Consider the following 144,179-nt stretch of genomic DNA (forward strand, 5'->3'; position numbering starts at 1 on the left):
CGAAGCGCAGGCGAAACACCAGCGAAGAGCCGCCGACCCCGAGTTTAGGGCAAACGAAGTGGAACGTCTGCGACAGCGTCGTCTTGCCACAAGCTTCGCTTACTCCCATTTCCTCGACAAGGGAAGGGCTGGTGATTTTTCGTGCGAACGCGTTAGCTAGACCGTGCTCTCCCGGCTGTTGTCGCGGCCAGGTGGGCCTCGAAGAAGTGAAAAGCGTGAAACGAGCGCATACAACGCTGTACACCACGTACCGCGCCGCGGACGATCTGGGGGTATTTTTGCCCTCTTCGGTGGATTCATGCTAACGTGCCATCACAGACTAAAAACGCTATGCTTCACAATTTGTACACGATAAACGGCTTGCAGGTCAGTGACAGTTGAGCAGCATTCCTGCTTTCGACAGCGGACGATGCATTTGTGGCACGCAAAACAGCCGTGCGGAAGGATCGGAAAGAAGCGGCTAATAACAATAAACGGACCGAACCATGCTTACCGCAGACATCTTATCTATGCGCCCGAGGGGTGCAGGGAAGCGAACAAAGCTTGAGTGAACGTTGGCGGATGCGGTGCAAGAATGAGCAAGGCGCGACAGAAGAACGTTACGCCTGCGCGCACATCCAACGGCTGATGGTCGGACATAATGGACGCGGTCAAAGAGCTAGCCGCACGCATACACGCGTGCATTGCTCAGCACCGCGCAGCGGATACCACAGTTTCCGTGAAATTTCACTCATCGTGATAAAAATCAGGGCGCAGTCAGGTATCTACACGTGTTCTCTTCTGTTGGCCGCCACGTCGGCGTGCTGTGGCTCGTCACATCTCTACGCGGTGCGCGGTCGCCCAAAACTTGTTCAGTAACGCAAAGCGATGCTTAAAGCCACGACTGGCATACGTGTTCGTTTTCGTAAACTGCAGATGCGCTAGCGATAGCCGATAGCTCGGTGTGGCGCGACGTACGTAAAGTGTGATGCCGGTCATTGCCTGCATTCTTGCAGTACAGTGAGAATGCGCAAATTTCACAATAGCCAGCAATAGTAGCGGGGACCAGCCACGTGGTCTAATTCGCGCAGTTCGCTATGAACTTCTTTCAACGCTATAAACCACAACAGTCGGACGACATGACTTTGGCAACGGTATCGCGATGGTACACCGCAATTGTATCCGTGAGTCGGATCGCTACGGCGCGTGCGCGCAGCTCGGCGGGATTGCACGTGGTTGTAGGCCGGAGGCGAGAAATGTAAACAAGAGAGGATAATCTGCATGCCCCGACAACTTCCGGAATCACGGAATCTTCACAAAGAGTGACGTCAGGGCCTCTCCTCAGCTTTTTCCTTCCTCCATGTTTGCAGCATTGCCGAAGGTACGAGATGTACACAGGTAACATCCTTGCGCAGCGTAATATAGTTCCGGGCGCAACTTTTTGAGTACTGGCGGGATTGGAGCGTTTTATTTTTGCTTGGTACATGGTACGTTACAGCGCGATACGTGACATATGTTAGGACCTTTGAGCATGCACGTCGTAAACCACGAATTCCGCTTCCGCTGAGCACACGACGTGGCGCGCATGCCCACATTACAGTGCACTAGAAAATATTAATACTTCTAGTTCACTGTACCCACATCGGAAGCCGCAGGGCATTTGGCTTTCCAATTGGCTAAGGAGTCTTGCAGCTTTCACAGTGCTGCAAACGACTTGTGAGATGGAGCTTATCACCACGGCGGGTGATAAGGAAATTAACTAATCACGAGCAGACACCGCCAAAATCGATGACGTCACGGCGAACTGCGACACGTCTTTCGCTTTTGCATGTTCTCCGGATTGCAAGGCGTGCTCTCTAGTTAAGATGAGTGGTTATTTCGGTATTGTAGAAGAGTAATTTTATTATTGCTACTGAAATATTTTTGATCTTTAGTGTGCCTTTAAATTAATTAATTATTTTATTTCGACCAAAAGTTGTTGATAAGCTACGGTCCCAAACCTGACTCCGAATAAATTTTTTCCCCTCTCCATCTCAGTGTGGCTGCATACCGGAACGGAAGCGGACTCTATTCGCGTTCGACACCTTTCGGCTCGGAGGGACTCGGTGGGCGTTCGGCTGCCATCGGCCCGCTTCGGCGTCGAAAACCCCGACCGGCACCCGTGTCGGAGCATGGGACAGAAACGCTGCACTTGGATCATGCCCTGGATCCGTGCTTCGAGAAGCCGCGACTATGCTGAGCGCCGGCCACCGAACAGCAAGCCGAGCTCCGCAAACGACACGTCTACGGACGACGGTTGGCTAACCCTGCCTACGGGACCTCCTTACTTGCACGTGCGATAGATAGCCACACAAGTGGCTATCGCAGACATATGGACGGCGCTGGTGACTCCTTGGTGAGGAAACACAATAAACTTTTCAGGAAGGCGAGGTGGTAAGATGAGATAGCGGTAGCGATAGCAAAGCCGGTGTCAACGAATTGAACGAAATGTATAGGCTGAAACTCATGCGCATTCCCGTGGACATCAGCTTTTGTCCTTTTCAAAACTTATCGAAAAGTAATATCCAGAGGGGAAAAAAAATCAGGTCTATATAACTCGAATATAACGTGCACAGTGCGGCGGCAGCAGACAAACGACAGAAAGGCTTGTCCCCATCGTGCCTTTCCGTCCTTTGTCTGCTGTTGCGCTGTGCTCGTCATGGATTAGCAACTAGCCCGGTCTCACACCTTGCTTCACTATAACTTGAAGCCAGACGCTTGCGGCACCATATATAAATGATTCAATTATCGTTACCATCAGTGTCTTTAAGAAAATGGGTAAGACTGTGTAAAAACCGTGAGTCGATCATCACCGACGACGAATACCATGGGGGAAGGGGGGGGGGGGGGTGAGGGCGCTGGTGATCAGGATGGAGAGTCGGTAAAACGAACACCAATGCGGTTAGCATTATCTCATGTGTTTAGGTAAACAAGAAAGTTTCTCACCCGAATAAAGTTGAAAAATGGTCATTTGTCCACGTCGCTACGCTTTTCTTAGGTATAAAGATATTAAAGGACACAATAGAACAGGCAAAGCCTCGATGCAATACGCAAAGCTAGAAAACACGTCACCGACTTGCATTACGGTTACGACCGCGCGCCACATTTATGCGCGCATGCGTTACTAAGCCAATAAAAATTGCGCAGAAACGTACAATCGATGATTATTATCAATGTAAGCGAATAGCAGACTGCCTCAGAGGACTATTCCCTTCATTAAATAAATGACGCGCTTGGTATTCGTTACAGTGAGAATATGTAGGTGGCGCTTGTTTCATTGCGTACTCCCGCAGCGGACATAGTCGTTAACCGGCACAAGGAAGAAGCAGCATGTGTTTTCTGCGGTCAAGCTAGGGAAACGGTGGCGCATGCTCTATTATAATGTGAAGATATCTGCCCAGCGGTCGATTTAGGCACCCCAGGCCTCCTTTAAGAACCCTTGGGTTCAGCGAGAGCAGGGGGTTAAAGTAAACATGTCCGCAATAGAGATTAGTAAGAAGCGACTGGAAGATTGGTGGAAGCAGGGAAACGACAAACAATGGAGGCGTACAAAAACAAAGTTCCCAAAGGGGGTTCAGAAAGTTTGGTGAGAGAAATTCTTCGTTTTCGCTTTTTTTAAAATATAGGTAGGACATTAGGCAATATAATAACAAGAACATATGGTGGCGCAACCCACCGCCCCGTTCCAAACTGGATGGTCCTAGCATCCATCCATCTATCCATCCATGGAGTGGAGGAAGAACTTCGAGTCGAGGATGATTGCAGAATACGGTGGTTAGACAGCACAAAGCGGCTGACGCGCGACAGCACGTGCGTCTCAAAGAGCTAGAGTTGATTAATTGGGCGACGAACGCCGCCGTTTGCATCGGCTGGCGGTTCGATCGAGTCCGACCACCAACCACGAAAACGGGCGAAAGAGGCAAAGCTATGCGCTTAAATATACCCTAGCTCCTGCAAAAATCTATGGGCTGTTATCACTTATTCGATCAGCTTTACTACGCATTCGCATCTGCACAAGCTTCATCATTTTACAAGTCAGCTTACCCGCAAAGGCCAGAAATGCGGGCAGAGGAAACATGCTGCGCTTAGCATGCGAATGACGGGAAGCAAATTTTTAAGAGCCCCTAAAAAGTAACACTAAATCAGGTTGAGAAAACGAAAGTCAAAGTTTTTTTTTTTTTAATTCCGCGGCGAGACCCCAGCGACGGTACGTTACTGCAACACCACAGATTTTAACGTATTTTCTTGCATTTTCATTGTCACGGCAAGCTAAAGGTTCTTGGAACTTGCTAAATTTAATTAGTCTTCGACTTTTAGTACACAATGCAGTCAATCTCTGCCGATGAAAAGTTAATTAGACCCGAGCTAGGAACCTCATCCAAATCCATGACGTCATCTCGAGCTGGTGCGAGAACCTCAAGGCGGCGTCGCCAGCAGCCAAGTCTTTCGTTTAACGTCTCTTCTGGCTCACTGAGCCTCCTCTCACGGTAAGAGTGCCGTCATAGAATAAAGAACCAACTTTTGCGAACCTCTCCGGGTATCCGTCACCGTGGGTGCTGTGGCGTAGCTGTTCTTTTGCCGAATAGACTAACCAATCACAGCGCAGTACGCGCGCGACGTCACCGCCGCTGGGTTACTTGCACTACCACCAGATGGATCTCGCCTCCCCGCATCCACGGTGGCGGCCGTGCGGGAAAAAAAAAAAGAACCAGAAAAACGCCAGGACGCCCCGCGATCTATTATTGCACGTTGTGTTTCGTTGACAAGACATTGCATTAGCCTCTCTACAATGCTTGAATAAAGACTTCCGTGTCACTTTGTGCGGACATTCAATAAGCACAAACTCGTGTGTTTCGACTCTTCATGCACTCACACGAAGCTTCCCTGTATGTGGATTCCAACTCGATCATTGGATCTGCTGTTTTTATTTTAGAAAGGGCAATTTACCAATTCAGCTGAGCTTATTTTTCACTTTAGTGCCCCTTTAGGATATGCCCATATCTTACAGGTATTCCGTTAACGAAGCAGGCTGGTAGCATTAAGGGGTCACAAGCAAACATTGCCTCGAGCAATAACATTGACTATTGCTCAACGATGTCCAATTCACCACCTTTGCCAAAAGCAAAATTTGCGTATACGTAAGCGAGGAACTTCGTGAAAACGTACGTACGATATAGTAATTAGTACCATGCTTTCCTAAAGTAAAATTCCGCTTATAGTTAATATTAACTGCAATTATTCACTCCGTTTACTGCGCTGGTCCGCATGAAAGACAGGTTGACAATTGCGCAGTTGTAAACAGAATGCTCTCTTATTAATACCGACTGGCCCCCAGTTGAATAATTATTGATTGTAATTATGGTCACTGAACATAAAGAACAGTCGACTATGTTGCACATAAAACTGAAAGAAAGTGTAGTGTTGAGAGTTTGATCAGATTTTTCTTGTAAAGCTCGCCCGCCTACGGTCGACGTTATTTGCGCGAGTATGGCGCTCTCTCTATGCAAACCGACTCAAAGCAGTTCACATTGACCGCAGAGATCACCGGCGTCACGCGTAGTCACACGTCAACCTTTGTCGCGATTTTCTTAGCAACTGTTATCGCTTAGCATAATACAAATGCTGCGAGGTTTCCAAAAGAGCGATCTATGCTTTAGCTATAGATTCAACGCTTGCCTGTAATTGTCCGCCATCCCTCACCTTTCTCTGACCACTAGCGTCGCCGCTGAGCGCCGGCCTTGAATATGTGCGTGGAATCAGGGCGCCGTTCTTTATTCTATGCATGGGGCCTCTGCAATGGTTATTAAAACGAGTTACGCAACACCACTCATCGAAGAAGTCGTTCAAGCGTGTAAGCGATTACCCCTACCTCCTTCTATCAAATCTGGCGATGGTGCCGGCCAGTTGGATTCCTGATCTAGCCTGAACATGCTCATTGAGAAACTCGCGCATGAATTTCCTTTGTAGCTTTGTGCAAGTTTCACGAAGATTCCATACTTCCTGTTTTGAGACATCAGTGGGAAACGGAGATAGAGAAATGATGTAAAGCAACATCTTCCAGGAAAGACATGTCTGGAAGCTCGGAACCGTGACGTCCACGGTACAGCCAGCCAATATTTCACAGCTATGTGCGCGCCGAACTTACGAGGCGCTCGAGGAAAGTGTACTTGCGCGTGTACGTATCGTGCAGAAACAATCGACAATTATTGTCCATGTAAGCGAAGAACACTACCTTTGCAATACCGGCTCTCCCTGGTGGTGGCTGCACGACACGGCACCGCATGACGAAGACAGGGAGGAGACTACTATGCTGCATAAAAAAAAAAAAAAAGATGCGATAGGGACCATCTTAGGATAACTGATTGCAGCGACACACAGTGCTGCCACCACCGAAACACGTCACGTATGACTCAAATAACGCGGTCGTAACGCCGCTCAGACCACTGACGAAGCGCAACAAGGAATGGTGTTGGAACCGAATGGCAACATTATCCCCAGATGCTATTCTCCATGGGTCATTGTCGAAATCACAATCTTCTCCGCTCCAATTGGCCCAGAGGGCAGCCACAGCCTCTTCGACTTGGAATGCCAACATTACACAATTGAACACTATGGCTGAATTTGACGTCTAGGATAGCACAGCCAGCCCTGGTTTAATTTTGGTGCACCGAGTTCAGAGAAGGAAGTCTCATCCGCGGTACGGATGCTCAGCAAGCCATATCGTAACTTGTTTCAGAGATTTCTTGCTGGTATTGTCTTGGTGTACTGATACGGAACAAATGTTTGGACAACCGGTGAGTACGTGAATGTTTGCCTGCTCCTTACTGGATAAGGTAAAGCTTTATCCTGTCAAATAACGTATTATGGAATACTGGTATATCGAAAACAGATGGCGCCATCTCGTGACTTGGGCCACTAGGGCGCCAGAACAACTGTAATGGCAACGACTATGTGCTACCAATCTGGTGGTGCAAAGGCGTTGGCAGCAACATTGTCTCCAAGGTATTGTGGGTGATGAAATAGCATAATTGCTCTACCTGCACTGTTGCCGTCTCCGGTGCTCCCGTATTCTGTAACATGCAATATGTTTACAGAAATGATAAAGCTGTCTAATGCATACGAGTGCATGAATTCCCTGACAAGGTTTGCTACACTGAGTTTTCGAACCACTTTTAAAAACAAGCAACAATGGGAAGCTGTTGACAGCTTCACCTTGTGTTTACATAGTGAACTGGGCACAAAGACCTGCAGATAACTCTTTCCCTACCATGGGGAAAATATGTTTTTTGTATGTTATGGCAGATGGTTTTTTTTTCTGAAGGAACTACTGCACTCAATAATTAATGTAATACATAAACAGAAAGCAAAATGAATACACTTTTCATGCATAAATGTTTTATTAACGAGATATATGTCATAAAAAAGATATAAATTGTTAAAATCAAGATTGTGCGATAAAATTGAATAAAGCTTGTAAAGACACGCTTGTATCTACTAGGAAAAAACGTTACGAAAATTATGAGATATACAAAATGTATTGCCGTCTGTTAGGCACTATCTCCGAAAAATTTTTCATTGAACAGGTATTTCGCTACAAAAATGTAACTGCAAGCACTAGTTGGGCGTGCCGGGCTGCGGCCGCCGATGTTCCGGGCTGGTTTGCGTCGTCGTCGCTTTCAGACTCAAAGTCCGATGAAAAGTCCGCATCCTCCGACTCGCTGCTATTCGATGTATTGACAAGATATATCAGCTGCAGAGGCAGCGGAATCGCGATATCTGCGATCTCCCGAAGCGTGCGCGCTGTTTCCGGAGCCGGACATTTTTGCGTTCTGCTTTGACGATCGCGAAACTTCGGAGCGCGTTTAAAAATCACCGCTTGGCGGGAAAAAGGCGAACTGCTTAGAAAACTGAAAATATAGTTCTCCTCCTTTACGTTCGATGGCGCAGTATGTACGTGGGCGGTGCGGAGGGTCTGTGAGCAGCGCGGAAGGTCTTGAAATCGGCGTTTCAAACCATCGATAGCTGGCGGCCATCTTTTCATTCTCCTATGACGATCGCGAAACTTCGGAGTGCGTTTAAAGATCGCCTCGCCGGAAATAAGCGAACTGCTTAGAAAACTAAAATATAGTTCTCCTCCTTCACGTTCGATAGCGCAGTATGTACGTGGGCGGCGCGGAGGGTCTCGAAAGCGGTGTTGTAAAGCATCGATAGAGGGCTAACGATGCCCAATGGGCGCGGTATGGAGAGAGTTAATGAAAGTTGTGCAGGTTTCTCCAATCTTTCTAAATCATCAAAAGTCGCTCTTGCATGTGTACGTGCATGTAACAAGAAAGACAGGGAGTAGGTGTAGAAAAAGGAAATGACACAACAACAGTCCTTGGACATGTTTATTGGATACACTACGACAGACACGAGCCAATCTTGTGGCACAAGGAGGAACACGCAGTTATTCGGAGCAGCTCGTATCATTGTGCCTCTCTGGGCTTTTTTTAACACAGTGAGTTCTTCCCGAAAACTGGGATTTCTTATTTTCTCGAAGTTCCTGAATGGGTGCAGTGTCATTTGTGCGATATTCTCCTCTCTTTGGTGACTGTTACGACCGCTAGTCACAACATATTCTTCTAGCTTTCATTCAATTCATAAAAGTTAAAGAAAAGGAAGAAAGTGGCACAGTGTACACCAATGACAATGATCCCGCATGCCGCCTTTAGGGCATGCCGGATGTTTGTAAAGATCCTAACAATCAACATTCCAGAATGAAATAAGAAATTGGCAAAATAAATAACTTCTAGGTGACCAAAAAGGATTCATTTGATCAAACAGCAAAAGGCTAAAACTTAGAAAGTCATTAACCCTAAGGGCAAAAATAAATGAATTTGTAGAGAAAGCATGTAGAAACAATCCACAATTTGTTCTACGAGCAGCAGAAAAAGCGCCACTACTACTATGTGTGAGTTACAATAATGGCAATAATAACGATAACATTTTTAAATAGTATGCACAATGGAAGATACTTCTAAAGAGCACTAAAATGCAAGAACATATAAAGAAGGACACAAAAGGAACTCTCTCAGATTGCTGGCCACCGATTGGTAGTGCGACGACATAACCACATGCCAACGAACTTGGCAATCACTGCACGTCTTGCACTGTGTTAAGCTGCACAAACACCCAGTGGCACTGAATTCCCGTACAACACGCATCCACAAGGCGTGCGAGTTTATATAGGGCACCACAGATCTCTCCCAACGACTTTTCACCATACACTTTTGACGAGCACACAGTAAAACGAAGAGCCTATTCATTTCTCGGCGTAACACGCTTATGTCACAACCTCGTTTTCTTTAAGTATGTCAGTGCGTAAGGGTCGAGGAGGCTATGGGTCGGCCGTTGTACGGAGCCGGCGAAAGAGAAAACCACTACGTGATGATATGTCCCTAAGAAGAAGCTCTCGAAGGCCGTGACATGCAACCCATGATTATGTGTTGGCTCACCGGCGAGTGTCTCCAACAGACCATGGAGAAGCCCGATTCCTCCACGGTCGAAGTCGAGGAGGGGGAGTTGTTGGAGGGGGAGAGATGCAACCTCGAGAGAAGACTTCGTCGTGGTCAGCTGCCACACGCAGCAGCACCCAAACACTACAGCTCTAAGTCACGTGCACAGTTTATGTACAAAAGTGCGCAGGCCAGCTCGTTAGAAAGCAGCTCCTTTTTTCTACTTCTTCTTCCTTGATAATCGAAACGAGCGGGTGCAGAAACGCAAAGTAAGCGGGGAGCACACGCAAGTCGGTAAAGCTGTCAAGGTGTCTCCACTCGCTCTCGACGTGACGCAAACTAACGCCGCTGCTTCTGGTAAAAATAGCTACCTGGTTGCAACTTACAAAGGGCTTCTCTGTTAATGTAACAGAATTGCGCACACGTACAAACCAGCTTCGGACACAAAAGTACAAACACAGCTTCTCTCTTTCTCCCCCGCACACCACAGGCATGCTTCGTAAAGAAAAAAGCGGGGCTTATACCGCAGTTTCGCGCGTATAACCCACCCCCTGCATGCAGCGCCACAAACACTTCAATTTCTTCAACTCTTAAAAAAACAGATTGGGGGATGGGGAATGCTTATATACTTGTGCAAATAACTTCATACAATGATTGGATCTTAGTCAAAAACAACCATCAACAAATAATGGAAGAAAGCAGTGCTCCAGAAACAATATACCTTTATAATGCTATGTCATCACGACATTGCTGGTGCTCTGCACTGAAGCATGAACCAGTTATACAATGCTCTAACGCCACACAACAAGGATAAATTCACATACTACTACTCGCACCACCACTTTGTACTTAAGCTTCTTGAATTTCTGGTGTGGGTAATACGCGCGAAAATGTGGCATGCTGTGCTAAACAGAAAAAAAAAAAAAAAAAAAGCTGGGCTGAACAACCCATACACTTGTACGTTCACAAGGCAGATGCTAAAAAAAAGCTGCAACAGAAATAGCAGATAGGTAAAAAGAAGTGTTCTACCACATCTACAGTACACAGAAAAAAATGCACATTCACACAGATCTGCAGGCCATAAAAGTTCATTCTCATAGAAGACTGCTGTAAAAGGCAACACAAGAGAGAAAAAGTGGTAAAAGTGTATAAATAACAAGAGAAACAAAGCATTTGTAAGAAGGCTTTAGCCTCACAGTAAGAAAAAAATTTGCTCGTCACAACTATTTTCTCCACGCACACACAGTTACAGCAAGCAGGCTGCCTAAATTGAAATAGTGACCTAAGTAAAAAAAACGAGAGTGCACAATTCATTACAAACAAGACTGATGCAAAAGTGCACGCCGCTGCCATATCTACATGTGACGTGGCGCCATCTGTTGACATTCAGCAAAACAATGCTGTCATGCTTGCAGCACCACATGATGGAACTTGGTCAGAGCGACAACTTCAAGCTAGTCTTTAAGAGATGAAGTTCACAGCCCCTGGTTGTTTTGGCCAAATACAATGGCTCGTGAGGCATGTCATCGTGAAATGCAGCAGCTCAGAGCCTTTTGTTAATCATACTTTCAACAGACGGGGCCACATCTACTATTAGACACTGCAGCGGTGTGCCCTGTTCAATATCGTTCAGAACTGCTTGACAATCCAGGCCTTTGTTTACCGATTTTTCTGTTCACCCTCAATGTTTCACGGAAGTCAACCTGCACTGCAAAGCGATCCAGGGTTTGCAGAAAGCGAGTCAACTCGTGACCATTCTCGTTTCAACCACGAAAAAAATCGCAATGTCCTTTCCACGGCATCAGTTCTCCTTGACCATGCATGACCCGGGTGCACATGACTATGTACAGAAAATCGTACTGAGAGACACTCCCACGCTCCAAACACAATATAAACATATACCAGTGTGTGATGCTGTGATGCAGTATGATACAATGAAAGATGACGACGTTAAAGAAAAAGCCTATTGAACATTATATTAGCTTGGCGCCTTGCCGCACGGATGCGATTTGTGCTGTGCAGGCCCCGCGCAGAAGAATGCGCTTAAGCGTGTGCTGGGAAAAACAAAGGCGTTAATTGTGGACGCTGAAGGAACACCACGGAAAGAACTAGACGCAGGGGGGCGAAGAAGAATGGTCAAACTCGAACCGAAGTGTGAAACTCTTATTTTCTGCGCCTTAGCTGACGGGGTTGCCGACGAAATCTCGCTGCTATTGCCTTGACGAATATCTGAGCAACAAGGGAGGGAGGGGGGGGGAGAACAAGAAAAAAAAAAAAAAAAGGCGCTGGCTTGCAGAGGATGCAAAATAATGTGGCGTTGCCTTGAGGTAGGGCCATCAGGAGGGGGCTCGTGCTTTTTTTCATAACACACCAGCAGATTTTAACTGTGCCCCCCTCCCACCATTTTGCTCCGACCATCTTGAGCGCTGTGCATCTGTAAAACATTCATAGAGAGGCATTGAAGAGAGTAAGACGAGTCTTACTGGAGGGCAGACCTCTCTCGGTTTCTTCCAGCCGACTCCTTTTCCCTTGAAATGCAGAAAGTGGTTAACCTGAGTGACTAGGAAGCCAGACGACACCGCTCGTCTTCTATTCCTCATTGATTGCCGCCTTCTCTGACCATTTAGGATACATTTTCTTGCCCCCTTTTGCTTTTGCCTGTGACACAGCAGCACACCCGAAGGTGCTGGGGCACTCTTTCCCATGACGCTGCTTTTGCTAGTGAACACAGTGGTGTTGCTAATATCCAATGTTGCGAGCTAAGCGATTTCGTTACTGCCCTTTGGGTGCGGGCACAGGTGCAACTGACAGTGAGAAAGGCTTTAAAAAAATGAGATCGTACTGGTGGGTGCTCCAAGAACGGCAGGCGTTGAAATACTATCGAATTCAGGAATGACACAAGTGCTCCCTAGGCACAAGACCGAAACGGACGCTTAAAAAAAAAAAAAAAAAAAAAAAAAAAAAAAAAAAAAGAGCTGCAACACGTTTCACCTCGCTTCGGGACAGATCCAAATACAAGCTTGTCAACATAACCCCAGTGAAACATTTTGTACGCTTCCCAACAATCTGTATGTTTTCCATACTCTTCTTACGGAAATGATTCGGAAGCGATACGGAATCCACAATTGACGAGGAAATTTGTGTGCAACGTGAACGGAGAAGGAAACTAAACATAAAACTAGAATCTCACAAAGGTGCAAGTGTTCATTCAGTCTGTGTGCAGTGTGAGGAGGGATGCCTCCTGAACTGCACCAGCACTTTTCCAACACATCCAGCGCGCACTTTTTGTCCACACAGCAGTACATGCCCGGACTGCACAGGAAAGCTTGGGGAGGATCACTTCCGCAAGGAGCTCAGCTTGTTTGCGGGGCTCTCCGGTTCAATTTGCATAGTGGTCAAAGCTGCTCATGTACTCTAATGCAGCTCTGTAGCAGAACTGGTACTGATCCTGCAAAAAGAAAAGAAACACCCTGTTCAGTCAGGTGATCCTATTTACGATGAGTCAAGAGCTACAGAGCATATGTGAGATTTCTGTTCAGACAAACATAATAAAGCTCAAATTGTAATTGATGATCTTAGCTGTGTTGTAAGTCAATTCAATTCAGCTTTATTCAATTCTGTCAGATGATAGGATGACGATCCTGTCTGATTCCCTCATAAGTGCCTTATCAGTCAGTGCAGCTGACTATAAGTACAGTAATCTATTGAGAAACAAGGAGAGGTGCACGAGCATGTAGTCCTTAGGTTCCTGACTGCCTGATCAATCTGTCTCATCAGTCAGTCCACCTAACCAGAAAAGCGGTCATATTCAGAAACAAAGCAAAGGTGCTCAAAATATGTAACTCTTATCTGTGACTCCCCGATAAATTTGTTTGTCTTATCGGTCAGTTCAGCTGCCCAGAAGTGTATCGAATCTATTGAGAAATTAATCAAAGCTCTCAATAACGCAGCCTATCTCAACAAGATTCATCTTAAAAAAAAAAAAAAGTTTACAGCGTATACAGAAGAAGGACCCACAGTCAAGAGACTGTGAGGGAAGCTCCCATTGCAAATGATAAGAGGCAAGTGCCAATTTGCAAATAGAAAGCGCTTAATGATGCATTATCAATACACTGCATAATAAAGACAACTACAGTCATCGACTGATAATTCGAACTCGACAGCGACTGCCAAAACATCCGAATAATCGAGAGTCCGAAATAGCGGATTCGCCCAAATATAGGGTACCTTATTTTACAACTGACCAAAAAAAGGTGCGCCATATTCTTGGATCACCACTTTCAGAGACACCTTCATTTGGGCGTGGCTACAATGCAAGGTGCATCGGCGTCTAGGAGCAACGTCACTCTAAGCACAGTGCCAAGCAGACTACTGTGTGGGAACGTTGCCGCTCATCAACGCATCGGGTGCTAGTCAAGCAGTCGTGCAGTCGAAGTCCGAATTATAGCACGATGCGTTGTAAGGTGTCAAATTTCAGTCATCCTTATGCTAATATTAAGTCTACGGGGCCAGTGGGGGTGTGGTGGGGCTCTTCGAACAATAAAACATGTCCAAATAATCGGTTGTTGACTGTAAATACAAAAAAAAAAAAAAAAAAAGAATGTTGAAAGCGCTCAATGCCAGAAGTGAATGCACTGAACAAAATCTAGGTCTAAGCTAGAAAGTAGAAAAACACATTTTAGGCAAAGTACCATATTTATTCGTTTATAAGGTGGCCACGATTATTAGGTGAAAGGTGCGGGCCCCACCTAGTTGGGGGAACCAAGAAAAGAAAACACTTCAGTATGCAAACCAATGTCACATGACAGATTATTCGGATTCGGCGGGGATTGCCTGAAACATTGAATTACTAACCAAGCTAAAACACAAAATAGTGCCCATGAAATAGAGACAGGAGTTTCAACATGTGGAGTGCGGGTGAAATGCGAATTTTTGCCTTTTGATGTGGCTTTTGGCGCCCGCTGCTGTAAGACCACACTATGAGGCATAATCCATGCTGCCATGAAGTCAAAGGCAAAATTCGCGTATAAGGTGGGGGGGGGGGGGGGGGCGGCGACTTTGAGGTCAAGGATTCTGGGGAAAAATCTCGCCGCCTTATATTCGAATAAGTACACTGACCTCTCCAAAAAAAAAAAAAAAAAAGATTTAGTAATGTAAAAAATGTATCACAGAAAAAAAGTTTTTTCTGCCTTTTCTTTACGTGTTGAAATATACGACACACAAGTGGTTTCTTTCAGACACGATTACATGAACCAGTGCCAACACATAAGTATAACATGGTATCACAAGTAAAAAAAATGTAATGAGCATTGTATATAGATAAGCAGAACCGAAAACAAATAGAAGGAAAAGCAAGGTTAAAAGGTATATCGTTGTCATACTAGGAAAGCACGAAGTCATAAAAAGCAAATGTGATACTAAAAGTCTGCACAATGCACAAATGTGGTGACACAAGTGCAAGTAGTGAGCAGCGATAACAAGTTTGGGTCACTGACCTCACTCTGGACCATGCCCGGGCGCTGGGTGCGAAGTGTGCGCACCGTCTGGAATATGTCTAGGACACCCTCGCTTTGCAGGCGCTCAAGCACAATGCTCAGCGTGATGAACACGCCTGTCCGGCCAACACCAGCACTGGAACGACAAAGTTGAAAAAATGAATGTAGGAAGATGGGAATGAATGCTTTCGGAGCTCTTCCAGTCAACCAATGTTAAAAAAAAGGAAAGAAAAGAACAACAGCTTTAAAAAAAGAAACTGCTGAAGAAAGGAAAATGCCTTTTTGCCCTCCATCACTGGCTGGCATGATGTCAAGCCTTTGTTAATGCCAAGTACCAGCCCCACTCTGTAATGAGTGATAGGAAATGAATAGAATTTAAGGAAAATCATATATCTAGCTCCAGGAGCACTTGCTTTGGAGTACCATACTTCTGTATATGAAAGCTTGTACAGTCAAATCTTGGTACAGTAGACTTTCGTTAATTCAATCCTGGCCAAAGGTTCTGGCCGGAGCTCACGTATTTCTATAAGCTTAAACTTTCATTGCTTTGATCCAGCCTTCGCTTTCATTGTAACTTTCATTGTAATAATCTGGCCTTCACCAGATTATTCAAACTTCACCAGTCAGCAGGCTGACCCCTACGGTGACCCCAATAGCGACCCATTTACTGGCAACGTCTGTCTCGGCAGAGCTTTGAGAACAGTGAATGTGCTGAACACACGTCAAAATCTCCCATTCAAAACACCTATATTTGGCCTGCCTAGGAAGATTTTCAAGCAATAACAGTAGCTCACAATGTTCTATTACGGAATTTGCCCCATTCTAATGTCCAGCTTTCTTTATTTCCAAGAAAGTTAGACTGAAAACCGCTTAAGCAGCGTTCACATGCTTTGCCTCATAACACAGCTGCATTGTGGCAAAACTGACTTTAAAAAGCTTGCCACCACTGAGCAACACATTAGACCCATGCCCATTTTTCTTGCTAAAAAAATTGGGTGTGCGCTAGATTTCTGGTTTGTTTAGGAGCTTTAATGTTATTTCTACATTAGTTTTCCACTTTAGACTCATAGAAAATGGTCACAAGTTTGATTTGGGGGCTTGCTAAAATTGGGCAAATACTGCCAAATAAATCAGTAGTGTGTTTTGCAGTTTTTTTTCCCCCTCTTAATTCGATTAACCAGATAATTCAATAAAGTTTGTTGGTCCTGTCAGAGTCAAATTAATGGAAGTAAACTGTATAACAAACATGGATATATTGAATTATCAGATATATGAAAGGAAGCTAAAACATTTCTTGACAATATTAGCATGTAATGAATGCATGCTTCTAATGACTATTGGACATAATGAAGGTATTTTCATGTTGGATCTGACTTCATTCAACTGTAATGACAAGCCAAGTAAAGGAACGCGGAACCGATCACAATGCACAAATGCCCACCTGCAATGGACCGTGATCGGTCCCTCCTGTCCAAATTGCTCCTTGGTCTTGTGCACCTGGCCGAGGAACTCGAGGTACCCTTCGGATGTCTTCGGGACACCCTGCTCGGGCCAGTCGGTGAAGTGGAACTGCCGGATGGTCCGCGATTGGCCGTCCTGCATCGAAAGGCCGCAATGAGACTAGCAAGAAGCAGGCACTGTACAGACCTGCCAATTTAAAACTTGAAAAATACTAAAGACTGTTTCATTACTTGGGATGGTGACTGTTAATTAAAAATTTTGCAGACCGTTCTGTAGGGATGCTGTGAACAGGTTCTTTGCTCTATATTCGCAGTGAGAAGCATCAGCGCCACTTACAGAATTGTTCATAAAATATATTCACGAAATATTCATGTACAGTGGAATCTCTTTGATATGATCTTCATGGGAACTGGAAAATAAAGCGTATCACTCGAAAATCGTATCGTCCAACGTATTATCCAACTAAATTGTATTATCGGGAAAATTAAAAAAAAAGTATCATCCCGAAAAACATATTACGCAGGATCGTATCAACGAGGTTTCACTGTACTGGCAATCGAAATTGTCGTTGCCATTATACCTTGGTTCTACACATTGGTGTTGCTGCTGCACAGGTTATGTCTGTATAATTGATGGACCAGAAAAATCAGACTATAAAGAACTGGCAGGTCACTGTGTTTGTATTTTTGGGGGAATAAGTGATACCCTAAAACAGATGCAAATGAAGTACTTTTAAGTTATTTGGTGCAAATACGACAATCACAAACAAGACCTAAAAATCAGGCATTTTACAAAAGAATTGTAAATGTTGGCAGGTATGACTCCAGTATTGGCATCCTATGCAATCCCTCTGCTGCCAAAGATGCTGAAGCATTCAGAAGTTGTCACAGTATTTGCACATACAGTTAAACCTGCTTATAATGAACCTCCATATAACGAATTCCTGGATGTAACAAAGTTTTTCTATTCCCCGCCATTACTCCATAGAGGCACATGTATTTGAGACCTCTACGTAACGAAGTGGCAGTGGCAGACCCCCTCGAAATAACGAATTTTTCCCGCCGACAACCTAGAGATTTCGCCCCAAATTTTGTCATTTTTGCGCGAGCAGCAACCGGAAGCACCTTCTCCGCCACGACGGAATGTGAAGCGGCGGCATCACGCTCGAATTCACGGCGACTGCGAGGCGAGAGCGAGCACACGTGTGCGTGCGTGCGTGCGGCCTGCATCCCTCGACCCGGCAATCTTGCCTCTGCGGGCATGACCTTTCCCCCTCTTTTCATTCAAACCTGATCCCGCCGCTTGCTGCAGCTGGCCTAGCCCGCCAAGCCGGCACTCTCCGGAGCAGCATTGTGCTCACTGATGTACGAACGATCAGTGCTGCCGTCCATCATGAACAAACAACAAAGCAAAATCACGCAGTTTTTTGCCGCGAAATAAATGTTTTGGGTGAGCTCTGCCGTCTGTTACCCTTTTGCTTACTTATAAGCGTTTCTTTTTTCGAATTTTCGTGCCGAATCTATATATAACGAAATCCTCTTTATAACAACAAAGTTTTTCTGGAATTTGTCAATTTCGTTATATCCAGGTTTAACTGTAGTACCACTGTCACCTTCTCAACTTTCACTTCTGCTTTGAATACCAACATATGAATAACTTTGGGACACAGTATGATTCATGCTTAGAAAGAATCGATAATTAGTATTCATGTCACTTCTTCAAATGGAACTTCACAAAACTCATACATACACCAATAGTAACTTCACTGCACACTATGATTCCCTCTTAAAAGGAAGCAAGAATTTTTTTTTCAACTTCACGGATATAAATGGATATGATGCGTTTAGTAGACACAATGATAAAATATATTTCACCAGGCCCTCATGCAAAATCTGATCTGCAACAGGGCTGAAATATCGGACGATCAACGTTTCTGACTCCCTAGAGAATGGGAAAACATTCGAAAAATAGGATAGTCCGGCAAAAACGAATGCATGCCTTTCACTGTGCTTAAAGACTCAAATCGCCACAGCCACATCCAAATTAGTCTGAAGGCCTGCCAGTACACTTATTATGCTCTCCCAAAGCTCATTGTCCTTTTTGTTGTCTTACTGTTTGAGATTCCCGTCACATTGTAGCTTTTGACGACAGCCTCAAACGAAACTGCACACCCCGTATTCAAAATCCGTGCACACGTTTCTTGCAGCGATGCCCACTCAATGCGGGCATAAGCACGATGCAGCTAAACCTGCTAAAAAATGCGCCTCAGGACAACCGATACCATCGTTGACAGGAGAGTAACTAGAGCTACCTAGCAGTGGTTCACACAAATGAACCAAACATATGGGCATGGCCTCCCGAGATTACAGGAGAAATCTCGTAAGCCGCACACGTAGGTATGCCCGTGATGCTTATTGTAACATTTTTCCCAAATATTCACACTTCAAAGTGGGGGTGCGGGTCTTACACAAGTAAATAAGGTACAAATCCAGTGCTTCCTGTATGAGAGGATAATAGTGTACATAAAAGTTTCTCCTGGGACCTGCACAGGCGATGTTCTTTGCTCTCTGCCCCTGACAAACGCAAGTGCAGCAGCTAGAAGAGCCAGAGTGAAGGCTACGTTGAATTTCAGTGAAATAAGACAACCAAAAGCTATACAGACTGGCTCAAACTACTTCTCTTACTAGACATACTTCTCTTACTGGTGGCATTTGTGACCAGAAAACAATGCGTTACATGTGACCAAAGGATAAAGGCATGCAATTCGACATAACCATCACATCTCATTCTTTTTTTCAGCATCGCAAATATGAACCGATTTACCAGCAAACGAGTGAAGTGACATGTTTCAGGTACAGCAGATACAGTGCACCGCTTGCGCTTGTGACCAAAACATAGTACGTCGTGCACTGGATGCACAAGGGTACCCAGACGATACAGTGGACTTCTGTTAATTCGAGTCTGGTTAATTCCATCCCAACCGAAAGTCCCATCCCGGCTGACCCCCATGCATTTGAATGGGCGCAAACATTGATTATTTTAATCCTAAAATTGGCCTTCGCCGGATAATTCGAACTTGCCCAGTGAGCACGCTTCCGCCTGACGCCTACCGCGACTTCAATAGCAACCCCCGAGTAGCGACCCCTTTAGTGGCCCTATGTCTTGGCTGAGCTTTGGAGGACAGTGAATATGTTGAACGCACAGCATTTCCCATCGAAAACGGCTACTTGTGGCCTGCATTAGGAAGATTTTCAAGCAATAATGGTAGCTCACAATGTCTGATTACGATATTTACCCAATGCTAAAGCGCGCTTTTTGTTTTAAACGAATTTTGAACCAATATCTGCCTTTACGACATAAGTGTGGTTTAACGCATAACACGCTGTATTGCGTTGAAGCCGATGTAAAAAAAACGTGCAGTGAAGCTGACTTTAGAAAATCAACTGTAGCTGTAAAACACGTATTAGAGCCTAGCCCAATTTTCTTGCTAAAAAAATGGGCTGCGCTAGTTTTCTACTTGTTTAGCAGCTTTAATCTTACCTCTACATTAGTTTTACACTTTTGACGCACAGAAAGCGAGCATGAGTTTGATTTGGAGGCGTGTTGGAATTGGGCAAATACTGCTAAGTGAATCAGCGGTGTGTTTGACATTTTTTTCTGCATCGTGTTTCATTTGAACTGACAGATTACCGTATTTACTCGATTCTAACGCGCCCTCGATTGTAACGCGCACCCCGTTTTCCGTGACCAAAAGAGAGGAAAAAAAATCCTTTACAGTACCGCGCACCTCATGCTTTCACACAGAAATACAACTATCGCTCAAGATTTACTCCCAAGAGACTAAAGTTGCGATGAACAAAAAAGTCCCAGTTTCGCCCGAGAGGCGAAGCATCGATTGCGACAGCAAATTAGCAGACAGCTATACGAAGTAAGGATAGTAGTTTTATCGGCCGTATAAACTAGTAAACATTCGCTGTTTAACTAGATTGGTAGACTAATGCCTAAGCACACGTACTACAGCACATGGTCGAAGCTACGGGAGCTAGGCTCGAAGTGCGTAGGAGGCGGCCATATTGAAATGCCGATGGCGATATCGTAGCGCAAATTTAGGATCGTACTCGATTCTAACGCGCAGGCAAATTTTGGACCCGTTTTATCAGAAAAGAAGTGAGCGTTAGATTCGAGTAAATACGGTAATAATTAGATCAATTCCGCCAGTCCCGTCAGGGCCAAATTAACCATAAGTCGACTGTACACAACTTCAGGCAACCTTACTTCCAAATGTCGTTGTATACAAAGTTGCTGCTCCATAGAAAGTGCTGCAGATAAAAAACAACTACACAGCGGAAGGGGCTGAGTGAGACTTGTATGACAGCACTACATGCGTAGCTTCCACAGTGATGTCTGCTAAGTATGAAATAGAGCATAGCATGTTTCTAGACTTATTAGCAGCTTATTTCCAGGCGAGCAGAATGCAGGGGAATCACCTTGGCGTCGGTGACTTTGAACTCCCTCAGGATGTACTGAGGCATGTTGTACTCTGTTATTGGGTCGACCACGTAATAGAGATACCGTTGAGAGTGCTCCGATGGCCAGTACTGGTGGCATTTTTCCTGGAGGCAAAAAAAAAAAGAAGAAAATAAAGTCAAGTACAGTCAATCAAGAAAAGAAGCAACCAAATTAATCCCACAAAGCTTAAACATCATTGTGCATCAAGGAAAAAAAAAAATTATGCAGAACCCACGCATGCGGGATTCGGTGCACGCAAAGCTTTCACAAGCCAGAAAGGCAAAATGGTGCATCAGGACAAGGGACGCGTTGTAGGTTTCAGTGACAAACTCACATATCTTTTATCTTCATCGTCAGCTAGAAGATGCACATGCTCTTTTTTTATAATTAAATTGTTGCTATGCGATGCAGCTGATGTGCCAAGCTTGCACAAGGGAAATTCGTAAAGGTGTCTTATTCTGCCTTTTTAGACATGCATCTGTGACCTAATGGTTAGAGCATTGGGCAATGGTTGGTTTTGAAACCAACCATTGGAAATGTAGTTTATGTATATATCTAGCCATGTGTCAAGGTCACCCTGAAGGTTACATAAAGGGCCAGGCAGCCAATTACAAACTGCAAAGTGGGGGGAAGGCCTAAAGAAAGACATAGATTTGATTGGAACAAGTTCACCTTTATTTTTGGCCATGGAAGTACATTTCAACACAAAAAGTTATATAATGTTAATCGAGTTAAACATAATCAGTACAGTAATTAATCAATTAGTAAAATGCTATATGGACTTTGCATTAAGTATCCTGGGCTTAAATCAGCATTTTGATGTAACAAACAGCATACCAGAAAAATTTGGAAAACGCTTAAGCTTCGCCTTTAAGAGTAGAATGCGATAGCATTCAAAGATCCCTGACTGCTTCTCACGCTTCCCGGCAAGCGCAGCTTATGTAACCGTAATGTTTACTGGGAAACAATGGCGGTGAACGCTATGCACAAAGGCGCGCTTTCTGGTAGAAATGCGGTGTTATGATCGGCAAGGAATTCGACAGCTCAACTGTGTGGGATACATCGCTGCGCGCTTTCCCATGACGGGAAGCGGTTATCATCTTCCTCGAAACTCAGGTCCCTCAAGTGTGGGAAACCTCGATGCGCGCTATCGTCTTCCTGGAAACTCGGCTCCCTCAAATGTGGAAAACATCGCCGCGCGCTTTTCCCATGACTAGATAATCCCCTTCATCCCCGAGAAAGCGTCACCCCTTTTACGCTTTGAGCAGACGCAAAGGCGAGCGAACACCCAAGGGAGAAGGTATGAAGGGGAAGAAGTCGTCGACTTGACAAGCTGACAAAGGCACTGATTCCACAAGTTCCCTTCCACTAGTGGGACATCGGCTACTACACGACCGCGAGTGGTAACGTAAGGCCGTCCTGGCCCCCGTGTTTGGCAGAACCGCTCCAGACTCGGATAGAGTCAAAACCATGTACCAATGAAGTGAATACAGTCTTTTCTATTTTCATCATCCCGATGCCCGCCTTCACCGCCGTCTCCTGATTCTTGCGGTGACGACCCACCTCACCCGGTCGAGATTGTATCAGTGGCCTCTTGTGTGGGCCGATCTTCTGTAATTAATTCGCACTCAGTCTGAGAAGATTTAACATAAAAGGCATGTGCTGTTGGTGTTTTGTTTCCTGACATTTGTTTGTGGGCTGTCATTCTCCAAATTCCGAGGTATAACTTTGTAAAGAATGTAAGACAAAGTGTGAGCAACATTAGTGGTAAAAGAAGCATTTAGTGTCTATGAAGGGCCTGCATGGTGTGGTTCAAATAGTATTTCGCCAAACGACGACCGGTGCCGACACTAGATTCTTCGCGACACGGGGCCCACAACGCTGTCGCGTTAAAATATGTTGCGCTCTGCAGGGTAAAAGTAAGGTTTCTTTTAACAATGCTCAACAGATTTCACTACCAGACTATAAATTTCTGAATGCATAGTTGGTGTATGAACAAGTGGCTTGCAATAAGCTGGCAGCCGTCACACTAAGCTGCAGGGTGCCGGCTTAGTGTGACAGCTGGAGGATGCGTGCAATGAGCTCGTGACATTCGTGTGAAACGTGTACAGAACCAGGCCACTATCACTTTGTGCACACGATTTTCAGGGGCTACAAGTACTGTTGAGTACCTGGCGGCGAGAAAGAGAAACCAGAAATTGGAAATAAGTTTGAAGCTGGGCATTCACCAGTGTGAATTTAGGAATCCTGGTTTTGCCCCATGATTAGCTACACAAGAATGCCCAAATTCCATTTTTGAGGAGAAGCGATTGCATTATTTTCGAAACACATGCACACACTAAGACATGCACGCACACAGGTTTGTATGGAAGCTGAAACTTCAAAACCAGTACAGTCAAACCTCGATATAACGAAGTTTTATTTACAGCGAGAAACTTTGTTACATCGAGAATTTCGTTGTATTGAGGTTTTGTTAATTGAATAGAACTAAGATGGGGAAATAAAAATAGTTTGTTACATCGCAAATTTCGTTAAATCGAGGTTAGTTTAGCGAGGTTTGACTGTACTCCTTTCATGTTGATTATTTAAAAATTGAGAGAGACACTAAAGAGAAATGCTAGGTCTGTTTAGACTGACCACACATATGACCTAACATTTGTAATGCTAGGTCAGTCTAAACATTTCGCATTTGGCCAGCTGTCATGCAGTAAAAACTTTCAAAACTTCGTCTTTGGCTTCTTGACACTACAATGTTATCCATCATTACAGACAAAAATATTAACTAGACCCTGTCGAGTAGATGCCATTATAACCCATAACATCATGCGAGCTAGTACGGGAAGATCAAGGAAGTGTTGCCACCCGTCTTTTGCTTTTACGTCTTTTGTGGCTTATGAAGCCTCATCACGCGGTAAGGCTGGCATTCTTTGTATTGCCCCCAGTAGAGTAATTTACTAATACAGCTCAACCTTTAGTGCTTTAGGTTAATTTGGTCTTGTAGCTAGCATTGAGGATGTGCTACAATTGACTTACCCGGCCCATCTCCTTGAGCTTGGTAAGCATGACAATGATGTTGGAGTTGTGTTCCCAGACCATCCGCCAGAAGTCCTCTGCGGTCTCTGCCATCGGTCCCTGCGTTGCTATGTATGCATTGCGGTACCGGTAGCCCTGAAAGCATAATGAAGACAGTTGAAGGGCAAAAAGTTGTTGAAAGCAAGAGAGCCAAGCCAAGCTACACAAAGAGAGATTTACACTTCAAACAGCACTTCACTTCAACACATTTGTACGTGGATGGAGCTGCGACAGGCGAGGTAGGGGTTGCCTAGCTTTGCAATTAAATAGCTGCAGCATGAGACTTTAGCTGAAACAATATCACCATAACATGAGTGAGATACTTTTAATGCAGAGGTGTGTGATGCAACATTATTCTTTGATACCAGAATTCTCACTCCCAAGAATCAAAACCCTTAAAAAAAACAGCACAACATGGACACATTGCGAAACTAAGACTGACACATTCTGTTTTCATGCTAAGGACTCCTGGAATAAGATAAAAGAAACAAGCTAGACCTGAATAAACTTATAAGCTAAAAAAAGGGAATAAACAAACTAATACCGTCGACTTTAGTTAATTTGACCCTGACAGGACCGACGCGAAATTGATAGAATTATCTGGCCGGTCAAATTAAACAAGATTAAAAAAAAAAAGTCACAACACATTGCTGATTCACTTGGCAGTATTTGCTCGATTCTAACACGCCCCCGAATCAAATGTGTGCCTGCTTTCAATGTGTAAAAAGTAGAAAACCAACACAGAGATAACATTAAAGCTCCTAAACAAAGTAGAAGTCTAGTGTGCCCGATTTTTTAGCAAGAAAAACGGGCAAGGATCAATCTAAGACGTACTAATCACAGTGGTGACCGATTTTCTAAATTCACCTTCACTGCACGGTTTTTCAAAGCCAGCTTCGCCGCCATACAGCCATGTTATGCGGCAATGCACACAAACGCCGCGAATGTGGTTTTTGGCTTATTTTCATGGGATGAGAAGAAAAAAAAAAAAAAAAAAGACCCACGTTAGAAACGGACATACCGTAATCAGATGTTGTGAGCTATCGTTATTGGTTGAAAAGTTTCCTAGGGAAGGTTGAAAATAGGTGTTTTCGACGGGCAATGACGTGTGTTCTATGAATTCACTTGTCCCCAAAACTCTGCAAAGACAGACACTGCCAGTAAAGGGGTCGCTATTGAAGTCCCCATACGAGTCAGGCTTGCAATGCTGGCTGGACAAGTTCAAATTATTCAGCGAAGACCAATTTTAGGATCGAAATAACTAAAGTTTGGGCTCATAGCAATGCATGGGCACCGGCTGCGACCTTTGGTCGGGATTGAATTGGCCTAAAAAAATCGAATTAACCAGAGTCGAATTAACGGAAGTTTACCGTACTTGAAGGAAAGGTAATCACAGAAGGGATTCAAAGGTCACGGCCGTCAACAAGTTGGACATGCTTCAACTTACATCAATGAAACTTGCATTGATGTAATCTGACCCGTCCACACCTCTTATAGGCTGTAGACAGACTCGGGTTGATTCATCTGCAACATAGATGGAAAAAAGATCAATTGTAAGAACTGCCACTCAGGCAAGGTTCTTGATTTACTAGTTTACAGTAAAGAATTCCTAGTTTACAGTCGTTGACAAAAGGATTGGAGCATACAGTACAGTCCACTAAACTAAGGAACATCTAGCTGGTAACAAAAGCCAATATAACTGAAACACTTCTATTTCATTAAAAGAGAGAAAAAAGGCTAATAGATGCGTTAGGCTGACATCTATGTATTAAAAATAATAATCTACATTGCTTCTGTCATAAAAAGGTGTAATTGGTTACAAAATAATAATTAGGAGTTCCCTTATCCACTGGGCCATACTGTACAGTACAATGCTTAAAGCATGGTGCAATCAAGAAGGTTAGCACAGTCCTTCAGTTGTCATGGTTTTTGAAGATGGCCAGATATGAAGTTTAATGAAAACATGAGAGCACAGTCACAACGTCCATGCAATTTTTAGGCTGTTGAGGTGACAAGTGTGGCTGACATTGAATTTTTGATGAAATTTTGATGTCTAATCACAAAATCGAGTAGTGATGCGTATGCACAGTACTGCAAACATCACCGATCACGTTACATTTCTGGTTAGAGTACCAGATTTTTTAACCACTGCATGTGAAATAGAAGCTAGCATATCAAAGACATGTTTTTTTTTTTTTTTTTTGTTATCAACCATCCATTATACAAAGCACCTTAGCCATTTTAGGTTCACAAGTCAAAAGTCGAATCACAGGAACTTACAAGGCAGAATGTTCATCAGCCGGTTCTTGAATTTGTTCACGGGGAGGTTTGCACTGACAAACTTGTTGGCTTGCGTTTTCATGTTGGCCAACTTCTGTAATGATAAAACATAAAACACAGTGAGAGAGACATGGAAGAAATGCAGCACAAAATGAATGAAGAAGGCAGCAGAACAGCGCACTACAGACAAGTAACAGTCTCCTATAGGTAACCTCATCAGGTTTGATCAATGCAAACAGGCAATCGTGGTGCATGAATCATGCAGTGACAATCCGTGTCTCACCACGATTGTCGCAACCAGTGTACAGCCCCAAAACAGCTGATAATTATAACAAAAGCCCACAGATTCCTTTCATCGAAGGAGCCAATTTGGCGGTGAGTGAGATTAGGTCATGTGCAGTGGTGCAGGAATGTCACTTGCGAGCACTGGTCAAGGTGACTTGGGAGATAGGCTCCTCGAGGGGAGTGTAGCGTGCCATTCCACACCACTACTGTACGACATTTCCTTACTCATATGTCGGCTACTACTAAACCCTTTTCAAAATTATTCTAATAGAACGCTACACACGCGGCCCGCTAGCATAACTCCTCTGACATATAACCAAGGTCTCCAACCGTGACAGGTGAAGAATGTTCATTGTCTCCTAACGCAGTTTTATCACACGTGAGGCTTATAGCGCATGAAAACACAAGGACGAATGAAGAGGTGACACACCTTCATTCGTCCTTGTCTTTTCATGCGCTATAAGCCTCACGATGTCATACCAACAAGCCCAAATCACTGCATTTATCACACGGTTCTTGTCAATGGCATATCTCCAGGGCAGTCCCCACGGCTATTGCTGAAAGCTGAGCCAGTTGGTTGCTGGGATTATGAAACTACAGCTACAGTGCTAAGAAACACAAACCACAAGCAAGAAATTCACGAAACAGGTGTCTATTGAGGGCATTTCCTGCTTGTGTTCAGTCTTCCTTGTTTTAGTATGTATCTATGTTTCATAATGGAAGCCCCCAAGGACTGAATAGAGCAACGCAAATGGTAGAAGAGGACAGACAAGGCAAGACGCGCTGTAAACAGCAGCAATTTGCATTGCCTTGTGCTTCACCACGTTCTGTTTGCACTGTTCTATTCAGTATAGATTACCCGCAAGCCCAGTTGCATATACAGTCGACTTCCATTAGTCTGACGCTGATGGTACTGATGAAATCGATTTAATTATCCTGTGGGTTGAATTAAAGAAAAAGTATAAAAAATGCCAAAACGCATTGCTGATTCATTTGGCAGCATTTTCCCAATTCTAACATGCCCCCAAATTAAACACACGCCCACTTTCTATGTGTTCAAAGTAGTGAACTAACATAGAAATAGCATTCTCCTAAACAAAATATAAATCTAATGCGCACACAATTTTTGAGCAAAAAAAATTGTTGCACAATGGCGGCCGGTTTTCTAAAATCAACTTTGCCACAAGATGTTTTTTTTAGAAAGTCAGCTTCGACGCAATACATCCGTGTTAAGCAGCAAAGCATGAGAATGTGGCAAAGGTGGTTTTGGTTTGATGTGGCAGGCAATCTTCAATCCAATAAAAAAAAAAAAGGATGTGCATCAGTGCATCAGAATCAGGTAAATACTGTAATCAAACATTGGGAGCTACGGTTATTGCTTGAAAATCTTCCTAGCGTGGGCCAAAAATAAGCGTTTTCGACGAGAGATGGCGTGGGTTCCATGCATTCACTGTCCCCTAAGTTCTCCACCGAGACAGATGCTGCCACTAAATGGGCGCTATCGGGGTCACCATGAGGGGTCAGGCGCCTGCTAACTGCTGAAATTCGAATGAACCAGCGAAGGCTAATTTTAAGACTGAAATAACGAAAGTTTTGGCCCATAGAAATGCATGGGCGCCGGCCGGGATCGAATTAACCGGAGTCGAATTAATGGAAGTCTACTGTATTCTATTCTCCCCATTAACTCAGAGTAGACCTGGTCTCTGGTGGACCAGGCTGCACACCTTAAACTCGAGCTCCATGCCCGTGCAGGCCTCTCCGGGCACCAACTGCAGCAGGGACTGGAGGTGGGCAGCCAGGGCACGGGCGGGAACCTCCGTGTTGCCCGCCAGCACGGCCTCCAGCAGCGCATCGTGGATGAACAGGTACTGGTCCTCCGTCTGGACCATGTAGTTGCGCTGCGCCCGCAAGCACGTCACGTGTCCGTAGATGTCCACCGTGCCCTCGTGCCGCATGCGCTCCAGCATCGAGTCGATCACCACGAAGCAGCCCGTCCGGCCCACACCGGCACTGTTGTAAGCATGGAGAAAGCAAGAATTGAACCGCTGCCTATCTGGTGCACTCCTTGTCGTCATTATTATCAATGGCTGATTTATTGACAGATGCAGTTTGACCACTCAAAGCAACACCAGAGCTAATGAGGGATACTGTTAAAGGAATCTGCAACCTCATGGCCAGTTGCATCATTAATGATGCAGCTAAATGCAACGAAGGACAAAGGCGTCTCCTTCTGCTTGTCTATTTGGTGTCACATATAATCAAAATATGCCTGCAAATAGCTTTAGGTACCTCACATGTTCTCAATTTGCCACCATGTAAGTAGGCTGGAACACTTTTTTTCTCAACTCTCATTATTCAGCTGTGTCGGACCATCGTGCAGAAAAACCCACAAAACATTATCGCTGCACGAAGCTGCTACGAGCACAAGTTGGAGAAGTGCATGTAGTGTCGCCACATTACCTGCAATGAACGATGAGGGGACCAGCCTCTGGCGGGTTCATCGCCCTCACGCGCCTCAGGAACATGAGGAACGGTGTCGGGTGGTCAGGAACGCCGTGGTCGGGCCACGCTGTAAACTGGAACTGCCGCACTTCGCGGCGCTCCAGGTAACCATGCTAGTGAGATTGAGATGAGAACGACCAGTGAGCAAAGTAGCCGGTGAGTAATGCCGGGTGAAAGCAAGAAAAGGCTTTGAAATGCACAGTAGTACACAATTAAAAGCTCTAGACTGGTCTGTGTCTCTCATAGTCAAGCTTGTCGCACTGAAAGCCGAGGAAGGTATCGATCATTTCTTACTGCTGTTGAGCATGTGAATGTTTTCAGTGACACAGTTAACACACCAAATGTATGGGTGTTAATGACAATGCTAACTTCCCAAAACAACACCTGGCCCACCCACAAACTTCATTACATGCCATACTAATGGAAACTGCCTGCAGCGTTACGCTGTGCTATCCACTTGATGTCCACCACTGTCCACAGCCGACAATAGCATGGAACAATTGTTTTACTCATGATATCATTAGGTAAATTATACACACTCATTAAGTGACCAACTCCTTAAGTGATCAGGCCTGCGCGGGCCTGATCACCAAAACGATCTGCGATGTTGACGAAATGTGCCTAGTGCCGGTAGCTTCGTATGCCCTGTGCTTGCGACGTTTAGTTTGCGGTGAAGCGAGAGACAGCACAAAGGTCAATTCGCTCGCTGCTGCTGCCGCACTTCCTTACTCAAGCGTTTTGACAGGGAGTTTCCGTGGTCATCGTGTGATATGTGTTCGTGTTTACCTGTCTGTGCGCGCATGACACCGTGCTTGTTAATTTAGTTAGTAACCGAACATTTACAAGTTTATATGGCCGATAGAACTAATATCCTTAGTTTGTACAGTTGTCTACTAATTTGCTATCCCAATCGTTGCTACACCTTTCAGGCTAAACTGCGACTTTTTTTTTTCCCGTAGTTCCTTGAAAAACGTATCAAAGGGGTTCTACTATCCGTATACGTTTTCTTCTTGCCCAAATCATCAACGATTGCCTTATCAAAGGCTTAAAAGTGTGCGCACGTGATCTCACAAATGTTTTCACACTCCAATGAACGCCTCAGCACCGTCGAGTGCAGGGAGCATTTCGGCTGTTGGGGCTGATGCCGCGGTCGTCGTTGCTGCAGCGGTCCTCGTCTACTTTCATGCTAGTCAAAGCATCAGCTAGGCTGTGATGTGGTACAGTCCGCTCGACGTAGGGACCAATGAGAGATTGTGCAGCCACGTGACGTAGCCGGTTGCTTGGCGACCATGGACCCCGCCCAGATCTCGCTGTGCCGGCTTGTCTGTGCAGTTCGCTCCGCTGGATCGGCCGCCGCTTATGTTGCTCATGCATTCGTATGATTCGCAGCGGCGCAGCAAAGTGTTCAGAACAGCTGATTTTTTAAAGAATTGTGAGCAATGCATTTCGGCTGGGGAATGTTACGAATTCATATCACACCGAAATTCGTACCAGCCATGATCGTATCACCGGGGTTTATGCTGTATTCTATCGATTAGATTCGAAATGTACTATTCGGTATTCACACACCCCTACTTATCACAACCAGTAATCATGCAGGAGAATGGGGGGGAAAAAAAAAGAAAAAAATTAGAAAATAAAGAAACTCACTCTTTTTAGGCTGAATGTCCGAATACAGTATGTTGCCAGCTCCTGAACATCCTCTAAGGTCACTTCCATGAGGCCATAGGTTTCAGAGCCTCTGGATGGCCAGTACTGGTCACACTGCAATGAAATGTTTTGTGATGCAAAGACATGTACAGAAAAAAAAAAAAAAAAACACTTTACATGCAATGCAAATGAATTTGGAAATTCCTGTCATCCTGATTGCTCCCGAATGGTGCAGACACAAATGTTAATTAAGTATCTTTATCTGCCCTTGTTTCCTCAGCTCGCACACTTTCACGGCTAAGAAACCAGATGAATCCGCACTGTTATTATGACTACGGTTGCACAGGTGAAGTGGGATGACATGTTAACTGCCATTCAGTATAGAAGAATGTGTGAAGTACCATGAAGTGACCTTCATGGCACAAGAAAAAGGACAGGAAAGGCTGCTCAAGCAATCAATGCATTAGCACAAACTTCCTACCTTTCTACAGATTTTTTTTTTTTTTTTGTAAGCTTCTCTAGTCCTCGACAAGCTTACCAAAGAAAGTTTACTGCCAAGAAATTTTTGTCAAGGTCTAGCAATGGGTCCAGACATCATGTCTTATGGCTTTAGGAAAGCAGAATGGTTTACAAAAATGTACCTGCCAACCTCTAAACATTAAAATTTGCAGAAATCCCATGAACTTGCACAAAATAAAGAGGTAGAGGGGGACATACCACACCTCCCCCCTCCTGATCACACACCTACTGTAGGATATATAAGCACTTTACAGGGGTGGGACTGCCTAAAGTCATTTTGGAGCAATTTTTGGAGCAAGTAAAGTTGCATTTTGGAGCACCTTGGAGCAGACAAAATTGCATTTCGGAGCAGCTTGGAGCAGAGTAAATTTCATTTTGGAGCAACTTGGAGCAGGCCAATCTGAATTTTGGTGGAATAATGAAATATCGGCAGCACACTTTAAAACCACGATGAAACAGAGAATAACCCAACACAAAGCGCGTAGAAGCACCCTTTATAGCTATAGCGTGCTAGAATATGGAAGAGTGGGTCGAGCTCTTTATCTGTCTGTATTGCGATAGCAGTTATATGGACACTCCGGGCGCATTTCTGCCGTCGTTGCAGCTGTGATGTTTTGTATAAAGTCCAGGGGCGATAATATCGTCACCGCGCGCCGTATTGCTCCATGTGCGAGTGAAAGCGTGCGAGGGTGAGCCGACGATGGCAACTCAATCTCGCGCGCCCAAAGGAGGAGGAAGGCAGAGAGGAAGCACGCCGTTTTCGGTCGCGCACAAGGTACCGTGGGGGCAGGAAAGGAGAGGGGGGGGGGGGGGGGGGCTGCGGCTCTATCTTGAAACCGACCTGCGATGGGGACAGAGTGCGAGTGCTCATAGTTTCGTGAACGCTGTGTTTTTGCCGCTTAGTTTGCGTTGAAGCGAGAGGCGGCACAAAGGTGGGAGGGGGGGGGGCAGAGCGGTGCTGTACTCTGGCAGCAACTGCGGATTGCGCGGCCGCCCGTGGTCGCGCGGGGCCTATCTTGAAAGCAATCTACGTTAGGGGCAGTGTCTAGGTGCGCGGACGGCTCATACCTTTTATAGGGACCGAGGTTAGGTCCACTATAACAATGAGTGAGCCGGCGAGCTAAAGAACAAGGAACCATTCAGGCTGATGGCAGGAGCAGAAGAAACTATCTTTTTTCCTTCTATTTTTCTAACCTCGCAGCATGCAGCACGAGGAATAAGGCACATGCGCATGCACATGCACCCGAGCGCGCCATAAATAAAATGCGGTCGATGAAGATGGACGATGGCCGCTAGACCTCTGATGTGCTGGGTTCTCGGCACTCAGTTTGCGTTCAAGCAATAGACAGCATGAAGGTCACTTCGCTCCCTGCTGCTGCCACGCTTTCTCACTCCAGCATTTAGACAGCGAGTTTCCGCGGTCATCGAGTGTGATGTGTTCATGTTTGCTAGTGCGCGTGACACCATGCTTGTTAATTTAGTTAGTAAGCGAACGTTCACTAATTTATACGGGCGATAAAACAACTATCCTTACTTCGCATAGCTGTATACTAATTTGCTATCGCAATCGATGCTTCACCTTTCGGCCGACACTGCGACTTTTTATTGCAAATCCGCCAATATGCCTTCGCGATAGGTCAAAATGGCTCAGGCCTCGCCCATATGGGCATAAAAACAGATTGAAATATTTTTACGGTATGCTGGCCCCTGGGGACAGAGACACCCGCCGGTTGAACCCGCTGCAGCGAGCGCCTCCCTAATATCTAGTTTGCTCGCAGTGCCCTAAGCCTACTTTTCGTTGTTTTGAGCCTCAGCTATAGAGCGCCACGCCGCTCAGCCCACTCTACCGTATTCTAGTACTCTAAATACAGCTGCCCTGGCCGTTCCGACAGCAGTGACAACAGTCGGGAGTGGCCGCGCGTGCGCGCCGGCCACTTGCCGGAAGCGCCGAAAAGCAGTGTTATAAGCGCGAAAATGACGAGAAACTGTGAGGGAGGCGTCGTCGCGCGGTCTGCGGAACGTGAATGGCCGCACTCTTTTTCTGAGAACAAATCCGCTCGCTGTTCGCGGTCACTGCCGGAGTACACATGGCGAAGCAGTTCTGGCACAGCGTGGCGCAATTTCGGTCGATTTTCTGTGTTTGGCGCAGTTTGGTGCAGGAATCTGCGTCTGTATCAAAATGGTGCAATTGGCGTAGGAGTCCCACCCCTGACTTTATTAAAAATTATTTACCTCTAGACACAGCACACAAGCACCCGCAAACTTGGAGCGGCAGTAACTCACAAGCAACACTGTGACTTTTTCAATGACTGCACTGTCACCAATTTGCCTGCTTCAGGAACTTGTCAAAATAAACTAGCCCGTAGCAAGTGCCCCTCTGTATCTTCTGCAGCCACAAGAGGGCAGTGCCGTTACCATCACAATATGTTTCTTGCATGCATTTGCACCGTCCCATCTTTCCATACACCATTAAAGCTTTTTGAGAACAGCAATTACGTTTCGTAAAACTTGACCCAACATTCGTAAAATCGTGAAATGAGTCGAACTTCATAAACTTTACGAAAATTTTGGGAGAGTTGGTGTGTCTGTGAAAACTTTGCTTCAATTGGAACTTGAACGACCCGTGCCTTGGCGTTCAAGAATGGTAAAACTCTGCTTACCTTGACCCTCGTTCGTTCCTCCAGCTTAGTCATCATGACTATGGTGACACTGTGCTGCTCCCAGACCATGCGCCAGAAGTCGCTGCAGGTCTCGGGCAGCGGGCCCTGGGTGGCAATGTAGGCGTTGCGGCGGCGGTAGCCGTCGCAGTAGTTTGCGTTGATGTAGTCCGAGCCGGGGATGCCCTCGATGGGCTGCAGCACCACGCGGCTATGGTCGTAGGCGACCACGTTGGCATACCGGTTCTTTGGCTTGTTTGACTCCAGGTTTGAGTGCTCCCAAGTGAACTGCTGGCCCGGGTCGATAGACTGTGCATGTGCAAGAATGAAATGTGAGCAAGAACAAGGGACTCTAGTGTGTCAGTGAATAATATTCTTAAGGTCTGGTGTCAGCGCATCCTTACTTTAATTTTGTTCTTTTATTATTTAATGTGTGACCTACAAACATGGAACAGCTGAACTACACTAAGCCGAGGCACGCATAGCTGAGGCACACAATACCCCCCCCATATTAGCAATTGCACTACAACTTGACACTGCTCCTGGACTATAGTGTATTGATGACACTGCTGCCTCTAGAATGAAGTGATCGCTGTTTCTCAATAACACTCTACATGGGTTACCTGGGAACTGCACAGAAAAAGAAGAAAGGTAGAGAATAAGGATATGATCGGACACCGCTTGTGCAGAGTTACGCTCCTCATCTATTTGTGGAATGACGAGCTGCTTAAAAGTTATCTCCAAGTTGGAAATTTTTAATGGGTGCCAGAAGTGCCTTATTATTTCTTGCTCAGGAATGACTAAGCAGCGTTACTGAAGTAGTGACAAGCTTCATTAAACAGCCACTGCTGCCCTCCATTTAGCGAAGCTCAGCAGTTGCGCTGCACTGACGTACATTTACAGATACAGCCGACAAACTCAACAAATATGTCATCACTTTTTCCTTTCTGTTGCTAAACACGTAGCGAGAGTGCCACAAAAGGAGCAATTCACAACTGTGGCTTAATTTTAACGTCTTTGGCGTCCCTTAGAAACAAAGAGCATTCCCACACCTCGTACTCCTGGGAGAAGCGCAGGTTGTCGTTTGCCTTCAGTGTCTCGATGTGTCCGGCCAGCTGGCTCACAGGAATCGGCGGGTGGCCGACCATTGCGGGCGTCTGGTAGTTCAGGCGCCGCAGCTCCACAGGGTCCGTACCTGCTCCACCGACTCCGCCAGGGTGGGAGGATGCCAGGTCCCCCGAGTTCATCAGCAGCTTCATGGTCGTCTCCCCCGCAGGCGCCTTGGCCTGCTGCCGTCTCCTGCACAGCGGTCAGTGGATTGATTGATTGATTCGTGGGGTTTAACATATTTAACATAATGTAGTGGAGGGCTCTGGATTTTGATCACCTGTTTCTTTACTGCGCACCGCAAGCATTTCTGCGGTTTTTCTCCCTAACTGAAATGCAAGTGCAGCAGAGGGAATCAAACCTACAACCTCTAGCTTAGCAAAAGAATGCTGCAGCCACTGAGCTACTGCAGTGGGTGAGAGCCTGGAGTTCTGTGCCAAGCCTTACAACAAGTTTATCAAGTGGACTTTTATAATGGCACCAATGGCACATGCAATCATGCGATTTGTCTCTATAAGGGCTCCATCGAAAATTTTGGTTCTGCCCCGGAAGTTGTAGTAAATGGCTGTCTAGGGAGCGGTTTACTGCAAGAAGTTTTCAAACTGGCTTAAGGTCTGATTCTGATTACTCAATTTTAATTTTGCCTCCAATTGCTTCCAGCAGGCAAGCTCCACTGCCAATATAAACACTCCCTCCCTTTACATGGACCAGCGTCCGGAAGTGAGCTCAGCCGAGGGAGTGTGTGAAGTTTACGTCACGTTCTATTTCTTCTCTTACGTTTTTTGCTGCATGGTGCACTTCCAGCGGCAGTGTTATACATTCTGCATTGGATGATTTAAAAGTCACACGCCACAATCGTTGACGTTGCAGGCAGTGCAGTGCTTCTGAAGTATAGGCGTTTATGCATGTGAACTCGGTTCTGACCTTTTCATGAGGATGAAAAAGAGCGTGAGGAAGAGGGCCATGAAGACAATGAGCAGCACCGGGCCGACGATCCAGCCCACATCGGTGCGGGCACGCTCGATGTGTGAGACATTGGGCACGTCATCGGCCGAGGGAAGCCGAACCTGCGGCAGCATCTCCAGGCTCAGCTCGTCCGAAAATGGGCTTGTTGTGAATAGGTTCTGGAAAAGCCCGAGAGAATGTTCATACAATCATGTTTGATACAGTGTTGCTCCTCTGATGCAGACAATCAGTTCTGAACGGTTCAAATTACAGTGCACTCACGTTTATTCAAACTTGCAAGGATGGCAGAACTTCATTTGAATTATCAGAAGAATGAATTATTTGACATTGGATAAGACACACTCTTAAATAAAATGATTTGTTAAATGCGTAGTTATCACACTCATTCACATTTTACGACCTACAGTTAAACCTGGATATAACGAAATTGACAAATTCCCGAAAAAATTTGTTATAAAGAGGATTTCGGTATATGCAGGTTCGGCACGAAAATTCGAAAAATAAACGTTTATCGTATTTACTCGATTTTAACGCGCCCTCAATTGTAACGCGCACCCGTTTTCCGTTTTCGTCGAAGCACTCATCCTCGGAATGTCACACCAGGTACCGGATGCGTGGACGCGTGTCGTTTCGCACAAGCGCGAGGCATCGGAAACGAAGAGCGAGCGTCACGATGGCGTCGTCGCGTCGTATAGTGTTACAGTAGAACCTCGCTGTTACGTTCCCGGGGGCTGCGTTTTCCCGTCTGTTACGTCGTTTTCGACCGGTCCTGGACAGCTCCCATAGAACTCAATGCGTCATGCAGCGAGCGGCAAGTTGCCGCGCGTCAGCGCCTTGCCGCGAGGCCACCGTGGCACGCGCGCGTCTCGCCGCGCGGCAGCGCGATAAGATCTCCGGCGCTCTCCGAACCGGCGAGCAACACCGCGAGCGCTCGTGGTTTCATGCGAGAGACGACGATCGTCAATTGAAAACCCGGCGCGGCCCGGCGGCGTTCCTGTTGTGATGGCTCCGTGACGTCACCCTCGTCGCTCTTGATTGGTTCTTCATCTCGCGGCACGCGGCATTTGCCGCAGAAACCATTTCGCGCGGTACGCCGCAAGACCCCCGATTCCTGCCGCTTTTGCCGCGCGTTTCTGACGCGTGTTTTTGCTGCACGTTTTTGCTGCGTGTTTTTGCTGCGTGTTTTTGCCGCTAGCGTGGCCGTACCCTAAGACCAAGGGCGGTAACGCAGTCGCCGCGCGCCGTATGCTGTATGTGCGAGTGAAAACGTGGGAGGGAAGCCGACGACCGCGTCTAAATCTCGCGCGCGCAAGAAAAGGAGGGAGGAAGCGCGCCTTCTTCCGTTGTGCTCGAGGCAGCGGCGAGGGAGCGAGGGGGAGGGATAGCGGGGCGGCGCGCGGTCGCGCAGGCCGTATCTTGAAAGCGATCTGCGTTGGGGCAGAGTCTAGCAGTGTAGGTGCGTCGGCGGCTCGTAGCTTTCTGCGTGCTGTGTGTTCTCGGCGCTCCGTTTGTGTTGAAGCGATAGACAACAGCACGAAGGTCACTTCGGTCGCTTCTCCAGCGGCGCTTCCACACGCCGCCAGCGTTTGACAGGGCGTGTCCGCGCTCATCGAGTCTGATGTGCCACAGCGTGTACCAGCGTGTCGGCAACATCAGCTGGAAAAGGAGAGAGTGCCGGCTTGGCGGGCTAGGCCAGCTGCAGCAAGCGGCAGGATCAGATTTGAATGAAGGGAGGGGGAAAGGTCATGCCCGCGGCGGCAAGATCGCGGGGTCGAGGGATGCAGGGCCGCCTCGCACACGCACGCGCACACGTGCGCTCGCTTCACATTCCATCGCGGCGGAGAAGGTGCTTCCGGTTGCTGCTCGCGCAAAAATGACAAAATTTGGGGCGAAATCTCTAGGTGGTCGGAGGGGAAAATTCATTATATCGAGGGGGTCTCCCACTGCCACTTCGTTACGTAGAGGTCTCAAATACATGTGCTTCTATGGAGTAACGGCGGGGAATCGAAAAACTTCGTTATATCCAGGAATTCGTTATATGGAGGTTCGTTATAAGCAGGTTTAACTGTATATAGATAGAACAACTGTTCAACAAGGTGCATGACCCAGTCACTGGTGGCCGACCAGGTCAGTCGTGGCCACAGACTACACTGATGACCCAGTCCATGACCAAAGACTCAGTCACTGACCAGTGATCGGGTCGTCCATCAGTGGCCATCAATTAGACCCACTCAATGACCAAAGACTCAGTCATTGACCAGTGACTGGGTCCATCAGTGGCCATCAATTACCTGGTCAGTGCAGTCATCTAGTAGCACACGACAACATACATACATACAAGGAAACCTGAATGTTAACATGTTCTAGCTATTTATGCTCATGAATGTTTACTCACGGCCTGTTCTTGGCTAAGTTGTTCTGCCTTAAATGTTGCCCTAAATTATAAATTAACCTAAGTAATTGTTCGAATTAGTCATTTTAATAATGCCTTAGAAACATAGAGAGCTAAAAGACTTTGATGCTTGTTTTAATTAACTAGAGCTAAACTTGCAAGGTTTAACGCCCCAAAATGGCAGAGATGTCGTAATAGGGAACTGCGGATGAATTTCGGCCACTTGGGAGTTTTTTGACACACACCTAGAGTACGTGAGCGCTCTTGCATTTTGCCCTCATTGAAATCTGACTGCATATGCCAAAAATCGAACCTGTGGCCTTGTGCTCACAGCAGAATGACATAACCACTGCGCTACCACAGCACTTTGCTTTTAAGAATACAAGACGATGATGAATGCAATCTGGGGGTTAATTTCCTGGGCCTGGAAGAGGAGAATTCTGTGTTACAACAGTCCATAGGTGACTGTCGGATATAGCCCCCATGGCCAAGGTGTGAATGTTCTGCAGATACTAGCAAAGAGAAAGTTAACAGACATTCTAAAGTCAAATGTTTTACAGAAAGGCATGCTTCAGTCAACTTCTCACCACAATCTCACCTTTTGCAGAGTGTCCACAACAGCTCGTACGAAAATTCGGTACCGCCGGTACGGTTGTAGCTTGCGGTTTCGGAAACCACCGTTCACTTTCAAGTCCCCCAGAACAAACCGTTCAGGCATGTTCTGGCGTACAAATGCTGCCGCTATGTAGGGACCATCTTCATCCAAAGGTGTAGACATCAACTGCAAGACAAGGCCTCAAAATTAAATCGAAATCAAATTAAGGGGTTTAACGTCCCTAAGCAAAGCACACAAGGGTGAGTCTCACACGAGTAAGAATGGTAGTTAGTGCACTGTACCGGTGCTTCATCTAATAAATTAAATTAATAGTTGGGGTGTACGAATACCGAATAGTAGATTTCGAACCGAATATCACGAAAAGAAAGCCAACCGAATATCAGAAAATTGAACAGAAACCTTTGTGATTCCAAATATAGTGCAAAAACACAAGACGGCACATGCTAAAGGGAACACTAAATTCGTATGCCAGCACTGATAACAACTCAGTTCGTATACGAAGGTTCGTAAAATGTTATTTATCGATAAAATGTCTGTCAAATAGAATTAAGTGCTTTTCCCCCTCTGAAGCTGAGGATTCTACTGCTTAGAAAGTACTACTTTCCAGTTTTCTTCCAAGAAACAGGAGGGTTTTTCCATCTTTGTGGCAGGTGGTTTCTGTGGGTTATTGTAAGCTTGTTAAGGCCAATCTGCACGATGGACGAAAGTGGGAAATGCGCATCATGTCACCTGGCATCGCTCCGCGCGGTCATCGGTGCCGACAGCACAGACTTTTCAAATCGACAGGCCCCCGGCAAGTTCGAGCGATGTTGAATAATCGAATTATTTGAGCACTCGGACACCCCTAATTAATAGTGAAAGCATGCCAGTAACCAAACTTTTCTAAAACTCATAGCTCTATATCCCAGGGTTACAGCCTAAATAACATTCCAACGACTGACAATGTGTTAAGCCCCAGCCGCACTGCAGCAAAAACGCACGCGGAGCTCAGCCAGCAGTAAAACGATGCTGCGGCTCTGCGCCGCTACTCAGTTAAGTGAGGGAATGGCGTTTTTTTTTTTTTTTCCGCTTCCAGAAGAGCATTTTACAGACATGGGTGAAAGTTCAGCAAGAACTGACGAGCCATTTCAACGTTGCTGAATAAAAGTGTGTTCATTGCGGTTCGTGTGGCGTTGAATGATGGCGCTCTGCATAATGTGTTATGCGGAGCAGTATCACTCAACGAAACACGAACTTTTGCTATTGTATTTGTCACCGTGTACGCCTATTTTCAAACTTATCGGAACTTGATTTGTGTGATATGACTTTCGGATGTTTTCGTGAAGATCATATCAACGAGATTCCACTGTACAGCAGTTATACCTAATCAGCTAGAACTTATATTCTTGTGGTCATTATCATCTACTGTTTTATCTATTCTTGCTTACACTCGATTACTTGCGCTACGTATGAGGTGCTACCCAAAAGTTCAGAGAATTCAGCCGTTAAAAATATGTGTTGATCATAGCGTTTAATTAGCACTGTCTCCTTCAAAGTAGTCCCCTTGAGCATGTATACAACCATCCCAGCATTTCTGCCCCGATTCCATGCATTCGTGGAACTCTCCATGCGACAGTGTGTTGAGGACTGCCTACGATTCTGACTGGATCTCTTCAACAGTGTGAAACCGACGTCCTTTCAGCCTCAACTTCACCTTTGGGAACAAAAAAATTCACAAGGGGCGAGGTCAGGTGAATATGATGGGTGCAGAAGTACTGTGACTTGTTTGGAAGTCAGGAAATGTCGAAAAACGAGTGATGTGAGAGCGGGCGCCTAGTCGTGAATGAAGAAGCCAGTTGTTCTTGCACTTCTCCGGACGTTTGCGATGAATGCTCTCTCTTAAGCGCCTCAAAACGTCCCACTAAAGCTCGCTATTCATGGTTTGTCCAGGAGGTACGAATTCCTTGTGGACAATGCCATGTAGGTAAAAAAAGAAAAAAGCCACAATGAGCATGGACTTCACATTGCCACGAAGTTGACGTGCCTTTTTCGGCCGCAGGGAATTTGGCGACTTCCACTGCGACGACTGCTGCTTGATTGCAGGATCGTAGCCATCATCCCCGATTATTACACTGGATAGGAATGGGGGATTGTATCTGACTTGTTGCTTCACTTTCGTACAGAGAGAAACACGGTGCAGCTTCTGTTCGCCACTGAGCAGTCTTGGCATGAATTTTGCAGAAATGCGCCTCATGTTCAAAACATCTGATAACATTCACTGAACTGTGCCGTACGATTGTCTTACAATGTCGCCGACATCATGTATAGTTAGCCTGCGATTTCCAACGATAGCCTTACGAACTTCTGCTGTCGTTTCCGGGGTTGTGCTCGTTGACAGGCGTCCAGAACGTTCATCGACATCAATACACATTCCACTCTCTTCGAAGCGTTTATGCAATAAAAACGCCCTACTTCGGCTCATGGCGCCGACTCCAAAAGCGTCCTCTAGCATACAATGAGTTTCTGCTGCAGTTTTGCCAAGTTTAAAACAAAACTTCATGCAAATCCTTTGCTCCTTGAAGTCTGCCATATTGGTTGCTAAGAAATGCGCCAAATCAGTGAAACATTGCGTTGCAAAACAACCCTCCGAAAAACAATACTTCTCAGATGCAATTCGTTCAGCACACTGATCCGCAAGGCATACTGCCAGCTACATCTAGAGGCAGAAATGTGTACCACACTCAGTTTGCGCATGCTTTTCAAATTACCAGAACTTTTGGGTAGCACATTGTATTCATGCGCTGTTGCACTGCCAGACAATGGCCCATGGCACAAGTCCACCAGCACAACATTAGCGCCACAAGCTTCATTTTTCAAGCTACAAAGTTCAGGCTTCATAACACAAATCCTGTGTTTGCTCCACAAGAACAGTTTGGTACAGTGAACATAGTAGTGCCATTTGCTCATATTAGGGCTTTCAATACATGGCAATGGATGATGGTGGACAAACGAAATGTGAATGCTAAACATATAAGACATTTTTCAAGTAATAACTTGAAACTGCAATTTCGCATTCCTACATATGCAGTTGAGCACAATTGCGCAGGACGAAAATTAAGCCTGTGAGTCAAGGACACACCCACATCAAATAAGGAGGTGAGAGCGGAAATAAGAGAACAAATTCTAGTTAGTCCTAGCGTGTGAATATTACAGATTAGTGCATATTATAGATTTCCATCAAAATAATTGTGACATGCCAATTTTGTTTTGATTGTATGCATTCTATCCTATATGCTGTAATAGACCATAACCTATAGCTAAAGAGTTACTCCTTTACTTTGACATGGATGATGGCTTTCTGTATGTTAGAATGCTACTGTGGCATTCCCCCTGTGTTACATGCTTCGATGCACTTACTTAGCACTTCACCTACTGCCTGATTGGTCTACAGGCACACTGTACTTAGACCAATCAAATGGATGTTGTTTGTAAGTCATTTTTTGCAATAAAATTAACAGAATGATTAGTTACACTTCACTTTTTTCAAGATAGTAAAGTACTTTCAAGAAGCGTCACATTTATGTAGTAGCCATCATTTTGTTGAAGTGAGGCCTTCCTCCATATTAGAGGACCTTCTTCACAGGAAGCTTACCTGGCCGTTCTGAACTACAAGACCTCTTCCTCAATTACTATACTGCTTAAGTAATAATAAACTTCAAACTGCCCTGTAAAAGACATCCGCAAACCCACACACACCTCTTCTATCTTGTAATCGTCCGGCTCCTTGGTGGCAAACTCTGAAGGGACAACGACAAGGTAGTACTGTTTGATGGGACCATACTCTTCTGAGGCTTTGGGCAGGATGACGGTGATCTCGTCCCCGTTGCTGATTGGCCACAGAGCATCCGGTTTCACCATTGGCTTCGGAGCTACACAAAAGACAGCCCAAACGTCAGTTCATCCTCACTTGAATAGTTCACTCTTCACATCCTCTGCTGTGAAGTCCTTAAAAGCTTTTTGAAGATTTCTTACATTTTTACTTTTTTTGGTGTGAGATAGAAAGATTAAAGTGAAGAAATTTGCTAGCATTGATGCAGCTATCTGTGTATTTTTTGTAGCATCTAAACGTAGCTGTTCTGCACTACTTAAAGCAAAACACTTCAGGTAGTCTATGAAAAATTTTAAGTATAGATTCTCAGTTTTTACGTGTCAGAACCATAATTTCATTATGAGGCACGCCGTAGAGGGGGAGACTCCGGATTAATTTTTGCACTTCGGGTTTTTTAACATGCACCGAATGCACGGTACATGCATTTTTGCATTCTGCCCCCATCAAAAAGCAGCTGCCACGGCCGGGATTCAACGCGCGACCTCGAGCTAAGCGGCGCAATGACATAGCCACTGAGCTGCGCGGCGTATGGTGTATTCAAAGATACACTGCGCACCGCCGTAGATAGCGTTTAAGTATTACTTGACATTTGTTGTTAACCTCTTATCGCCTGAATTTTTAGCCTGAAGAAAAAACCATTTCGTCTGCAGATAAAAAGTATACTATGTGAGGTTAGAACATCCCAAAATTATTTTCACATCATTTGGTGAGTAAAATTAGGCACGTTAAGAAAAACTGAAACGGGCTTTTAGCATGAAAGGACGCAGTAATAGCCGCAGGTTATCGCTGTGTACATACTCCGAGGTTGAACCAACTCGCATGTTATGGCAGCCTGTGAAACAGTCAGTATTGCAGATACGACGACTACAATATGTGCACCTGGATGGATGAATGCGCATGACTTCCTTGGGGTGTTCATCATCGTTGCAAGTACCATGTGCAGGACATTGTTTTCTGCGCACAGACATTGCTTTTGGGAAAACGGGGGGGAGGGAGGCAGCAAAACTTTTTTCGGAAAAAAAAAAAGGATGATAGTATTCTGTTTACAACTTGATGCTTTTACATGAACAGCAGCGTTTATGACCAAAAAGTGTCGCAATGTGGGCTTGTTGGTTCCCGAACAGTGCTGTGTCTGTGTTCACGTGCCCTCTATCGTCCTCATATGTATGTGCTACACTAGTAGTAGAACGAAGTATTGTTCCCATTCAACAGATTCAACTTTGCCACCCTAAGTGCCGCTACTCTGCGAGGGTTCGGCAGTTGAGCGGGAACACTATATTACCTCTTGTTGGCTAGGTTGTGGGGTGTCCAAGAACCACAAAGACAAAAGTATGGAGGAATTATAGGACAACCATTGTGCTCACGATGCCTTCCGGGGGGGGGGGGGGGGGGGGGGGGGGGGGAATGCGGTCTGTGGAGGAGTATTGTTGGTTAGCAAACAGCTGTGCAAGGCAGCCAGTTTAGAATGTTTTGCAGATTCTTTATAAAAACCCGCTGCCCACTCGTCTTTGTGAATGGAAAGAAATGGTGCTTTTTTCAGTCATTACTTGATGCAGAAATACAAGTGGGGGAAAAGGAAATATCTGCCAATCTTATGCACATGTGATAACCAGTGTTGCAAAAATTATGGTGCGCAAATGGTAAAGTAAATGTTATACAAACGTAACGCTAATTACTGAAATGCTTGCAGAAAATGACGTAAATGAAGTGTTATTTTATGCAAGTAGAATTTTAACGATGCAAAGGCAATCGAATATTTAACCAAACATAATGCAGTCAGGCAAGTTTAATGTAATGATGCAAATGTTTAGATGCAGGTGCCGGCGGGCGACACAAATGCACATCAAAAGCACACACTCACTGCGCGGATGGCTTATGTTGCCAACTACTTGTGTACCCTTCTGTTGTTGCAGACTTCTTTACTTCTTGCCTCTCATAATGGATAGTGGGCATCGATTGTAGTGGGAATGTGGAATGGCAACACTATAATGACGACGGAGTGATTACGATGGAACCACGATGGCCTGATAACCGCAGCATGATGACTACAGAGTAACCACAACTGCATGATTACAAAGGCGTCACGATGGCATGTGAAGAAGGAGTACCAACAAAGAAGTAACAACAACAGAATTAATGACAATTTAATGGTGATGACTGAGTGACGACGACAGATTTAAAACGGTGACGAAGGAATCACGATGGAGTGATAAGGACAGAGGGACGCCGGCAGAATGATGACTATGTAACCACGAAGGCCTGAGGTCCATGGCATGACCACGACAGAATAACAACGATGGAAGGATGATGACTGAGTGATGACGACAGGGTGAGTAACGACAACATATTGATGACAGCGGAACGATGACGATATAACCACGAAGGCTTGAGGACCACGGCATGACGACAGCAGCATGACGTTGACAGCGTGCCGATGACTCCACGATTATGACGAGGTGCTGACTGTATGACGACGTGAAGACGTCAGAATGATAATGGCATAATGATAACAAAGTGAAGAAGACACGTGACGAACGAAGCGTGACAAAAAAATGACGATGATGGAATAATGATGACGGAGTGATGACAGACTATAACCGGTATCTGGTCTGCACTATACCTGGATGACGAAGGAATGACGACAACAGCGTGACAATGAAAGTGTGTTTGTGTTGCTGTACGCTGATGCTTGCGTACATTATCTGCCGCTTGGGCCGCCTCATTTTTCACTATATCCAATGCTGGCTTGCACTATACCAGGGACGTCAATCGTGCAAGACGGTAGCCATCAGGCAGCAGCCAGAAGCCAGCACCCGACACATGGCCAATGACACATAACCAGTGACCCAAGTTATTGTATAACTGGCAAGGCAGTAGCAACCAGCGCTAAAAAAATTGGAGGGAAAAAGCTTCGCTTTAGAAGGTGCTCGAAAACAAGGTAAAGTGCAAAACGAAACCTGCTGCAGTCAAGGGTAGCAACAGCAGAGATAAGTGTTAATTGTTTTCCAACGGGATCTTTTAGTAAGTGGTTTGGCCACTGCATGGAAGACAGCGCACACAATTTTGCAAGTCATTTATTGCTCAGTCGTGCTTCCTGCTTTGTGCACATGCACATGCTAGATTTAAAAAACACTGTTGAAGCATTGGGCCAGAACTTCGATAGGATCATATGATGCAAGTTTCACTCACTTTCGGTGACCTGCTGCCCGACTTGGCCTCCTTCTTCGCTCAAGAGACGTTTGGATGGAACTCGAAATCGTGGCTTTGTTGTCGGTTAATACTTTTTTGTAGTCTCCATCACGTGACACATATCATTATTTGATCACACACGAGAATTGAAGAAGCAGATTGTCCGAAGTAGGGCTACTCTCTGCGTTACAAGAAGCTTCTGCCAAGATTATGACATCGAACGTTTTCATCATGCTCGCCTTCGTAGTTCGCAGAAGAATAAAGCCTAGCAGCTCCGAGAGATTTAAAAGCGTTGTTTCTCGACACCCACTCCTGGCCGACGTCGTATGACTTCTGAAGACTGCAGACATGTTTTGTTAGAATAGGCTCTTCAGCAGCAAGCAGCCCGTGCTGCATTGAGAATGCAGCTAGGAGACAGGCCATGGCTGTCTGGTGTTGAGGGACTGGGCAGGGGCGATTCTGCTTAGCAAAACTCAAGTTTATTTACATAATGAAACAGGGGAGAGGCGGGGCATGCTTTTTGCATTCTCTAGACGGGCAAATCCTAAGGTTTGTTGGACTACTTTATCATCCATGGTACGGTACTATAAATTCAAAGCTCGTCGTGCCACAGGTAGCGATGACAGTTTGGTGGGGAGCAACAATGCCCTAAGTTATTCATTTAACAGAGCTTCATCAATGCACAGTCTCGTGATGGGACGCATGGCTAAACACATTAGACGCTTTTGCTCATCTCTTCTTCTGTGTGTGCATCTTTTTTAGCGCTAATCCTCCTTGATAGTTACGGTTAAGTGCAATGCGGAATGCGGGAAAGGTGCTTCTTGGTTGCAACCACAACGTTGTGTTGCTATAGGCAGGGCACTTTCTTGTTTTCTTGGAACGCCAGCGCGACAAACGCACTTAGCATAGCGTTGATCAATACCCTTCCATCGCCACAGGCATTGCTGATGCATCGTGCTGGGAGAAATAGTAGGCTAAGCTGTGCTGGAAAACACAAACTTCATCCAGGAGAGGGCGATGAGGGAGGAGACCTTGCTGGGCGCAAAGTTGCCCCACCGGTCTCTATCACTGGCCTCATGAGCAATTCTGTCAGCCCAAACTGCAGCCCACTTCACACACTTTTTGCCGACTTTTTTTCTATGAAAGCAGCACGTCCCTTTTGCCTATTTGGTAACATGAGACAAGCGAAAACATTTTGGAGGGGAGGGGGATCGCTCCCCCTCCCCCCTGAGACTGCCACTGTGACATGCTCACATATTATTGTTGGATGACGAAATGACGTCATGATGGATGATGAAACATGACGTAAAAACTCATATTCGGTATGTCGCAAAATTGCGACATAGGAAAGGTTGAGGGGAAAGAGGAACCCAACAGCTGCTACTTCCGAATACACTAAAATAAAAACCTATCTTAAATGTAATATTTTGGCATTATCTTGACACAAACAGGACCCAAGTTTAGGCAGAAGAACTTGAGTTTTTAAGCAAAGCTTGAGTTGTAAATTGCTGTTGCTAGACCATTTGCCGAGTCACGGTAAGAGGCTTACAGTCTGAATGCGACTATGATAGGCATGCTTTAAAATTACCTCTCACATAAACTGAACACTTCTTGGACCTTTTCTAGCTTGTCATATTAATAAATGTTCTATTAGCCCTTTAAGGACGAGACATATAAACACTCGAGAAACATGTTTATTTTCCATCTAAATATGCAAGACACACCAAGAATAAGCATAATAAATGAAAAGAAACATTTTGTGGAAACTTTTTCAGCAATAGGGGGGCAACACCAGGCAGAAAACTGGAAGTGGGCTTCATTCGAAGCTCTATGGCTTTGTTTAGAACTTGTACAGACAGCGCTCATCATATGCAAACCATAGGTGTACATTACATTTGCTTTACACTACGTGTGATACTACTGTAGCCGAAGATCTTGCATTGACCTATCTCCTCTGACCGTGCTTTCAGAAGAGAGTTGCGTGCCAAACTTCTCTTTCTCGTCCTGCGTCCTTGCTCTAAACTCAAAAATGGCACTTGCTGCTTAGTTAACCAGAAATTCTATTCACAATACAGAAACTCGGCAATGAAACAAATTTTTTTCTGGAGTGTTGCCTGTAGGTAACACGTGCCGATTTCTGAAGCTTCGGTAAGAACACATTTTTACTAAGAATGGTAGCTGTTGGAATTAGGGCCCATTCATGCTGACTACCGACAGTGATTGTGAGACCAAGTTGGTCGTCATGCTCGAAAAGCGACCATTTAGGGACAGTCGCTTGCTGCTCAATCTTTCAGTCGCGCAACTGCAGTCGCAAAACTGCTGAACCAATCAGATGAGCAGCAGCAGGGCGTCTGTATATGCTGACGCTTGTATTACGTGGCAATGGCATTGCGAGCAGACGTGAATCACATATCGCGAGACATTCCAATGAGGTGACTGGCCGCTCGCACTTGCCGGTGTGAACATTGGTCGCCTTGAGTCGCTTTTAGGTCACCAGTCGCAATCGGTTGCGCGACCTCCTCAAGTCGCCGGTGTGAATGAGCCCGAATTCATTTCAACTCCAGAAGCCCACTACTCAGTGCCCCCACCTGATGCACCTAGAAACTGTTCATGTTAGTCCTAAACTTACTACATTTTTGCCGCTGTGTTCCTCAAAATGTGCTAAGTTAGTTGGGCTTTTGCAAGCTATAAGTTAAAGCCTTATGTCACTCCAGCTCACCAGTAGTCAATGCCGTACCAAAGAAGAAACCATGTAATTAAGAATATCGAGAAAGGACCAGTCACCGGCCATGGCAGTGGTGACCATGATCTTGGCAGGTGGCCGGTACGACCCATCCCGTGGCACAGCCGTCAGGTTGACCTTGTAGCTTGTGAAAGGGATCAGGTTCTCGATGGTGTAGTTTGTCGTGCCAACGTCCAACAGGACGCTCTGTGGTGGGATCGGAAGCTCCTGAGGGCTGCCTCGGCTGTCATAGAACTCCTTGTGTGCACTGTACGAGATCTGTGGGCCAAGACATGGGCAAAGCAGGAATCAGCCCTTTGAAAGGTAGTCGCGGTGACTAAGCAAGTGTTGTATTTACTCGACTTTAATCAGTACTTTTTTTTTTGCAGGAAAATGAAGTAAGCACTAGAATCTAGTGCGAAAACGAAAACTGCAATCGTGACAACCGATCATCACTGGCTTTAAAGAATTGCTGTTATTCAATCCACATGTTGCTGCAGGAGCTGCAGCTTGTGTGCACCTAATGAGTTTGTTCAGCTGCCATTGTCTATTAGGTGTTTTAGGCAATTCGGTACCTCAAATGCTGTGAACGGCATTGGCGATGAGATCCTCTGGGCTGTTGATGGTAATGAAATGTTCTGTGACAGTGACGATGAGTGGGTGCCACAGTCCTCTGTGGCTCAGATGCAATAAATTTACATTTCCAAGTGAGAACAAATTGCCATATTATTCTTTCGTTTGTGTTGTCTGGTTCTCTTCTCTTGTGTCCGTGTCTGCGCACTTTACCATCTTTCACAATGGGACTCTTCAATTATCCGTCCCCGACAGTCCCAGACTGTCCGAGGCGGTGTTTTCAGCCAATGAGTGTTGCGTATGCAGCATCTCAGACAGTCTGCGACTGTCAGGGATGGATAATCGAAGAGGCCCAATGAATCCCTACCAACTAGCTCAAGTTCCTGTAGTTCTTATTATTTCTCTTACAATAAAATTTTGGTTGTCAGGTTTATTAGGCCTAACTCTCGCTTCCCGCACCTTATAACTCTCACTCCACCTTGTGCGTCCACTCGCACACTCTGCACACACTGGAGGGATGTCATCACAGCCCGTGTCTTCTGCCACCGCGCTCAGGGGCGCCACATACTCCAACCCCCCTCACCCCTACGGATGGATGTCCACGGCTGCCACCACGCCCAGGGCGCACCACATACTCCCCTCCCTATGGATGGGTGTCCTCACATGGTGAATGAACTATCAAAAGCATTGCACTTGTCATTTCTGGCTGTGAAAATCTAGTGCGTATTGCAATAGAGGGCATGTTGGAATTAAGCAAATGTGGTATGTCCAAGACCTGAACACCTTTGATACATACATTCATGTGAACTTAAATTGGAGGTAAATAGAAGTGAATACAAAATCGGAGATTACTGCATATTCTATTGTGGTTGATTGCCGTTTACTTCGTGCATTTTCTAGACACGATTGCTGGACTAATTTTAGTATTATGGTTTAATGCGATAGCATTACGGGCCCCGTGTCGCATAAAATCCGATGTCGGCGTAAGCGCTGGCGTCTGTGGTGGAGAAAATCATCCCAAACCACTCCTACCACGCAGGCCCCAAGTGTGGTGCAGAGGCGTTAGTGAACAAAATTGAATTTCTCAAAGTAAAATCGTCATAAAAATCGTAAAGTACGACTTAACTACAACCTACAGACATGATAGCGTTGGATTGTAATTTGAATGTACGAGAAAACATAATTCTGTTACGAGGAAATTTAAACCGGCATTCCTACCACATCAACAACGGCACGTCCCGGTAGGTTACTCGCGAAAACCTTATCCAGATGGCGCTCGCCTCCTTGGAAGCATAAAACGGTAGCAGCGCGCAGAGGTGAAGGTGGAGAAAAAAGAAAGCTGCAGTTGCCGGGAAGCCTGAAAAGCACTCAGGGATCTTTGAATGATATCGCTCTAAAAGACTAAGCTTAAGCGTCCTCCAAATTTTTGTTTTTGACATTTGTACAATAACTTAATCTAATTAATGTAATTGGTGTTGCCACACCCCAATCACCATGATGTCAAAGCTAATTAGCATAATTCATGACATCAAAACCTAATTACCATGAAGTACCCAACCTAACCTGTTGAATTATACAATACTTTGATCTTCGCCAAACAGAGTGGACACTGGGAAATTATGCCATTACTGACACAAATGCCCAAACGTTTTCCTAAATGCACATTTAACACTAAATGCTCTTTAAAAGGTACCTATTTCAGAGGAAAACCGAAACAAACTGTGAAGATGTGACGGACTTGCACATCCTGCACCCCATAATAAAACCAGGTTGAACAGCAAGGACTTACGTTAAACTTTATATAGTCTAGACGTGTAGGAGGTCGCCAAGACAAAATCATGCCGTGGGTGGTCACACCGTAGGCTCGCAGCTGTGTTGGAACATCTGGAAGTTATACAAGACAGTGTTGTGAGACACATTGCAAAACTACAACGCAGTCCGCAAAGCTAACGTAATGGTCTCATCCCAGTAACCATCACACAATGACGGAAAATGTAAGAACAAAACTGAGAAGGATTGTGTTAAGAATGCTACCTGCACATAAACACAGTTATAATGGCTCAACTATATTTTCTTTCTCGAAGCCCTCCTCACGTAATAACAATTCTGTACACCCAGGGCTTCAATTTAATCTGGACCAGCGCAGAATTCTTTAGTATACATTAGAGCCTCAAGTTGGGCTGGTAATCTAATGCGAAGAGCGGAAGAGCGGCACTGGTGGTCTATTAGTATAGTGGCATAGGTGCCAAGGAAGGAAAATGAAGTCAACAGCGGCAGAAGATTAGACAGAGCAATGAGATTAAGAAATTTGCAAGCTTAGGATTGGCTCAACACACGCAACGGAGGAATAGCAGGTGAATTGCTGGGAGAGATCCTCATTCTGCACTAGGTTTTAACTGGCTGGTGACTCAAGCCTTAATACAAAGGTGCACTTGGCTCCAATTAAAATGAAGCAACTTCAACAGATAATCAAACCCATAAACCCATGCTATGTATCAGGTCACAAAAACAGCCATGCCACTTCAGTGGAACTTAGCTTTAAAAGCCCCAGCATTAGCAGCTTGTTTCTCAACTATATTTCCTTTCCCAACAGGTCCCTTAAATGTGCACTTATAAAGAGCATAGGATCTATCATGACTGTAGTTTCTAATGACTTGTAGCAAGTGCACATCACAACCGCTTTCTTGAAATACCAATGTAACAGTGATTCTCTGCATAACTTGCCTGTCACAAATAAAAGATTACTCGGATGGCAGGAGTGCTTTTGAATTATTTCTCGTCACATACAACTCGTCTATTACAGCAATCTGATGGTCTCGCTGACGACTGCAGGAATACACAAGAATGTGTAACTGTGCTACTGACGCAACGATGAGGAAGCCTGATGCATGTGCAAAGCTTGACCAACCTGTGGGTGTTACTTTGACGGTCACCAGGTCAGAAAGCTTGCCCAGGGATTCCCGCGTGTATGCGGCCACTCTTATGGCGTAAACTGTGTGGCTTTCGAGGCTCGTCAGCTCGGCTGACCAGGTGAGTGGCACTTTCTTTACCGCCCACTGATCCAGGTCTTCCACGGCCGTCTGAGCGTACAGCACCTGCAAAAAAAAAAAAAAAAAACCCCATTGCCGTGAGTCAGGCCACTGAATAAAACTTACAAGCAGCTACAAGAGAGTGGTATTCAGTTCGAAACACTTTGAAACGAGGACATGAAGCAGATACATAGGCGCCTGGTCTCAAGGTTCTCGCGCTAGCAAGTTTATCTGTCGTAGGCCATAACTCAATTCAGTAAAAACTCCGTATAACTTCGTTACATCCATTACTGCATGTACTCCATTATGAATCTTTCAGAGGATTTCAAGAGGAATTTCACTCACTTCGTTATAATCATTATTTAATTATATCCAGTTCCTTTATAATGACATTTGGGATCATTTGACTGTATTTGCTCAGCTACAACAGAGTTTGAAGATGGATTAATCGGTTTGTGTTCAACAAGGTGAACCGTGTACTTAGATTTAGGCGCACATTAAAGAACCCCAGGTGGTCGAAATTTTCCGGAGTCCACCACAACGGCGTACGTCATAACGAAATCGTGGTTTTGGCACGTAAAACCCCATAATTTAATTTTTTACGTTGAGACCCACCTGCTGTAAATATGGGAAAGGTTTCTGTTTTTTGGAGATAAACTAGAAAACAACACTTTCTATGCAATAAAAGACTGCCATAAAACATAGGTCCACTATTAAACTGAGAACCTCATTGGTAATCAGCTCAACATATTGTCACTAAATTTTTAGCTTCAGAGGGAGAAAAGCCCTTTGATTTTATTCAACAGACATTCTATTGATAAAAAAAAATAATTAGAGACCTTCATATACTAGAACTGAAGTGTAATCAGTGCTGGAATAGTAATTTGGAATTCCCTTTAGTAAGAGTAGACTGTACTGTATATCTTGATTTCTATGTACCTAAGTTACTCCTAGCTTGCTACATGTTTGCTTTGCTCCCGAGCATGTGTAGCACTGTGTTTTCTTGCCAAAAATTTGCAAGCATTAAACTTTGTCATAAATTTTCTAATAGTTGATATTTGATTCGGTATTTGTTTTTTTTTTTTTTTTTTCCCCTGATTTGATTCCATATTCGACTCGAAACCTACTATTAGATATTTGCACACCTCTGCTTTTGGGACATATGAACACGGTTTAGATAAAAGCAGTACTGAATGATAAAATATTGAATAATTACAGAGGTCTACTGCACATACTAATTTTATTTATCTTGTGTCATAAGATGACACTAAATAAGATGAAGTGCCATGATGAGGCATCAGAGTTATGCAAGGACAGTTGCAAAATCATGTAAACACACGAGACCCCACCTGGTAGCCAAGGATATCTCTGAAGTAGGGCATCTCGTCCCACCAGACCTCGACCGACTGGTCAGAAGTTGCCACAGCTTGTACGTTGGTCGGAGCTGATGGAATGTCACCCGGAGTGCTAGCCGTCAGGTTTTCACTCCAGGGACCACAGCCTTTGGCTGTGCAGGCACGCACACGCATGATGTAGTCCGTCTTCTCATCGAGGGAGCTGCAGCCATTGAACGTTGTGAACTATTACTGCAAACTAGTAGTATAACTAAATCTCCCTCAGCCCTGGCATCAAGTCTACCATTTCCATGTCGACTGTGAATGCATTATGTATGACATGGGTTCTCAAAGTGGGTTCCGCGGAACCTACGGGTTCCGCAGGCCCCTGCTCGGGGTTCCGCGAGCCACTGATAAATTTTCCCTGGTCCCGCTCCCGACAAGTGTCTAAAACGGCGAACACGAGGTGCGCTTGATCTAAAGAACCTCCATTACCCATGCCCGAGAGTCAAAAAGCACATCACAGTGCGTAACAGCAACGCGCGAACTGCGCAATAAATACGCAAGCAGCTTGTAGCCACCCAACCTCTGAGAACGGGCAGCGCGCCTAATCTTTCGCACTTGAATCTCGGAGGCCGTAACTTACCACCATGCGCCTTTCTCCTATTTGTAGATAGGGTAGGTGCCGATAGCGTGCGCACTGACCTATACGTTGATCGGGAAAAAAAAAACAAAAAAACCGCGGAGCACCGCAAATGCGCGCCGCAGAAGAGCAAGAACGGCGTAGCGTCCAACCGAAACTGAAGCGGCGCAGTCCGCATCGCCGTGGTCCTCAGCGGCAATCGTACGCGGCACGTGACTGACAGCAACGCCGAAGCGCTTCGTGCCTAATTGTGCCTTTAAAGCCTTTATTCTTGCGTTTATCGCCGCGCGTAACACCGCGTTGACGGCTAGCCACGTGCCTCCGTAAGTGCGTATTCGCTATCTCTGATCGCGTCGATAACCACTGCAGTTTCGTCCGCAGCGGTTGCGGCAAATAGTAGTTTCGTTTTCACTCGATGCGCGCGTCGGCTGCGTGCCTTCACCACTGCGTAGTCGCCTCCCATGGTAGCGTCGATAGCGACCGCGGTTTCGTCCGCACTTCTTGCAGCGAAAGGTAGTTTCGTTTTGACTTGGTGCGTGCGTCAGCCGCCTGCCTTCTGAACCGCAAGATCGCCGTCCATGATCGCGTCGATAGCGGCCGCGGTTTCGTCGACAGCGGTTGCGGCAAGCAGTAGTTTCGCTTTTACTCAGTGCAAAGCTGTCAAAGATAAAAAGCACCGGCTACATCGCGATGGACGGACAATTTGTTGGCGAGCAGCTGAGTGGCGAAAAAATAATCGGGATGTGCGCCCGTTGGTGCAAAGCGCGTCTCAGATGAAAACGCGCGCCGCGAAGGATGTCGCGAGGCCTTCGCCGCTGCTAGCGCTAATCAGTCATGAGATGAAGAGAATTTCAGCTTCCGCACTGGTCTTGTGCTAAATAGAAACAAGATTTGACGATTCATTGAGTAAATAAAAGCGTGTTGATGTAGTGCAGCATTTGTTTGTTTTCTTGATACCCTCGATAATTCGGTTAAATCGGGTTGGGGGGGGGGGGGGGGGTTCCTTGGCACTTTATGGAGCTTAGCAGGGTTCCCTGGGATGAACGTACCTGAGAACCCCTGATGTATGATAAATGCCCACCTATTGTAGCTGCAAGGCTAACCACGAGCGCTGTATCATGCCCAAGGCCACTCTCTTTGAAGGTCTACCGTTGCTGCTGTAAAAAGGTCCCTCTATTCATAGAGCCATATGTAATGCGTGCCATTGCTATTACTGCCTTCCACCCTACCTCCGGTTAAAAATGTTCATGCCAAGTACACAATAACATTGAATTAGGATAGCGATTTGGATGAGTTGGCGAAAGTTCATTACATGAAAGCAGCGCAAAGTACCTAAGTACGAGGAGATAAGTGTGTGGTTAGTGGAAAGGGGTACAAACAAAGGCGCTGACTACCAGCCGAGTTTTATTGATTAAGGAATGTATATATAAAGGAACATAGTAGAAGGTGAAAGGGTTATCAGGCACAGTATTGCAGACACATGACAACATAGTAAACTTTTTTAACTGCACTAACCCACACGGACAAAGACGAGGCAGACAAGAGGTGCGCAGACTCGCAACTGAGTGTTTAATGGGTGAAAATGACATATACAGAGGAACATGGATAAGTTGACGTCACAAAGTAACATCTAAAAACCCTATCTCGCAATCAGCTAGTGACACTGAAGGTTCGGAGGGGGAAGGAAGGGAGGCGACGTTTAGCTGCGGCACCAAGTGCCTATTTATATCAGAGGCTCCGGCAACAGTCACAAACGCCGCACGCATTTTGAGCGAACGCGGGCAAAACGCCGACGGCGTCGACAACAGTTCTGCGTGTTGCCGGTGCTGCTGCATGTCCAAGTTTATACAGCTGATAAAGCTAATATCATTACTCCGTATAGCTCTCTACAAATTTGCTATCGCAATTGATGCTTCGCCTTTCAGGTGAAACTGCGGCAACTTTTTTTCTAAACACCGAGTTTTGACTTGCACAACTGTCACCATATTTTTTTGCTATGAAAAGCCTCAGAGATTTCACATGTGATTATAATGCCAACCTGACTGCATATACAGGAACCATCTATGTTTCTATACATAGGTTCCTTGACCAATGAATTTCGGTTGGTAGTCAGCGCCTGTGTTTGTACCTCTTTCCACTAACCACACACCAATCCTCGTGCACTTTGGTGCTTCGCACTGCGTTCCCGCCATGAACACAATGACAGCAAAAAAACGGTGTTGGCTGAAAAGGAGGTGCGCCTGTGGCCTCACCTGAACACAACCCGAGTGTGGGAAGTGTTGCGATCATCCGCGCTGAAATCTGATGACCGTCGTCGAAACTGGACGCTGTAGTGGGTGATGTGGCCGTTGCGATGCAGGGGGCTAGGGGGCTCCCAGGTGAACACTACAGTGGTGGGGCTTTGCAGTCGGAAGGTCACATTTTGCGGGGGCGACGTGGGCTCTAAAAGAAAGGTAGGCAGCATATTCACTCCAGCTATTGAGTTCCATCACGGGCCAAATGTGCTAGAAATCATGAGGGAAATGTGCTAATAAAATCTGTACATTTCACTGAATAATACAAGTTTGGTGGTTGCCAAAGAAGTTGTTTAAAAAAAAAAAAAAGAAAGCAGGCAAGAGATCTAGGGCACAATTATTGAAAAATAAAAACTTTGCAGATCCTACACACCTGAGAATCTATGTGAAGCGATAGCATTTGCAATTGGGACGCACTTGTGAAATTTCCATTGTTATTAATGTCATTGGCATGCCATCATCGTTCGCAACCTTGGCATGCCTTCGGTGATGTCAACATCATCATGCTGCTGTTGTAATGATGTCACAGTCATTATCTCTCCATCGTCATTGTTCATGCTTCCTTGCTCATGGAGTCATGCTTCATGACTCCTCGATGGGGTTTAAGATGTCAGAAAAGCACCAGTCTACAAGATACACTCTAGCCTAGCGGAAGACTCTGGATTAATTTTGAACCCCTAGGTTTCTTTAGCACCCACTGAAAGCTTGGAAGATGGTATCCTTTCAGTAATGTTATTGGCCAATTGTAGTTAAAAGGCTCCTAAATGACTGTGAGCTTGAAGGCGAGGGAGTAGTTTCACTCATGCATTCACAATGCTCACCCACAAGCACCGTATACTTCGCCGTGTAATTCATTAGAAGACACATGGATACTATGTCAGTACCAAATGTCCCATCGGCGCGGTGCTACTTTCTTGTTTGAAAACACCATCAACTTCCAATTATCAGGACTCTGTACTTTTTGGCTACACAATATGAAGTAAGTCGATTGCGCACAACAGGCAAGCGAAACGACAAGGAAGAGCAGGCATGCAAATGCATGGCAAAAGTGTGCTAGCAGGTAAGTCGGAACCTATGTTTCTCATGTATGGACCAGTCGACAGCTTTTACCCAGTGACGTCAAGTAGATAACCCTGGTGGCATCAGCATGCAAGAAGAAAATAATGGAAAAGCCGGGAGAGGCGCATGCTATTGTTTATTTAATTATCAAAGGTGGTTTAGGGGCCCTTTAAGATATCATTTTTTAAGACCATCCATGCATCTTAAAGAAGAAAAAAAGAGAGAGAGAGAAACGTAAGACATAACATGTTTGGGCAAAGTTGTCTGCATACCTCCTTCTGGTGTGCTGACAAATGTGATGGCTTCCTGCCCCCATCCGAGCAAGTTCCTGCCCGAAAGGCGAAACTCGTACCTTGCCCCTCGTGCTGGAATGACAAAAAGATACATAACATTCCTTTAAAGGAGTACTGATAATATTGTTGAAGTTGTAGAAACTCTACCACAAGCTTCTTATGCATAGTGAATGACATTTAGCCAGTAACAACATTAGGGAACACTTACACTTTAATTTGATAATAAATTTGGTTTTGAAATGCTGGGCCTCACACCACTGACATTATCATGCCATCACGACGAAGAGCAAAATTTGCTGATGTCGTGCACAGATAAAGCAAGGTGTTGCAACACTTTTAATTTAAAAAAAATTGACAAGAGAGCTGCGAACATTTCTTCTGGCTGCATTCTCTGAAAGAATGTCGCTACCTTTGCTAACACCACAATAACAAAGTGTTCTTTGCAAGCTCCTCGTACCAAGGTTCTCCACGGTGATGTGCTGGTCCATAGGCTCGATCTCACGTTCTTCCAGAGCGCCCCCGTCCATGCGACCATAGCGCAGCCTATACTGAAGCAGCTCTCCGTAGGTGTGGTTCGGCCGAGACCAGTGGAGCTCAACACGAAGGCGTTGGTCCTCCGTGTGGATTCGGGCTGTAAGCTCCGGGCGAGTAGGGACTGCAGTTGGAATCAGAGATTGGAAGTCGTTAGGAGCTCATGCCACTTGCATACCTGACAACCTCTGAATTTAAAAAAGAGCAAAAATTCCATTGACACGAACTGAGAGGGAGAGGGAGCAGACACTGCACACATGTTCCTCTCTCCCCCCCCCCCCCCCACCCCTAGAGCTTGCTTTGGGTATTTGCCTTCTTCCTCCCCCCCCCCCCCCCCCCACCCCTAGAGCTTGCTTTGGGTATTTGCCTTTTCAGAGATACACACTTTATTAAAGACCAACTTTTGCAGTAACTTTGGCATTGCTGATTTTGCTTGAGGAATCTGCCTACATGAACTTGCTCGAAGCAAGTACTATGTCTAGTATCCTTTATCCATCAGAAGGCTTTTAACGGAAGTTTCGAAGACTGACAAGCGAAATTTTTTCGTGAACAGGATTTCGCAAAGAGAACATATGCACTTCATCACGCCTCATGAATAATTAAGAAGGCACTTTGGAGAGATTCTGCCATTTCCCTATTCACAGAAGGGAGCCACTACAGCTATCGCTACAATTAGTGTGTTAGTGTAGTTGTAGCATATCACTGCACAAAAAACATCACAGCGTGTCAGTGATCTAGCTTACGTGAGTTATCCACGTGTACTAACAGACAAACTGCTTAAGCAATGACCAACTGCCAATGTTCGAGGTAACGGAAATGGATCAAATACCACTACTGTCACATATGCTGAGTAAAAGTGGCATTTACAACATGCATTGCCTAAGGAAGGCTCTCTGGAAAAATAATGAGTGGGATGCCAATGCATTTTGCAGCAAGTTTACAGAAACTTGGATACTGACTACATGGACATTACTTGAGCACTAACATGCTTCAACTATGGAACTGTACGACTGATAAAGAAATTATTAATAAATTAGTGAATTGTTTTTACTTGAACAGTTCATCAGTGATTATCGCACAATTTCTGATATCTACAGGTGTGTGGAGAAATGCACTAGAAGGTTTTGCATATTGTCCATTGTGGCATAGCACTGAATGGTGGCACTGGCTCACTCTCACCTCCACCATGAGTACGGGCCATTTTGGGACGGCTGCGTGAGCCGTCACCCTTCCGTGTGACGGCAGCCACTTGGACAGAGTACTCGGTGTCAGGCTGCAGGCCAGTCACGTTGTACTCCTCGGCAGTCTCGTCAGCGACATCGTACCGCAGGGGCTCATTGATGAGGTCCCCGTGACGGTTCATCTCCTGTGTGGGAACGGCGAAGGTTTGCATGGGGAACAGGTAACTCAAAAGAAGACTTGGAGCCCTGCTCAACGTGTCACAGAATTTTGGCTGTGCAAAATTTTGTGCAGAGAATTACAGGAAGCATAATTCGACATTGCTGTGTTTACAAGCATTGCATGAGTCTAGACTGGTGTCACAATTTTTACACTGAGGTCATTGGCTCACTGACGCTCATACTGCGCACTAATTGCATTTGCTAAATTGTAAAAGTTGAAGCCATTTATGTTCTTAAAACTTGAAAAGAAAGTTGAAAAGAAACTAACGTTCATGAAATACAAGTACTAAATGATTTGAGAATAAAGTTTTAGCATAACTCTAGTGTTACAGCTCTTGTCTCCACCACTAGCCGGTTTCATCTTAGCAACGTTGACAGACTGCCCCGCCAGGCATTGGTGCGGCTTAGCTATGTCACATGCAAAGCTGGCAGGTGGCCAGGATGTTAACTGGAGAGTGGTGGCGGAATGCTAAAACTCTCAAGTTTTTTTGAATGCTTAATCACAGCTAATGTATGGTTCATAACTACAGCCAGCCAGGAAATGTGCTAAACTATCACTTTTTGCTCATTGCTGCCCAATTGAACACACTTCCAGGATTATTCAGGAAAGAAGGCTAAGAACTGCCAAGCTACGAACAGATAATCAGGCCGATAGTTATAGACACTGGCTCAAAAGTGACAAGTTCGTTAAAGCCACTAAAGCAATTTCTACACAAGGAGGTCGACATTTGAAACCAGCAGTGTCCAAACATACGTGTTCGATTTGATTGCAAAACTTCGCTATATGAATCTCTCATTAGAAAGGCATAGTGGCAAGAACCCGCACTGAAACAAACCACAGAAACAAACACTAAGCTTTGCTTTTTTCTCATGCTTCTATGCAGGTGATCAAATTAAAAAAAAAGACACATATATACATATATATATATATATATATATATATGTTCCATAATGTCCTTTAATTACTTGTTTTTCAGCTGCACATGTATGTGCACGTTGTATGAAGTGTCTTCTCAAGCTCGCTACATTGATGATTGATTGAAGTGCATCGCTACTAAATTCTCACACGAAAATACTCTGAATGAAATCTTTGTGGAATTCTCCTGAAAAACATCCGAAACTGTGCTATGTGAAAAACTTGAGATTCATTCAATGCAAATGTCTGGCAGACTATCATCAAGTGATAGAATCCTCCAAATTCTATCGCATTAAATCTCTCACAAATGATAGTATTTCATCATGCCATTTTTGTCTGTTCCATTGATATCCTACTGCTATGGTAAAGCTCGCTATGAAAGTTGCCAAAATTTCCAATACCATCAAATAAATTCATCAGAAATCAATCGAATCATGCTTCACCAAAAATCCCATATCCACTAAGTGCCAAAATGTGTCAAAAGATTATCAAAGTATCAAATTCTTCATAAATGAATTGCCTCCATGGCTCCCACCTGCACATGAATCTGGTAGCCGCGGATAAGCCCATTTCGATCCCGGTTGGACGGTGGCTTCCATGAGACGGCCAGTGCCGTGCTGTTCAGCGCCGTCACTTTCACCGTCCGTGGCTCTCCAGGAACTGCACAGACATCCGAGTGCGCAGGACGGCAAAGCAAAAATATTAAAGGAATGCCTACAGGCAGATTACTTTTTTTCCCCCCAGGCATGCGTAATCAACCGCATGTTGTGAGCGAAATGTTACCTGCTCATGTGCGCAAATTTTTGAAGCCTCCAAAAACAGCTTGGGTGGGTTAGGGACTAAACCGTGCAAGTTAGACGAAAACACGAGAGAAGAGGTAGACTGGATGGTTTACCGCTCATCTTGTGTTTTCATTTGATTTGCAATGGTTGGCCTTCCGGAAGCCACCATGGTCACTGGTTTGGTCATTGTCGTAAAAGCTAGGTGCCACTTTTGCAGAGCGATTAATGCTATTCATTCTGTCTGCTTGGGTTGACATTCAGCACTTACTGTCACAGTGCCCTTTTTGAGCTGCAAGGTATTGCTGCAGTTGCTATGATCTGTTTAACTGCCAAAAGGTTCACTATTCCAGCTACTTTATCCTACCCATGCATTAATTTTATGAATCATTTATGCATATATTTGTCGCATACTGAATAAATATTTGCTTATTGCATACTGCAGGGACTGCATAGGGTCTCACACGTGCAGTAGACGTGCAAAATCACACGTGTAGTACATCTAGAGCAAATAAATTAAACGACTTTCCTTTGCAATCTTTCAAACTTTATTTCACTGGTCTACTGACACCCTCTATTTGCAAGGGATTTCAGTTATTGCTGGTCCCTGTTTTGTGTCACAGTATCAACAAAGTCCTCTAACAACTTTCTTACATGTCATGTGATATCTGCTGCATTTCAACTTATTGGTATTAAATAAATGCTTTGCTGAAGGGAAGTCCAAATTATGCAAGTCTGCCAGCTCACACTTCCCTTGGTGTCATCATCATCATCATCATCAGCCTATATTTATGTCCACTGCAGGACGAAGGCCTCTCCCTGCGATCTCCAATTACCCCTGTCTTCTCCAATTACCTCCCTCATGACTCCGACAATTAACCCTTGGTGTCATAGTAACAAAAAAATTACCTTACAGCTTTGTTGCATGCTGTACTATAGCTGCTACATTCCCACGTATTGGCATGTTGGAAATGCTTTGTTGAAGGCACGTGCAAATTGTGTATTTTTCAGCTCACACTTCCCTTAGCATTGGTCACAACTGCCTGACAGAGTGAATTGATAGAATGTTCTGGCACCCTTGCAAGTATGCATGGGACCTTCATACTGGGGAGTGCTAACATTTAAGCCAGCGGATGCCATTTGTTAACTGCCAGCTCAATTTATGAGCTTTTGATTTCGCATTGTCAAAGAGATAACTCGATCACACAATGTTTAAAGGCAGAAAGTTATCTTGCAGGTATTGGATACGATGAGGCAGGCTAGCCAAGGCAAATTTTTTGTACAAACCCCTAATAGAAAATTTCCATTGAATGTCCTGTTCCTCGGATAAATGTGTGTCTCGTAAGGGTTAGGGCCTCAAAATGCCATAACAAGGACACACCATGTCAACTCACACAATATAGGTATCATTTCTGTGCACGGAACAGATACCACACTAGATAGATGCTCCATAGCATTAGGTAACTGACTGGCGTTAAATGATCAATTTTGTAACTGTGGTAACAAGATGGCCGATGATGACTATGGCAACTGACATACTTTATTGAGAAATTAAAGAAAGAAAAAAACATTTGTTTTACAGACCTGTTTTGCACACCTTAGGCTCAGCTACTGCTTATCTAAGGTCACAACTATACACAGCTACAACATTATACACAGCTAGACATCAATATTGTGAACTTTTCTTTATTTGACAACACTTCCAGCAACTCTTATGCGAGAAAGTTGTGTTCCTTCATGAATCATTGGCCTGTTCTTACTATCAACAAATCTATTATAGCTGGTATTTCCATGGTGTTATACCTGTTAAATGACTAAATAAGTAGATAAAAGTTTCTTCTTGTTTGTGTGCCAATTTTAGCAGACTGAAGCTGCACAGCTTGAATGATGCAGTTTGAATTGAGACAAGACTCTACCATTCGCGGAAGCAGTTTCTTTCTTAAGTTGAAAATGCAAAACTCGATCTAACAGCCTTACACTCACCAATTCAGCAGAACAAAATCTACTCTGAAAGCATATCTTAAGTGATGTTCAAGTGTTAGGATGCCTAAGCACTTGATGTAACTCTCCTAGATGTATTTCAAACCTACCATTTTGGCTTTTCAATTTAGCTTTAAGCCGTATATGAGCATATATGAGGGATGAAGGTGTGAGAAGATAATAGAATGCCTAAGATTGTGGATTCATCATCATCATCAGCCTATACTTGTGTCCACTGCAGGACGAAGGCCTCTCACTGTGATCTCCAATTACCCCTGTCTTGCGTTAGCTGATTCCAACTTGTGCCTGCGAATTTCCTAACTTCATCACCCCACTTAGTTTTCTGCCGTCCTCGACTGCACTTCCCTTCTCTTGGTATCCATTCTGTAACTCTAATGGTCCACCGGTTATCCATCCTACGCATTACATGGCCTGCCCAGCTCCATTTTTTCCGTTTAATGTCAACTAGAATATCGGTTATCCCCGTTTGTTCTCTGATCCACACCGCTCTCTTCCTGTCTCTTAACATTAGGCCTAACATTTTTGTTCCATCGCTCTGTGTGCAGTCCTCAACTTGTTCTCCAGCTCCTTTGTTAACCTCCAAGTTTCTGCCCCATATGTTAGTACCGGTAGAATGCAATGATTGTACAATTTTCTTTTCAACGACAGTGGTAAGCTCCCAGTCAGGATTTGGCAATGCCTGCCGTATGCACTACAGTGGCATAAATACATTGCAGAAGATATGAAATGCTTTTTGCAGATTCCGCTGTAACACAATGACTTCTGGCAAATAATAAGACACACCAGACAATGTCTTGCCAATGACACAAGTTGTATGTGATAAAGGAAGGAGAAAAAAAACCCGCCTAACCTTGCACTCGGCCGCACAACGCTTGAAACAGCAAAGCTGGGCGATCGTAGCCCAGCATTTTCCGGAAGTGCGCGCAAATTTTTCATCTTATTACTCATGATGATGATAATTTCTATTCGCATGTCTCGAACTTACGGCCGTCACTGCGCGTTGCATAGCGCAGCTTGCAACACCGACACCGCGTTCCAGGAGACCTGCTCCGTGAATGCGTCTCTCTCTCTCTCGCGCGTGCGTTCGCTCTCATAGCGCACAAAACCTCTTCACCTCGCAGAGCACGAGCGTACGAACGCGTCAGCTGTGGACGAAGACGACGACGCTCGAAGACAATCATATGGTTCGCATAAATGCATGCTCTGCAAGCGTGGCTGCATAGCCTGGTGGTTACGACGCTCGCCTTGGGACCGGGGGTGCATGGGTTTGAATCCTGCCTCGGCAAGAAAGTTTATTTTATTTCTTGGTAGTTTATTGATATGCACCACTAATTACGGCTGGCTTAAACAGCTTCGCTGTTAGAAGGTTTACCATAAGCACCAGACTACTCATGATTTGCACAAATTGACCCTTCTATGAATACACGTTCATGAGCATCCGTGCACATAAAGTGGCCCCTTAATGTTAACACTACTTATGTGCAAGCTGTGATGTGCTAATATGAGCTCTAGTTAGGCTTAATGCCTAACTGCCATTAAATATACCAAGCTGTGCTATAGCACAGAGGCAGTTGCTTAGATGGTCTGACAACTTGAAAATTACTTCTCATATAACCCAAACCTGCATGCACTGATTTCACACGAATATATAACCTCACTAGTGTGTCTCACTCATTTGCTTGGTTATGTATTCGGCACTTTATGCTTGCTTGATATGTTTAAACAGTTTGGAGAACAATTAATAAAGCCTGACCACATAGATGAAAGTGGGTACTTTTTGCTAACCATATTGGTTGACCTTATTTACTATAAAAGTGATTGATTGAATGATTGAATCAATTTTACTGACAAACTGATTAAAGTTGCTTGCTTGATTGATTAAAGAAATTATTGATTGACTAATTGGTTAGCCCTGCTGCTCACAAATTAAGAGCAGAGGCATCACAATCAAGTCACTGGTTCAAGATTTCGCCCATTAACAATAATAGTTGCCTATTTGACTGGTTCTGCTTGGCTTAGTGCCGCTGAATTGCAGCCGGTTGTGTACTCCACAATGGTTTCCCACCCTTTCCAGATGAACCAGGCAGGTAGGTATTTACCCTCACCAAATCACTTAGTGGGCAAAAGTTGGCTGCCAAATTGCCAAATGCCCCCTTATACAAGACCTGGATGCAAAGAAACTACAGGTTTCTAGAAAACTTTTCTTTCAAAGTTTTCAAGCCGCAACTACGTAACTCCCTGTACACAGAATATGCTGACAATCACTTTAACAATGAGAGAAATGCTGACATTCCACGAAACACCTAATATGTTCACAGAGGCAAATGATAATTGAACACGGACAGTGAACAAAGTGAGTAACAAAATGTGAGATGAAGTGCAAGGGGAGAGCAAGAGCTTTTTTTTTTTTCTTTTTCTTTCTAGTAAATGAGATGAGGGTGGGAGAGAAATTCAGAGGCGAGAGTCTGGAAAAAAAAAAGAAGTCAGCATAGAAGATGGCACTATAAATATATACAGGTAAGAGCATAGAGCAGCAAGATATAGGAGAGCAGAATGCAACATAGGGAGTGTCCATTGAAGAAAGGTCAAGACAGAGATACCTATACAAAGTCCAGCGTACAGTGGCCAGGAAATACAGAGCATATTATCTCATTGATGCAACCAGAAAGAGAGGTCAGCTGCACAGCATACAGTAAGGAGCAATTAGAGGCTATGTACAAGTACAGCTATGGTTACATGCCCGCCGTGTACATATGCACGAGACAGACAAAGAGTGTAAAAGAACAATAAGACAGAGAAATAGAAAAAGACAACCACTTTCCCGAAAGAAGACGTGCAGCAACTCTGCCGGCGTGCGACGTGACAGACCTATGCATGAGTCTGACGCTGCAAATACAGCGTGGCAATTGTTTCAGAGTTCAGTGTTAGGGTTGTAGAAGTACTCGTGCAGTTTGGTTCTCAGTTCAAACATTTGCACTTTACTCGTAGAAGCTGGCAATTGTTGCACCAGTAATTACAAATGCCGAACATATTCACTGCAATCTGCATTGGGTGAACAAGGGAAGCCTCAGACTGGAGACAACATTTCAACAAGCAGACTCGTTATTGTTAGAGCAACAACTGCCCCGACAACAACTGCCCAACTGCAGTATTGTTACGACAACCATAAGCCCCCTTGTCAAAACGCTGGCTTCTGTCTGAGGTTTCCCTTGTCAGATCACTGTGGACATTTAAGTATCCTTCTTCCTGTGAAGCCTTTTTATTGTTTGAAATATATTTGCTATGTCAATTCAAAGTGATTTTCAAGATTTTATGCATTCATTAAGCAGTGCTGACAATGTCGCTCCCTACGACATGGTGGCAGCGTTGGCTGAAGTGTATCGCAAGAAGCCATTACACTGGATTAAACATCAAACCGCATTATGAGACCTGTATATTAAAGCAACCTTTAGCCATATAAGGTCTCCAACTGCTTGTTTAGGCCACCTCTCACCAACTATTCTGGCCTGCATTACCATGCTACTGCTTGTTATGATGAACCACTAACATAAATATTCTGCTAACTATGACAGTACTTCTTTCTAGGTCATGAAACCTCACCTAGGAGTGGCAACTGCATTGGCCTTGAACAAGATGCACCTTCTCTGTAATATCCAATCTTTGCAACCCTTTCCAGTGCCGAAAAAAGAGTGGTATAGCTAATTTCTAAATAAGGTCTGCCATGGCACACCGAAAGAGTTGTAATGAAGCAAAGACTTACTAGTATCCACGTATAGTACATCCACCAAACAGAAGTCAGCATACAAAAGCAGTGCTTGCGTCTTCCTTGTACGTAAGGTGTGAACTTAAGCCTAGTGTGTGTGTGTTGTCTGGTATGACGGCAGCTTTGAGCAGTTAAGTGAAGACATGTGATAAGAATGTCTCAATCGCCAGTCAGGCTGCACCATAAGAAATCAACAAAGTAAAAAGACAGCGAAAATGCTTAAAAAACAATTTTTTTTGTTGAGGGTTTTCTCCACATTAACAATGTACAAGAGAGCTTTAGCCTGAACGTATGGAAGTAGGATGAAACAAAACACAATGACATAGCAAGTAAGCGCTGCAGAAATCCTCAATGTAGGGGAAGCTTTACAAAAGGGGGAAAAAAAAAAAAAAACAGTATGGGTTTCCTTCGTAGCATCAAGCTACCTTTACAATAGTACTCTTAATTGGGTCAAAAAGACAATGATAATGATTTGAAGCTAGCGCAGGCTGTTACCTTGTGGCGACGTGCTGCATATCCGTTTGCAAGTACAGCTGTAAATAGCCTCTCATCTGTGTAATTTCACGTAACACCGTGGTGAAGGTGTGCGTTCCCTGTCCTTGTCATGGAGCTTCGCAGCGGACGCTACCTCAAGCTTTATGACGACTCTAGGTGAAGAAACCTCATCTTTCACACTATGTGCCTTTATGTGCTTAGTTCGTCAAAGAATCTTGACAAAGGCCCCATGATACACTCGATGAGGCAGCATAACCCCCCCCCCCCCCCCCCCCAAAAAAAAAAGGCAGTATTGGCCAGGAATGAACTGTCTTCATATAAGACCTTTTAGCAAGGATACGTTAAGGCTAAAACTCTCTCATACAAAAAGCAAGCTAAAGAGGAGATAAACGGTGTGATGCTGAAAACGTTTGAACACCTTATTGTGGTATTGGAAAAAGCACCTAGCTATGAATGGAATGTGTTTAGAGAGAATGAGATGGCAAAAAGAAAAAAAGTGAAGTGAGTGCAGACGTCACTCACTCAAAATGACAAACACTTGCCATGTTCAAAATTGTTTTCTCCCATTTGCAACCCACACACATGATAAGGCAGCCAGAGCAGCAAGTACAAGAAGCACCAAAAAGCAAGAACAAGCTGCTTGAAAGTGAAAAGAAAAAAAAAAGCAGATAGCAAGAGAGTTGGGCACAGTAGACAAAGCCACAGACAGAGCCATGAAGTAGAAGACAAAGACAAAAAAAAAAAAGACTTGCAAGTGGCAGTACGTCTGTGGTGCGTCAGCTTCAAAATACCCTCTATGCCTGAACCCCCATGTCAGACAAGAGACAGGCTGAAAGAGGTGGTAGAAAAAGAAAAACAAAAACTCCCAGAAAAAAGAAGAGTCAGTTGAAGAAGCACTGTTGATGAAGAAGAAGAGCAAGAAGCTGTCAGTGAGGAAGAAGTAGTAGAAGAAGGCTTGGCCAAAAAACACGGCCGTGTCGTCGTCGTGAGCCCCTTCTGTGGGGAAGGAGTGGGTCGGTGAAAAAGGAGGAAAAAAAAGGACGGGTTTCCAGTGTGTTTGCTAGCTGTGCATGGTGTGAGTGGTGTAAGAGGATGGTGGCTACTACTACTGCTACTGGAAATTGCAGACATGCTTCGGGGAGGAAGACAGAAACGACATTAACATGCAACCGCAGTGCAGACAACGGAGGCGTGCAGCAATGCGAAAGGCCAGGGGGGACACAGCTAGCAAGCAGGTCAAAGTGTTTCGCACGAAGTGCAGGATTGTTTTATCATTCAACAACGTTGAGAATGTGATTTTCCTTCTTTTATTTGTGAAGCTTGACATACAATAAAATAGACTCAGTGTAAGATCAATGCAAAGGGATAATCTTGAAGAGCCAAGGCCAAGGCAGAGCCAAGCTCAATGGAAGTGGCACTGAAGCTATAGGAAATCCCATTAAGGCCCCTCTCCTGTATGGCTTATTAGAAAAATTTGTCTTCACAGGGCATGTCTTAAGTATAGCCTATTGTATTATACTCTCACACCATGCATAATTCAAGAACTCTGGTGGTTCTACACCAGTGCCAAACGCTTTGACCAAGGTATATTGTGGCCACAGACAAGACAAGATTTAGCCAAAGACAGGTGCAAGGAAGAAAGGATGGGGGGGGGGGGGGGGGAGAGAGAGAGAGAGAATGCACAGTGGCGCAACTAGGCGTGAAATCAGTGGGGTCATATTAGATTCCAGCACTGTCAGGGTGACAAAAGTGAAAGAAATTTGCAGTCTTCTGTGTCATGTTTTGGTTGCACTTTTGGTTCAAGGTAGGATTGACATGACGTTTTGAAAAGATACCCACATGTCATGGTAAATCAATAATTACAGTTACCCATGATAGAAATGTTTCTCGAGAAAGTTGCTACGGCAGCACCCTTTCTGCATCCTCGCTGATGAGTCCCTTGTTGTCTAGCGCCGGTCAGGCTGGTGAAGAGAATGGTTCAGCTTTTTCATAGAAACATACCCTCCAGTGTATTTTGACCTACCCTGGATCTATCCTGGATAGATATGTCATCTGTCCTGTCATCTATCAAGGACAAGGCCAGCGAAGTTATCTATAAAAACTGGTTAAATGAAAGTTACGTAACATCCTAGTACATTATGGATGTAAAATATTTACACCGGGCAGAAACATGAAAAGATGGTTCTAGATGGATAACATATGTATTGAATGTCTAGATGTTTTCGGGCTTTAGTCCTTGTATAAAACATTCGTGATCAGCATATAGGAAGTCTTGCACAGATTATGATATGAACAGTGTGTTTTCAGCTGAGTATTAAAATTCATGCAACACCAGCATAAAAGACGTTCAGTGATGAGAGTTGCGAAATTTACAATGTGCACTGTGCTATATTACAAATGAACTATGATGTAAGTGTTCAGGTATTAAGAACATTGTGCCAATGTGTGTTTATATGAACCACAACTTCAATAGCACTGCAACCCTCAGTGGTATCAATGTGTATTTGATACTAGTAAAGCACCATGCTGGGATAACAACTAGCACTATATGTGTGTGCATAATAGCTGAAGCCTATTCTAGCAACACATGTACATAACCTCAAAGGTAACCCAGAGCCTAGTTAATGCTGTAATGCCTGCCCATTTACATTCTGGGTACGGGTGCAAGCGAATCCTGGTTTGGCCTGCTTGAATTCTAACAGATACAAAAACATAGCTGAGTGCCGATACAGATGCAAACCTTATGATAAAAAAAGATAAGACCCCGAACAGTCACATAAAGAACTGGTTCAAAATTAATGGAAAAAAAAAAAAAAAAGCGATGACAACTACAGGTTTTTTACGAAATTACTGTTGAGAACATTTGATAACGTTCCAAGGTAAGGGTGACATTCTCCAAGTTTATTCCCCACGTCCGAATTCTGTCGTCTCTAACCCCATTGTTCAGGACTCGATAGATAAGGGTCTCTGATTTCACACCTAGCAGACCACTGCATACTCTAAAAAATAGAAGTAAACACTAAAAGAAAGCAGAAGGTGGTTCAGAAAAACATGGCCAGAAGAGAAAAAAAAAGAAAAAGAGGTGAGAGAGAGACAGGGGATGTAAAAAAAAACAGAGGACGAAAATCTCTCGGATCAGAAGTGAGTGGAAGTAAATGCCCCGTAAATGAAAAGGTTTGGGATGGTAAAAAAACTGTGAGGAAAGTAAGATGAAAACAAAACAAAGAACACATGAGCACCTAAGAGAAAAAGAAAACTGTTTAGAAACAGCAAGGAAAGTAGACAACATAAGAGGAAGACGTCTGAAAGGAGAACGAAAAGAAAATGAAGTTCTGCAAATGACAAGAAAGGGTGCAAAACTTTCCGGAAAGTAGTGCAAGCTAGAGGGGACCACTGCAAAAAAAAAAAAAAAAAAAATGCTTTGAGAAAAACAGGAAACAAGTGGTGAACAAAGAGGATCATCCAGAACAAATTGTATGCTTTTGTATAACAAGGTGAGTGAAATGATTTCATGAGAGAGAGACAAGGCAAACTGAAAAGGAATGAAAGTGCAGCCACCGTCAGACTTAACCCAGACACAGGATGTGGGCATCTAGCAAAGCAATGTTATGTTTTGCAGCTTGAAACCAAAACACCATCGTTCACAATGAGCGAATGAAAAAGCAGCATGATTACCTTTTCGAGCAGAATTTGCATTCAACCACAATGAAGCAGCTAAATGCAACAGACTGGCTTCACTTCTGGCTTGTGCCACCCTTGCAGTCCAAAGTCCAAAACAAAATTGGCTAAGCTTATCTGAAGGTGGAATTCGAGGAGTTTTTTAATAGCTTTTCATGAAATGCATAGGCTTTCAAGGACTTAACAATGACGTTTTGCAAAGGGTTTTCAAGAGTCTGAAAGGCTGCTGTTAACCCTGCAAATGGTCGCAGCAACCCTGTAGGGGGTTGCAATGCTCTTTGGCAATTCATGCGATGAGAAGCAAGAACGATAGCTCGGAATTAACCAAGGAACATTACTGAAACCCACTAACTACTCCTGCTCAATACTGCCTATTTTACAGTGTTGAGGAGTGGTTTGATAGTAGAAGAGCGTATAAGAGTACAGGGCTAAACTGTGTTTGTGAGAAGTCTGACGGAGGCTGCGCCAATGCGGAAAGGCAGGTGAGCAGTGCACTGGTGAGAGAGGGCATAGTGAGAGATAGAGTGATGCAAAGGGCAGAAGGTGTAATAGACTTGGGAAAGGGTTGAGGTTGGGAAGAAATAATCAAAGAGGGATCCAGGTGCCAAGTGACAAGAAAGGAGGAAATGAAACAAGGAATAGTGTGAAGGCACTGTAAATGAAAGAGAAATGGCTTGGCTCGAAAGCATGAGAAGTTATTCAAGCAGGGAAACTCAAAGTTGTCTCCAAAAGAAAGCTTAAACAAAGAAAAAAATTTAGGTCAGAAAGGAAAGTGGGAATGAGAGACAATGGGTTAAAGAGACCAGCATTTCTAGCAAAACTTTTACTTAGCTTCAGTGCAAGGTTTATGTAGCTCAGCAATAATCAGTATGCCAAATGGTTTTCCCTCAGTTTTGGCAAGTACACAAGAATGACAAATTCTGAATGAACTTGGGTAACATTTTTCATTTCCTGGGACTTAAATGAATTCCTTGTCAGGACTAACAGTATACTGAAAAAGCCTTTGAACGGAAGTGGTTCCTAGTTTTTTTTTCAACACTAAGTATTTTTATTTATTTATTTTTTTTAAACACAATTATCTGTTTTCTTCGACAATAATGGCCCTCACAGTTCCGGGTGCGGCAGTTTCGGTGCACCCGGAACTGCGAGGGCTGTGCACGTGCGCCCGAAAAGGAGCGTTGGGGGAAGCCACCAGTTTTGGAGCTTTGGGCCAATTGTAATAAAGTGGCCTGGCACTAAAATACGTATTACAGCAAAGTTATGCCTAACAACAATAAAAGCAAAGAAACTGTAAAGAACCAGATAACCAACTGTGCTTAATTGAACACACTGAGCTCATACTTTATCTGTACTTATCGAGCATAAGTGACAGCTTAGCTAACAATGTTGCGTCTGCACAGTCGACTATGAAGTGCCTTTTAAGTTAGAGCTGACTTTTTACCTGTGAAAGATGCATGAAAGAAGCATGTAAGAAGCAAGCAATGAGAAAGGCTGGTCAGGGTTGGCTTTCTCTGCAAACCAGTCACAAAGCTTCGATGTGGAACTTGGCCTTTTTGCGCACACAGTTTGCAATACCCAGATCAAAAGATGAAGTGAAGTGTTGAGGTTACCCAACAGCATTTAACCAAAAGGAAAAGGAAGAAACTTGGGCCTACACTATAAAAAGTGTGGCACACAAAGTCAGACAAGCAATCAAGTGCTTACTAATAATTGCGCATAGTACCACCATCAGCCTCGCTACGTTGATGAAATGTATCAGACAACGATTGAGAAGTCTAGCAGCTCACCGTGGCTATCACCAAGTTGGCATACGTTTCATCTTTGCACTGGCGCACACCAAACACGCTAAAGGTATTCAGCATGCTGAAGTGCTAGAGTAAAATGTGCCAGCTCATCACTTGACATAGATACTCGTGCGTGCAGCATAAGCTGTACACATAAGGAAATTACTGATGCCTGCAACATTGCTGGAAATACTTATCTGACTTTGGTAGCTCGCTTTGAGTAGCTCAAGGAGTCCCGAGTGTAAATAAAGTGATGAACCCAGTAGAGTCAGAGTTGTCTCTGGGAAACTAGCTTTAAAGAAGCTTTCTGACTGGTAGTGTTGAGAAGCCATGGGGCAAGAACAAAGAGAACAAAAGCAGAAAGGTAAAGAGTGGCGGTTTGCAATTCAAGAAGAAAGAAGGGAAGGTGCAAAAGGCCAGTGAGGAGGAAGGAATGAGGTAAGGGAGGAAGGGAAAGGGGCGTCCCCGTCGGACGACGTACCGTCCTCATCGGTGCGCACGAGAACCTGCGGGGAGGCGGGGCCATCGCCGACAGATGTGCCGGCGAGCACCCAGACTCGGTAGGGGGTCCACTTGTCCAGTCCGGTGATGGTGTGCGACAGCTCGGCGGGCCCCTTGAGCGCCTCGTAGGGCGCCGCCCCCGGGGCCGCGTCGGCGCGGATGTACTTCACCTTGTAGTATGTGATGGCGCCGTTGTGCAGTTCGCGTGGCGGCGGCTCCCAGCTGATGCGCAATGAGCGCGAGTCGAGAGCAACACCGCGTACCTGCTGCGGCGGTGCACCCGGAACTGCGAGGGCCGTGCGCGTGCGCCCCAAAAGGGGCGTTGGGGGAAAAGGGGGAGGTCACGTGATGCAACGGGAAGAAGAAGAAGGAAGTGCGGAGGAAGAACAGGCGGTCGAGAGTGCGTTGTGCGATGAGCCAAGGAGATGGATGACACAGTGGAATGGGGCCACGTACAAGACTGCACCCCCCTCAATGAGTTGTGCATAAAACCATCTTCTTACTTTTGGCTCTGCATCACTTTAGTGTGCAGCCAAAGATGAGGCTGGTAGTGCATGCTTTGGCCTGTCTCTCCACTTAAACGAACAAAAAGAAAGGTGCGAGCCAGTTTCATCATGAACAGAGTGATGTCGGCTGCAACAGGTACATTTCTAGCTTCAAAATCTGTTTGGAGGTGAAGGTGCACTTATTGTGAACTACAGTTTAAGAAAACGTTCAGAGAAGCACAAAAACAGCAACACCTCCGATTTGGATAGACATTTCTAGTGGTACAAAAATGCAACAAATGAACGAATCCCTGCATTCTGTTTTCATGCTGAGAAGTTTGCTATCGTTGTAACTTCTGAACCGTAGTTGCACACCCATCAAACATACATTAATATGGCAGGATGCGCTAGATAGTGTTTCACACTTTCAAAAGAATGGTGCAAAAAAAGCCACGGATGAAGCAAGGCCACGCAACAAGAACAGTGGTGAGCACCTGTTTTGTACAGATTTTGTCAGCACTTCTTTGCACAGTTCCTTAGCTAAGAAAAAGAAGACCATGGCCATGAATCTTCAAAAACCTTCAGCTCGCTGGGCTAGGCCAATGATCAAGAGTTTGCAACCTAACGAGCACTGCCACATAAGCAAACGTGTAGCCAGTTCATGCAAAAAAACATGACAAAGAGGAAAAGGCAGGAAAAGTAACGTGTTTTCTCATTATGTCCTCTAGTTATCTGCTCAGCACAAGTGAGCCAAGATAAGCTGCCCAACAAAGAACAGAAGTGAGGTCCATTCAGTTCGCCGTGCACTTTGTGAACTAGTTCATGATAGTTCAGTAAGAGTTCTTGTTCCTACCGATAACACCTGACGACCTTGTATGTTGTAAAACATATAAAACATATAAAACTACTAGACAAACTAAACTGGCTGGAACCGCTTGTACAAGCTCTACACAACTAATACGAGTGCAAGCAATGCACTGATCTTTTCCTGTGTAAAACATGCACTGTATAAAATGAAAATACTCGAACCTTGATATACGAAATTATAAGATATAACAAAGCAACTAAAATTTGGTGGGCTTTATTTCACTAAGTATTATACTGCTGTAAAGAAAACTGAAAATGCAGTAATTGAGAGAAAGGTTGGTTACAGCAAAGTGAATATTTGCTCGCTCAGCAGCTCAAGTTACGTATTCTGGAAACGAAAATTTCAATGAGCATAAGAAACTTGAAATCAGACATTTTATATGGACATAATGTTAATTTAGCGTTGCTTACATGCCATGTATTGGCACAGCAACAAGCCGATAGGCCGTCAAAATGGACAAGAGACCCTCTGGGCATGTTCTAATTCTGACCAGCATTGGAGACAGCCTACGTTGACAGCCAAGAAGCTAAGAAGACTGCTTCAAGTTCGAGCACTGGAACACATCAGGAAAACGTTGCTGTGAATTGACTTCACACTGCGCTTCTAAGAAAAGGCTAGAAGCACACGATTCGCTATTCTTTAAAATCATTTTGCGTGCGATCCTACGGAAAACACAACGTAGCTTACATTAAGCGCATTAAAAAGCGTGACTACATTTTCTTGTGCGCAGGTGATGACTTTCCCATCGAGTTTCCAAGCATTTTGCTTGGCCACCATCTTGTTTGGACAGCAAAGCAGCCTGCATCAATTTTTTACCTCAATGCTGTTATCGTGAAGCTGTCTTTTTTTCCAACTTCGTCAGAATTGAAACAAGACTTAAGATGGCCACTGTCTACCTATCTGCCTATTGAGTCATCTAAGGCGAATAGTGAAACAATGCCTCTGTTGCCCCCTTGGAAGCATCATGATCACATTTCTTTTGCATAGACCAGATCGCATAACCTTTCTTCCCCCATTGAAACCAGCACATACGCTTCCAACAAACACTGAACATATAAAGGTATTTTTGCGTAATCGACTGTAATAAAATTCAACCCTTCCCAACCAAGTTCAAGAAGTGCAGGTGAATCGAATGGGCCTGTGACCTTCCCCAAACTGTCACGACAAAGAAGCAACAGCCTAACACTTTTTCAAGCAGGCGAAAAGAAAGGCAAGAGAGATAGAAGAGAATAAACCAGCAAGGGAAGAGCGCCGTGGTACTACTCACCGTACTGGTCCGTCCGCACAGGCAGGGGTGGCGTGGCAGCGCCTTCGCCCGTGCGCGAGCGGGCTGCCAGCCAGATGTAGTACACTGTGTCCGGGTAGAGCCCCTCGAGGAGGAAGTTCTGACCATCGGGCAGGGAGCGCTGTTCCTGCTGCTGAGTGAACGTGTCGTTCCAGTAGAGCTCGTAGCCCACCACCATCTCGGCCGGGTCCAGGGGACGCGTCCAGTTCAGCTGGATGGCCGTCGGGGACACCGCAACAGCCTTCAAGTTGCGCGGCTGACTCGGCACTGGGAGAGGAAAATGGGCTGGCCTAAATGAGTCTGACGAAAGATCTCAAATGTTTGGAAGACTAAAAACGGTGCAAGAAAGATGACCGATGGCGAAACACACAGCACGCAGCATCCGTGTTGTGTCTTTCACAGTCAGTCGTCTTTTTTGCACTGTTTCTAGTCTTCCAAAAATGTACCAATTCGCTCAGCTCTCAATTTTTCTGCAAGATGTCAAAGTTGCCCCTCATGATTTTGGCAGCAGCTGGTCTAAGTGAATTCTTGACATAAATCTAAAACAAGAAATGTGAAGTGAAGCTCCGCCCAAAACAGTACGTCGTTATTTCATGCGTTTTTCCATAGCCCTCTAAACCACGCCTCTTACATGTCACCACCTGCATACATACATATCACTCCCCACAGTCATTCTCTTTGTGTTGCTCACCCTCATGCTCATAGTATCACTTTTTCGTCATCCTTTTCCCCTTGTACAGCAACCGACTGGGATGGCCTTCCATACAGTATCGCAGCTATCATAAATCCATCAGCTTTCATTGACACAACCACGGCATCTTCTATAATGTGGTCGTCTTCATGAATTATATTTTGTGTTATTCCCATTATTATTTAATGCCCCAAGTACTGTATGGAACCTTTAAGGAAATAAAGTGAAAGTGCAATTTAACAACATTTTGACACCCATACAGGAGCCTCCTGTCTGGCTCGCGTAAGGCTTCATAAGGGAGCCGAAAAATCCTTAATTTTGCTACTGTTTTGGTCGTCGTTTCAGATCGCATTTTATTGCTACAGCAATTATATGGACACACCAGGCGCTCCACACGCAATATGCTGTGGGTGTGAGGGTAAGCTTGCGAGGTGAAATGAAAAGCATGATGGCTTGATGTGCACTGTCCTCTCGCGTGAGCAAGAGTGGTGGTGGGGGGTTAGAGAACCTACATTTTAAGCGCTCTAATTTCACGTTTACCTTAGTTTTCTACTCTAGCCCCATAAAAAAATGACTGCGCATTCCATTTGGCGACATTATAATAGGGGCAAATACTTCTAAATGAATCAGCGGCGTGTTTTGGTGTTCTTTCTGCTTCTTGTATTATTTGACCTGCCGCATAATTAGACCAATTTCCTCTGTCCCATCAGAGTAGAATTAATGGAAGTCGACTGTACCCTTGGTTTATTATTAAATACAGCACAGAGTGCTTATAGCTAAGTTGCCGGAGTTGCAAATATTCGCACTATCAGTGGTGCCATACTATAACCAAAACATTTTTCAAAGGCTCTACATGTGCAAAACATGTAGACCAAACAGCCATGCATATCTGAGAATCAAAGCATGCGACCGGGATGTTTGCAACCTTTTAAATAAATTTACAAACATGGAAATGTTCATATCCAAAGACTTGTGGTCTTTGCATGACGCAGACAAAGACACACAGACAAGAAAAACACATCATAGAGGAAAGTAAGTCGGCCAACTGAATTTTCAGAGCTGCACAATTACTCGTAAGTCCCCACAGTACTGCCACCAACTTCACAGAACGAGTGTAGAATGGCAACCTAAATTTCAGATGCCGTACAATGTTTCATTAGATTTGTCGGACTGATCCACCTGCATGCGATGCCGAAAACATGGCAATTGCAAACCAAGTTGTCGCCATTCGAGTGTTGCCCGTGCCACTTGTGCTCTTACTTTTGCTGAGGTGGATCCTCTGCTTTCAAAGTGTCGTACAGCCACTGCAAAGCGTTTCATTGACTCGACACCAAACTACAACTTTAGTGCCCGACACCCGACAAGGCGCGCTGGTTAGGCCTAACTGGCAGCAGCGTCGGGCAGCATGCTATCGCAGGAAGCTCTTTCCTGATAAGTTCGTAGCTGTAGACGATTGCATAGAGTTTGGGCATGTGATCATGTGCATGAGCTGAACCGGCAGCAGCGCGTGTGTGAAGCTGAGTTCGGTTTCTCGGCTGATCAGCCGCGGCAACTACTGCGAACGCCTACCAAGTTCGTATGTGCGTGTACTGTAGGAGTGGTGCAAGCTCACCTGTGGTCATAAGGCCTAAAAGCTCCAAACTAAATTTGCTTAAACTGACAGCAGTCAAGGTCTCATGTGCAATATCTGCACTTCACAACGATGCACATCATGACGCGCACACACAAACTGATGAGCCAAAGAGCGACTATAAGTGGCTGAGCAAAGGCCACTTATCACTGTGCGCCCACATCACGTTGCTACTGCTTTTTTCGAGCCTTCACCGTCTGTCCGGTGTCACACAGGTCACGTGGCCAGGAGAGGATCAGAGCTACGCCGGGGAGGGCAGGTCTCGTGACCAGCAGAGGAGGAGAGGCGTGCTGGGGGGAGGAGGCGACCAATGAGAGGCTGCGTTGGGCGTGAGGAGGAGAGGCGATGGGTATAAGAGAAGGTGTTTCTGTATGGCACACACTCTTTCGGATAACGAACGCGCATCGCAACACCAATGAGGCAATGCGCAGAGCTGACGTTGTCCGCGTTTCCCCGCGTTTGCGCTGAACGCCTACGGTGTCTGTGACTGCAGTTGATGCTTCTGGCGGCAGGTTTCGGCCAAAAAACTGGACACTCGTTCAGTAGTGTGGGAAGTCGCGGCCTCTTCTCGCCTTGCAACGTTTCAATATAACATAACCTCCTGTTGTAGATCTGTGTTTACACATTTACATCATGTGCAACACATGCCCATCTAACACTTGTAACACTCGGTGTAACTAAAGCAGCTTCGCTGTTCGACCATCTTCACGGAGTAGTAGGGGCGGTATGGTATGATAAAACTTAATTACGATCCCTCGGAACGTGCGTCAGCACGTAGCAGGCCGCTCCCACGTCGGGTCGGTACAGAAAGGTCGAGCGCATCTCTGCTGGTAGGGGCGGTGATTTTTTTTTTCTCTCCTTCCTTGTTCGTTTGCTCCGCATCTCCTCCTCCTCCCCCGCTTTGTCCTCGTTTCTCTTCCCTCCCATTGGCCGGCGCACCTCGTTGAGAAACACGCTCGCTACTGTGCTTCTGCGCAGGGTTTTCACATGGAAGCCACATTATAATCGCTATTTCGTCTCGCGCGCTGCAGTATCGGCAGTATGCATATACATGGAGTTCTATGGGAGGGTGAACAGGAGTAGAAAAGGCCGCATTATCGCCTGTTGTGCACTATAATCAGTTACGTTATAACTGGTCCAAGCTGCATTATGTAAAAAATAGACCTCCTTTTGTGATAAATGATTGACAGGATCGCCAAATGTTAACCTCCACAACATTGCACAAGTTTGGACAGCCATGCTCACCGCCCTGCTGGGTCTTGACTTGCACGGGCGACGAGAAGGGACCTGGGCCACGGCTGGTGAAGGCCTGCACCCGTATAGTGTAGATGGTCTGTGGCGTCAGATTGCTAATAGTCGTCAACTGGTTGTTGTCGACTGTTTGTGCATTCCATGACTGCGTCGGGATGCTGGGCTGGGTCGTGTAGTACACATTGTAGCCCTGCAAGGAACGGCAAACGCCATGGAGCTTTGCGCAGGCATAGAGGAGAAAAGTCACAGAAATTAAAGAAAAAATTCTCCTCCACCAGACTGCAGCATGAGGCTAGTTTGTAGCTTCGTGCTGCAGTCAGGTGGATGCTACAGTTGTAGCAGCTCCATGCTACGGTCATGTGGATGACAATTGGATTGCAATTTCGATTTTACCTTTCCAGAAACTTCATCTGCTTTGCGGGCTTCTACAGCACCAATTCGTTAGAGGAATGGTGGGACATGCAGGGTTCAGATTGTGACACTTTGCTAACTCATGTGCCTTACTACTGATTCATGAACATTTGCTGTTGGAAGAGGTGGCTAAGCATACTTATGTAAGAGAGTTCAGCTCAAGAAACAGACATACACAAGAAAGAAGATAAACATAAGCCTCTTGTTGTTGCTCACACATGCTTTTCAAGCTCAGCTCCTATGCAGAACGATAATATGAATTAGGTGCTTCAGCTCAGTAAATGAAGGTCTGCTGCTGCTCAGGGTGATCGCCAACTTGCTTTAGCTCGTCGGCTTTTTTGCACAAAACCGTGTGCACATTTGCATATAAAGCCCTTCACGAGTGTGTGTTCATTTTTAAATGCATGTCTATTGTGACCACAAGGTGAGGAGTGTGGCACGTCTAAAGACATGTTGCCATTTCACGACTCATGCAGGGTGTGCCCTCAAGAATGAGTGCAAGTGTGTTTAAAAGCTGATGATGATGAGTATACCACTGCCACCTATTACAGATCATAACTGTATTTAGGTGTTTCATTTACTATCTGGCAGTAAATTGCCCACAGAACCTGCACAATGTATTCAAGGCACGCTTGTCAGTGAAAATTTAACTCCATGTTTAAGGGGCCACACAATCGAGCAAGTTCGTAAATGACCTGTGAGAAGTCAAAGAGTCTATGATGGTTAAAAGTGTAAAAACCGCTACGCCGGTCAACGCCTCGAGTGGAAGAGAATGTGCTGCTGAAAGTGGCTGACCGAGGGTACAGCTCTCAAGAATCGCATGAACCTTCAAAGTAAATGCTCACCATGACCTGCCCATTTGGCTCCTTCGGAGGGTCCCACTGTACGACCACAGTGCTTGAGCTCAAGGTTCGTGCTTGTAAGTTTCGAGGCGCGCTACCGGGCTCTGAAAGTCAAAGTGGAAAATGGTTGGCTGAGGAATACAAGTCAGAAAAGAAGTTCGTCACAATCAAGTTTAATAGCACAACAGAAGAGTGGTCTCGTCTCCTTTTCCTAATTTGCGAGTGTTCTTCTCTGCTACGGTAATTTGGAGCAACTTGGAGTTCAAAGAAAGACAAAGTACAACCTGTGCATGCTAGCACTTCGTTCCTGGATGTGATTTTTATCAGGGAAGCCACGCCTACATCATCCACCTCATAATGCTTCTATCTGTGTCAGTATCATAAGATTTCAGACCGCGAGATCTCAGAAAATGTTAAATTTCTGAGCCGTTAGTGACCATAACCAGTAGAACCATACAACATTAAATGTTGTTTGCATAATGGTACAGGGCCGGTATTTTGTAGCGATGCCTTTCCGGTGCTAATAACTTTTCACGCTTTTCGCGCTTGGTCAGTGGTCAGAGCGACGGTCCGCTCACGTTATCAACGGGATCAGCCGGCCATGAGCGGTGGATGATAAGACTAGTATAGAATAAAGCATAACGCATCGCTACAAAATAACGGCCCAGGTTGGAAATCTGTATGCCGGGCTACGAAAATACTAATCAAGTTTTTTAAGATCCCATGGTCCGTAAAATTATGATGCCGACTGTACATAACCAATGGCTTGATTCACGGTGTTTAACATCCTGAGGCAACAGCAGGGCAAAGAGAGATGCCTTACGGGAGGTCTAGAGGTTATTTTGACTGCCTGGGATTCTTTAAAGGTGCACATGATATATGTATGCGAAAATGTTTCTGCGATTCCATCCAAATGGCCAGGAATAGAACTAGCTTGGCCTCATGCTCAAAAACACTCGAGCCAATAGTCCAAAAATTGTACTTTTGGACTGTTGAAATGCCTTGCAGAAAAGTTGGCTTAACAGTCATGAAAATGATCTAATATGATGCTGCCATAGCTGTTCACGAAGAAGAGATACCACTTATTGCTGTACATTTTACATGTGAACACTTGTACATGGTTGTTTCTATGAGTTCTATGCAAATTTGTTTTCCCCCGAGGTGTCTAATTGGGGCTATTGACTCTATGCAATGGGTTATGCCACACATAAAATTACGGTACATATATGGAGGCAATGAGCATCTGTTCCGTAAGTTCATCGAGAAGTGTCTTCTATCTCGCCAACTTTCAACCAACTTCTACAGCACACAAGATTGTTCCGCTGAAACTGCATGAAATAGTCTTGTGTAACCTTTACGTTTACTAGGAGTATCTGGCACTCAACTTTGAGCAGCAATCAGTCCCTGAATGAACATTAAAAAAAATAATAATAAATACAGCCACGTTCAGTTTTGTGTCATCACCACATAATGTACAACAAGCAAGGGTCACAGAATTGCAGCAGCCCCCAGATTTCCACATCCAAAAGGTTGTGGATAGGAAGGATGACCCTGTAGGCCTTCCGTTACACAGAACGGCCAAGTCAAAGAGAAAAATGAACGTGAATGAGGAGGAATTAGGAACAAGAGGGATATAGGATAAGGGGAAAAAAAAAAGAGAAATCCACATAAACCTGGGGCTAAAACTGGAGCTACAGAGAAAACTTTCTTAGCTTTTTGAAGTGCTTGTCAAAAGTGTGTTCCAGGAGATGTGATAACGTACCCGATGTACACCGGAATATTGAAAGACATATCAGGAAAAGCAGCGCCAGTAGCCCCATCTTGTGGCACTGTGATCAACCACAATGTACTAAACACATTCCTGTGTCGCATCACAGATCTCGCAACAAAAAGGCATAAGAATTCCTTTCGGAGGATTGCGTTGCCATCGACAAGTTTATGAGAACAAATAAATAGAATGCAGATGGTGTTTCGATTGCGACAACAGTTCTATGCACTTAAGTTAAGCATAGTACCAAAAGGTGCCATCATTAGAGCTACTCCTTATATGCACATTTTCTGGTATAAGTCTACGATAGTATGGCTCCACTACGCTGACACAATCTAGACTCTACTATATGCTTTGTCTTCTTGTCTAGCTTTTTTTTTCCTTCAAATTTCTTGTCACACTGCAACGCATTAAAGTTCTGCCACAAGCTGCTCTGCAAATACGTAATCACAAGCGTATCTTCATTGCTACTTTAAGCCAGAAGCCATTCACAGCAAAATTTCATTGCAGATTTCCTATCCTCACCTACAGGCAGTCACACCTGCTCGTTTTCTTTCTTGATCCATACCGTCAAACATTGCAATTCTCCATCTGACAACATTGTGAAGATCAGTCATCACTGGCAATGTTGTACAGACGGGCACATCACAATGTTAACCAAAATCAAAGGCGATGCAAGCCATTTACAACGGCCCTTGCATCAGCTCAGCAACAACTAGCATTGCGAGGAGCAAAGCGTTCACGCAGCACTTTCTAGGTGCGCACACTCCTTCACATTGCCTGCCGTGCAGCAGCCACGCCCTGCCAAAACTAGCCAGCGCTACCCTTGTCTGCTGCACAGATGATTCACAAACGGCAAAGAAAGAGGAATGGAAGGTGTTCTAAGGGAATAAAGGAGAAGGGGGAGAGATGGTTTGAGAAAATGCGAAACAAAGCATCTGGCCCAAGCAGTGCTGGCACTTACTGCTCCCTCCAGCCAGATCCGCTGATGTTTACGGGAGGCGAGGGAGAACGACAAGGCGGCCAACGAGACGAGAAAGGGGAAGAGGACACAGTGAAAGGGAAAAGCGAGAAAGAGAGAACAGAAGGCGCAGTCATTACGGCAGCACATACACACACGCACAAGCAGAAGCACACTGCAGCAGCAGCAATGGCGGCAGCGGCAGCAGCTTCGCACGTCAGTCACTCAGCCCAACCAAAAACAGCAAAGGAAAAGCAATACTCTAGATGCTCTGAGGCAGCAACAAATGCAACGTGGCATGACTTCATGATCATGATCAGCATAATCATTAGCGGCCAAGCAAAGAAAGCCTCAAGTGCAGAGCCACTGTTCGGGCAAGAGGACGCCAATGAACGCCAATGAAGACAGGTTCCTTTGTCATAACGTCAGCTCCAGGATGAGGCTTCCCTTGTTTGGCCACCATGCCAAGTCACTTCCTCAAGTCTACAGCTTCCTGTGAACACTTTGTCTCGCTTGTATGACTTTCAGATAACACGTGGAACCAGAGAGGAGACAGGTAACACGTCTCATCATAACTGCCGCACCACAAACATTAGTATGGGAGCTCTTACAGAAGAATGAAGGCGAAAGCCAACATTGAAGCTCTTTCATATCTTTCAGCTACATTATATGTAAAAATGAAGAGGTCACTGGATCACAATGGGAATATAAATACAGGACGAACCTTCTTAAAAGTTATCTTTCCCTAAAGCAACCTAATTTTAGAGCTGCTTACCTGCTAGGGTCGATAGTTAAAAAAAAATCTCTTTTGTTGTTTTTGACTGCCTGCTTGTGATGTAAAAGTTGCGACTTATGTGAATGCAACACTTTTGTATGATTTGCATTAAGATCGTGAAACGAAATGTTTTACGACAAAAACTAAAATAATGCAAATTTTCAGAGTAGCTGGTGGTAAGCGATGCATGTAAATCTTATGTGACAGTGGCTTTGAATTACATGACAATGACCACTTTTTAACTAGCAAGAGATATGATGAATTTTTACAAGTTAATGAAAGCTGGCCAGGCTGAATTAACCAGTGGTTAAAAAAGAAGCAATCACAATCAACGACCAATTTTCCGGACTTGCCGATAATTCAGATGCCTTCGCTGTCCCGCCACGTACTCCATAGAGTCTATGTAATAAGATGTATAAAATTTCGGACGCAAAAAACCTTTGCTGTCAAATTTACCGAACTTTTTTGCCATGACTGCAGGTTTGAAAAAGCATTATCGAAGCCACCATTGCCGTCATTTTTATTATCTTGCCGCCTCGAACAGGCGCTCTCGCACACAGATCCGCTGGCAGCCATAGCCACCACTGTGGCAATGGTAGGCCTACCTGCTTTGACGTTCACTACCAAGTTTCTTGCTGTTCGGTGCCGTGTTTTTCATTGAAAGAATTCGTCACTGTCAGCAATGGCACTGACTCCACCTTTGTAATCCTCGCTAATGGCTTCGAAACTCCGAAAACATGACAAGTTGCATAATGCCGGTTCCCGAAAGTCAGCTTTGCCTCAGTACAGAAATGTTACGCGGTGAAACATACGCGAAGCATTGCGGTGAAACATACCGAGAGTGGAAAGGGGCAATTGTCACGGGACACAGTATGCATTCCTTAATTATTCATGCATGCACCCGCCGTCTCCTGTCACAGTACGAGCACTGATACACCTAATAAGTGTACTGGCAGGCCTTCAGAGCTATTTTGGACTTGCCTGTGGCGATTTGCGCCCTTGAGGGCAGATAAAGGTATACATTCATTTTTTGGGACGTTTTCGCAGCCTCTAGGGAGTCCGAAAGATCGGACGTTGACTGTAACACAAGTGGGTTATCTAAAAATTAACTACCACTGTGCCTAGTTCTGATTATTATAATTAAAGACCAGAATACGGCAGCACCATACAAACTTGAATAGCAAACCAGTCTATGCCCTCAATCCTGAATAGCAGCAAACCGTGCTTTATGCACTCTTTTCAAAATAAACCATCACAGTAGTAACTAACCCTTGTTTGGTGAAATTCTTGAAACCCCGCTTAAATGTTCCAGCCTCTACTCAATGATTTGTACAGAGGCGTCGGCTAACACAAATGGCTAACGTTACCACAGACTGCACAATGCATTTTCTGTCTCGTGGTAAGTTAACAACATCCTACAAGGCCAGAGAATCAACAAACTAGACTTGAAAAACCACCTCCACGCAGCTGAAGCAAACGAGTAACCCAGACCTTACATGCTCTAACAAAAACTGTTTCACATCATAAGTTCAGACCTGTTTGGCAAAATTCTATTTTTAACCGTTTAATGACGGAACATACAAATACACGCAAAAAAGAAAATGGTTATTAAAAGTTTGACCTTATCATAAGCCTCTATGCACATCCAATCACAACTGCATCCTGCCAAATCGAAGCCATGTAAAGCCAACCTGTTTCCCCTGTCGTGACGGTGACCGGTACGCTGGGGGAGCCCCGACCCAGGTCGTTGACGGCGATGACATAGAACTCGTACTCCGTGTAGGGGCTGAGGTCCCTGACGTGGTGATAAGGCATGGTGATGCCGCTCGTCTCGCTGTACTCGCGGTTGGCTTGGCGTGGCTTGTACTGCACTACGTAATAGCGAATGTTGTCCGAGCCGCTGCCCTCGTACGACCACGACAGCCGAACTGAAGTGGCTGTCACGTCGGAGACGGCCAGATTGGTAGGTGGCCGAGGCAGTGCTGACGTGGGAAGGAAGGAAGAACAGATAATAAAACACATTGATACCTGGCATGGTGGAGCTTCAGGGGAGATGACGCCTGAGTGAGACTACAGCCGAACCTTGATATGAAGAACACAGATATAACAAAGCAAACCTATAACGTTTCTCACTGCTATAAGTGAGTAATGAATAGTATACAGGGTGTTTCACGTAACTTGGGCCGAACTTTAAAAATATGCAAATGCTACATAGCTGGACAGAACCAAGGTAATGATGTTTGCCGTCGCTTGGAGATAACCAGATAATTTTTTGCATTCCACCTAATTACATAGTCAGACTTAATTATTAACTAATCAACTTCTCAATTACTATAATTAGATAAAAAGTGTGAATGGGAGAATTGTTGAGCAACATGAGAAACTCCCGATACAGCTTTCTGTTGCTCAATACCTACTGCATAAAAGTGTTTTTCCAAGTGTCAAAGAAGCCTGCGAATACACGCAAAGTGCCCCGAGCGGCCAGTCGCGTGGCAATTTTGCGTGTATTGGTGGGCTTCTTTCACGCTCAGAAAAACATTTTTATGTAGCATATATTCAGAAAGAGAAAGCTGTATAGGGAGTTTTTCATGGTGCTCTACAATTTTCTCATTGACACTTTTAATCTTATTATAATAATTGTGAAGTTGATTAATTATTTGAGACTAATTATCTAATTAGGCAGAATGCAAAAAATAATCTGAGTATCTCCAAGCGACAGCAAACAACATTCTCTTGATTTGGTCCAGCTACGTGGCATTTTCATATATTTAGAGTTTGGCCCAAGTTACGTGAAACACCATGTATGCTTATAATTATTATAGGATATAACGAATGTATTTTCGATTCATGTTACTAGTGCAATATAAATCAAACACAAAGAGCAGACACTAAAAACACTGTCAACAACCTCCATTGTTTGTGTTGCCTGCATCTTCTCTTTACATCCCGTTTATACTGCTCTGGTAACATGAGCCAAGAATCTAGCGACCAACAAGCCCGTTTAACCCTGTAATGCCTAATGTATCATATACACTATATGCTGGGCTACACTATAAGGAGACTATACGCTATACACATATACGCATACACGACATATACACCATATGGCGAACTTATGAAGGCTAGAGAGACTTCTCTCAATGCCCGCATTTGCGACGAAGACATCGCGCGATCGAGGGCAACAGCTGCCCGCTGCAGCCGCTTCACCGCACTACTCGCCCGCTTGTCTCACGTGAAGACGCCAGCGCGTGCTCAGTTTCTTATTCTGGTCCTGGCAAATCTCCTCCTGGGTCGTCGCTCGCCGCATTCACAGCTATCACCGCCAACCATATTGAGATAAGCATCTTCACCTATCTGTTTCACATCATGTGGTGCCGGTGTAAGTCTACTGCACATATTTAATAGGTGATAACCCAAATGCGCCGCTGTTCCCTGCTGCTGACCGCGATCGTATAATACATTTTCCAGCCGCTAGATCTCATGCAAACAAGAAAGGGCACGAGGCGGCGCGCAATTGAGAACAGTAGCTGCCCGCCGCATCAGCTTCTCTGCAATGCTCACCCGCCCGTCTTGCAAGAAAACGGCAGCGCGCACTAAGTTTCTTAATCCGGTACCAGCAAATCTCCTCCCGGGCCATCACACTCTGCATTCATCGCTGCCAACCCTACTGCGATAAGCATCTTCACCCAACTGTTTTACAGCCCGTAGCGCGTAGTGCCGTTGGAAGCGTACTGCATGCTTTTAGTAGGCAATAACCCACATGCGCTGCCATTCCCTGCTGTAGGCAGTGCGATGTGAGCGTCACGTTTCGCTCCGGTCGCCCATCAGGTCAATTTTGCTTCAGTTTCCCATCACCATCCTAAAACACTATGCAATACAAAAACAACAAAACGCGTCTCGGGCTCGACACAACCCACCAGCTCGACACATGTCGGCCTCTCGTGCTGCAGCGATTCACGCTACACTTCGCATTAGTACGTAGATGTCAACTACAGTTGAGTCTGTCAAATTTTCTTAGTTACTTCCGGTCGTATGTTTTCTTTTTATAACGTATGAACGAGGTCCTAGTGTATTAAATGATTCGACATAGCCTTATGTCTACAAGTTGTACAGTGGAACCCCGATTATACGACTTTCAGGGGACCACGCAAAAGGGTCGTATAATCCGGGCATCGTATAATCGAAAAACTAAGAATACAGGCAGTGACACTCAGTCGTGCCCAAAAAATGTGCACAGACCGCCTGAATAAGAACGGCACAAACCTGCACTGCTCCAAAGAAGGTCGATTAAATGATAAAAAAATCCCCATATTTATTGATTGTAACACGTGTATTTTTTATGATTTTCATTGCTTGAACTCGACCCTCGCATCACATTCAAATAACAGCAAAATTGTCTATTTTAAATCAAATGCTCTAAATCCCGCGATATTTAGCACTACTTTGAAAACCTCTAACTTTACATCTGGATCCAATCCATAGACAAGTCGACCGAACTCGGAACTTGTTTTAGATTGGAATCGATGCTGTTTTTGCTGCGCTTGTGACTGGTTACAATGCTGCAATACCCTACGGCCTTTTGCGGTTCGACTCCGTTCATTTGCGACGTTATGGTGACGCAGCGTATTTGGTATGACGGCCGCTTCGAGAGACGAGTAATTTTGATGGCCAAGGAGCTGGGAAAGTCTGCCGCAGCTGAGTGTCTCGACGTCAATGAGTCGACGATTTGCGGATGGCGGGACCAGCAGCAGGCCTTCTTTAAATAAATGCGAGGCCAATCGGAAAGGCTCTGTGGAGCTTAAGTGGCCTGGTACTGACCCTGAATGTAACGTTTGTGTGGTCTTTTAAGAAGCACTTAAGTCTCAAACAAGCTCGATGGCACGGAAGATGACTTAATTCTTAGGTGATCAGTTCTGGAGATAGTTTCACTTTCGCGAGACTCTGCTCGTCCCGGCATCGAACCCCTCGAAGTATACGGTCGACAGCGCTCTTGGCGCTGATATCGTGCTTAGGACAACGCCAGAAACACTTGTCGGGGACACTTTCAGTGCCGAGTCACGCGAAATTTTGCGAAAGAGAAACTATCTACAAAAGTGATTGCCCAAGAATATCGCCCAAGGGGATGATGAGTGAAGAGAACTAGTTTGCGAATTGCGATTCCTTGAATAAAGGTACCATTTCTTTTTCCGTTCATCTAGCGTTAAATTCGCGTTTTATTTTTATTATTTCGCGTCACTGGAAAGTCGACGCTCACGTTACAATTAAGTGAATATGGTATTGCACACGCTTTATCAGCCAGCTGCAGTGTGCTCACGCATCAGCCTACGTCTGCTTAGGCGTTTTTTATTTCATTGGCTTTTTTTCTTTCTCGTATTGTACTGAGAGGGACACCGTACGAGGCGGGATCGGCATAAAATTGCGTCGTATAATTGAGGTCTCTAATACATTATTTCTATGGGCATTTTGCTGGGACCAAACCAATTCGTCGCAAAATGTTGTTGCATGACCAGGGGACGTATAAACGAGGTTCCACTGTAGTTGTAATACAGTCGAACGCAATGGAAAGTCCCGGCAAGAACCAGACATTGCTCATGAAGAAAAACTCCTTTAGTTCAAACGCAAAAGCAAGCCGCTTCAGTTAATTATTTCAGCCTCCACTGATGCTCTTTCATGAGCGCAGCTGTTACTAAAAGCGTGAAAACAAAATAATTTAGCCGACAGCACTACTGCTTCCCTAGGTGAGAACAGCAACCAGTCCTGCATTGATGATTGACAGCTTACACTGTGCCCTGGGCGATGTTTCTTTTGAGGATTTTGTCAGCACCGGCGATAGCCTTCAGGTCTGTGGGTCACTGACCATCGACATGTGCAGTTATTGTAATCTGTATTAATGTAGTCTGTTGACAACAGACTACTTCATGGCACTATAAAAAAAAAACATCTGAGTCCAATCAGTTTACTGTTGTTTGGTAATTCGACCTTTCAGATAATTAAACAAAAGCTTGTGGTCTCACAAGGGTCGAACTAATGGGAGTTGACTGTATATAAAATAGTTATTCCGAAGAAAGCATCGCAGATTAAATACAACTGCTCTGAAAAACATGCAATGTGTGACTTCTGCGAATGCACTACTTGAGTAGCTTCTGCAGCACTGCATGCAAAGTTTGAAACGAAGCACGGGGTTCCTTTAATGACCCTCACCTTGAACGAGCACTTGCGAGACATGTTCAATGCTGCCGAGTGTGGAGCCAGCCACGCATGTGTAATTGGCCGACTCGCGAACATTTTCCAGCACCAGGACGTTGCGGCCCACAGGGACCTCGCTGTCCGAGGTCAGGTCAACGGACCCTTTGCGCCAACGCACAAACGGCATGGGGGATCCCACAGCCACACACGTCAGGTTCAGCGTGGCGCCTGGCGACACTTCATAAGTCGACTCAGGAGGGATAGAGAAGTATGGTGGTACCCGCCGCACTGCAGGGAAACGAAACATAGGCAATGTGAAATCTTCTTACAACTCTTCCTTGACCATTCCTTGTGCGAAGTTTACTGTAACGGTATTCGTAAATATACAGTGCTAACCAAGTATAATGCGACAGGGAAACTTAAGCAGAACACTTCATGTATGCAATTACTCGAGTACCATGTCATACCGCCAGGAATCTGGTTTTGATACAAACTTGAATCTATGTGTACGAGCCAAAATTATCGCAACGTCACATAAACTACAGATGGTGGAAACAAAAGTATGCACATCAGTTCACCCTAAATTGACGCATTTCATTCCGTGAGCACTGTAGGTGCCCCTAGCCCATAGTATATTTGTTTACTTGACTTAGCACATAGTTTATTTGATCACTTGAATTGTACTGTTGTGTTTTGCCCAAAACACTGCTGTGTGATCCGTGACCAGGGTGTAGGCCTCACCAGGAGCACAATTTGCTCATCTGCTTTTGCCACACCTCTTTGATATGTAGCACTGCACTGTATACATGTCTGAGTAAAGTCAAAGTCCATATGGACAACCAGCACTTAAATTTCGCATGTCAACAGCAGCGCTGTTACACACGCCCTGATGGCAGAGCAAATGTCCCAGAGAGGTGTTGGTCCCAGGTAAAATCCCTTGGCAAGGATGAATTTTTCTTCAACTGCGAAGGCTTCTTTCTGAAAAAACCCCTACAGTCTTCCTTTGTAGCTTCATCCTACAGTCAAGTGGAAGACAAATTTCTAGGGGTGTACGAATATCAAAATTTTAGAATACGAATCGAATATGAATACTTAGCTTCGAATGTCAAATAATGGTATGCACATGTAATTATTAGCAAGTTGAATTAATTTATGTTGGGACATTGCAATTACATTGTCAATGTTAAAAAACCAGACTAGTAAGCCGTTATACTAAAACACTGTTTGACTCATGTTAACTTGGAAAATTTAGTAAATCCCACTAGCTGTCCTCACCAGCCTGTGCCTTATTATACCGCATCAAATGCCTGTAAACCCGAAGGCATTTGACCCTGTGCCAGTCGTCACGCATCGCACTTGCTGTCAAGCAGTAAGCTCAAAATTGAAGGTGGCGCTGAAAAAAAAAAAACAAGAGAGAGAGGAGGAAGAAAACAGTCACAGGCCTGAGCGGCACACGCAGCACAGTCACATCGTAAGCTTGTGGAGCGGCTCAAGAGTAGCTCCAATTTGGGCAACACGCACAACAGGGTCTTCGCGGCAATGTCTGCCTCGTTTTGACGAGAATGATCTGAACTGTCCGCCCGGCGTCGACGGCCAGCTGTGGCTTGTAATGCTCGCTGCACAGCAGTCTGCTGAGCCCGATCAAGCCTTACAACTGCAACTTACATGTCGGGCACGTTGTGTTTGCACGCACCTTAACTAGATGGCGCTACCCTACTGACGGAGGCTGGGGATTGCATTTTTTTTTTATTGCGTGCCTCGTATGAATCGCATCTCGTCTTATGCGCCTGCGCACACTGCGTTTGCAGGCGCCTTACCTAGATGGCGCCACCATACTGGCGGAGGCTCGGGTTGTCTGCGCCTGCGCACCTGCCTAGGGAGTGTTTATAGGGCATATTTCAGCGGCCCGATAGCAAGCGCTTGCGTGGCTCAATGGTAGAGTATTTGACTCCCACGCAGAGGGCGCGGGTTCGATCCCGGCGGGAACCGGGTACTTTTTTCGCATTTCCGGCGACAGCAGTTACGGCGGCGGACACCATCAGCGGCCGACACCATTGCGAACCGAAACGGCTATTGGAATTAGCCCATAACAGCTTACGCAGTAAAAAAAAAAGTGCACCCTTGCTGTGCCCCTTACTACTGAGACTTGGCTTTACCACACAGTTTATACGTTTAGTGGCTAAGTGTGCTTTACAGGTAAAATTTCCCGAGCAGCACGAAATCATCACAAAATTCAGCACATCACCCCAATATTCTTAGATTAGATAGAAACAAATGCTAAAAACCATACTTGCTCCCACACAGCCAGCAATATATTCCATTTGATTCGAATACTCATATCCAACCAAATGTGCAAACTTTTCGAATATTCTCACCCCCCCCCTACAAATTTCCTCCACCTTTGCAGACTTCCACAGAACCGATTTGCCAAATACGGTCACTGGGCTAAATCTTTATACACATTGTTCTTATAAATGAACATCCTCCAATTGCCTGTGTTCTATAACTGTTTTTTTTTAAAGCAAAGGGCGAGGAAGGAAGTAATCAGAAGTTATCATCTATGCGGCTGACTGCAATGACATAAGCAAGTGAGCAGTTTTGTGAGAATGCTGTGGCGCCAGTGCAGCCCAGGCAAACGACGCGGAAATACTAATCTGCTACACACTCATGCAGTGCATTCTTTCCTGAAACTGGCAAGGGGCGTAGATGGGCTGCTGTTAGCACTTGAGGAGTACAATTCCTTGCAACTCTCATCGCATTGCTCAACCAGCTTCTGCTGTCCTTTTTCAAATAATGCAGGAGGCACAAAGTGATTTCAAGGAACTCTTTCCTCACTTCCACCTACTTTCTTTTTTGTTCAAGCAGCTAGCCCAATGGCATATATGCGTACAGGCGTGGAGGCCCTCCGCATGTAGAAATTATAGTACAGTGGCTTAGTGAACTCGTCACATATGAGATAACACATATCTGCTTGATCTGCTTATAACTTGGCAGCTCTTGAAATCCTCTCTTGAGTAGCTAGCCCTTGTTCCCAAGGCAGAGCCACAAGAGGTGGCAAACGTCCACTGCAAATCAAGGGTAGCACACTTTGGACAGCTCACAGGGTCTCTGGGTGTTGGACCCTAGGCCCATGTGACGGAAGGTGTTAGGGCTATCCCAGCCCGTAGTCTCTGGAGAGACTTCCTCCACACGAGAAAGATTACAGGGCCGGGAGAAGACAAATGGAGGGATTAAGGCGCGTATGTCCCGATGGAGAAGGAAATTTTAGGCTAAACGGATGGAGTGAAAATCGGATGAGAAGCTCGTTGGGAAAGAAGTCTACTTACCACGAACGAAGAGGGTTGCCATGGGTGAGATGGCAGTGCCCACGCTGTTCTCTGCAATGCATTCGTAGTTGCCCTGATCTTCCTCCTGGGCATCGAAAATCTGTAGGGAACCTGCAGAGTGAGCATTACAAGTGGAAATGTGAAAACAAGCTCTTGGTCATACTGGGAACATGGACAGTAGACTATGCACAGACAAAGAAACAAAATAAACTGGGCAAGTGTCAGGCATCAATGGAGATTTATTATTGTTCCAAACAGGCATGCAGGCATGAAAAATGAGCATGATCAAGGATGAAAACGCCTGTAGTGACCAATGTCTAAATAGACAAGATAGAGTCAAACCGCCTTATTATAACGATCCCAGATGTAAGGATTTATTGGTTATAACGCCCACATTTAAGTACATTTACGATTTTCCGAACCTCCCTTATGGAAATTGCTTCCAGATATAACGAATGTTGTTTACATCGCCGTACTGCTATAGCAAACACTTCGAACCCTGTCACTGTAAAAAGAGGGCACACGTGAAGTGTCAAAGCACGGAAGCACGAACAAACTGGGCGCATGGCAGTGCATGCCCCGCTTCAGTCCAATTGCGACGATGATACGGCCTTCAGGGCAAAGGCATGCGCTGGTGAGATATCGATGCCACCACGGCATCACTCTCACTTTCGCGCAATTGTGCCGCACGGCACCATATGCATTACGCCTGTTTCAGCTATTTGGAACGACCATATATGTCCTTCCTCCATGGGAACAATGGACCACTCAGGTGTTCCTGTCGACACGGCCGAAGTTGGCGAGAACGCTGCATCACGCGCTGCCGCGGGAGTTAGAGGGTCAGTGGTTACTGCACCGTTATCGGGAGATCACGGATCGGTGGCGCTTTGTTTATGTGCTGCATTTCCATCTCTTCACACTGAAGCAATGCCACAATAAAATGCCACTTTTCATGCCTGCCACCGCAAGAAAGAAGACTATAAAAAGGAGCAAAATCCTAGAATGCACAGTAACCAAAGTTAAACAAGCCATGTGTTCAAGCAGCCCTCTTTTCCAACAAGACCTGTCATATCAAGCACTTTTTGAGCAGCTGACAGGCAATGAAGCCCTGAATCAAAGTTTCAATTTTTTGCTCACTGGTGCGTATCAGTCAATTCAGTAAAGTTTAAAGGCAGGCTTTCGGAACTGCTATGAATGAGGAAGTTGGAACAAAATGAAAAACTTCGCTTTGTTTTGTAGTGGCAACAACTACTGCTGCTTTTCTCGTAATCCTAAACGTAGCAAGGAGGCCATGCAATTTTTATGGTGTCCACGATCCCAGGTGTGGTGGTGCCCAGTGATCCACCGCACTCTAGCCTGTAGCTTGCAAGGACGGATGTCTCTCAACTACAGTCGGAGACAACCGAAGAATGCCACTGTCTATCTCAAATAGAATTTGTCTCAATGCGTCAGCTAATTATGTTTGGGCTCATTTCCATCAGTTAAAGCAGAGGCAAACTTTGGCAAGGTTCTTAATGGTATTGCAAAAGTCCATTGCCAGGCTCCAGGGTCAAACGGATGTTTAAGGAGAGCATCTGAGACCATAATAAAATGGGCAGTGTAGGCATCTCCAGGGCCCCAAGGGGCAGCAGGTGGACCAAAACTGAAACCAGGGTGGTCCGTGGGTTGGGGCCACCGAGGCTAGAGCGTGCCGAGGCGTGGTCGCGTACAAGATCGGCTGTCCACGATAGCAAGCAGTCGATCTCACACACTCTTGGCACATGAAGGCCTCGCAAGCCCCCAACCTTGGGTACCAGCTTTGGCGCCTCGGTGCTCCTTTGGTGTCCCGAGACGTCACCAAAGTGTACTAAATAAGGGCATGTTACTTGCGCTTAGTACTTGCGGGAATTCTCACTTCCCTTGTAGCCTGGCAGAGAGGAGACAGTGGGTTGCATAGGCAGCTCGAGTTACTTGTGCGACGTAATGCGGCGTTTGGGACACTGTGTGTGACAAAGAAAGTGCCCCGGGAGTTCTGCAGCACCAGTCAGAACCGTGCCAAAACTTCTTTCAAAATTGGCGGTCCCTTGGGGAGTACGTTTTGGAATGTGGATGTACAGAGGGCAAGTGCAGCGTGGTTTTGTGGATGGAACTTGCACTGAATTCATAGGTCATCACAGAGTGTAGTAAGAATTAAGAAGGTGCACTGCCACAGCGTGGATTGTACAGAGTCAACTTGCCTGCAGCTGCGAGGGAGTAGCGTGGATTGGACATGTCAACAGGGATGTCATTTCGTAGCCATGACAGCTTGGGTTCGGGGTCTCCCTCGGCTTTGCAGGGAAGCAGCGCACTGCGGTTGCGCTCCACGCCTTGAAGGTTGGGCAGCAGCTTGAAGTGCGGAAAGCCTGGTGGAATCTGGTTCTCTGATCAAGTAAAGAAAAAAAAAAGAAGAAAAAATATTCTGAGCCATTGTACAGAACCAAACATAAACACACACAGCTTGAATAGCAAAGCCAGATGAGCCTGGCAAAGAACAACAAAAGAACAATTCCTGCCAACACAAACTTCTGTAAAATCTGGAATCCCGGAAGTGGGAATCCGGATATAGTACAAAGCAAGATACAATTCTCAGATCAAAGGAAAAAAAGAAAAGAAATTCGTATGCAAACATCCAAACAGAACTTGGTTCTTGATCATAAAAGACCAAAGGCAATTATAAAGATTAAAAATTAGGCACTCGAATATAATATGAGAATCAAATTCAATGCGCTGAAATCCAGGACAAAATGCCGAATCATATGTCGAAGTTTCAGCAAAAATCGAAGGGTTTGCATTTCACCACAGTGGCCGATTGACTGATCGACTGGCCTTAGTGTCCAAGAGCTATGCAAGGTCAATGAAAGTTGCTGTGATGAGAGGCATTAAAGTAATTTTACCTCCTGGAATTCCTTAAGTGCATGCTAAAAGCTCAGTGCACTAACATTTTTGGATTCCACCCCAGTCGGAATCCAAGCTGCTGCGGCTTGGAAGTGAACTTGGCATCTCATCTCATATTTTCCTTATAGACCCCCTGGAAGGGGTTCCATAAGGGGTAAACAACATTACATGAAGCATACAGAAGGCCTACATACATTAGATAAGGCATTATATAAGGTATTACATAAGGAACACTTAGCAGCAGGATCCTATAGCCATTGAGTCACTGCAATGTTCTATTTCAGAACACTAAAAATGCCATACTGAACTATTAAAGCCTTCCTGGCAAAGTTCCTCTATACGGCATCCAAAACTGCTTCAATAAGCTGGTTCTTTGGCATAAAAAATATTGTGCCTCTTCAATCTTCGGAGTTCTGGTAGCCCACTGGCAGCCAGACAGTAGCCAGCTAGCTCTGATCCTAATAGCAAGTCACATGGGCTGGGATCCTGAGACAACCCGAAGCTGCCCGAAGTTTGCAAAATCAAACACCGGGACAGCTGGCCGTGGGACAAACGTAAACATGATACCAGCATGGCAGTGGCTGGCAAAGCCGGCTCGCACTCAGTGTATTCGGCTCATTTACACGTTGCCAGCTTGAATATATGAGCGGAAGTAAAAAAGTAAAAGGACTTTTGTAACTTCTCGCACTAGGGTTTGGTAACACTGCTAGTAACCAGCGCTGAATTTGTGTCGTCTGCAACACTTGTATGCAATGTGTCACTCTTATTCCCGCGTTAGTCGTTAGAGTGTAGCAGACCGTTAAACATGGCAGCTCCATTGTTGATCTGCACCAAGGAGGAAATAAGGGCAGTGATTCGCTTTTTCTTTGCGGAAGGTGTTAAACCTGCAGAAATTATTCGTCGAATGCAAGCACAGTATGGTGAAAGTTGTTTATCGCGAAGCAAGATCTACGAATGGATTGAGTGTTTCAACCAGGCAAGAACTTTTTTATGTGACAAGGAAAGATCGGGCAGGCCATCGGCGTCAACGACCGAGGACAATTTAAAGTCGTTGAGGGTATGGTGATGGAAAATAGACAAGTCACAGTGGATGAAAATCGCCAATACTTTACATATCAGTCATGGTTCAGCGTATTCCATCTTACACGACAGGCTAAATTTTCGGAAAGTGTGTGCAAGGTGGGTACCAAAAGAATTGTCAGCGCAGCTTAAGACACAAAGGTTGGACATCCCTCGTAAACATTTGGCCTGTTATCGTCACGAGGGAGATGAACTTTTACAGCAAATTGTTACTGTAGAGGAAACTTGGGTACATCATCACGAACCGGAAAGTAAGGCTGCGAGCAAGGTTTGGAAACACTCCTTATCACCAGAAGTTAAGAAATTTAAACATCAACCATCAGCTGGTAAGATTATGCTAACACTATTCTGGGACATGGAAGGTGTGGTAGCCGTTCATTTCATCCCAAGAAGCGAAACTGTGAACAGTGAGAACTATTGTGATGTGTTGCGAACTAAACTGAAACCTGCAATCAGATCCAAACGTCGTGGAAAACTGCGAAAAGGTGTCATTCTGCAGCAAGATAGCGCTCGGCCACATTCTGCTAAACGGACGGCCAAAACAATAAAGGGGTTGGGATTCAAATTGCTGTAACAATCGCCATACAGTCCAGACCTGGCTCCAAGCGATTTTCATGTTTGGACTATTGAAGGAAGCTCTCGGGGGAAGAAAATTTGCTACCGATGCAGACGTAATTGATGCGGTGCAAAATTGGTTACAGGTGCAACCAAAAAACTTTTTTCCGACGGACTCAAAAAACTTGTAAAACGTTGGGCAATGTGCGTTGAAGTGCAGGAAGGTTACGTAGAAAAATAATGTATGTCTCAGTTTTCAATCATTAAAATAAATGCACCTTTTCTCAAAAGTCCCTTTACTTTTTGACTTCCCCTCGTATGTAGTTGCATTCTGGAATGTGATCACTTTTGCAAGATTTCGCGCGACTCGGCACGCACTGGGCACCGCGCTTTGGACACGCACTGGGCACCGCGCTTTGCACAGTGCAACAAACGGCGTCCGATGCCAAGACGCGTAATCGCACATAAGGGATCGTGAAAGTCATCCCTCGAGGATGCTTGCTCGCAGCGATTACGTCCGCCACCGGCGACATTGATAAGTTGGCGTTTTGACATCATTTGACAAGACCTAAAGAACAAGATATCGGGTATGTCTTATACGCATAAAATTTCTTGCCAACATGCTTACACGATTTCAGAAAGTTTGTTCCAGCTGATGGTGCTTCTCTTCTGCCCCTATGCTGAAGGAGCTGGGGCTGCGGTTGGCACATGAAAATGCATGCCGCCGGTGACGAGCACAAAGTTTTGCACGAAAAAAATAGTATTGGTAGATCGTGAGAGCAATAAGCTAATGGACGTGCCGCCATTACTAAACCAGTGCAATCCTTAAACATCAACAATCTATAGTTAGAGGACACATTGGTTTCGAGCTGCCACCCAAGCATACAGTGGAGAGATGGGGTGAACACTGTCAAGCTGCGACACCTTCGCTAACAGCAGACAAAGAAGATATCCCCACATATACGCGAGAGATGTGAAAAGGGATACGACCAGAGAAAAATAAAACAAAAAGGCACCGTAACCTGTAGAAATGAACGTCTCCAACTTCGAAGGTACTACCACTTGCCTGGAACACAATGCAGATAGCATGCCCACATGATTGAGAGCGCGGAGAGCAGTTAACGGCCGGGATGAAGCCTTCACGGGACATACACACACACAAAAGAAAGCTTCAAATGATTCACCGCTGCTCGTATCGCACCAGCTCGCAAGGCGGAACGGTGCGTTCAAACCATAGAGGATAACACTAGAAGTAATGCAATCCGTAGGTGACCACAGCCAGTTGGCTGAGGTAGGTAAAAGTCCTCAAGCGCCCATGTTGCAATCGGTCAAATCACCACAAAGATGGTGGCAAGCACTCATCGCCTCTTTATGTCGTCTGCTAGCCAGAGAACTTCCACAGAGCAGCCAGACCAAAATCGTTCTGGCTGGTTCTGGCAGCCCATGGGCAGCCAGAACTGTCTGGCCCGAGTAAAGCAAATGCGTGGCGGAAGTGAGTCGTGTGGAGAGTGGAGCAACCCGGAAAAAAAAATAATAATAGGGCCCTCTGGATGGCTCTGGTAGCCAGCGGGTAGCCAGAAGCGGAAAATTGAATGGGTCCATTATTGCATCAAGCTCAAAGAACTCAATGTTGCCACAAGACAGCAGTGGCAACAAGAAACCATGAGCTATAAGGCAAAGTTCCCAACTGCAAATGAAAATCTAATGCAAAACTTCCTCGTAATATCATAGCATAAGAAACTGCCCTGGTTTACACGCTTGAACATCTCGCACCCCTTGCACATCTTAGTCGTGCACATTTTGCACACATATACAACTACTCTTCATCAACTAAGTCTGCCAAGGCTATGTGGTGTGAACCACGAATCTAGTGCACAAAGTCGTGCGAACTTGAATTGAAAGCCACATTGGTTCTACAAACAGAAAATAAATAAAAAGCACAAGGCTATGATATTGTGGGTGCAAACTGACAGTTAGGTCAATTCAATGGTAATAAAACAAAGACCACACGGCTCGAAGTAGTGTGAGCTTAATTGATATTTATATTAATCCAGTGATAAGACAAACTGTAAAATTGACTAGCTACAAGTAACATTGATGTGCTTGAAACAGTTCATACATTATTTAATTTTATTTCTTTATTTTACCCACAAATCTAAAGGCATTACAAAGAGGAGTGGGTAAAAAATGCGAGCAATATAAAACAGATAAAAAATGCAGTGAGTAATAATAACAATCAAAATTTAACATAGCAGTTTAGTATACAATGCTGGCTAGTGCATTGCGAAACATTATTTATCATCATTGATCATCGCGAAATGTTGATTAAAGGGACACCAAAGAGAAACACTTAATCATTTTACACTGATAAAAAATTCTTTCACAACTATATTTTCGTGAATTTCACAGTAACAGGCCAATTCTCAGATGAGAATACGAAGGTCAAAGTTCAATTTTATGAATTTCGTGCTGAAACCTCAGCGTCAGTATGTCAGTGTGAGACGTCACAAATTTTAAAGTTTTTTTCTTTTGTTTGTAATTGGGCTGCCTCGGACCAATAACTTGGCAAGTTCAGCCTTTATCTCTATATACTACAGTCGATCTTTACCAATAAAAGTTAACTGGGGCCATGTAGATGGCCTCAAAATGCACGATATCATGGCAAGCTGGTGTGAGAATTCCAAGGCGTCGTGTCGTCGCCCCCCACTCGTCTTTCATTTTTTCTGTTTTTTCTTGCTTGCCAAGCCTCTGCTCACGGTAAGAACTGGCATTGTAGAAGGGTGATTTGCTAATACTGCGGAAATCACACTTCTCTGTAGTGTTCTTTTAAAGTCAAAAGTACACAGCATGACTGGCCCTCACCTTCAAGCACGGTGAGTGTGAACTGAGCCCTAACGGGCTCGCCAACACCATTTTCAGCGAGGCACTCGTAGGTGGCATTGTCCTTTCCGGCGCGAACAGGGTCGATGCGAAGCACCGACCCACCCGTCATCTCGGTCACCGTGTAGCGGTTGGTGGAGACACGTTTGCCATTTTTGCGCCATTCTATCTGTGGACGCGGGTTGCCGACGGCCGTGCAGACAAACACTGCCACCCGTCCGGTCACCACCGTCTGATCCCGAGGAAAGATGACGATGCTTGGCGGGTCTGTAAAAGATGCGATAACTGATAAATCGTCGAAAGGTTACATGTATAAAGTGTGTACACATGAGGAAAGAAATGGCTTTCAGGAACAGAGAGTTGGCGAAGTTTGTATGAATGGTTGGCCTAACAGCGCAAGTAACATGAAAACAGAGATGAGAGAATGACTGGTAAAGTTCTGACTTCAAACATTAAGTGTTATGATAAAGCCAAAGCTTGTCTGGTCATCTGCTCGTCTCTGTTTTCATCATACTTGTGCTGTTGGGTGAGCAAAATGTACAACACAAATGCCAAATGTCCACTAAGAGATCACACAGCGGCAGAAAAAGAGGAAGACACAAAACACAAAAACAATTTGCGAGTTCTATCGGGAAGGCAGCACAAACCCGTCAATCATGGGTGCGCATGTGCACTCTCAACAGATATAAGTTCAGGCATGAAAATTGTGTTTTTTTTTTTTTTGTGCAGGATAATTGAAGGCTGGCTTATGCACATCCTACTGCAATTACTTTAATGCCGAATCTTTCAAACCATGAGCCCTTACCAACTTGCTCAGCTTTCTGTCGTTTAAACCTTCTGAAGCTGCACTGTGGGCTATGAGGAAAACTGGCGGAAAACGCCGAATTGATTTTGACCACCTGGGGTTCTTGACTACACAGCTAAATCTAACCATACATGTGTGATTTTGCATTCTTGTCTCTATTGGAATGTGGCTGCCGCTGCCAATTCCGTGACATTTTGCTCAACTGGAGGACGCCATAGCCATTAAGTCACTACAGCAGTTGTGCAAGTGGGCACGAGTAATGAGATACTGCAGTGTGGATCTATTACTGTGCTAGCAGTTAAAAGGTTGAAACTGGGTTTGCTGTGTCCATCTATCCGTCAGTCCGGTGTAGGCCTGAAATACTCTTTGTAAATTTGATATTCGGTTTGTCAAAAATATTATTACACGCCAAGAGGAAGAAAGCGTCGCGGGCCATTTAAATTGACGAGGACAAAGTGGTTCCTGAGATTACATGGGGACAGGGTTCCTGTACTTAAAGGGCCTCTGAAACACTTTTCCAACTAACCATAGAATGACGTCACTATTAAATTACATCGCCTCATGGATCTCCTGCTGCAAACATTTTTCGAATCCTTAAAACAGAAACGAAGTTAGATGTAGTTATTGGACTGATCAGCCACTTTTACACTCCATTCATTTCCACTAGTGCACTGGAAGCTACACAGGGGAGATGGCAAGGGGACGCATGTGAGCAATGCCCCGCTGGCCGCACCCAAATGTGGCGGTCGCGGTATCTACGCTACGCCTTTCATCTTGAAGGCCACTCGCAGCAGACACAGCAACATGCAACTGGCGCATTTAGACCGGCAGTGCAAAGATGAAATTGCATTCTTGTCTTTTTGAGATCACAGACATACCTATATATATATATATATATATATATATATATATATATATTTAATTGATTTAACTGAAATGAGCAATAATTGTATTACTGAGAATGCACACGTGATCACGAAGTCAGCTAATAGCTGTTGTGGGTCCAGCTGCTTGTGATGACGTTGCATGCATGACGACATTGCAGTAGCGAGAGCAATTTTTCACTGCTTTTGACACGAGACAGTAAATTTTCTGCAGCATGCAGTGCAATAATATTTAGCCCACATGTTCACAGGTGACTTGTTAACAGATCAACGTTTTCTTGCTATGTTCAAGAAGTGTTTCAGGGCCCCTTTAATGTAATGTGAAAGCCAGCGATGTTCTTCCCATAACAATATTCATGGCAGTCCCCCATATTAACAGGCAAATGGAACCAGCTAACACAAAACCAAGATTACTTTCCTCCAAATAACTTTCACAGGTAAGGAAAGCTGAGAGGACTCTCTTCAGAAATTGCAGATGAGGCTGTCAGCAAATAGGATTTTTTAATTTTCTGTGTTTAATGCTCACTTTCATCACAATTCTTCTAACCCTTCAATGTAGTGTGCTTCGGAGGTTTTCTTCCACCCATTTTGACACAAAAACAGCTCTAGTCGTATTCTTGATATTTCTATGCCAAGCGACTTAACTGCACTTAGGAACATGCTCTTGCCAAACTGCAACACACAAGTGTTATGCTACAATTTGTGAATTGTCAATACATTCACCTGTGCAACTAGAAACCGAGTAAGATGACAACAACCAATACATTTTTCCCATCCAGTGTTGCTTTTACTGTGTGTAATTCGATCAGAAACCAAACGAATTTTGGTGGGTTTTCCAGCCACTTGCAACCTAATACCCCTGTGAAACCGGCCCTCGAAAGTCTATTGAGCAAAAAGACTTCTCCCAAAAAAGAGTTTCACCCGCAGACACACAAAAGGGAGCGATCTCTCTTTCAGAAGCGGTCTTTTCTGGAAGAGGAGTTCGCCAATCTCCTTTACGGCCAAAAAGGAGTTGCCTCGAAACCAGTGGGCACGAGCAATTATATATTAAACAAAATAATCGAATGCGTAATTTTCTGTCGCCTAGGCTCATCATAAAAAATAATTTTATGTCTCGCAGAAGATGTAGTAAACCCAGTAATGCTAGTTTTCTTCTGTACTCTCGTAAGCAGGTCGAACGGGCTGGGGATGTCACGTGATGACGCTCTTTAAACTACTATAATAAATCTTTATATTAACATTTCTTATATTAAACTTAATTGAAAAACATGTAAACAATAAGTTTTCGCTTTATAATTTGAGATAAATAAGTTTTTTTGGCCGATATTGTTTCGAACGCTAGCGCCATGCTTTCGGTAGTGTGTCCAGAAGGAAACACTAAAAGGAGATCGTCGGCGCCGTGTGTCTGCTGCGCAACACCTCTACATTCAAAAGTCTTTCAGCTTGGTAAAAGACCGCTTGTGTAAAAGAGTTATTGCGTGCTCGTGTGACAGAGGTATTAGTCTGCTGACTGCCAAAGGAGAAAACAATGCTTTCGTCTTTAGGAAGATTGTATTGATTGGTCCCTTATGAGAAAGATTCCACATGATATCGTTAGTACAATAACCTTCACAATATAACACACCTTGAATGCAAGATGCCTTCATGGAATTTTTAGCAATAAATAGGAATCAATCTTTATACCATTGTAAACATTTAGGGTTGCATTTCGCGCATTTCAACACAGTATTCAGAATATCAATGTATTTCTGCTAGCCTGTTAAATGCCTTTGTAATGTCAGAAAAACAAATGATAAACAGCTGCTACCAGCTTAGCTATCTTGTGGTCATTACAACCCGATGGAGACTTTTCAGATGCCCTGCATTAGATATCACAGAATGCAACAGTTATGGCTGAAGACTCGACATTTTGATTCAATATGAATGACAGACAGTCTGTTTAGGATTACTGCAAGAAATAATTTCAAAAGTTGTAAAGGAAGGAAGGACGGAGAGGAAAACTGTCTTTTGAATCCACATGCAGCATCTGTGCCACATCCTGTATCTGTCTGGCACGGTGACGTTCTAAAGTCAAATATGCAGCAGATTGGACACCTACGTCTTCCGCAGCTCAGCCACGCACTGGCGAGCATGACTGAGAGCGAGCCGCATACTTGAGCACTCAACTCGTGACCAGTCAAGCGCGAGCGAGGTTTTCAAAAACCAGCAGTAAACAACACGTGCGCCTGCCAAGGTGTCTGCCAAAGCGGGTTCAGCCGTTCAGGAGTTATATTTAGTGCAACGCGCGCAGTGCCAGAACCAACTCCAAGGCCTCCGGAGAAATTTTGTAAAGACCCACAGCAGCGCAGAATGACCCAGCAAAACAGGCATGCATAACTGAAAGTAATCTCACGTTTTCAGCATGAACTCCTGTTGCTTAGGAAGTGCACTATGTGATTTTACGGGTATATTTGCAAGCACTCTAAGTGATACAAGGCAAACAGAAAAGTATGCCTTAAATTCCAGAGAAGATCACAAGCATACATTAAATTGAGGGACCACACAATCCATCAGTTTCTTAAATACTTGCTAAGTACACCGTGCTGCTAATACCAACGTTGCTAATACAGCATCATTACCCTAGCAAAGCAGTTGAGTGCAGTATTTGCTTGTTTTTAGCTCCCTTTCAGCGTTCAACATGACAGTTCCAGGCAACGTTCGCGCATGCGCGAAACTTGCAAGCGCTACAAATACACGCAAAGAAAGATGATAAATAACGCGGGGCTCAGCAACAAAAGAACAATGCTGGTCATTAAAGTCACGTTTTCGATAGCTGTGATCACTTATGCGCCCGACGATGAGGGGTAGCGAAAGTACCAACACACCTCCCTCCGTTCATAATTCAGCGGTGTAATGATGGCAGCACAGTCTGATGCGCGGAACTTCGACATTTTTTGTCACAGTGAAGCGTTTCAACATTGCGACAAACGGCTTTACGTTAGTACCATAGGAAATACAAATGTAGCGTTAAGGAAACTATATAAGTATGTTAAAAAGGGAGAGTGATGTAACGGTTCTGATAAAGGATGATAGCAGCGTAGCACAGCGTCAAGTTGTTTTTCTACGGACCCGGTCGACTCGCGACCTCCACGGGATATTTGTTTACGTCGGACACTTTCAAGGCAACGTACGCGATAGAACACATTTCCGTGGGTTCTTTTATCATCCCCGCGGCTGAAAGCACGCGTGCGTAGCCACTGATAAAAAGCCGGTGCTCAAACATCGACCAGTTCGTCCGCATCTGTTCGGCTCAACCGGCGTGACCCCAAGATATGGCCGAGATAGCAGTACCGTGCAGTATGACGCCGACTGCGCCCGGCGAAACGCTTAACGCGCGCGGTCCGTTAATTCAAACATTGCCGAGAATTTATTTTACTTATCGGGAGGGAAACAGTTACAAGAAATCTTGTAGTGGACAGCGAAATAGAGTAATAAAGGCTTGGTGACAACTTGCGGCGCGAGAAGATAGGTCTCCAAAAAGCAGAATTTCGACCCGAATTAATTATCGAGTACAAGAAGTCAGTTTGAGCTACCAGCGATTTTAGGCGTCTACTTTCGTAATTCCCGACGCAAAACCCAAGTCTGGACCGGCGTTAAAACAGAATGGGCGTGTATAAGCTGTCGCCGTCATCGGCAAGTGTCAAGCGCGCACCGCGCGCCGCTCACGAACGGGGCTCCGCGAAAGCGCTCGCGAGATTTACGGGCGCGACATTATAGCACCGCAATAAAGCAACGAACGTATATTTATATGCGCGTGCATGCGCGCACGAGAACAATCGGGCACAAACAGAGCGCGACGATGGTTCAACACAGAACCGTTCTTTTTTTCCTCTCTTTCTTATTCCGTGCGGTGTTGCTTCCAATGGCAGCTGCCGCTGCGATGAGGGATGTCCCGAGCGGCGCATAGACGACAACGTCTCGAAGGAAATCGAAACCGCGTACAGACGCGTGATTGAGCGCACGGCGTTCGGAAAGGCCATTCGAGGCCGAACTGACCTTCGGTGGGCAGGACCGCAGATGCAACTTGCAGCGAGACGAGCGCTTGGAGGAGATGCCAGAGCATAGCGGACCCCTCATCCGAATAAACGTCCACATCAAGAGTCCACCGCGGCAGTAGTAGTACTACGACCCTCCACACCGACACACCGCATTTCCGACAAGCTGCGTGCACTCCTGAAATTTCACATCGCTGGCTCCTGGGAGGTTGTACGAGAAGGTGAAAAAAAAGATGGTTCGTTCACGTCGGCACTTTGATAAGGCATACGCCTAACGCTAGCCGCGCCAGTGCTAGAGGTGGTGGTGGTGGGGGGGGCAGTTTCAGGCACTTTTTTTTTTTTCTTCTGTGGATATTTTGCGCCCCCCCTCCTCCGAGCCAGCGAGCGTACAAGCCAAGCGGGGGGCCGGAGAGAGATGCCGAACCTCCGCCAACGCCAATTGGCGGAAGGTTACGCGAAACCAAGGCGACTAAGCGCACTTACACGATGGAAATATTTTTCTTTTCAGCGACGATTACTGCGAATCGTTTATAAAGCAATAATAAAGGAGAGAAGTTCGGTTAGGCGAACTTTACGACCTCTTAGAATGACGACTGAGATTGCACTCTTTTGCCGCTCGCCGGAATCAATAAACAGCCGGCGAGCACCCTTCTGCACAGGGTGGCCATTCGCCGAGACGCCGTTTTTCTCTCGCGGTTGCCAGACGAAAAGAGCAAAGGACCTGACACTGTCCAGAAACGCCCGCTGAAAAGCAATCAATAACGCTGTCACGCCCGAGTCTAAGGGCGTGTGTGCTGTACCCTTCGGGGCCGGGACGGCGTGTAGCGGTGCATATTTGATGACGGCCGCTTCAGTGCTCCGTAATTGCGCCTCCGAGCTCTTTCTGGAAGCGCCCGCGCTCACGGCTCGTTTAAGTGACCATCAACGCGCTGTCGCTCGAGTGCTTTAGCATTTGTTCGGGTATGGCTTTTAAAAATATATGGGGATCACGGCGAAAGGAGAGCATAATGCCCGAATAACAGAACGTGCAAACGACACTTTTTTTTTGTTACAAGCTGAATGCAAATTGTGTCAAGTGATCATGCATATAAACTAGAGGGGGGTGTGCATGCGTATAGACTTCTCTCCAACATCTCAGGCGTACAAAACATGGTCAGCTCAACATAATTGCTTTATTTTTCGTGGCAGATATTTCCATAAAGTTTCATATTGCAAACACTCGTGCCACAGCAACGTCCACCCATAAAGAGTTAAACATACATGGGTATGTATATATAAGTGACACAAGAGGTCTGTCATTATAATCTGAAAGCGCATAAGATAAAATGTCTACGAGAACAGTTTTCAAGCTTCAACCAATGCGTCCTAGCGACATCTGCGTTAAGCTGTGACTGGGCCAACAATTTAAAGCATTAATTTGTCTTAGCTGTCATTTGCATGTAAACAACATTCTTCTGAAATCTTTACTGCTTATTCAGTTTTATATATATATATATATATATATATATATATATATATATAATATGGATCATAAGGTGATTAGTTAAAAACTTAATTGGTGAATTTTTAATGTTAGCCAATAATACATTTTAATTTTTGTGCAAGTAATGTCGCCCTCTTCGAGTAGACCAGCTCATGAACTATATTTGTGCAATCTGCCACAGGCAACTTTTAAAAACATTTGATAGTGTTTGCTGAAACACCCGGTATATTCCACCTACGTGAACATATGTCATGCCACTCGGCCCTTATTTGCGACTTCGCCTGCCACCCAAGCTAGGGCAGACCCTTCCGTTTCGAAACAACTTTTGTTGCATTCGGCTGGTAGTCGCTTTCATACATGCATCTTCATTCCTAATCGGAATGACCACCTTACTCATCCGAATGTAAAACGAGGAAACTTGAGAGCACCTCCTGTACCACTGCCCTCGCTTCCATCGACGGTTAGCGACAATCTATGTCTGCTAGTGAACGCCGGGCGGACACAGAAGAGGGGCCTGCTTTATAGCACCACAAGCGCCCATATATCCAACGCACCGGCCGGCATGTGCCCTTCACGTCGTCCGGTGACGCGTCCGCGCTTCTGCGTACTCCACGTGCTCTTTTCCCATGTCGCTATTGCCTGCCCGTCAGCCTTTTTGCAGAATGTAACAATTGCCTGTTGCACTGAAAGTTTGCTGTTAACACTGTTCGTTATTGCTGTGTGTACGCGCATTAGTAATAGCTCCTGGAGAGCCGCCTAAAGGGAGAGTAAAGAGAAACAATTTGTCAGTTTACACTGGTAAAGTGTTCTTTGAAACCTCTACTTTCGTTAATCTTGCGGTGAGAGGGATTACTGGAAGAACAAGTTAAGGCAAAGCTTCCTTCTTTTCATTTTAAATTTCGCGCTGACCCTTCAGCACCGGTACGTCAGTGTAATGTCACAGATTCCAAAGTTTCGTTTCTCGTATTTGGGTCGATGTGACTCTGTAGAAGTTCTTGAAACTTAATTGCTATGTTCAGTCATTGGCTTTCTTTAAACACGACTTAGCCCGTCTTTACCAATAGAAAATTAACTAGGCCAGAGCAGATGTCGTCAAGGTCCATGACGTCACGGCGGCGTAGCTACTCGTGTTTCGTTTTTAGCGTTTATTTTTCTGGCTTACCAAGTCTCCTTTTACAGTACGAATGACTTTTTTTTCTTTTTTGGTATTATAAAAAGGGTAGTTAATTTATACAGCTTAAGTTATTATTTAGTGTGTGCCGTAATTAAAGCGAGGGAGATTGCTGACCATGCGCTTAGAAGAGCAAGTCATCAGTGTTATCATCATTGATCCCCTATTTAATGTCCACTACAAGGACGAACATCCCTCCCAACAAATTCGAAATATGCGGTGAATCACGACAACGGCAAAAATTCGCCTGGAGTATCCATATAACTGCAATAGCAATAAGTGCTGACAAGACTAGAAAAAACGCTGACCATGACGTCACTGCACATTAGTGACATGTGCAGGTGACGAATTTCAAGGCAGCGTCACCCCCTGTCTCTCGTACTTTGCATGTTTTTTTTATTTTTTTGTTTACTAAGCCTCTTAATTCTTACGGTAAGAGTGGCCTAATTTTATGGTATTGTAGAAGAATAACTTACTCTAAATCTTGCTCAAAGTGTCCCTCTAAATTGCAAGTTTCTGTCCCTTAGGTTCGTATGTACCAGTAGTATATGCCATGATATTAAACTTTTACTTTCCACGGTAATGCGGTAAGCTATCGGTCAGAACATGGCAGCGCCAGCCATATGCGTTCCAACCAAAGGGGTGGACACTGGAGTGGACGTGATGCTCTACAGTGAAGCGAGATTGCCGCCATCTTATACTTCAAGCACGAAAAAAAAAAAAAGAAAAAAAATGTCCGACGATTACGATACTCCTTAATGCGAAATTTGAGCGCAGCTGTATACGCGTTTTCATTTCGCGATATATTCAGGCAAAGAATTTGAGACCGAAATCTCCTCACCGACTGGCAGTGGGCCAGTGCCGTCAGCACTTTCGAACACTGGCCAGCACTTTCGAAGAGGGAGGTACAACGCTGGCCTGATGAGCGGCATCGAAGCCAGCTGTAGAAGAAGACGATGACGAACGCGCGAGCATTAGCACGAGCGCGAGGAGCAGTATGGGAACGCTGGCTTGATGAGCGACATTGGAGCCAGCTGTGGAAGACGATGACGACGAACGCGCGAGCAGTGGCACGAGCGCGTTCGCGCGGTTACGCCGAGGGACGCCGACGCTCAACCCAGGAACGGACGCCTAAGAGCTGCGCTCAAAAAAGAAAAAGGCAAAGAAAACGCTTTCTTCCCACTTAGTGCGGGTAAATTTCCCCTTGCAGTTACTGTTAGACTTGTGTTTTAGGGTTGTTGGTTTTAGGTTTAAACTTGAACTTCCTTGCAAACTTTATGGGAGATCACGAAATCAATCCTGAGCTGAAGATCGCGTTATAGCTAGAAACAGCATATTCTTAGATTTCAATCATATTAGCATTTACATTCAAAGAGTAAGAACACTTGAAATGTGAGCGAGGTCAAGCTGCACGCGACTCTCTCAGTGTTGAAGTGTGGGCGAACGCTCACACTTCAACAATATTAACGTTTAAAAATGAAAAACTTGAAGACAATCGTATTCGAAAACAACTACATTTTATATGACATTTCTAAAGCGCACGTGTTCCGAAAAAGTGGCAGCTTCGCGCGAAAGGCAAAGAATCGATTTGCGATAGGAGGAGGAGGAGTAGATTTTAATGAAGAGAAGGGAGGAGAGGTCGGCCTGGAGAGAGTGTCTCTAGCCTGCTACTCCTCACTGGGGTAAGAGGAAGCGGGAGACACAGGGAGAGGTAGGTGGCAAGTGATTATCATATGGTACAATGAGCTACTATAAATGCATGCTGTCCAATACGCGGATGTGCGCTTTAGACACACTATACACTCAGGAGTAAGCTTGTACACACAAAACGTCATCGCGCAAAGACATTTCGTACTGTCTTCACTTTTCAAAAAGGCCTGTTTTCACAGGTCCTAGAGACGACCGTCTAATCCAGTATATGGTCTATTGTCTCGGATGTGAGACAGACGCTACAGTCAGAGTCCCAATACTAATTTGCGATAGCAAATTAGTAGACAACTACACGAAGTAAGGACAGTAGTTCTATCGGCTGTATAAACTTGTAAACATTCGCCTACTAACTAAATTAACAAGCATGATGTCACGCGCGCACCGACAAACATGAACGTATCTCACCCAATGAACGCGCACACTCGCTGTCAAAACGCTGGAGTGAGAAAGCGCGGTTGAGCAGCGACCAAATTGACCTTCGTGCTGCCTCTCGTTTCGATGCGAACTAAGCGGCGAGAACACAGCGCAAACAAAGCTATCAGCACTCGGGGCATTCTGTCCCCAGCGCAGATCACTTTCAAGATAGGGCCTGCGCGGCCGCGCCCTCGAGTAGAACCCCCTCCCCCTCTCCTCCCCCCGGTGCTTTGCGCGCGACGGAAGACGGCGCGATTCCTCCCCGCTTTCCTCCGTAGAGGGCGCGAGATTGAGCCACCATTATCCATTCTAGCCACTGTACCACCATCGTCGGCTCACCCTCGCACACTTTCACTCCCACATACAGCATGCGGCGCGCGGCGACGATGTTATTGCCCTTGGACTTTATACAGAACATCAGAGTGACGCCGGCAGAAGTGCGCCTGGAATGTCCATATAATTGCTACCAAAATAATATTCACCATCAAAATTGACGCACAACACGCTGATTTCGCATTGAGAGGCGCGGGAGCCCCGTACACAAACTTGAACCCCCCCGTGAGTAGAACTTAAGCGCATAGAAAAGGGGGAGTAGAACTTAAGCGCGAAATGGCGCAAGGGAGAGGGAAGTGGACATAACACAAGCGATGGATTACAAACTAGCCCGCTCTCAAGCCTTGTTGAAAGGTGGATGCCAGTTTCAGCTTTGCTAGTCGAAAGGAGAAGTGCAGCTGTCATCAGCACCACCCGGACTGCAGAGTACCACAGAATAGAATTCGCAGCACTTTTAAGGGGCCGCCATTTTTTGCCAAGGACTTATGTATACGGGAAGTGGCAGATAGAAGGAAATAGCAACCGCGATTACACTTAGCCTGTTTTATCGCATGCTTGCCGCCAATGTCCGCCCGCCGTGGCATTGTCATCAGCCGCCGCGTCATCAAACCGGCCCGCAGCCCAAACGCGAGCTGCGCCTACAGCTGGCGTCGGGGGTCGAGATTAGGTGCGCTCGCTACAAACGCGGGTGTGCAAGAATGAAACATTCTGTTCTATACAGAACCTTAGTCGGGTAGCTAAGTTATATACCACAAAACCCGAAGCAGAGGTTGTACAGCCCCAAACACCCCGCAAGAGAGACCCACCTAAAGCTTCGCTTAGAGGCGTTGTTAGCAGTCCGGCCGCAAGGCGGCGTCCATGTGGCACACCGTGCCGTCGCAAGACGGTGGACGACTCGCTTCAGGATTTTCCGAGAAAAACATGGCTAGTCGGACATTTATCAGAGCAAGCGCAAAACCTGCTGCTTACCCACTGGCATAGCACCACAGAACGTGTGAACGAAACGCATATACGACTTATCAGGGCGATTATATATATATATATATATATATATATATATATATATATATATATATATATATTGCCGACAAAACTGGCGAAAATAAGTCGCGCATGCGAATGTGTGTGCACACATATTTCGTATTATGCCTAATGGGCAAGCTTTCGAAATTAAAACACAAAGTGTGTACCCCTTCACTAAAAGAGATCTTGACAGAGGTGTGTCATTTCCGTTCCACGGTGTAATATTTCCTTTTCATGCCCGCATATCTTGGAATATAAGTGGAAGCGAAATTTTCGCGAAGCCGTAAGTTGAATGCTATAATACTGAATGCGATGCGCACAATTGCCTCTGCTGTCATCCTAAGTAAGCAATGTGTAATCTCACGCACATGCGAAATGCTCCGCACAGGGAACGCACAGGTTTATGCTCCGCACAGGGAACGTATTTTGCGACGATCACTTCGGCCCTACTATCGCCTTCGCGTGACGTAGTGCTCAACCAGCCAATCAGCGCTCGCCTGACGGCGACACTATTGCCAAAAGTGATTGTCGCAGAATACGTCCCCAGGTCGCAACCTTTATTTTTGTCGTGCAATGCGCCACAACACCGTTCACAAGCTATGCCGAAATGCAGACAGCAGTTAGTGCGAATGCACACCGTCGAATGAGGTCGACGTTGTGACGTCACGAGGATGAAAGGCGATGTGTGCTGTTTGTCGAGGGATTGAACTGAGAGGAGAGGTGTATGTTTAGGGAGAAGCACGTACGAGACGAAAGACAGTGGTAAGGTTTAGCATGTCATTCGTCGGTTTCACTCCCGAGTCTACGACCTAATAGAAAATGCAGCACGCGTCCACATGCTTTTCCGTTCTCGTAATGCCTATATAGTCAATGTTTAACGCTTGTAGGGGCATTCATGTTATTTGATGTTATAGTTCAGCGGAAATCCGCTAGGTGGAGATAATTAAAGGGAAACTGAGACATCCACCCAAATGTAGCAATTTGCTACTATGGAAACCCAACCGGGTTCCTCGAAAGAAAGCCTCGCAGTTGAAGAAAAATTCGTCCTGGTCCGGGACTCGAAGCCGCGGGACCATCGCCTTTCCGGGGCAGCCGCTCTACCATCTGAGCTAACCAGGCGGCTCAGATGGTAGCGGACATTCAATTCCTCAGAAATTACGAAGACTCGCCAGAAAATGCACGAAGCATCATCCTATATACCACCTTGACTCCTTTGAAATTGAGTCTGCCGCGCCTACGAACAAGAATATGCAACTTTCATATATTTACAACCGACCGTTTTAATTGGCGACTGAAGAAAACATGCATAGAAATCAGTGCTCGAAGTCACGCAGTGACGTCTCGCTGTTTCATTCTGCGGAAATGCGAGAGAACTAAAAAAAGAAAAAGGAGAACCTTTGTTCGCAATTTGCTTTATCAATAACTCTCTCTACATATATTTTTTCCTCGCCGCATGAATGCTGAGAAAGTTCGAAAGCATCGTTGCAACAGTCTCGCGTGATACAGCGGAGGAGGAGGAAATAACTTTATTTTAGGCCGCCACTAAGGCCCAGTAAAGAAGAGCGATTGCTCCGCTAAGGCCCGTTGTTGATCCGCGCTTGCCTTTGCCACTCTTTTAAAGGAATTGCATATGCATTGCGCTTACGACGCGCCTCAAACGCCGTCTGCGGAGGGGATCTGCTGCTGTGCACTCTCGAGTTCAATTTTGCCATGGTGATCGCATTCCGATGGGGGCAGAATAATAATAATAATAATAATAATAATAATAATAATAATAATAATAATAATAATAATAATAATAATAATAATAATAATAATAATAATAATAAACAGACTTCAGCTCCGAACTCACTTTCGTCTACTGAGACCGCAGTTTGGGCGAGTTGGCAATTGTAATCCACATAGGGCGGGCTCTCCGCACAAACAGAGGACGAAAACACACGAACACATTTGTCTGTCATGAAGCACCTGCGCCTGCCGCTTTATGTGTTTTGGTTTTCTATTTTTGCTCAGAACACGCCGATATGAATAACTCGATTACTACTGCATCCCCACATCGGGCCGTAAATGTCAATGAATGAATGAATGAATGAATTAATCAATCAATTAATCAACAAAACGTTGCCTCTGCGAGCGTGAGTGCGAAACAGCGCGCGCTGCTTCCTGAAAAGTGTACGGCGAAGTTGGCTTTTCCGCAATAACTGTGTATATGTGGAGAAACCCGCTTCCCTCACTGCGTTGGTTCTACGGGTGATGATCTGCGTACATTTGAATTAGGTACGTAGGTTAACTGGGTGGTCAAGTAGAGAGACTTCTGGAAAAGCATGATTTCATTTATGCATGTTACGCTTCCGCAACGTGCATTAAAAGATAACAAAACACAGATAATGATTCGCCGCTTTGCATCCATGTTATGAGCTAATGAATAGACACTTAAACATGCAATTATAAGGGCACCGAGAAGCTCGAGGCAATGATTTGTCTCGGGAATCCTGTTACGATCGTTCCTACTTGCGCCTTAGTTTCAGGACTAGGAAAGACCTCTGGCGAAGCTATCACGCAACGAGAAATCGATCGTGCGCACAGGTGCACCAGGACATCGACAGGTGGCGCAACATGTTCACGAGTGAGACGTGGTTGCCCAAAGCCTCCGCGATGTGTTGAGCGCACTCGCAGATCTCGGAGGACATAGTAATTAGTACGTAGAGTGGCGCGGGATTTCAACATGGGTAGCACGGAGGAGGGTTGCGAAGGATAGCTGCGTGACGTATTGCTCCTCGATACATAGCTTATTTTCTTCCTCTGTGGATTTCAGGCGCTTCTACGGACTCTACGGCAGTACGAGATTTGAATATCGGTGAATATGGTGAAGGATGGTGAACACTGGTATTTCGAATGCTGACGGGAGAAAAGTTGCGCCCTGAAGAGCAGAACATGTCTAAGTGCATAAATGTAATAGAAGACCCAAGTTTGCTTGAAGACTATTTCAGTTTGTGCTTTGAACTAAATGACATTCGTGCTGCTAAGTATAAAAGTGGCGGTCAGGAGCTACGCGGTTAAAAAAAATCTATAACTGTTTAGTTCGAGTTTACCGGAGGAACATAAAAAAAAGTGAGCCACAGAGTCACAAGTTAGGGAGAGGCCTCGTCAGGTAATTTTGTGAGTGATAAATACAGAAAACAAAGGAAAATTTATATTTACGTGATATTCGGCTCAGAAAACTGATAGTGAGGGGGAAAATGAATGGACCTCCAAACACCTATAATGGTCCGATGCCTTGTTGGGTAAAAGGAAAGAAAGAGAACACATGAAGACTCCGACTACGCAAAATATCGATAGTAATATCGATACTACCGATAAATGCTGAGGACGTGGCTTAGTAACAGCAAATATAATGTACAGTTGTAGAGCTTGAAAATAACGTTGTGACACAAATTAACTTCTTGAGTATAACGGGCAAAGAAATAACATTGACACAACAACTCATCTATTGCATATCTATTGCTGCAACCTTACAACGCCATGTAAAGCGGTGAGGTACGTATCACGTTTCAAAGCGAATAGCTTTATTTGGCTCTTTCGTTCGTTTTCGTGGTGGTCGGTGGCAACACTTTCTCTGCCAGTGCAAAGGCATGCGCGAGCGCAACCGTGTTGCGGGGACCGTTTGTAGCTGAACGCCGGGTCTAGCTCCGTGAGACGCACGTGTTCTCGTACGAGAGCGCCGCGGCGTCTGAAGGTTTAAATCCTATGGTCGGTGGTGGAGCTGTGTCGCCTTTTCACGCCGCCTGTATTGTAACATAAATTACACCCCTAACAATAGGAGTGTAAAACAATTTACACCCTTAAACGCGAGTAAGGGTGTAAAATAATCCGCACCCCTAAAAGTAAGGGTGTAAATTATATAAACGTGAGTCAGGGTGTAAAATAATTTACACCCTTAATGGTGAGCAAGGGTTAAAATATTTTAGCCCCATAAACGGGAGTAAGGGTGTAAACTTAAAGTGCGTAAGGGTGTAAATTTGTCTAACTCACACCCGTACACCCTTTTTGGGCGCCCGGGTGTGACTTATAGACCGATGTACACCCCTATGTCTTTTAAGGGTGTAAAGTATTTTACAGTTTCGGTTGACCGTTGCGGTGCACGCTCGTCGCCGAAGTCCGTTGCGCTTCGCTTGTCGAGGTGCACCGTTTCCTCAAGCTTTCCGGATGCATAGCACAGCTTCGCTTAGACCGACTCCCTCACTACGTGAGATATGGTCGATCTGAAAGCGAATGGTCGGAGGAGCAACTGGCTTCCATGCGGAGTAAACGAGCGGAGAAGAAAGCGCAGGCATGTATAACCGTTTTCATGCATGCCGTCGTCGGGATTCCGTTTCGCCGTTACCGTCTCGGTCACGATGCCGTCGTCGTCTCATTCTGTCGTCGCCACGGCGTCATCCTAACGCTGCCATGCCATCTATACCAAAACGCGTCGAAGATACTTTGTGCCGCCGCCCGATCATCAAACATTGTTATGGACGCCAGCCCCCGACTTCGGAAGTATTTATTGCTACAGTGTGTCCATTTGATTTCTACAGTCCGCGTAATTATAAGCTAATCGTTTGCTTTGACTCTCTGATGGTTTCTGTAACATTTTTTTCAGCCTTAACTAATGAGGAGGAACGCTACTACTAAGAGACGTTTTACTAATAACTATACGCTTCCAATAAACGTAGTGCTAACGGCAACCCCTGCGCAAATATTAATGCTGAACCTCCATGACAGCTATAGTTAAACCAGGGTCCTTCAATGCTCTGTAAGCCGAAAGCCTCATATGCCCCATAAAGCAAAAAATCCGGCGTCCGTCCGGCGTTAACATCCGATGGTACCAAAACCCACGTGACCAAGTGATGACTTTAGGTTCCCGGCGCAGGACCTGCTGCGGCTCTCACTGCGAAAGCTCACGGTGAAGAAAAGCGAAGGAAGGTGAGTTAATTAAGGTGGATTAACGTGGATCAAGGTTGGCACAAATTAGAGCAAGGTGGATTAAAGTGGATTAAGGTTGGTACAAATTAGAGCGAGGTGGATTAAGGTGGAGTTTAAATATAAGGTGACAACTTAGACAAATCCTCATGCTTTCGCTTTCAAATCCCGTAAGGATGCTTAAAGGGGCCCTGAACGACTTTTTATCGAAGTGGAGAAATGCATTTGAAATAAAATTGGGCTATTTCAGAAACACTCTGCCGCAAAAAGTACTCCAATGCATTCAGCAGAAGCGGAGCTATTGGCAATCAAACATCTCCTTCGCGGTGTTTCCACTCCTTATTCAATGCCTTGCACTGCGAAGGCTACGGCAGAGTGGGGGATGAATTTTGGATGTTCACGTAGACGCCAATATTTCCTATTTGGGCGCCTACGACTTGCCAAACGTAACCAAACGTGCCAAACACGGTTTTCCTCAGCGAGCCGCAGTGCGCTCAGCCGGTGAACTCGTCGCGGTACGCCGCGGCGCCCGCGGTATCTAGGCTGCGTCGCAGACCACGAGCTACAAGCAACAGCAGCGTTTACTTTGTGTACGACAGGGCTACAGTGCGCGCTAGCGCTCATATGCTCCTGTCTGGTCGTGCTACATGGTGCGGACCGGCTTTGTCCTGGACCGCACTTGACCGACGGATAGTAGCCAAACCCAACTTGCGCATTTTGAAGCGCTATCAAAGCTCAATACGACGCGAAGTCTGCCAAGGCGTCTAACCAGGAGCGGCCAGGAGTGGCGAGCGCGTGCTGGCAAGCGTGCGTGTGGTCTTACCTTAAGTTTCGCATGGTTCGTTGAGTGTTCAAAACTTGGAGGACGCTTAAGCTTCTCCTTTAAGAGTAGAACGCGATAGCGTTATCGGGACCCGTTCGCATCGCATCGTTCGCATACGGCAAGTAGGCTTCATTCACTGCAACACTGAACGTGGGAAAGCCAGCTTACAAAGAACAAGCTTACGCCGATCCCCTTAAAGTCGGCTTCACCTTTAAACTGAAGTGCATTGCTAGAAAGACGTTTTCAAGGGGCAATATAAGTGGTCTTATATTAAAATGTGAAGTCTCTAGCACCTTTTTTTATTATGTTCTTAATTGTTTGCTATTGCCCCTACGCGCGCAGGTCTGGTAGAAATGTTCGAGTTTCATCGTAGCAGAATTAGGTTTTCTAGTACATTCAAATTACAATCCGAAGCCCATTGGCAAACAATCCGACGGCGAATCCGACGCCGAATGGTAAAGTCGTACTTTACCAATTTTCTGACGGATTTCACTGTGAGAAATTCAATTTTTGTTCACCAAAACCTTGCACCACGTGGAGGGCCTGCGCGGTTGGATGATTTTCTCCGCCCCCCGCAATCACAAGCCGGTTGCCGACGCCGGATTTTCTGCGACACGGGGCCCTAAACGCTATCGCGTTAAAACCAGTTCAAATTAGCGAGACCCGACGGCTACGAAACCGATAAGCAGATTGGCCAAAGATTAATTCTATACGCGGGCGGCCGCGGCCGAGCGTGAAGGACGTAATTATTATCGAAATTCGAAAGCATATTTGCACTTACTTCAGCCTGTTTATTAAACTGGTCAATAAATATACACAGTGACAGTAGGAAGAAGCGCACTGATCCAAACACCCTTCTTGATTGATGCCAGCTATTGGCCAGTATCAGCCGCGCATGGGAATCCGCTATATTACGAAATAAAGCGTCCAGGAAAGAGTGGGTAGCTGGCTTCTGTTGAAAAGAGAGCGTTTGAGAGAGCACGTCTGCAAGATTTGGCTAAGATGTTCACAGCAGCGTATGCTATCCGCGGATTGTCTTTTAGGTGTGAAGCACCTTATACGCTCGGACTGTCGGCGTCTCCTGTCGTCGTCACGGTAAGCAAGCGGCCGAGCGCGTGCCGAGCATCCCGCGTGCCGAGCGCTCCTGCATTCGTCGTCGTCGTCTTCCACAGCTGGCTGCGTTGCCGCTCGTCATTCCAGCGTACAATTTCACTTCTCCTCTGTCGTCGTAATGGCGAGGCCGCGTTTACGGGGTTATGAGCCATTGCTTAAGGTACTATGATTCCATTAGCGGTGCATCACTGCATGCTTCCCGGCTCCCCAGGTTTCACGTTAGTGGAGCTGCATTTCGCTCAACGGGTCATTTGACACTTACGCATAAAATTTAATTCACCGCTCAAACCGAGCCTACGACCACGGCCACTGGATAAAAAAATTACTCCATCTCCCGCTAAAGGGAACCATGTGCGGATGCGAAGCAGAACGTGAGGAGATGGGTAGCTTGAGCGGGAGATGGTTTCGCGGCAGCGGCCCGAGCGCTCATCGCGGCGCTGCACAGGAGAGAGAATGAGGCGCACGCGCTCCGTCATTTTCATACCGCGGAACTACCGTGGCGTCCCCAGCGGAGTGAGCAGCTGTCGCACCACCTGTCGAGCGCGCCGCTCCGGATTCCTAGAGGAGAGGGAGGGGACGCGCATGCGCTGTGGGGGTGTGGCACGCGGGCACCGCTCAGTAGATGATTCCTAGAGGAGAGAAAGGGGGAGCGTAAAAGAGGAGTGAGAGGGGGAGGGGACGCGCTAGCGCTGGGGGGGGGGGACGCGGGACAACAGACAGAGCTGCCAGCAAGAAATGCTTCGCATTTAAAAGGTGCGGCCTGCCGCGTCGGGCGCGCTGCTATGAGAGTGAACGTGACGGCCGTAGTTGCATTGTCGGCCGCTTGGTTGGGCCGAACGGCGCTAGCTCACGGGGTTGGAACGCGTCATGTCAGACAACAGCCCCCGGCGTGTGGCGCCGCGGCGGTTCACACCGTTTTCGATGGACGCGGCAGGCCGTACCTTTTTAGATGCGAAGCATCTTATGCTCGGGGCTATGTCACTCTCTCCCTCCGTCCCTCCGCCGTGCGGCGTTCACACCTCTACTGCGCATGCGCATGCTCCTCTCCTCTCGGCATTCCTCCTCTCCTCTCCGACGCTCCTCTCCTCTCTGGATTGCGCAACGAATGGCAACACCTGCGGCTCCGCGCGCGATAATAGAGAGGTTTAGCTTGTCCGGTAATCGGGTAAACGCGGGATGAGCGGGCGTTGGGGCGTTTTACCGGAATCGTAAACGTGAGCGGCCTGTATGGTGCTACCGCCTGGTGGCACAAAAATCAAACAGCCAAAAAATCAGCTAATATTGCAGTAACCAAGTATATTCTACTTCGCTGCTGGTGTAAATTTTCGGCGGCAACGTGATTACGCCACTGTCGAACATTTACACCAGCAGAGAAGTAGAATACACTTGGTTACTGCAATATTAGCTGTTTTTTGTCTGTTTGATTTCTTTGCCAGCAGGTGGTAGCACCATATAGGCCGCTCACGTTTACGGTTCCGGCAAAACGCCCCAACGCCCGGACCGCTCGCGTTTACCCGATTACCGGACAAGCTAAACCTCTCTAATGCGAAGCAGCTTAAGTTAGAGACGTGACGGTAGGCGCCCCAGAGGCACCGGCAACAGTCACCAACACCGCGCGCGTTCGATGCGAACGCGGGCAAAACGCCGACGGCGTTGACAACAGTTCTGCGCGTTGCTGGTGCTGCTGCATGTCCAAGTTTATACAGCTTATAAAACTACCTTGAGTCGACCCCATGGCTGCTTCGCATGCTACTCAGGGTTCCCCTACGGGAAGATGGTGTAATTTTTTATTGCGATAGCAATTATATGGACACTCAAAAGCAGATTTCTGCCGTCGGCGTCGCCGTCGCCGTGAGGTTCCGTATGACGTCAATGGAGATGAAATCGTGGCCGCGCGCCGCCGAACGCTGTATGTGCGAGTGAAAGGGCGCGAGGGACGCGCTCTTTCACGGGGAGTGAACGCACGGCGGAGAACAAACGCGCGTTCTGCGCCGTGCTTCCTTAAAGGCCCGACCACATTCGGCGTTTTCCCGGCGTTTCCTGGCGTTTCGTGACCCGGCGCCGCTCAGCGTGGACGCTGAGGGAGGCGCCAAGCCGAAACGTCGTACTCAAGGCACACCAGAAATCTCGGCGCCGGCGCCGCCGCCGGAAGCGGATCGATGAGCGCCGACTTGGCGCCGACCAATCAGCGCATGGCTGCGGCCGCGCTGCTGGCAACTTTTGCAAGCGACTTCCGCAGCAACCATTTCGCGTGCGTGCCACCATGTGGCGCCAGTGTCTCGTCGGCGAGGCGGCGCCGTCTGAGAAAGCAGCCGCTCGTACCATCGAGCGCGCTGCCGTGAATGTGTGTGCGTGTGTGTGTGTGTGTGCCGCAGAACTATAAACAGGGCTTAAAAACCTTAATCGGGAACATTACTCATAGTTCACTTGAATGACATTGCACACTGCTTCTGGTTAAATCTGTCTGGTCACATTGTGCGACGCTGGACTGGCGCTGTTTGCGTGCGTCTCATGTGGCTGGGTGACCTCTCCGGCGCCGTTGATGCAACGACGCCGAGAGACGCAACGGCAGGAAACGCCGGTGAAAACGCTGAATGTGGGCCGGGCTTAAGGGCTGCAGAAGTAGGCGTCTCTTTCCTCCTTTACAATCACCATATATGTAGAGCAAACGCGCCTTCTTCCGATGCGCGAGAGGCCGTGGGGGAGGGGGGGAAGGGGGAGGGAAGGGAGGCGACGTTTAGCTGCGGCACCAAGTGCCTATTTATATCAGAGGCTCCGGCAACAGTCACCAACGCCGCACGCATTTTGAGCGAACGCGGGCAAAATGCCGACGGCGTCGACAACAGTTCGGCGCGTTGCCGGTGCTGCTGCATGTCCAAGTTTATACAGCTGATAAAGCTAATATCATTACTCCGTATATCTCTCTACAAATTTGCTATCGCAATTGATGCTTCACCTTTCAGGTGAAACTGCGACAACTTTTTTAACCAGCGGCCGTGCTACGACTGAACTCGTGATAACTGTAAGAACTAATAAAAACTAAAACAGTAAGAAAGGCGTCCGTAATTTATTTTTATTGCGATATTGACACTCAAAAGCAGATTTCTGCCGTCGGCGTCGCCGTGAGGTTCCGTATGACGTCATTTGGAGAAGAAATCGTCGCCGCGCGCCGAACGCTGTATGTGCGAGTGAAAGGGCGCGAGGGGCGCGTCTTTCACGGGGAGTGAACGCACGGCGGAGAACAAACGCGCGTTCTGCGCCGTGCTCGCTTAAGGGCTCCAGAAGTAGGCGTCTCTGTTCTCCTTCACAATCACCATATATGTAGAGCAAACGCGCCTTCTTCCATCGAGCGAGAGGCCGTGGGGGAGGGAAGGGAGGCGACGTTTAGCTGCGGCACGCAGTGCCTATTTATATCAGAGGCTCCGGCAACAGTCACCAACGCCGCACGCATTTTGAGCGAACGCGGGCAAAACGCCGATGGCGTCGACAACAGTTCTGCGTGTTGTTGCTACCAAAGCCGCTCACCTTACTTCGTATGACATTGCTGTGTTGCTATCGCATTCATTGCTTCGCCCTTAGGGCGAAACTGTGACATTTTTTTTCCACCAAGCCCGAGGGGTGCTTCAGGGCCTCTTTAAGTGAATGTCAACTTTTTTTGACCCAGGTCAGGCTATCACGCTGAAGGTATTTCTTTAGACAGTACCAGGGCGGCAGCCCTGCGCATATATTAGATTCAGAACCTCCATAACCACTATAGTTACACTAGGGGTTTCTTAAAAGGTATTTTTTTCACAGTTGTATTCATCGCACTGCATAGGTGCAATAAAATGAAACATCACTCAGAGCCCGTACGTTTTATCACTGCACTTTATATGCAACAGTAAAACCGTAGGTAGCGGGCGTACGCGCATTCAAATTTACTTTTTAAAGTTGTGAGACGCATGGAGCCAAAATATACATATACCTTCAAGATGAACCAACTTGCCGAAATCAAGTTGTTGCTACGTCGATGATGATTGTCAATTAAGCGGATAGCGTCGGCAGACCACATAAATCAAATGGATGCACTACGGCTATACTTTCCAAGTTTGCTGTTGACTTTGATAACGGTGCTTTGACGATGGCTGCAAAAATGATCATCGACCTGTTTTATTAGACGGCGTGGCACGACGACATGACGACAAGCAAATGACGTCAGCGTGACGAGGACGGCATGACAACGGCTGCGCAACCTGTGCTTGCTTTTCCGTTCGTTTACTCCCCGGAGGCCACCTACTTCTCTTTCCATTATACCTTTAAGATCGTGCAAGTTCCACGCAATATATGGGAGTCGGTCTAAAGGCCAGACCACACGCATACGCTTTTCGACGCGCGCACGCTGGCGTCTGCGCGTCGAATTGCGGCGCGACCGCGTAGATCTCTTCCAAACAGATATCGGCGCTCGGGCTGCCCCGTTCGCCCTGCGCCTGGCTACGCAGCCACGCCATGGTGCGTGCAATGAACTCTCAGTGAGGCTGATTTATGTCGTGCGAAAAAGTGCTTTTAAGGCGGCATAGATTTAAGGGCCCCGTCCCGCAGAAAGAACGGCGTTGCAAGTGCCGCGTTGACCGTACGACGACCGTGAGCTAAAAATGTCAACCATTCAATCACAGCGCGGCGCGTTTCTACCAATCACAGAGCGGCGTGCGCCGCTCGCTTCCTTGCAGCACCACCAGATGGCACTCGCCTCCGCGCATACGCTGCAGCGGCGGCGCCGGCCGTGCGGGGGAATGAAAAAAATGTGGTTGATCCCTCTTATATAGGAATCGGTATAGAACACGAAAGTGAAACGTGTCTTCACAGAAGTAGTGTAATGTTTATTGCACATTGATATATAATGTCTATTGGTGTTTTGTGGCTAAAGCGCCCTTAGGCGTTGATGCACCCACGCTGACGCCTGGTGGCACGTCTCCTCCATCACGACTACCAACGTCGATGACCATGAGCAACCATCGTGCATATGGAAGCTGCACTACGCTGCACACGCTAGCACAACGCGAAAGACGAAGCACGTAACTGACACACTAATACAACGCGCAAGACAAAGCACGTAACTGAATCGTCACCGAGTCAAATCAGCGCGTACAGCGCGTCGTAATTGCAGCCTCCGCGATCAACTTCAGAAACATTTTCAGAGCTAATTGCGGAGGCCACGCTCCGCTGTGCTGAGTACGGTGAACAACGCCACCTAGGTGGCGTTGGTAGTGCTTCTTGATGCCAGCGTCCCTTCGAATGCTGGCATCGAGGCGTCGTAGTGCTGAGACCACCGAAGCGTTCACTGTCGGTGCGCGTTAGTGTTATAATGCAGTACTTCTCTTTTCTGCTCGTAGGCGGCGGCACCGCCCCGAGCAAGAGCGCGGGTACACGGAGGAGTGTTAGATATATAAGGCGCGTCTGTGTAGCTCTCTGCAAATGCGTTTGTGGCGCAATGGGTTAAACGCTCGGCGATCTATCGTCGCGGACCGAGAGGTCGTGGGTTCGATTCCCAAATTTTGCATGTTTGTGGAACTTTTTCTTCTGGTTTCTTTCTTTGTATTATGTTCTATGACGTATTTCCGTGACGGAAATACGTCAGTGAAGTCTTGGTGGACCCCGGCATAAAACACTTTCGTGTTAAAAAATAACCAGAAAGCTCGCCTGTGTGCACAGCGTTCGCCGCAAACGTTTCCCGGCAAAGATTACGGTTGCATAAGTTGCAGTTGCCGGGAAGCGTGAGAAGCAGTCATGGGACTCTTTAATGCTATCGCGTTCTACTCTTAAAGGCGAAGTGTAAGCATCCCCTAAGCTTTTTATTTCCTTTTTGCGCTTTTTGAGCTGAGGTACTGCCAACAACTCAGTACGCAATGATTCCTGTCAAGGCGTCTTGTCAGAGCCTCTTGTAGATGCATACTGCCATTCCTCGCGAGGCGCGTCTTGCGAAGGGCGCGTAGACGCGAGCTTGCGCGCGTCGGCAAGATGCAACGGCGCATATTGACGAGAGATGTACAGCGGACTTCGGCATAGCGGACTTGGGCAATCACACACATTATGATTTAAGTGAACGATAACCTTTTATTGCGATAGCAATTATATGGACAATTCAGTCGCATTTCTGCCGTCGTCGTGAGGTTCCGTATAAAGTCCAACGGCGATAAAATCGTCGCCGCGCGCCGTACGCTGTATGTGCGAATGAAAGCGTGCGAGGGTGAGTCAGCGATTGCGGCTCAATCTCGCGCATACAAGGGAGGGAAGCGCGCCGTCTTCCGTCGTGTGCAGCGCTGAGGAGAGAAAGTACAAAGCACCGTTACTAGATTACTTTAATCTAGTAACGTTGGTACAAAGTGTGTGTGGGGGGGGGAGGGGAGGGGGCGTCCTGCTCCGGGCGGCCGCTGCGGAAACCCAGGGCACGGCGGACTGTGTCCTTGAGGCAGATGGCTTTCAAGGTACAGCAGCCCGACGACGTAAAACAAACTGATTTAATACAACACTACGGGCGAGCCAAAATCGAGCAACAGAGCAACGCGGGCCGCTGTATCTTGAAAGCCATCTGCGTCGGGGACACAGTCCGCCGTGCGCAGTGTTTTCGCGGCTTAGTTCGTGTTGATGCGAGACGCCGCACGAAGGTCAATTCGCTCGCTGGCGCGCTTCCTCACTCTAGCCTTCTGATAGCGAGATTCCGTGGTCATCGAGTGAGATGTGTTCATGTTTGCTTCTGCGCACGTGACACCATGCTTGTCTATTTAGTTTGTATGCCTATGCTTGCAAGTTTATACGGCCGAAAGGACTACTATCCTTACTTCGTATAGCTGATTTGCTATCGCAATCGCTGCTTCGCCTTCCGGGCGAAACTGCGGCTTTTAGGGGCGAAGCTCCTCAGGGTCGAGCCTTGTCCCTCGTCGCGCCGTCGTAGCCACGCTAGTACTCGCCGCTCCCGCTAGAGGCGCAGCTGAGCTCTCTTTTTCTCTCTCTCGTCCGTAGCTAGGGGCGCTGCGGTGCACAAGGGCGTTCGTTTCTCTTTCTCTCTCGTTCCCGACGCGCGCTCTCTTTCTCTCTCATCCGTAGCTGGGGGCGCTGCGGTGAACAAGGGCATTCATTCCCGACGCGCGCTCTCTCTTTCTCGTCTGTAGCTAGGGGCACTGCGGTGCACAAGGGCGTTCATTTCCGACGCGCGCTCTTTCTCTCTCGTCCGTAGCTCTGATTTACCCGAATGATCCCCCGGTGCTTCGCCCACTCATTATCATTCACGTCGTGAATATGCGATTTTTTTAATGCGTTCACATAGGAGTGTCAAAGTGAAAAGAAAAGCACACACACACACTATATATATATATATATATATATATATATATATATATAATGAACGAGAAGAAAGGGAACTGAGGTGCCCGATTTTTATTAATCATAAGAAGCCAACAAACAATGACACCAAGGACAACATAGGGGAAATTACTTGTGCTTTACTAATTGAAATAAAGAAATGCTAAATTAATGGAAATGAAAACGGATGAAAAAACAACTGTCCGCAGGTGGGGAACGAACCCACGTTTCCGCATTACACGTGCCATGCTCTCACCATTGAGCTACCGCGGAGCCGTTTTCCCATCCACTTTCTGGGGTATTTATGTTTTACAACTAGAACTAACCCTGGGAGTGTTAGCCAGTGCCACTATTCACAAACCTTGGGGCGGATGTGGAACATCCTTTCTGCCGCAGGCATCACGAGCACGTGATCTTTTTTTTATTTCAATTAGTAAAGCACAATTTCCCCTATGTTGTCCTTGGTGTCATTGTTTGTTGGCTTCTTATGACATGATTATATATATATAGTGCAACGTGCAGCTGGTCTGCTCCGGACCATCGTCAGTTGCACTTCGCTCCTTGTCATTGAAGAGGCAGGACGTGTGTCGAGCTGAGCTCCCGAACAACACTATGAAAATTAGGAGGACGCTTAAACTTCGCCTTTAAGAGTGGAACGCGACAGCATTCAAAGATACTTAACTGCTTCTCACGCTTACCGGCAACTGTAGCTTATGTAACCGTAATGTTTGCTGGGAAACGCTATCGGCGAGCTCTATGCACGAAGGTGCGCTTTCTGGTAGAAACGCGGCCTCTGGTATTGTTTCGCACTTTTAATATTGCAGTCTGAGAAGATTTACCATAAAAGGCATGAGCTGTCGGTGTTTCGTTTTATGAGTTTGTTTGTGGGCTGTTATTCTCAAAATTCCGAGGAATAATTTTGTAAAGAACGTAAGACGAAATGTGTGCAACTGCAGCGGTAAAAGAAGTATTTAGTGTCTATACGGAGTGGCTGCGAGGTTGTGGCACAGAGAAACATACCAACGTTGGTTGTGGTTCGCAATATGTTTTCGCCAAACGACGATCGGTGCCGACACCAGATTTTTAACAGCGAAGCTAAACGTTTAAGCCAGCCGTAATTTGTGGTTAGTGGTGCGTATCAACAAACTACCAAGAAAATAAACTTTCTTGCTGAGGCGGGATTTGAGCCCGCGTCCCCACGGTCCCAAAGCGAGCGTCGTAACCACTAGGCCATACAGCCACGCTTGCAGAACATGCATTTCTCGAACCATATGATTGCGTTCAAGCGTCGTCATCTTCGTTCACAGATGGCGCATTCGTACGCTCGTGCTCTGCGAGGTAAGTGAGGTGAGAGGGGGAGGGATAGAGAGATTGAGAGACATATTCACGGAGCGGGTCTCCTGGAACGCGGTGGCGGTGTTGCAAGCTGCGCTATGCAACGCGCAGGGACGGCCATAAGTCCGAGACGCGCGAAGAGAAATTATCATAATCGTGACTAATAAGACGAAAAGTTCGCGCGCACTTCCGGAAATGCTGGGCTACGATCACCCAGCTTCGCTGTTTCAAGCGTTGCGCGGCCGAGTGCAAGGTTAAGCGCTTTTATATTTTGTGACACGGGGCCCTTAACGCTGTTTAAATCATGTATACGGGACCTTAAAGGGGCGCGTCGTATTGCCCAACAACACAGTTCTCTCGCACTTACCTCTAAATCACCACTGTTTTCCTCCAGAATCAGAAATCTCAATACGAGGCAAATAACGTTCACACACTACGAAGACGCAACTCTATACAAAATTAACCTCCACCAGACCCTACATAAGAGTGTCTTTGCACGGAAACTGCAATGGCGGCGCGCCCACAGCGACCATATATTTTGTTGCCGTTCGTTTCCTGCGAATGAGCGACCGTCGTAAGTTTGCTCGTTATTCGGAACTATAGTCACAACAGATGTGACTAAGCGCGAACGCTGCCCTAAGCGACACCCACGAGCTCTATATAGCACGTTATACTTAGGACGACAATCCACGCGACTGCGCAATCCAAGCCTTCGGGCGCCACGAAGCTATATCGCGCGACAGCACGTGGCTCTCAAAGAGTTAAGGACAAAAGGTACAGCCAACCCCAAAATATTACGGGCCATGAAATCAGAGAAAAAGCTGAATATCTCCACAGCCTCACAATGCAGCCGTGTATTCGCATTTCGGGCCTCGACTAGAATATGCTAACAACATTGTATTATACAGTTTTACTGTATGGCTACAGCTACAGGCGGCTCGGGAATCGAAAGTTTTCTGAGACCCCGTGGTTCGTAAACTTTTGTGGTTGACTGTACGGCGCTGAGCAGACGAGGGCGAAGTGAGACACAAACGACATTTACGGGCGTCAAAATGGCGCCCGTATATGTCGTTTGTCTCTGCATTCGTCCTCGTCTGCTTAACGCCGTCCCTTATTTTGTCCTTGTGTAATGAGCCAGCCAGCTCAGCAACAAGTTTTGTTAACTCTCAGAGAGCTAGCAAAGGGTTCGCGTCCTGCCGACGAAAACGCCCTGTACCACGGTTAGATATAGCTTTCGGGCGAGAGCACCAGAAGCTGCCTCTCCCCTCTTTCCTCTGGCGGTGCTATATCCTCACTTCCGGGCGAGGAACCCGGCCGCCACCCAGCCAAGAAACTGGCCGAGTAGCCAAATAAAGCTATTCGCTCGAAAAGAACGGGAAAAAATTCAGGGGGGCTTGGATATCTTGAGTTGAATTTTTTTCTTCTCCTGGCGTTCTTTCTTTAGGAGCGCCCGTTCTTGGACACTGCCATATGGACGCTTGGTTGGCCGTTTAAGAATTTACTGTTTAATTTGGGGCGATTTTATTGGTCAATTCTCAGGGCGTGCATTATGTTATTTCTAATTTCTCGTTATTTCTCATTCTTCCGACCATGCATTTCTGTTTCCTATTAAGAACTAAACGTCTTTTCTAATGACATCCCACTCATGTGCGATCACCCCGTTTAAGAGGTGAAGTTCATAACGGCGTGCAGTAACAGTGCAGTGTAAACAATCTGAAGCTTTCCTGTAGGAAAACCCAATAAGAATTATTGCTCACGGTAATCAAAGTTAGTGATAGTTTACCGCAACATTACCATGACAGTTTATTTTTTAGCCGTATAATGTCATAGTATCGTAGCCGATATCCAGAATACTATCGCTGAATTTGATTATCATCGGCGATGATGTGTTTCCGGAAATTTCTTAACTCATTGCTGCTTAACTTTCACGTCTAAGGCGTAGAAGGTGTTGCTTCTTCATCATTGGGCACTGCACGTTTCTGATCAGATTTTCCGCAGGCGCCTTAGTTCTTGTTCTTAGTATAAAGCATACATCATGAAGTCGCAGGTAGCATAGATTCTCATATAGCACAAGGTCGACGAGCAGATTCTAGACGTAGTTTCCTCTTTTCTACAGAAGGACTAAGTATCCATTTCGGTGTCATCTTTGGACAGATCGATTATTTACACGGAGTTGCGCAGTGTTGATTATTTAAAAATAATGCAATGGTAAACTCGGCGTTAATGCAGTTCCACTCAACGTGAAAGCTGGGGAAGTGCGGAGCAGTGATTCGCCGGTGTCTTCCTTGTGTCTTATCGAAACACCCGTGCACTTAGGTTTAGGTGCACGTTAAAGAATCCCAGGTGGTCCAAATTTCCGGAGTCCCCCACTACGGCGTGCCTCATAATCAGAACTGGTTTTGGCACGTAAAACCCCATAATTTAATTTTTAATCAAGCTTTTATCCTGCGTTTATCTTGTGTTTAACAATCCATCGTCCGTTTTGACACCTGTTCTAAGGGACAACTGGTGGGCGACTGTCACGCACATGGAGCCAAACCACCACGAACACACGACAGAAGCGATTTCAACGATTTCCTGTTAATTAATGCACCTAATGCTTGATTATTCCTGTATTTTAAATTATTCTGAATCATGTTAGTTTATTCTGAACCGGTTTTGATCAATTCTGCACTTGTTCTGACCTGTTTTGAGCACTTGTTTTTGAGCGTGATCACGTGACAGACGCCGACAGCCCGGGCCCCTAAAGTGCCTGGCACTTAAAACAAAGTGGCTGGGCAGTCACGTTTCGGACAGTAATCGTGTCTGCAGGTAAGCCAGCTCGATGGTTTTCAAAAGGGGTAAAGTATTTGCTAACGTTTAAGAAACTGAACGGCGCGCGTGCTTACGCGTGTGTCTGTGCAAGTGTTTTGCGGTGCTTGCGCTATTCCTTGGCAAGTAGTGCAAAACAGCAACATTTGTAGCCGATTTCGCTCATGCGACGACCATGCCGAAACTGCTTAACATCCGCGCATGCGCGAACGGTGTACTCGCATTGCGCAAACGCCTGAAAAGTTCGAGTGCCTGAAACAGCAATTCAAACGCCTCTCGGCGAACGACCAACGACTTATTGATTAAATAAGGCTATGGATAACCGATCGCTCCTGCTACACGTCGTTGAGAGAACGAACGGTAATTAAAAAAAAGTAATTTGAATGTTGCATGTGCGCGCCGTATCTTTTACTCACCAGCAAAGAAACAATAAGGCCGAGTTGACAGTGGGGTTCGTTTTAATTCGAATTCCCCAAACGACCGACGACCACAAGTTAAACGAACCGCACTCACTACCTAGTCAAGATAACAAGCAATGAGAGCTAAAACGTTTTCACAAACCCAGTCCAAAATTCAATCACTTTAAAGGACCGCGCGCTCGGTCTCTAGAAGATGAATGATATCTAAAGATGCGAATCAAGCGTGCAGGCGGCCGACTTCATCCAAATGGAATTAAACTTAACGACCAGTCGCACCCGTTACGTTGTAAGGCAAACGAGTGACATTTAAGCTGCTGAAAAATTCAGGCTATGCACACGAAGGCGCGGGCGGTTAGGCGGTGTCGGATGAACGCATTGTCGGTCGCAAGCCCGAGTGCGCGCGACGGTCACGGTTGCAAACCGCGACCGCGTGTTGCCGGCCGGCGGAGGGGTACGTCATTAGGCGAGCGGTATATTTTAAACGATGAAAAACGACCGCGCACAGGGAAACGCGAAAGGCCTCGACGCCGTGTCTAATGAGAAAGAGAGAAGGACATCGGAGAAAAAGAGGGGGGTGGCAGCAGCGCTCGCCTCTCATGCATAATGCAGTGCTCTTAAGGAAAATGAACGCCATGAAGAATGAGTGCGTTCCTTTCGAGAGGGAGGCACGCAGAGACGGCCCGCGTGCGCGCTGCAGGTGGCGCCATCTGTCAACAGCTGGCGGAAGAAAGGGAGTGCGCGATCGAGGATCCCGCGCGTAAGTTGCACTCGAGGGGGTTTTGTTGCCTTTTCTTTTGTTTCCTCATTTTTTTTCTGTTCTTTTTTTTTTCAATTTGTCGAAGTGGGGCCCGGTGAAGGTGACAGCGAATGCGCGGTTTTGAAACGCGAGGAAGCAGGAAAAAAAAAAAAAAAGAAATGACGCTGGCAAGACCGCGAATGTGACAGCGATGCAACGATGTGTTGCATGCGCCACCAGCAACAACAAAGAAAACAATTATTGCAAAATGAAGAATTGTGTACACGTTGAAATGCATATATACCGAAGGAAAAAGAAAGTGTCAAGGAAGCGATGGAAAGATAGCTTGTGTGAAAAAAAAAAAGTTCTTAGCGAATGAATGATTGTGCACACGTTAGAATTCACACACACACACAAAGGAGAAGAAGTACTCACGTCTAAGGAAGTCGACGTAGCCTCTTTGCCGGTAAGGTCCTGCAATATAAAAAGAAAAAAAAAAGAGACAAGAGTGAACAGGAGCCAAATAGACCAAAGAGAGAGAGAGAGAGAGAGAGAGAGAGAGAGAAAGAAAAAAGAAAGAAAGAAAGAAATAAAGCGAGAAAGAAGTTAAAAGAACGTTCGAGATGTGCGACAACAATGGCGTGTAATAAAGGCCACTTCCATTAGAGAATCGAATGTTTCTCGAATTAAGCCAACCTCTATAGCGGCTAGCTTCTCTGCACTCTGTGTGTGTCTCTGCACTCCCCCCCAATACCCCCTCCGTCTTCTCTTCTGTCCTTCACCGTTGTCTCTCGTGTTACTTTTTTTTTTCTGTTCCTTCTTTCGTCGTACACGGTTAGCTTGTCTTGTCTGTCCTTTTACATGTATTTTCTTGCACGCACAACATGACCTGGCTTTATACCGCAGGCGTTTTAGAAAGTTGTCTTAGCGAATAGGAACAAGAGCACAAAGAGGCGGTGGTCTTTTAGCGAGCGCTCCATTAGCGGAGGGTGTGCCTTTTTTGCCTGTCGCCCCCCCCCCCCCCCCTCCTTCCTTTACCGCGAAAAGAAACTCGCGATTGCTTTTAGTGCTTTCAGGTAATCACGAAAAGTGGTTCGTTTGCACAATCGTTCCTGGGCGATATCGCCGCTTTTGCGTAGCTTGAACAAAACGTGGAGCGAGAGATGTACAAAGTATGCAGGTCCGGAAATTAGTTGACTCTGCATCGATTAGCTTTTGTCAGATTTGAGCCGGAGCCCTCCCTTATACGGCGTTCATCGCAGCTCAGGTGTTGTTTAGCGATGTAAATCAATCGGCTAGTTTTGTATATACACATCTCAAGCCATCACTACATTTTTATGTAAATTGTCTCAGCCACGTTCTTCAACTTTACATAACCTTCATGTACTTGTATACCTTCAACATAACGTATATGATGTGACAATTCGTTTACACGTAACATTGTGTTTCTATTGGTCTAAGTAGCAATGTGTCAGTGAGATCAGGTCGGGTCGGACATTTCTGTGAAGACGCGCCGTGTATATAGGGTGTCCCAGCCAACGCAGCCAAGCTCATCTTCAACGAAAAAAATAAAAATAAAACAACACAGTTCCAGATTCGATCTTAAGACCTACGGTGTTTGGTCTTCAGACCTCTGACGACGTAACACTGCAGGTTTTATAATTGTATCTAGCACCATGTTTTTTTTATCTTATTTTTCGCCGAATAGCTCGACTAATATTAGCTGGGGCACATTGTATAGTGCTCAGTTCTTTGTATGTTACCGTACTGGGGGTATTATGCCGTCATCATGACTCAGAATGTTCGTATGGTCATTGGTCGGAATAAACGTTTTCTAAACAAAGTTATAGTTCATCAAATAAACAGTATCAAACAGTTTGTACATGGGTGTCAGACAGTAATAGCAAGTCAGCTGGTATACTGAAGAATAGATAAGCGGGCCGGCCCACCGGTTCAAGGTACAATAGCCACAATGGGCGAAAGATAACACCGCAGAAAATCATCGTCGATAATCTAGTTAGCTTCGGTGTTATCTTTTGATGGATTTCGCATTCTGTTCAGATATTCTGCCTACTAATGTGTTTTGTTGTGTTTATTTATTCATGCAGTCAACCCCAAGAAGGTTATTACAGGACCGGAGTATAGGTGGAAGTGGGCATTGTCAGCCTAGGAGGAGGAATAAACTTTTATTGCAGCAAGAAAGAAACGACTTGTTTACTAGGGAACGAGACAGTAACTAGTACAGCATCAAAGTTAAATAAAGTAGCATATGAAAGCTGCGCCGTGATATCGCCTACGAGGCGGAAACAAAATGCTGGGGCACTTCACATGGCTGATGAAAATGGAGCAAGTACGCCCACTTTCCTGGATGAAATTATCGTAATTGGCTCTCTCAGTACTTCGACCAGAAGATGCGCACTCCTTGTAGAGTTAGGCGATGTATTCGAGAGTAACTGACGAGAGCGACTTGACTTTCAAAGTAAGTTTAGGAAGTTGGCACCAATTCGTAGTGCAAGAAACAGCGATATGTTTAAGACGCGGACACGCTCCATACGTCGTTTAGTACCTTCTCGTGCTTGTGTGGAAAAATTTTGCGGCGTTTTCCCGCCATGAATAGGCTTGAAATTTTATTTCACAACCTTTTTCTGTAACACTGCGTAATGAGGGAGGGAAGAGGCGCGAATAACTTGGGAGGAACGTAAGGACAAGAAATAGACGAGAACAAAACCCTTACCGCTCATGCTTTGATGAACTTACAAACAGAAAACGCAGAGCGAAGCTGTTTGTTCGTACTGCAGTGCTCAATCAAGAAAGCAAGAAATAAGAAGAAAAAAAAAGCGAGTTATAGAAGCACACGAGAACAAAAGCATTACCGCTCATGTTTTGATGAGCTTACAAACACAAAACGCAGAGCGATGCTGCTGGTTTGTACCGCAGTGCTCAAGCAAGAAAGCAAAAAAATAAGGAAAAAAAAAAGCGAGTAAAACCACGCAAATCAGTTACGAGGCCGAAAGCTACGTAGCTATACAGTAATGCTATGCTGTGCCTCTCTAACGCGGACAGCCCGCAAAAAAAAAAAAAAAAAAAAAAGAAACATATTCTAAACTGACTTATCTGGCCCGGCCAAACGCGCACAAAGCCCATGTTCTTTACGGACCTCCCCATTCCTTCCTATTTCTCGCTCACTTCGCGACGCGCCCAGTAATAATTCAATCCCCCTGCCGACTGGAAGCACCACTAGGGAGTCCTCTCGGCGCCCCCCAGCATTGCAAAAAGAATTTCAAATAAAACACGAGGCAAAGCCGAGTTCTCCGGCCACAGCTATAGCACAGGCTTTTACGTCGTCTCACCTATTCTATGCAGTACGCGAAGGTGTTGCGTCGGCCATGCGGCAACGAGAATGGGCTGGCTCTGCTTCAGAGAGAAGCGTATCTCTCTCTGAAAAGCGTACCACGGATGGATTAGCGGCACACAATAGGCGAGTCGTTGATCGGAACAACGGATCGCATATTGTGTGGCGTTAATCTATACGTCGCCCATTCGGAAAGGAGATCCGGCTGTGCTTCTCAGAGCGATTCAAGTATGAATTAGCGGCACACAATTGACGAGCCGTTGTTCTGATCAACGACTCGCCCATTTTTTGCCACTAATCTATACGTGATCTTTCCGTATAACCAGTGTCATCCGAGAAGGTGCTGTACTACGCGTAGTTGAAGAGGTGAAATATAGTTTCCCTTTTCGGGTATAATTATTCGAGACAACCCAGAACTCACGTGAGCCAGTCAGAAGACCCCGCTTGAAATGCTGGCGTATGCATCGAAACTGATATTATGCTTTTCTTACAGGCGATCTTCCTAGAGAGGAGTCTAGAAGGCTGTCCCCACCATGTGTGCGTACCTCGCTACAAAGCTGGCTTCGCCACTATAAACCATATAGTGCAGAGAAGCCTGCTTCACTGAACCATTTTTCTTTTTACAGGTAGCTCGTATGATCGACGTACTTAAAGAAACACTAAAGGGAAATACTAAGTCGACGTGGACTGTTGAAATACCATTCCAGAAACCTCGAAGCGCTTGTGTTGTGCCAAGAAAATACTTTGGTTACGAGAAAATTGCGCCTGAAAGGTCAGCATACCTTTAGCGCAATTCAAATCACGCGCCCCCGAGCGGGGAGTGGTGACGTTGCATCCGCCATCATCGCCCTTTACCGCTGTCGGTGAGTAAAACGGCGTCTGACAGACGGCCCTACGGTTTTCTGTGCGCGCGGTCATGGAGAAACCGAGCCAAGACAGCGCGTTGGATTCGCCGCTGTGGCTTGGTCAAGTGAAGAAATCCCACGACTTCGCATGGACGTGGCGTTCTCTGCTAATTGAAGTCTGCGTGAGTTTCGCAAGCCAGAAAAACCACGGAAGCATTACGTGATAACGAAGTTACTGAAACGCGGAAGCGCTGGCAGTGCAGAGTGGGGAAAAACGAAACCTTTCGACCACCCGCGTCGCTGTCAAGGGCAACGTCGATGAGTCCTTTTTTCTAAAAATCAAATACAACTGGCCAAGTAGCATTTTATTTCGTCTTATAATGCAATAAAATGATATTTTTATTACCAGTGGTTGAGTACTAGTGACAGAACTATAATGAGGAGTGCCTTCGTCATCGGGCCAGTTAGTACTTGAAAGTCCCGGGTGAGTCACTAGTCGTGTCCCACATTTACCTCAACTTCTCGATTACTAAAGCTCTATTCGTGATAATTATAACGCCTTAGACATTCTAGAGCACTAATAGGTCAGTTTAGACAACCAAATGGTGCTCGAGTGCCACAGTGTAACTGATATGTCGAGGAAACATGTATGCAGCTGTGAAAGACTGCGCAATTTTCTGTTAGAAAAGGCTGCATAAGCTGCTACGCTATGTTAAGGCAATTTTTCAGGCTCCTTCCAGGCTTTACATTCTTTCCCCGGTGTTTGACTATCCAGCGCCGGCCGTTGAGCTTTTTGTGCTCCCCTTACGGAAAGGTGTACATGACGAACGGTTGTAAACACCGGCACTGTGCAGCTGAGGCGGATGAAGCTCGCACACAACATGATCTCGCAGCTTGGAGTATGTCAAATTTCTTGCAGTACAAGAAAAAGCACGTTTTCTCTCTGTTCTTGCACATACTATATAAATAGTAGGAAGTGATCAGCGGCCTCTCGGCAGAACGTTGCTGGAGCGGCCGGCGGCGGCTGATGCAAGCTTGCTTACAATGCCGAAGGCATTCAATGGCGGCGCGCCTGTGGTGGCTCCTGGTGCGCGGTGCGCAGACAGCTCGACTCGCTGTGAAAGGTCTATAATAAAGGTTTAATTTTTGTCGTTTTAATCTGGGTAACGGGGTTGGTAACGCGGACCACAGAGGCGATCGAATCACAGGCGGATTGGGTGGGCCGAGTCAGTAGTACTGCAAAAAAAATAAATAAATAAATAAATAAAAAAAATTAATTAAAACACGTTAGGCACGTGTAAACGTTATTAAAACATTAGACTAAAGACGGTGCGACTCAAGCGAAAATGCCTTTATCTCTGTGAATAGCACTCCACTTTAGCCGAAGTCTTACAGATTGTACGAAAGAATCTAAGTTGAATTCCTTGGGCAACACGAGTTGTTTCGTGAGATGGTACAGTGGGGGTTATAATTGGGCGTGTGCGATAATTCAAAAATTTTCTAAAAACGAATCGAATAGTCACTATTTAAAAATGCGAATATTTTTCGAACATTTTAAAATGTTAACTGTGCAGAATAAAACTTAAATTGGAGCAAAATTACGTAGCGCAACAGGCTACATTACAGGGATGATTCGCACTCTCTGAAAAGTCCTGTATATACGAACAAATTGCTTAATTGTTCCTAACGCATCATTCGTCCATTTTGATTAACAACGCTTGATAATGCGCAATGTGAGGACTTTTGAATATTAGGATGTGAATACCGTTTAACATCAATTGTGGAAATGGGTGCTCACTATTCGAAAACTATTCGAAAGGTATTCGATTCGCCTCTGCGCTATTCGATCCGTATTCGATTCGGTCTCAAAAGTTGGTATTCGGACACTTCTAGTTATAATAATGTAATCTGTCTGCTTACACTGAATAACTCTGACAAGAGCGACACTTTTTTCTAAACACACGAAATGCTCTAATGATATCGGCCTGGTTGTATTGTGCAATCATTGTGATTCGGAATGCTCGTATCGTATTTTGTTGGAAGACACTTATTTCTAAACGCGATCGGATTTTATTCTTTTACGTAGTAATGCACATTTTTCGAAACGCACACACAAGCCTTCCAAGCGTAATATTGTGTGCGTTCCAAAAGATCTTGTAAGAATACCAGCCTGTCGCTATATTTAGTTTAGGAAGCGAGCATGAAGTAATGTTACTACACTCTTTCTTGGTAGTTTCTTGCAGCATTGTGAAAGTTTCAGAACTGCTTAGCCAATAGGACGGCCGTATGCCTCTCAAAATTTGTTCATCCGAACCGCGTAGTCTGCTAGGGGTCTGCTTGCCATCCTGACGATACATGCTCCATGGTTGGTGGATTGGCACGACAAATGCTTTGCAGTTGTAATCAAAAGCTGCGGTATACATGAATGCGACAACGTGGCTTCGTTTCCCTTCTACGCTTTCTCAGTGGTTCCTTGCAGCAAGCGTGACTTGGATACCCACAGCTTAATGTATGGGGGCGAAAAAAAGTAGACGTAAGCGGGCGTTGCCCCATCTGGCGTCTTTGTCAAACCTGTCCGAGCCAAGAGAATCCATTAGCCCCAATGTGACATTTCCATGCCGACTCGCCTCCGGACGCGAGGCCTACGGTCGCCAGAATCGCGGAGCGATTTAAGAAATGGGGAGGGCTTGCATATTCAAGCGAGTAAAGTGTTTCTTTACGAGCGCAAGACCTCTACGTTTGCGCGCGCTATTCTGAGCCTGTCTAATAATTTGTCGTCGTTTCGCCTCCCAAAATTGTTATCGTCATTAGTTGAAATGAATATTTAATGCAACAGCATTCTATGCAAACTGGGCCGTCGTGAATGCATCCGGGTTGTAAAGAAGGCATGGTCTGGCCGGTCGGACTCACAATGTCCTCAAAAGGTGTCAATAGGTGGTGGCTGAAACATGGCGTCTATAACGTGTTTCCGGCTGTCAAATAACTTCCGGTGCACGCACTCAGCAAAAAGCACAGCCTTAGAGATTTGTTTCAATTACCTAGGGAGAGCCATCACTGGGACGTGGATTCGCACACCACCTATGGGGCAAAGGATGGCCTTCGGCGATGTAGGGATGTATGTGTTCGGCGGTGCAACCGGAGGGGGGAGAGCGATGGAGCAGGAGAGGAGGGGCAGCGGAGTGGTGTGACGTAGAGATTCACGTGACAACGGGAGTGGCGGCGGCGGCCATGCAGCAGGCACGCTGTAATGCGCAATGCTCTAAACCTCAACGCTCTGCACGGAGGCGGTTGTAACAACGCCATAGATGTGCTTCGCATGGGCATATGTATGCGAGCGTGGTTATTAAGGATAGGTATGGTCAGTGTGTAGTGAAGTCTATAAACAAAAGTTGCATGGCTTGTTATGCAGGAATAGCTGCGGCGCAGAGGCATCGTGGTTAGGAGCGACGAACAGAAATCAGCCCGAAGTGCTGTTCTGTTCAGGTCTACCATAGGTGACATTGTGGACTCGTAGTCAGTAGCGCCAGGCAGCAGCACTTGGTCATAGCTACGTATAGCACAGGACGACGAGGGAGGAAAAGGAGTCATGGGGCCAAAGGAGTCATATATATATATATATATATATATATATATATATATATATATATATGACGTGGCAGGTAGAACAATCTTTAATCAGGCCGGGAACGCTGCCAAGACCCAACGTAGCACACGACGATGATGATCAGAGATCACACACAGGCGAGGAAGAGGAAACAAAAACATACGTACGATGATGATGATAACATGCAGATGAGAAAGTGCAGAATGAATGTTCACACAGTATACATATATTGTTTATCACGCTAGCGGTACGCGGTGACGACCTCGGCAAATTGCGCGGCTTCTCTTCCACTGCACGGTTTTGCAGTGACGAAGTGCAGCTTTTTGCGCTGCCCCCCCCCCCCCCCTCCCCACCTTCCCCCTCCTCCGTATCTTTCACGCACTTCGTCACACCAACTCTTCGCCGCAACGCTTTTTCTCACTTTCGCACTTGTCATTTCTCCCACATCCTTTTTTCATTTCGTCTCGACTTGCCTGTTTTCTTTTTTTATTTTGCTTACCCCCCCCCCCCCTCCATTTTTTTTCTTCTTTTCTTTCATCACACCGTTCCGCTTGGCCTCTCGCCCGTGCAGGCTCGTTTCGCCATATCTACATTGTCTCTGAACATCCCCCCCCCCCCCCCCCGCAAAAAATAAATAAAGAAATAAATAAAAAAAATCACTCCCTTTCTCTTCCTGTTCCTCGGATTACAATGCTGCTGGCGATGTTTCGCCGAGTTCTCGGGATTTAGCCGTTTATCTTTTGTTTTGTAACTCGTATCTACGCCTGTACCTCTTCGTTTTACACAGTGTTCTTTGTTTCTCGCCTCTCGTAAACTCCCCACCTCCACATTCTGTACTACAACGAGCTTAATGTCCCCCGCTTGTCTGAATATGTAAGAATGGCGGCAGGAAAAAAAAAAAAAAAGAAAGTTTGGTGCTGGAGTGGCGCAGAAGAAAGGAAGATAAAAGGACCGAGGTAAAACGGATTTGAATGCCGTCATCGGGGTAAAGAGAATTAGCGACTTCGCGCGTACAGAGCAGAGACGCGAAGAGATGAGAAAACTAACGAAGAAAGGAAGGAGGCAAAAAAAAAAGAGACTAACTCAGGAGACCGACGTAAGATGAAACAATGGCAATGCAGAGCTGTTTCGAAACGCGTGCAAAATGCAAGAAGTCCAGGCGCGCGCGCTAGGTTCCCCAATTAGGGAATCCGAATTTGGTACGTGGCAGACTACGGGGACATCCTCCCCCTGCCTGCCGCATTAACGTTAGGGAAGGCTGGACGGGAATAACGGGAGTGATTTATTCGTTTATCTATTTACCGAGTAGACGTGAGGGAGACGGCGAAGCATTGACCAATCGGCAGCCCGAGTCTTGAATTTAGAACTTCCTCCCCTCCACTCTGCAGCTGGGAAGTAAATCTAATCCCCTTTCCTTCGCTCGGCTGGAATCCAATCTAAGGACCCCGTGCAAGTACCGAATAACTCTAAGCGAATATAATTTCTTTGCTTCATACATCGAGCCGTTGTTTCCTGTAGGGCGAACGCTGTGGATTTGAGTTTTAACGCGACAGCGTTGAGGGCACTACGTCGCAGAAAATCTGGCGTCGGCGTCGGCGTGGGCGCGCCGGCGTCGTTGGCGGAAATAATCATCCCGAACCACTATACGACCGCGCAGGCCCTGCACGTGGCGCAACGCGTTAGTGAACAAAAATTGAATTTCTCAAAGTAAAATCCGTCAGAAAAATCGTAAAGTACGACTTAACCAAACCTACAGACGTGATAGCGTCGGATTGTAATTTGAACGTACGAGAAAACCTAATTCTGTAACGAGGAAACTCAAGCACAAACCCCTTCTCCGGCATTTCTGCCATACCAACAGCGGCGCGCTCGGGTGGGTTACTTGCGAAAGCATCATCCAGATGGCGCTCGCCTCCTCGGCAACGCGGTGTGCACGGTGCCAGAGGTTGAAAGGCAGGGTTATAAAATTGAAAGGGCAGTTCTTGCAGTAAACAGGGAAATTTGGACTCTAGCTAAAGCAATGAATTTTACGGTCATTGACATCAACCGTGAAGTGCACCGAGCAGGCCGCGAAGGCGCTTTTGTGCGTGACGGGATACATTTTAGTGAAAGTGTAGCAACACCGGTCGGAAATCGATTCGCGGCACGAGCTGTAGCTTTTTTAGGCGGGCCCCAGGCAATCAGGAAGCAGGATTAAGTATTGAACATAGCGAAACACCAGTAAAGGGCAGAATTAGGCGACCAGGAGTCAGGAAAAGACGCAGAAAGGATAAGAATAGAGAAGGTAAAATTTGCTACATTAACATGCAGGGTGGTCGTAAGCAGGAAAAATGGCTGGAAATTCAAACGCAACTGAATGATGAAGCGATTAGTGTGTACGCCTTGACCGAAACGCATCTACGAGATTTGGAGCAGCCGCCTGTTATTGACAACTTTGTATGGGAAGGGTGCAACAGAATGACCGGGTCAAGGAAAGGCGGAGGCGTAGGCGTACTAATTAGGCGAGGTCTGAAGTGGCGAAGGGTAAACGAGACATGTAAAGAGCATTTATGGATTAGTGGTACATGGCAAGGTAAAAAGACGTGGCTGGGAGTAGCTTACCTGTGGACAGGTAGTGATAGCAGGGAAAAAAATAAGGAATTGGTCGATTGCATTAGAAGCGATATTAATGAGTTCAGTAACTCGGGCCAGGTGATATTAGTGGGAGATATGAACGCGCACATGGACGATTTAGACGGATATACTGATTACAACGGCTCTCTAGTGCTGGATTTGTGTGATGAACAGAACCTTATAGTAGTTAACAGGGAGAATAAGTGTCATGGACAGGTAACGTGGCAATGCGGAAACAGGCAGTCATGTATCGACTACGCCTTAGTCTCAGAAATGGTCTACGAACAACTGGACCAAATGATAATAGACGAAAATGGAAAAAATAGCCTGGGAAGCGATCATAGACGTTTAGCATTAAAGTTTGGGAGAGATACCAGCGCAGAACATGAACCAATAGCCTCAGAGTTTTTAAAAATGAATGACGAGCAAATAACAGAGATCGCAAACAACATAGAGAAGAAAATTGAGGCTTTTCCTACAGCAGTCTGGGAATATAAGGAACTGGTGGAGGTTATGCAGCATGAAATAAGGCGGACACGGCAATACAATTGTTGGATTGGAAAGAGGAAACCACGTAAGTGGTGGAACAAGG

The 144,179-nt window shown here is 45.7% G+C and overlaps 1 protein-coding gene across 4 annotated transcripts; it reads right to left on the bottom strand.

Annotated features, from left to right (window-relative positions):
- Positions 1 to 8,392: 8,392 nt before the first annotated feature.
- LOC119434041 (tyrosine-protein phosphatase Lar-like) lies at positions 8,393 to 107,912 on the bottom strand. 4 transcript variants are annotated; one of them, XM_037701343.2, is made up of 35 exons: positions 107,507 to 107,912; positions 101,765 to 102,049; positions 96,571 to 96,753; positions 94,355 to 94,465; positions 91,044 to 91,316; positions 86,534 to 86,824; positions 84,071 to 84,091; positions 81,342 to 81,442; positions 80,080 to 80,275; positions 76,496 to 76,780; positions 73,856 to 74,161; positions 61,410 to 61,534; positions 59,738 to 59,924; positions 58,485 to 58,682; positions 58,007 to 58,099; positions 56,634 to 56,823; positions 53,754 to 53,961; positions 52,284 to 52,470; positions 51,165 to 51,259; positions 48,865 to 49,081; positions 42,759 to 42,931; positions 39,006 to 39,188; positions 35,974 to 36,173; positions 34,995 to 35,241; positions 33,946 to 34,251; positions 30,767 to 30,880; positions 29,075 to 29,229; positions 28,339 to 28,624; positions 26,330 to 26,423; positions 25,497 to 25,573; positions 24,011 to 24,145; positions 20,956 to 21,081; positions 16,449 to 16,603; positions 15,008 to 15,143; positions 8,393 to 12,960 (listed from the first exon to the last, which is right to left on the bottom strand). In XM_037701343.2, the coding sequence occupies exons 1-35, from the start codon at positions 107,571 to 107,573 to the stop codon at positions 12,892 to 12,894; spliced, it is 6,075 nt and encodes a 2,024-aa protein (XP_037557271.1). In that variant the 5' UTR covers positions 107,574 to 107,912; the 3' UTR covers positions 8,393 to 12,891. The 4 variants fall into 4 exon arrangements, with proteins under 4 accessions (XP_037557271.1, XP_037557272.1, XP_037557274.1 ...); XM_037701344.2 differs by lacking the exon at positions 84,071 to 84,091; XM_037701346.2 differs by lacking the exon at positions 73,856 to 74,161 and having other exon boundaries at positions 107,507 to 107,911.
- Positions 107,913 to 144,179: the final 36,267 nt, after the last annotated feature.

The sequence above is a fragment of the Dermacentor silvarum genome, chromosome 11 (assembly GCF_013339745.2).
Source record: "Dermacentor silvarum isolate Dsil-2018 chromosome 11, BIME_Dsil_1.4, whole genome shotgun sequence".
Lineage (NCBI taxonomy): Eukaryota > Metazoa > Arthropoda > Arachnida > Ixodida > Ixodidae > Dermacentor > Dermacentor silvarum.

What these genes read in the sequence shown, in the direction of transcription:
- LOC119434041 (XM_037701343.2), bottom strand. Translation starts at nt 107,573, where the DNA reads ATGCTCTGGCATCTCCTCCAAGCGCTCGTCTCGCTGCAAGTTGCATCT. An exon ending in GAGATATCCTTGGCTACCAG is followed by an intron (nt 52,471 to 53,753) that starts GTGGGGTCTCGT and finishes TTTTTTTTGCAG; the next exon opens with GTGCTGTACGCTCAGACGGC. An exon ending in CGTCAAAGTAACACCCACAG is followed by an intron (nt 51,260 to 52,283) that starts GTTGGTCAAGCT and finishes TATAACTTCCAG; the next exon opens with ATGTTCCAACACAGCTGCGA.